Raw genomic sequence first — 120,324 nt, forward strand, 5'->3', positions numbered from 1 at the left:
AGAAATGTAAGTGCAATGACACACAATATAAAATTTAAAAACTAAACACCGATAATAATTTTAAGTTGTTTTCACTTTCAGATTTTTGTTCTGACATATTATCTTCCGTTTCTCCTACTCCTCCCTTAATCCTTCATTCATCATTTTCTCCCATACGCATACCAATACCTAATATTACAAAATATGTTACCAAACCTTATCCCATACATACATGTTGACATGTTGTACAGTTGTAGACAAACATACACAAGTGAGTGAGATTCTAAAATTATTTTAGACAGAGATGGAGAGGGATGGGCTATTACTGTTTAGGTCCTACACACAGGGATAGCTACACACAAGTCCCCTTCAACATAACAAAAACAAGGAATAATAATACTATGTCGACATATTTTTCTCGGAGAAAAGTCTCAATTCTCAACGACCTTTTGGCCCTTGCGGTAATCTTCTGCAATTTATGTGATCTCCACATCACCTTTTATTCATACATAGTTATTACTTATCCTTTTATCTAATTAACTAGCTAGGAGCAAGGATGGAGCTAGTGTAGGCCTAGGGGGCGGATGCCCCAACTCATTTTTAAAAAAATGAATGATTACATTCCAATTCTCAATAACCAGCCCTAATTAAACTACAATTAAAATAATTGGTAGGCAACTAAACTAGTCTACCGTTTTGGATCCCAAATGCCCTCCCTGATGACAATTTAATTGTGTCTTCCCTTTTTTCTAACCCTAGGTCGTTAATCCACACAAAACTCATCCCACCACGTACGGCAAAGCAATTCTAGTCCTCAACTTCTCCAGATTTTTCCTCCCCTTTTATTCAACCAAAACTCAAATGAATTTGGAGTGTTATAGACAGTTGGAGTTCCAGTAATCAATTATCAAAATTCAACACAAGAATTTTACTCCACAAGGTATTTTATACGACTTTACTTTATTAATTTGTTTTTGGCATTTCAATTTAGAATTTAGCTTTCTAATTTAGAGATCAATGGATGAATGATAACATGATTATTTTTATATAAAGAGATATTTAATGGTATTGGTAATAATATTGTTATGCAACGCTTTCAAAACATGAAAACAATTCGAGGAATAATGTAATATGTTGTATGAAAAACTTTATAAATTAAAATATTAGTGTTTTGTTCAATAAATTCTTGAGATTTTTAATTGTTATTTTGTTGTTCGAGGATGTCCTCGCTCATACAAATCTCTGGATTCGTCCCTGGCTAGGAGATGTGTGAATTCAAACCACTAATCATCAACGACCTCTCTTTTCAAACATTTTTTGTATGTCAAGGTCGTGCCTCAATTGGCTGTGTTCATTTTCTTAATCCAACCCATCTATTTCTACTACTAGTCAAGAGTGACTTTTTATCCATCAACTTGAAAAAGAAAATAAAAGTTCGATAAATCACTTCCTGCACAAACTTAACTTGTAATCTAAATGATAAAAGCGGCATAGAATTTGAGAGTTATATACGCAGCAATACCACAATTCACTGTTAGAGTTAGATCTATGTTTTAGGTAATACTAGATAAACTAAATTTACAGACAAAGTTTTGTAAATTAAATGACATGAAAATTAATGATTGGATATGACTTTAAGCATCGAAAAACATGTTCATTCTTATTTATGAACACCTTTTGATTTGCAAATTTTATCTACAAATTTAATCTTTTTAACATTATCCTGTGTTTTTGTTTTAATGAGTACTACCTTTCTAGGGTGAAAAAAAAAAGATTTTTGACTGATATTAATTATTAGATGATTGCTCCTATCACGCTCCAAAGAGGATTTACGATGGAATGAGTATCCTCTCCGAATCCTTTTTGTGAGGATCTTAGGAATTCTCAAATTATGTTCGTTTATCGTACATCGTGCTGTCAGAAATCATTTTAAATACTTTTATTTAAAATTAAGTATGAATAGTACCTGACGAAAACTGACTGCACGATGTACGATGAACAAACACGTTTTGAGAATTCCCAAAATCCTCACAAAGAGGATCTGGAGAGGATCCACATTCTTTACGATGGATAGAAGCCAAGCCCTTTTTAGAGGACATGTGGATCATGGGAGGACCACAATGCTGGAGGGAATGCAAAACTCTGAAATTTAAACTAGTACTGATGGACTATATGGGGCAGGGATGAAAAACTAACAAAACGGTCCTTTTACAATTCGGATAAGAAGAAAGTGAGAGATGGGACCCGTATCTACTACGAAACAAGAAATCTGTCGATGAGGAGAACTAGCCAATGGGAAGCTCGAGATTCGGATCGAATTTGTAAACTCGACCAATTGGGAAACAGATAAGCCTCTCTGCGGGCCCGAAAGTACATTCCTCTCTCTCTCCTCCCCAAAAGTGCAGATCCAAGAGCTGGCCTTCGCTGTTTTATGCTCTGTAAAAGCGCCGGTTGTGGGGCACGCACTCGAGCCCTAATTATTTCTTGCGCTCTTCACTTATATAAAAGTGCATTTTATCAGACAGTTGCTACTCTCGAATTCGCACTATTTAACTGTACTCTCTCAGAAAAAGCTTTTGGGATTTCAAATTGTGTGTCGAATTTTGTTTTCTTTGATGAATTCTAGCAAGAAAGTGGCACACGCCGTCGGCGGAAAAACTGCCCGGGCGTGTGACAGCTGCATAAAAAAGAGAGCTCGTTGGTACTGCGCTGCCGACGACGGTTTCTTATGCCAAGCCTGCGACTCCGCCGTGCACTCCGCCAACCAGTTGGCCCATCGGCACAAAAGGGTTCTCTTGAAGACGGCGTCGTCGCTCAAACCTAGCAACAAAGATGATCGAGCGAGCGCTGTTTCGGAGACCTCAGCGGCACCGTCTTGGCACCGCGGGTTCACGCGGAAGGCACGGACACCGCGGGGCGGTAAGTCCATGACACATCATGGAAAATCCGAGGAAGGCGTTCGGAACCTGTTTTCGCAGGTTCCGGAAGTTGGGGGAGATGATATTAACTCGTACGATGAAGAAAATAAAGAGGACCAACAGCTGCTTTATAGGGTTCCGATATTCGATCCGTTTGTTGCGGAGCTGTGCAATAACTCTGGTAATTCTAACGAAGATGCAGTTGCTAATTATGAAGCTCACAATCTTAGTACTGTTTCTGATCATGTCGGAAGCGAATCAAAAGCAGTTTCGTCGTTGCCGAATTTTAATTGCCACGATGGATTTCTGCTTCCGAGCGACATGGATCTTGCGGAGTTCGCGGCTGACGTGGATAGTTTGCTGGGGAGAGGCGTTGATGATGATGAGTGTTTTGGGATGGAAAGGTTAGGGTTTATGGATTGTAAAAAAAAGGAATCGAATGGTAGAGTGAAGCTTGAGGAGGATGATGATCAAGAGGGAACAGACAACGTTGATTTTATGGGGTGCCAATTAGGGGAGAGTGAGATTGACATGATGAGGGAGCCGTTTGCTTTGAATTTTGAAGATTACGATGACTCGCCTGCATCGTGCGGCGAGCAGGATGATAAACTGAGAGTGGGAATCTATAGTAAGTGTAGTACAGAAGATCATGAACGTGAGGATGCGGACGACGATGCAAGAGATAACAGCAAGAAGAGGAAGATGATTTTGAGGCTGGATTACGAGGCGGTGATTACAGCCTGGGATGGCTCCCCGTGGACCTCCGGTGACCGCCCGGATTTCGACTCCGAATGCTTGCCTGACTACATGGTTTGTACTTACTGCCCTAAATCTTCAATACTTTTCCCTTCGTATAAAGTAAAAGTCATATGGATATGAGGTTCAATTTCAGTTCAAATCTCATATGTAAGTGAAAGAAATTTTATGTTCAAATTCGATAATTGATCGTTTGTTCAAAAAATAAAATTTCGATAATTGATTATGTATGTGGAGGGATACAATAAATAGAACAATTAATATCTGTTTAATTAACTCATATGTTTGTGAACCTTGCAGGGTGCATGTGGAGCTGAACTTCATTATCCTTATGGGGATATGAACGGGCTTGGAGTTCACCCGGCAATGGTGGACGGAGGAAGGGAGGCGAGGGTGTCGAGATATAGAGAAAAGAGGAGGACACGGCTGTTCTCGAAGAAAATAAGGTACGAAGTTCGGAAACTGAATGCCGAGAAGAGGCCAAGAATGAAAGGGAGGTTTGTCAAGAGAGCATCCTTTGCAGGATCTGCTTTTCCCGTGCTTGCCAAATGAACGTCCCTCCGGCCCGGTGGTTGAGTCCATAAGTTTACCTCATAGTAAACTTGAGTTTGTGTCTACATGCACAAGCATGTACATCAATTATTATTTAAATAAATCTTTTTGACTCAGTTGAATATATATATATAGCTCATGGGTCTAAATTTTATGGAATGAGGATCCTCTCATAATTCTCTTTGTGAGGATCCTGGAGATCCTCAAATCGTGTTCATTTATCGTAAATCGTGCGGTCATAAATCATTTTAAATATTTTTATCTAAAATTAAATATGAATAGTATCGGACGAAAACTGACCTCACGATATACGACAAACGGATACTATTTGAGGAACCCCAGGATCCTCATAAAAAGGATCCGGAGAGGCAATTTTACGGATGTAGGCTCTGCTTGTTTTGTTGTTAGTAACTGTAACAATTTTCATACCCAAAAAAAAAAAAAAAAGCAATTATTTGCATCCAATAATTTGGATGCGAATTCACTCCGTGGTAGCCTTAGAGCAGTTCCACCGTTGGCAATAGTCCGGTGGACTAGCTCTCAAGCAGGGCGAGAAAGCCCGAGCAACTTGGTCCAGCATGTGTTGGCGATGGAGCCTGAGCAGGCCCGAGGGAAAGGCCTGGCAGGAGTTGCCAACCCGAGAGCCCGAAGGGCATGTGACACAAAGCTGACGTCTAGGCGACATCAGCCACGTGGTGGACGGGCCTGGACAACTCTTCGCGGAGGTCGATCTTGATGTCGATATCCCGGAGACGGAGGGCGAGCTTCTCACCGACGCCAATGACTCCACCATACCCCCAGGCCTTCCCATTTCTTTATTCTTTCTCCTTTTCTTCCCAAAACAATACAATGTCTTCAAGTTCACATAGGGGAGAGAGAGAGAGATGGTGCGGATAATTTTCATGGCGTCTTCAATCAGACCCTCGCTATCCACGCTGAGGTTCGCCTGAGCTTCTCGCCTGGGCTTTTCCTTCGCTTCCTTCACTCCTTCCCAGCGACTCACTTGCTTCCAACTCTACTTCAATGGTGGTTTACACCATGATGGTCCGATGACGCATGCAACGGTATAGCTAGGATCCTTTAGTCCTAGAGATTAAGGTTTCATGGTTTAGGAGTTTGATTTGTTTAATTTTCGAATAGGAAAGTGGGTGAGAGCTCTTGGAAAGGGAAAACAATGAGGAAGAGGGGAGTGAGAGAGTGGGAAGGAAGAAGAAAACAAAAATGGTAGAAGTTTCGCGAAGAGATTAGAAAAGATAAATTAATAATGTAATATTAATTTATATAAATTAAATAATATAATATTAATTATAAATATTAAAAAAAATACTAATATTTTATTGCCTATTGCCAGGGCTATTGAAGTGCAATTGTGGAGATGCAAAAGGCGGTTACTGTTCATTAAAGGCAGTTACTGTTCACTGGGGTGGATAGTATAGTGTATTGCCTGGGGGGAGGGTTCCCACGCTGGAACTGCTCTTATAGCCTTTAGGGGTTTATATATTTGATGATTGCAATGCATGTTTCTTCTATTTTGGCTAATTAAGTTGGGTCTACGAAGGAGATGGGGTGTTATATCGGGGGTTGGCTCTCTCCAATTCTTGAAACCGAGGGAAAGGTAGCTAGGCCTTGATAGAACTTTGGTTCTGCATAAGTTTTGCATGTATAAGTTCAGCACTTCAGCTTGCCTAATCTGGAAGAAATAATTTGACTTTTAACAAACGAAAAATATGAACTCATACTTAACTTCAATAGTAAGTTTCTCTTCTTTAACAGAAATAATATGCTGACTTACAAGGTCTAAATCCAATAATGAGCTTTTTTTTTTTTTTTTTTTTTTTTTGTATGAGAGTATTGATCACTATTTATATTGAAACAATCATTCTAATTCTCTCTATATAAATCCATGTAGAAAATTGACACACAATTCCAATTCAACTATGAGTGCAAAGTATCAGGATTCATTTAAAGTTTTAATCCCAAACTGATTAGGACAATTTTAAACTCTTGGGTGAAGTGCTAATTTTGTGACAACCCATTCCAAATTTTACGTTTTTATTTTATTTTAAAAGCGTGAATTTACGAAATTGCCCTAGAGGCAAGGACTTTGACTTCTGTTGACCATCGTCTAGAGAGACGTATGACTTATTCTTTTAACATATTCTCGTAATACTCGTGGATGTGAACGCATAGGCGAAAGCCGTTTGCGAGTCCGGATTATAACGGTATAGTTACGGACGTTAGAAATTGATTATTTAAGGTGAAGCCCAATTAGAAAAAGGAAAGAAAGAAAAAGAAAAAAAAAAAAAAAATCCCAGCTTTTCCCGTGGGTTTTCCCACTCGCGACCACCCATTTTCCAGGGCCGATTCCGGCCAACTCCGGTGGAGTTTTTCGATGCCACTACCACCATCTTGAAGCTCTCATTCCCCTCTACAAAACCCACCCAAGAACCACCTTGATTAACCATGGGATGTGGAGGTTTGAGGCCACGAAAGTTGACGAAAATCAATGGTGCTCCGGCCACCCTTTTCGATTTTCCGGCCAATCGGCAAAGCAATGGCCGATGCCACCACTTGGGATTTGTAGCCCATCATCCCAGGAGCAAAACCCAACCAACCTTAACCCCGTTGGACCACCGTAGACGACGAATTGACGTCGGGAAGTTTTAGGCACCCGCCGGCTTCGTGGGCAAAATTGACCATCTTCCGTCCACTTTTGGACTTCGTGGCAGGTATGAAAGTTGCTCCACTCACTGAGATCTTCATTTCTGTGAAGTTTGAGAATTTTTGGAAATAGTTGGATTTTCCGGCGAGTCGGGGCGGCCGACCGCCACCCGCGGCGGCGCGTGCGGCGGCGCGTGGCCAGTGGGCCGCCAATGCTATTTTTAGGCTATGTCGAATGTCTTGAATTCAGTTTTGTTATTAGAATGACATAGGTTGATCGTTGGAACCTAAATTCGTTACGATACATTGCTTGATGAAAATGTGAATCGACGATCCGACCGTTGGATCGTCACCAAACTTGGGTACATTATAATACGTAATATTTAAAGATCATAGGAATTTATGGATCGGGAATCCGATGTACGGATCTTTCCGAATTGGATTTGTAAGTTAGTAAAATAAATGTTCACGGCCACTTGTTTTAGGCAATTGGCGGAGATCTGACCGTTGGATCGTAATGAAATTTTAATATGTTATTCTAGAAACATATTGTGGATCGTTGGAAGTTGCGGATTGGAAATCTGATATGCGGATCTTCCGGGTCAGGTTATACAGGGTTGTAAACCCTACCGTCGATCTTTGATCGACGGTTGACTTGTGGTCAATGGGTCTCAAACTATTTTCGAATGTCGTTGAGGTTGTGTTTTATGTGAATTACATATTCTACGGATAAGAGTTCTGAGATGTGATTTGATAATTGGTCACAGGGACCAATCATCCAGGACGCCTCGATGCGTGCACTAGAGAATCATAGCGTGGACTCCAGGTGAGTGCATCTTTTCATTTTTATCGTACTTATTATTGAGAGTTCTATCGACACCTTTAAATTGATTAGGCATATTACTTTCATATATAATTATTGTGAATGCTTGAAGTACTATGTGAACTACGAATGGCTTGATCCCTGTTTAGGGTACGTAGGCAGTCTAACGAGACGTTAGACGCAGCCATAAAATATTTGAGACAAAAACCTTGCTTGGGAAATTGAGTAATGCGAAGGAAATTGGTAAAGACAAGTTTTAGTTTTGTGAATTAGTTAGTTAAATTAGAGTTAATTGGATTGTCATGGATAATTATCCTTGAAAATAAGTAGTTTGGGAGTAGGGCGTTATTGATTGTACACTTCACACTATATTGTTTATAATTGAAAATGCTACGACATGGTTGAGTAGTAGATTGCATCATTATATATCCATATGTATATTACTTGCATATAATTATTGGGAATGCTTTCAAGTGCAAAGGTGAACTCAGGACACCCAGGTAAGTTCAGGTGAGTTTATGGTACTAGTTGAATCGATTGCGTCATAGCATGACTACAGTTATGAATTAGGCAACTTCGATACGGTCGTACTGGTTGCCATGAGTTGCACATGTTATATTGAGATGCATTGAGAACTCATAAACCTGCACCTCGGTGTTAGTGCTCCCGCCCGTGGCCAGGGCACAGTCCTTCACGTGATGTTCACCTCCCGCACCTTACGCTCGCCTTGGATCCAAGGTAGGTGCACAGTCCTGTCGTACAGACCACTTTAGGTGGTTCCGACTTGTAGGTGACCCGCGATTATTCGCCCAGTCTTCACGTGATCGTAGCACTTGAGCGTATTTATTTACACCCAGTCCTGTCGTACAGACCATTTTAGGTGGTTCCGACTCGTGTGCAGGTATACTTATTGAGCTATATGCTAGCCAGGATTGATGAGATATAGATAAGTCGTACAGGTCACTAGAGGTGACTCCGACTTATATGCTAGCCAGGATTGATGAGATATGGATAAGTCGTACAGGTCACTATAGGTGACTCCGACTTATATGCTAGCCATGATTGATGAGATATGGATAAGTCGTACAGGTCACTAGAGGTGACTCCGACTTATATGCTAGCCAGGATTGATGAGATATGGATAAGTCGTACAGGTCACTAGAGGTGACTCCGACTTATATGCTAGCCAGGATTGATGAGATATGGATAAGTCGTACAGGTCACTAGAGGTGACTCCGACTTATATGCTAGCCAGGATTGATGAGATATGGATAAGTCGTACAGGTCACTAGAGGTGACTCCGACTTATATGCTAGCCAGGATTGATGAGATATGGATAAGTCGTACAGGTCACTATAGGTGACTCCGACTTATATGCTAGCCATGATTGATGAGATACGGATAAGTTGTACATGTCATTTTAGATGACTCTGACTGATATATATTACTTTGTATTGATTTAGTCCATTTGGCCTACTTATTAATGTATGGTGGATTTGATGGCAAACCGTGGTTTTGGTCATTTCTGAGTATGGTTGGGATATATGTATATATGTTGTACTGTCTTATGGAAAACGATACGGGTTTTATATTTAGGGGCATTACTTTTTGAGAGATAGTAACTTTGGGAAGCTTGGTTTTATTGCTTACTCACACCTTCTGTTTGGTGCCCTCCAGGTTTTAGCTGCTGAGTTTGTATCGACAAGAATCTATGGTGAATCTTAGTATTAATGGATATTTCTGAGGGTATGATTCTTACCCACACTACTGTACCTTACTTATGCTCTGACATCGCGTGTGAAATGGGTTCGCTCCCACTCGTAGCGCACTCTGGTACTTAGACACTTTTAGATTCAAATTTATTCACTTTTTATGCACTATCACATTTTATGGCTTCGTCACCTTCCAGGTGACGGCCAGCACAGCTCGATTCAGGGTCCAAGTGGACTTTCTGGGTCGGGGTGTGTCAAATTTAATCCTTGAACTATCATCTCAGTGAAAATTAGGTCTCTGATTTTATTTTATTTTGGTAAAATAGTCCCTAAATTCATTAAAAATTGCTAATTTCGTCTCTACTATTATATTCAAAGCTATTTTATCTAATTTTTCTTTAACTTAAGTCACTTCACATACTTTAGAGTGTAATACTATCATTTCCTCACCTATAAGCCCTTAACATTTCATATAGGTTGCGAATCTAACGTCCAATTCACCCTCCAAAGTTAACTCCGTACACTATTTCTTTATGAAAAAATTATCAATCTACCCTCTAATGTATATCACATGCAAGTAATATGACTTAAATTGACGAAAAATTGAATATAGTAGCTTCGAATTTAATATTGGGGATGTAATTGGCAGATTTTTTATAATTCAATGACTGATTTTTCTGAAAAATAATTTAGGTACTAATTTTTACTCAGGTGATAATTCAGAGGCTAAATTGATAATTCACCCTAAACTCTTTAATAAGACATTTCCATACCAATTTAAAATACACTAACCAATTCTAACATTTCCATATCAATTTAAAACACACTGACCGATTCTAACTCCCATCATACTCAAATTCTACCATTATTCTCTCGTGCTTCAAACATTTCCTAATCGTTTTCAAGATTGTAATGTTATATCGATTTTAATCAAAATAAAAAGGAAAAAACATTTGCTAATCCAGTTGTCATTCCCACAACTATCCACATCTTAATAATAAATAAATTAATTAACATTGATTGGAAGAGGTAACCCAAGACCAAGAGTTACTCCAGCTCCAACCCTGCCGCTCCATCTCGATCATCAGCAGCTTGCTGATTTCCGCTAGACCCGTTTCCTTGCGGACTCGGGTACAAGTCATCCGGGTCGGGAACATTGCAGATTGGTGCCAAATTATTGATGTTTGACCCGATTGCAAAATCTGGTTGGATTTTGGGCCGGTTCATGGACCTTTTCAACTTGTTCCGGGTTCTTGCTTTGTTATGAGACGAACCGCCCGAGTTTGTGTCCGTAGACACGTGGCGTATGTCCCCGTATTTGTGAGGAGGATCCAGGTTCGGATTCGTGTTCTGCTGCAGCGCATCCGCATGAATTCCTGTGATGGGCGATCCTTCAAGAACTGCATCAACGGCTGTCTGGAATTGGTCCAAGCTCCCGGACCACATCAAGCCCACCGGGCCGTACGTTGGGTTCACGATTCATCTACAAGCCACATATAATAACGACTTGAAAATAGCTATAAAAAATCAAACTCGAGTTTTAGAAAATTCGAAGTTGTATTTCTAGAAGAAAAATAGTACAAATTAATTGAATGGGCGATATTTATTTTTCTAGAAATGATTTTCCAACAATTTTTTTTTTCATTTTGCACACTCAACACATTTCTAGTTAATTTTGTCTTTCAATTTATTCAACTCAAATTTAGAAATAAACAGGATGGCTTGACGCGAGAAAAATGTGTGAAAAACCACTTCAAATTATTTTTGGAAGGGAGATCTAATCCACAAATATTGATTCATGGTTGTGATGTTTCTAGCCAACTAACTTAACTCACATGTACATGGTAATTTTTTTTTTTTTAACAAGCAATAATGTGAGTTAAGTCAGAGGCGAAAATCAGCAGTTTTGTGTTGCCACTTTCCGGGTTAGTTTAAAAGGCATGCAGGGAGAAGTGGAAAAATTAGCCGACTGTTTTTGTGCTTTACCCTTTTACTCTAACCATGCGTGCAATCTTATATTACCAACCGACCGTGCTAATAGAATATAAAACTAATATAATTTTATGGGGCTTTTGGATCTAGGTCCAAAAACATAGGTAGTTTTTGAGACTAAGTCCAGTTATCCAATTACATATTCTTATATTAATTTTGCCCCTTCAGATAAAAATATTTAAATTCTTTAATTTTTTTTATCATTTATTCAGTTTTTAAATTTTGAATATTTAAATACTCAAACTAAAATATTATCTAATAACTACCTACTATTTATGAAGAAAACAAAACCGATATAATTTAGTAACTACCTACCTATTGTATAGTAAGAAAAATGTTTATACCTACAAAGCAGATATAATCTACTTGCAAAACAAAATAAACTACCTATTGTATTGGAAGAAAAATGTTGGGAACCTACATGGCGGAACATAGAAATATAAATATGATATAATATACCTCCATTAAAGGAACGAATTTGGAGAGAATAACACAAAAATATCACCCATGAAAAGAAAAGACAAAAAAGAGGAGGATTGATAGAGGGAATTGTTTGGAAGAAGGAAAAAAGGAGGGAAGAAACGGACAGGGGGTTAAGGTGATTATATGGCTATAACTAATCCTACAATTAAGGGATTAGTTAAACGACAAATAATCCCATAATTAAGAAATTTTGTGTATTTACAACAATTCGTAAACCTGATGGGTAAATATGGTACAAATCACAAATAAGCATACGTGGAGTCTCAATTATTGGACCTATTTCAATGAAGTGGACTAATTCTACTAATGACTCACAAAATTGGATCTATATCAAGTTATCCCTAATTTTATATGTGGGGTAAATTACATTTTATACCTTCAGATTTTTGTCTAATTTTAAATTGACCATTATGTGATGATGGGGTAGATGCATAGCCCATATTTTTAGGTAACTAACACTTTCGATAGCAAATTAAGTCAAAATATTAGACTTAACAACTAGTTCTAAAAAAAAAAGGATAAACTATAATTACAAAGACCTAGGCTGTGTTTTGTGTACCTATAATAAAAGCTGGTACACCACGTGGTACAACATAAGCAGATAAGAGTGTTGATATGTTCCACTTTTGAATATAGTTTTCAATGTCTCTCCACTTCTATTATGACATATGGTATACCACCTTGTGAATTTGTAGATAATGTAGCCCTAGTTTGGTACTGAGGTGATTATGAAAAAAGTGGCTATCAAAAAAAGCTGGGAGCTTTTTTATGTTTGGTAAACATTCAGCTTCAGTTTTTTTTCACAATTTTAGATGAAAAAAAGCCAAAAACACAAAGCTGCAAAACCCAGCTTTTTTTTCACATCTGTTTTGCATAAAAGTTTATCAAACACTATAATACTGGTTTTTTTTTTTCAAAAACACTTTACAAAAAAGTTTACCAAACACTCTGCTACTTTATTTCACAGCTGCTTATTCTCACAACACAGCAGAAACAGTTTTTTTTCAAAGCACAACAATACCAAACCAGCTCGTAGTCTTGTGTACTACCTTTTAGCATTTTGGTTGTTTTAGGCTGCACATGGATTATGCTAGATTTCGATGGGTTTCTTTTTTGTTATTTGTGTGGATTATGTCCGTTTTAGTTTAGCTATATTTTCATTAATTATTTTGCCATTATATTAAAAATTGTGATTTTGGTTGGTTTCTTTTGTTATTTGTGCAGATTTTGTCTGCTTTAGTTTTAACTGTATTTATTTAATACTTCTGCAGTTATATTAAGATTTGTATCTTGTGTACATTTTGAATATATTGTTAAACTTTATTAGCAAATTTTGGTCCCTTTCTAATTTTGCTTTACTATTGAGCATCATTTTACTTTCTAAAGGAAAATCCATAAAATTGTATTCCCATTTATACGCAGAAATGTAATTTTAGATGCAATACAGGGGCAGAATGTGTGAAAGCAAAGAAGAAGACAACCAATGAAATTAGGACAAGGAAGAAGGGCAAAATGATTACCTGGCACGTGACACGCACGAGCTCTGGACGGTCTCACGGTTGTACACTCCGGATTGGCAGGGCCCGAAACCAAGTTTGATGTACGGATTGCCTGGGCTTAATTCCTGGACTGGACATTGTGAGTGGCCCATTATTTTGGGCCAGTGGTTTTGCAAATCCTGATGACCCACCCCATTTTAACTAATTTCATTAATTACATTAATGTGTCACTGATTACTTTCCATCTTTGGTTGGATTGCTACATTAAGTTTCTGGACTAAATGTTAAGGAGACCACGTCACCTCTTGTTTTTTGTACAATATTTTATAATATTAGCGTAGAAATTGTGCCAAAAACATGAGATGACAGAGAATCTCACTTAGAGAGAATCTCCTTAGCATTTCTCATAAATTAATAATTTCTTGATGCATAGTGTTTGTGATTTAACTATGAGGTGCATATGACATTTTATTGCAATGGTAGAAAACAATCATCTCTATGCACATTGGTGCAGGTTCGATTCCCTTCCCCTTAACAATTAACTATTTTTCTCCATATGCTTTGGATGCTTCGCCGTAGAATAGATCGATCCAATTCCTGTTCTTTTCCATAATATATTGCATTACTAAATTAAACACCACGCAGCGATGAAACACGTTTCATATAAATTGTCCTTCAAACCGCATGATAGTTGAGTTTGACCCATTCATGAAATTGATTTTGGTCCCAATTAAATAAAAAGGGTAATGGTAGGGACATCAAATTTGAAGGCAAAATTTGCAAACTAAATGATACGTTAACTATAGAATTGTGCATATTTATCAATGTTTAAGTAATTAACCAATCATTAACTTCTATGTCCTTGAGTTTTTTAAATTTAGTATCCTTAACATTACTCAAACAAAAACTAGGCAAAGGACAAAGGAAGAGTAAAATATAAATAGGAGTGGCAGTGAATATTGCATAGGATGGTGGATTGGAGGGTCAAAATGTATTATAAATTAGTTGTATTCCACATCCAAAAGCTAGCAGACAAACGAGTCTGAAGTTTTACCATCCTTCGCCGCAGAAGACGTGGCGTTTCTCACATCGGCTTCTCTGCTGCCCTTCCTCTCTCTCTCTCTCTCTCTCTCGCTCTCTCTCTCTGAGTTTCAGTCTTCTCCTCCTCCACCCTCCTCCTCCCCTAAAACACCCAAAATACCAGAAAACGAGAACCCTTTTGTTTTGCTTGTTAACTTGACCATATCCATATCCAAACAACATGCACTATAAAATCGAAGAATTAATATCATAAAAATTATTAGTCAGCGAAATCTGTTTCCATGCACTTCTTTTGCAACCAGACAAAAGTGCTTTTCAAGAAAATCACAAAGTTGAATATCACAAACTTTCTGTGTTACGCTACTTTACAAACGCTAAAGTCCATCCAACATTACTACCCTTTTTCCACGTTTGCAAATCCCACTCAAACCCTAATTAATTAATCTTAATATTATACTTTTTTTCCTTTGATCAAAAGCACTTTTCCATGCATGGTTTTCAACTCCGGAAAACCGCTTTCTGAAAAAGCTAAAAAGCGATGGCGAAATGTGATGTAGAACAGCCAGGCTTGTTGGGGTTTGTAGTCTAAATTAATCCTGAAGTTTGAACTGTTTAATTGTTAAAAGACTACTACAAGAGAGTCAACGGCTCAGGCCCTCATGGCCTTAAAATATGTAGCCAGGTACAGCATCTATTCAGACTCCAAGATTAGAAATTGCGACCAATGTTACAACTTACACGAGATGACTTGAAAGGGCTTCAAATCATATATTATATCCAGTTTGAAAGGACAATACTTGCGTTTATTTTACGGATACAAAGAATCAAAGTTAACATAGTATCATCATATAATAATCATAACCGTTCATTTTCTTATTCATTATTTAAAAATTATTTGTAAGAATTCAATCAAATTAAAGATTATATACAATGGCGTAGCCAACCAAAGACTACGGTGGGCTGTAGCTTAAGGAGAGTTTGTGGCATATGTATGTATATTTTAGTGCATACTCTAATATAATAGACAAAAAAAAAAAAAAAAAATTGCAAGAAGAATTATTTTTTAATGAAACTAGCCCGGCGAGTATTTAGCACAACTAGAAATATAAAACTTATCATGAAATTGTGATGCCGTTTCGTTCAAGATTATTTTGCTTTGATTTAGCAGGCTTTATATTAGTTTCAATCAATTTTTTTAAGATTGCTTTTACATCTACTTTCATTGTTTTGATTTGTGCTAGTAGTGTGATTGTAATTGAGATGTCAAGTTTTTTATCTTCTTCTTGTGTTTACATCTAAATATATGTAAATTTGATGATGTAATTTTTGCAATTTGCAAATGCGAAGCTTGTTGAGTTTATGCCAAGTAAATTTTTTAAGTATACAAATACAGAAGTTAAACTTAAATTTTTGCATACGATATGTATGTAGCAAAAAAATTATTATTTGATTTTAGGGTAACTTTTTTAGCTAGTCCATCCATAAAAAATTTTCTGGCTCCACCATTGATTATATAGTTGTATAGGTCCGTGTGTTATGCAAATCGATGATTTCAGTTTAATCACTATATTTGCAGAGATAGATATTTAACGATTAAAAAAAATAAAATGATTCCAATTATAGTATCAACAATTAAATACCATAATAAAAACATATGGACAAGTAGGTGCAACTACGCGATGAACACAACAATTGTCCATATTATAATATGGGGTGGTGTTGTAAAATTTAAAATTTATTGCTGTTTAAGCAGCCTTAAGCTTTCTGAAAGATGGAAGATTCAAACTTTTTTCTTTACCAATTTAAGAAATAAGACAGGAACGAAACCCTATACAGGTAAGCAGAGGAAAACCCTACCGGATACGCCAATCCGAGAGACTATAACATTTATTTATGATTTTTCATCGGAAAAGGCAAACAAAATCACAGACTCATTTAATAATCCCAGAATAATAGTATTTGATCGATCGATCGAGATCAGAAGAGCTAAAAGCTTTCACCAGAATGGACCATTCACTTTATTTCAGGGACTTGATAGGAAGCTGTTAGATTGTTGATCCAAAATAGTATAACCAAGATCTAATTAAAAAAAAAAAAAAAAAAGAAGTAGAAAATGCGTGTTTGTATTGTTGCTGTTGGAAAGCAAAGAATCTCTGTGTTTGTAATTTTGCAAAAATATTTTTCTGCAGCCAACACTCTTTCTCTGATTATGATATATATTCGATATTCTGAAGATCTCAAAAAGCAAAGCTAAAAGATCAAAAGATGTATAGGATCTTGGAAAACTAGTACATACGTACGGAGATTCTGCTGGTAGCTAGGAAAGAAATACGAGTACAAATTCCTAAACTTTTCTCTTTATACATCATGATTTGTGATCCATTAATCTTAAGAAATTAATTAAACAGATTAATCAACCAAAATACCCCCGGTTTTCTCACTTGATGAATTACAAAAAGAAACCATTAAAACTTGCCAAACGATATGAGAAAAACGTGGGTGTTTTGGTTTTAATTCCAGAAATTATTTCCCAAGAAAAAAGGAAGAAATTTGAACAGTTTTACTAGTTGTGGAGTTGATCTGGGCAACTGGGCACTCTTCTTTTGGATTCTTCATACCCTTTTTCTGTTTTGTTGAAGTTGGAACTGGAAGTGCTTCCGCCGATGTACTTATGGAATAGGGCTTCTGTGCTTGTCTTGCTCTTCTTCTGCATCATGTTCCTCTCTGCTTCCACCTGCACCTTTGATATTACATTACCTGTATTTCCCGGGAATACCCGTATTGCCCCTGCCTTGCAGTCGCAGCAGACCCAAATCTGTAACGCCGAAACGACCAGAATCACCACCAGGGAAGAATGCAGAAGCCTCCAGCCGCCGGCGAACGACATTGCCGGAATATATATATCCAGCTACATAAATCACCAAAGCCCTCTCTCCCTCTCCCCTTTCTCTTTGTCTCTCTCTCTCTCTCTAATTTGTAAGAGAATTTGATGAGCTGTTTAAGCTGATGTTTGACTGTTAAGTTCTGAATTCTCTCTCTCTCTCTCTCTCTCTCGAGGCTATGACTTATGAGCAACGGATTGACGGCTATTATATGTATAAATTATAATGGAGCCTAGTATTCCCCCACACTGGTCCACGTGAAGAGAAAATAACAGCAGTATACGTCTCTGCTCTCTGTATTTTATTTTTTAAATCCGGTTTTTCTTTTCTTCTGTTAAAATAAAATAAATTTCAACAGTTGCTTCACTATTAATCAATATCAGTACCATATGTCTTTAACTTAATTACTTACACCGTTAACATTTATACACTTTCGTTACAAAATGTTATATGAATGTAGTATTTTAGTTTGTCGGGTTCTCCGTTTGAATGATTAACTACTAATCAGCACACATATTGTTCTCAATTTAGTGACACGGGGCTTAAGTCCAATAGATGTGAGATTCTATTAAACATTTGATTCTATTAGTAGTAAAATTACTAGATATATATTGTATTTTATTTTGCCAATTTTTGATGAAAAATACTCACAATACGATATTATTCGACAACAAAATTGCAGCACTGGCCCCTCAATTCTAACCCAATTGGAGTAATGGTTTCTCAACTAAAAATTCATGACCATTGGTCTCTTAACACATCAAAACGTGCATCGTTAACTTTGTCAACATGAGTCATGTTGAAAGAACCATTGCTATAATTAGATTAAAATTGAGGGACAATTGTTACAATTTTCCCCCTAAGTTATCATAATCAATAGTCACAAAATTTTAATTAATAGACTATTACACCCCCCCCCCCCCCTCCCTCTTCCTCCTCCTCCTCCTCCTCCTCCCAAGTTAAAGTTATGGAAAGATGGTTTTTTTTTTCATCACTAATTTGCCAATCGTTGTGGTGAATCACTGTTACACTGCTGCTGCAGTTGCTGCAAATATCGGTGCAACTACGATTACCGATGCATTACGTTAGAATGCATGAGAGCCACACTCGAGCATGAGAGAGCGAGAGGCAAATTTTGAGAATTCAAGTTATTTAACCACGCAGGAAGGTGAACGGTGAAGTACACTCTCCAATTACGCGTCCTGTAAATGGTAAATAGTAAAGAGATAGAGTGTCGATTTAAAAAAGAAAGAAATGCATGGGATTGCGGAGGAGGAGGAGAACGGCCGGGAATCCCGCGGTGGTGTTGGCGACCAATATTTGGGTGAAGTAGGTTAAAAGTCTTAAGAGTCAAGAGTCGTACGTAAACATGGAAACGTGTATGCAAAAGTAATAGTTCTCTCTCGTACGTTCGACCTAATTAATTGTTAATTACTATTCTAAATTACTAGAATTAGGTGTCAACTTTGATGCAATCTAGTGAGCTACTTGAAGACACAATTGTCCTCATAAATCACTTGGGACATGTGATTAATAATGTGAGTTTTTCGTTGCTGTATTTGGTTAGATTTTTGGGTACGATGTTTTATATTTATTTTATCACGATTCAAAGTTGTCATTAGCTGGCATATGACGCTTTATTATAGTAACGGAGAACAATAATGTTTATGCAATTTGGTCGAGTGGGAGAGATTGAATAAGAAAGAAACAAGTCGAAAGGGAGAGATTGAGTGAGAGAGAGATAGAGACGCTGAGATAAAATCAAGGATATAAATTGAATATCAAATAATTTGGACAGCGAAAACAGTTCATACCCACCCTCGCCCCATGGGTCCAAGACTTGTTTGACCAGCCCTACTTCGAACCACGTTGTTGATTAACACATTCTCATACATGTATGTGCTTTTTTTGTTTTATTTGTGTAAGAGTTGTCTTAATCATGTTAATCAAGTAAAGAAGTGGACCTCGAACCTACTCAAATAAATGGCCAGCTTGCATGTTATTAATCATTCTAAACAATAGCAATTTTATGATGCATGCCGACCACAATATTAGATCAATTATCTTAGATTCTATGATTTTAAGAAAATTATGGTCATACACAATTTGGTCTTTAATTCAATAGTACGTGATCATTTAATTTTTGTTGTTGCATTTTCTCTTCAATCGTTGCATTAAGATCGAATGATGAAGGAACACAATTTTATTTGAGAATAAGATCTAGGATAATGAAACCCGTATTAGATCATGACATTATTATTAACTCATCAATTGGTGATGATGAAGCATGCACGAAATTTGGCATTCAAGAAAAATGAAAACAAGGAACAAAATTAAAAGAATTTGCGATTATCATATCGGATTTTCTCATAAGAAAATTCCATTTCTTGGTAATACAAATCCATTGTGTTCTAGAAATAGAAAGATAATTGTTATTAGCACTCCAAAAATCTTATTTGACACTTCAAACTTTCTATAATTAGAAGAAAGAAATACATTTATAAATAATGTATAATGAAAATTTTGAAATGCTAATAAGATTTTCTAATGAAAAAGCGGAGAAAAGAAAGATAAAATATGGGAATCAATGTTCTTGGTGTATCGATGGGAAAGTTACGACTGGCATTCAGGAATGGTCACTTCCATGCATGTTACTTGACTCTTGAGGAGATAGCGATGGCATTTAAACGTTTCAGTGGACTTGGTACGGTTAAAACTTAAAACTGAATTATTTTTACTTTACTTTAGGAGAATTCAATCACACAGTACGGTTAAAACCGAACGTTTGACCCTCTATTTTTCAATGCAGGACAAACACTGAAACAGGATAAAAAAATTCTGTACTGTAGTCCAAAGTTGTAGAGCGCGTGAGAAACACGCTTTTAACATGGAAAGTTCAGAGTTCGTTTGGAAGTGTTTTTAAAATGATTAAAAACGTTTTTTATGAAAATGTTTTTGAAACGAATTTTTTGTAAAAATTCAAGTGAATTCTGAAAAAAACACTTTACGTGATTCTTGCAATAAGCACCAAAAAACACTTGAAGTGTTTTTGGAACCCAAAATCAATTACATCAAAAGCACTTTCAATTATTTTAAAAACAATTCCGAACAAGCACAAAATTACTGGAGGTGGTTGTGTTGTTTTGGGTTGGTCCTAGAAAGAGAGGAGGTTAAGAAAAGTAGGTTTTGTTTTGTGGCTGAAAGGAGAGACAATGAGGTAACTCGTAGTCTTAGAAAAGGAAAAGCCTATCTGATCTGATCTCCTCGTCCCTCTCCCCGTCCCCCACCGGGCCACCCCCACCCCCACCCCGCCACTCCTTCATCTGCATGCAATAAAGTTGACAAGTTTGAGCTTGTGGTTTGGACTTTTGTCAATCCTCTGCTATTCATTTTTTCTGTTTTCTTATCCCCTCTTTTATTGCATTTGCCATTTTCTTCTTGGCATCAACCCGCAACCACCTACTACTATTTATTTCCCCTATTTGCTCTCTCTCTAACACAAACATTCAAATTCCACCCGATTTTCTTTGCTTCTCAATAGGGGTGGGCAGATTCTGTTCGGTTCGCTTCACCCTCGAAAACATAAACCAAACCAAACAATACAAAGAGCGTGCTATCTATAAATTTTTTTTTACTTTCACATACTTTTTTCAAATTTTAACCGTTGAATCAAATAAGATGAAGTAATAGTGTGTAGAAAGTAAAAAAGGTGTCAATAGCACCACCCTACAATGATTCAAGTTCGGCGCGGTTGGTTTTGTTAAAAAAATATAGCGAGAGGAAAAGGGGAAAGAAGAAAAGAGAGTTGCGGATGGAGAGCGAAGAGAAAAAGAATGGATATAAGTGGCAAAGGCAAGAGCTGAACAATTTGCAACCGGTTCATTTCGATCTAGTTCACTAGTTCAAATCTTTTTTTTTTTGGGGGAAAATTGTAAAAGGGAATTTCCCCTAAAATAGTCTGTTCTAAAATTAAAAGTACAGCAGATTTAAAATTAATTTGGAAAGTGAAAGCTGGTTTGGTATTGCTGTGTTTTGAAAAAAAACTATTTCTACTGTGCTGTGAGAATAAGCTCAATTTTGCTGCTTCACATTTTCAGCTTTTTTTCACCCAAAACTGTGAAAATAAGCTATTTTTAAGTATTTATCAAACACATTTTTTAGCTCAGCTTTTTTTATACCCATTTTTTATAAAAGTTCCTCAGTACCAAACCAGTACTGAGTCTGTCAGCCACCAAAACTTAATAATTCTGCAACTTGCATTTGCAAGCATTCATGCAGGCACTTATATATTCACTAGATAAAACCAATGTAATAAATACACTGAAAAGTATGCTATCACAGAGGCATCCCATACCATAACATCAATATGCAAACTTGAAAGCTAACTAGCACTACGAATTGATTCTATGCATACCCAGTCATCCCGACAGTTGAGCTCGAACGATTTGCTTTGTGAGCTGCCTGAGCAGCAGTTGCCTTGGTGAAGTACATGTAGTAATACACGTTGAGAATCATAGTCGCAACCACAAATACTGCTCCAGAAATGAAAACGCCTTTTCGCAATGCTTCACAGGAGAAGTTCTGAGCATATATCATTTCCCGGTACTTGGTGTGATACGCATTTTTTGTAGCACCGGCAATGAGACAAGCTTCCGCAACCAGGAAAGTTGTCCTGGAGATACAAAAAATGCAGCAAATTATAAAGGTGGAATCTGAATTACATGAGTTGACTGAAGAATAATATATTCAATCAACTCGTCCTAAGGCCAAATTGAAAGAGACTAAGCGGATACCCTATCACACGCTATGATTTCATATGATAAATCGTTTATACCAGGTGCAGGCATACTACGATTTGCAACAGGTTGGCAATACAGAAGTGTTTGGCAAACTTTTTAAAGAAAACAAAAGAAAAGGGAGCAAAATATGATGGGCAGGTTAAAGCAATCGGGGGGTCGATTTTATAATGTTGCCTTGTTCAAGATGGGGTTCCTTAAGAAACATAGGACTGCTCACCATGATGAAATAAAATATATAATGGACCAAGCTCGATTTCCACCAGGGGCCAAGGGTCTGCCAAAACACATGCATTTCGTGACACCCATGAGGAGTGATTCGCCTGAGAGAAGAAACAAGAAACCGCCTACTCCATAACCAGTTGCAACATCTGAATTATACACACAGTATGTTTCATTCGTTTGAACATCTGTACGTATTTCGCCCTGCCAGGAAATGAAGTTTCTTTATAAATTGCTTTTACAAAATATGGACCATATGCACAAAAATCAACCCAAGATTCCAACAAGCCAATCGGTTACTCCAAAAGTAAGCAGGCATTCAAATGATAGAAATGGAAGTAATCAGAATGGTTTGATCAACCGAACTATGAAACATCACCAATCAGAGAAGAGAACTGACTAACCAAGTGGACCAAGGAAACAGTAGCCTGGATCCACACGTGCTTTTAAATTTGCAAGGCTTCTAACATTGCTATAAGATGAAGATATATTACACTTCACGAATGAAGCCTTATGCAATTGGTGTATATCCCTACTTAAAACAAAAATCCAACCTTGCAATGCCAAGCGTTACAAACTTTTAAATTTTCTCTATTTCGCACTTTTTAAATGTTTGAAAATTCATCATGACACACGAATATACAGACTAATAAACTCTAATCCAACTGACGCATGAATTGCCTCTTCTTATACGCCCACATGATAATGCATAATTCTTCATAAACAATTTCATCCCCTTAAAATAAAGAACGCAGTGATTGGTACAATAGGAGAAACAAAATCCAAAGACCAAGAAGGCATGGTACATTAACTTCACAAAAGAGAATGTTCAAAGGATAATTACTATTCTAACAGCAGTGAGAAAATCAAAATTCTTGCGGGCAACCCTGAATCTCGTTATTGTGCGATTCAGGATGATAGATCACCTATTCATTTGTAATTTTACTACTGTAAGGATCATGCAACTAAATACCCATTTACTTCCAGCAACTTTTACACAACTTCAAATATAGACCCACGTTACTAATGGGAAATGCTCATTCTTATTGTAAATGTTTCATAAGATAATCTCTTTTCGCCAAGATCACAGATTGGCAACGGCAACAACTTAGCCACGAAATGGAGAGGAATCGACTCCAACCATAGGCTTGTGGTAACGATTCCGCGAAAAATTATGAAAATTAAATCATAAAGTAAATGAACTCAATCGCATATGGAAATGCCACCCTCAGAATCTTAGAGAATTTCAAAAAGGGGGCTAATTAAGATAAATAACCATCAAAATTTTGTACTCCTTTTGGCACTGTTTTGGTAATTTAGTGAAAGAAAAACCCGAAACCGAAAAAACAGTCTCACCATCAACAAATCTAACCCAAAAAATGTGAACAAACCCACTTTTCCAATGCACCGATTACCAATTCCACGACATCCTTAAAAACCCTTGTCTTCTACAGAGCACAAACAGTACAGAACAAACCACCAAAGTACAGAACACAGAATCATGAAAATTAAACACAAAAAACAGATCAAGATACAAAACAAAGACATGTGGAAAATAACACATTCAAAAACCAAATTTAACTACATCTCGAACTGTTAAATTAGAAAGAAGACAAACGGGAAAGGAAAAGTAACGACGGCTCACCACACTTCTTTGTCTCTCGGCAGCAATGGCAAACCCGAAGGCCACTAAGCTCAGAACCACCACCAGCAGGTGCACCAAAGTCGAACCCCTTCCTTCTCCCATGGCTTCCTTCCTCTCCGGTCTCCCCTCTCCCTCTCTCTCCCTCTGTCTGTGTAGGAAAGTTGAGTACAAAAAAGAGTGAGACCGAACAAAAAGTGACAACTTTCTTTGGACGCAGTGCGAGTTGCAAAGCAGTGGAAGCTGTTTTTACCAAAAGAAACCCCTCTTAGACCCACGCGATTATCTAAAAGCGTCACAGACACGCCCCGGTCAAAGAGTCAAACTATCGTTGGCTGTATGGGCTCTAGGGAAGTGTATTTCACGGCGGGAGAGAGTCGCAGGTCATGTCATGCGATTACCATGGAATACGAGGAGGCGGGTTCCTGTTTAAAGAGCTTCGAGATGCTTTTGGGGAGAGGAAGGACACTTTTATTAATCGGGAATCTGTTTCTCTAGAAAATTCTACAAATGCTACAATTTTATCTACATCCTAAATTTTTTTCTAATTTCGATTAAAATCTAAATGAATTGATATATTCACTTTATTGTAAAAAATCATAATTTTCGTCGAAAGCAATTAATATCATTATATCCATTAATATTTCTATAGATTTGTATGTCGACATTTTCATAAATTTACGTATCAATATTTACGTCAGTATTGATATTTTATACATTGTTCGTCACTCATCAGTCCTGCTTTTTCCATGGCAAGTAACCCAAACGGGTAGAGTTGTGTAACATATGGACATCCTTCCCTATAGATTGTTGACTGTTTTCATTGAATCCCACATAATATTAGCCCATTACCAATCCAAATAACCCAAAGCAGCCCAATAGTTGAAGGTCTCAGGTGGTCCAACATGATCTAACAGACAAATGAATTAGGTTATAAATATGGCATAAAATTAAAGAAAAACTAATGAAAATTATTTGAAAATTTTGAGTTTTAATGATAAGTACACAATAAAGGGTAAAGTGAATAGTACCAGAATTACCTTTTTAATGTAAAAATGTGATTTTTCATTAAAATGAACAGTACGATGAACTTTTCGTTAAAACTTGTTAAAATTAAACTGCAGGAAGGAGTTACAGTCATCTCTGTCACAGTCCAGGTTTTGAAAGACGCGAAGATTAGGAGTAAAAAAATTTATAAAAAATCTAAGACTCGCAGACGAGAGGAGGAAAAAATCAAGGGCTGAGAAATAAAGTTACACATCATCGTACATATAATTCAAGTAGTCATTCCGATAAGATATGGGTGTTTGCCACCTGTCACAATCTATGGAGTGCATAACGATAAGGCAAAGTTTTTTTTTCAGAAATATCAGTTTTACATCGTGAGATTTTTGAAAGTTTTAACAAAAAATTCACGGTATTATTTATTTTAATAAAAAAATTATATTTTTATATTAAAAAATCAACCTTGATATTATTCACTTTACCTTTTATTTTATCCTTATCATTAAAACTCAAAGTTTTCAAACAATTTTTATTAGTTTTCCTTAGATTTTTAGGCTGCGGTAACACAGGCTAAATTTAGCAGCGAAGTTATTTTCTATATATACATACATGAAGGATGAAGCGACACTGTCAAGTCCCCTTAAGCTGATCACATCTACTTAGTCGTGATACTTTAACGAAGAAAGAGAGGAACTATGGCTTCCCCTAAGGTTTCTTCAGCCGCTGTTACCTCCGTCCACCGCACCAGGTCCCCAGCTCAGGCAAGCATGGTGGCACCCTTCAACGGGCTCAAGTCCTCCTCAGCCTTCCCTGTGACCCGCAAGGCCAACGATCTTACCTCCATTGCCAGCAACGGTGGAAGAGTCCAGTGTATGCAGGTAACCCTAGCCAATTAATTTACTTGTCTATGTTACTTTAGGGTTATTTTAATTTCTAAATTTTAATAAAAGTTACCTTAGAAAGAAAGTAAATTAATCTGCATATGGCTTTGATGTAAAAAATGCAGGCGTGACCACCAATTGGACTGAAGAAGTTTGAGACTCTCTTACCTTCCTTTTCTGCCGAGTCATTGGCAAAGGAAGTAGACTACCTTCTCCGCAACAACTGGGTTCCCACCTTGTAATTCGAGTTGGAGGTAATTAACATTCACAAATCACTCTTTAAGTTCGTGTAAATGCAACAAACAAATGGAGGGTGTGAAAATCGTTATTCTTTACTTAAAACATAGTTTTTCTCGACTACCTTTAGTGATCCCAAAAACCCATAATTAAAATCTAATCTTATTTAATTTTTGATAAAATATGGGAATTTGGTAGTAAGCAAGCCATAAAAAGGTTTAGGGGTAAATAAGCATGTATCATTTCACCACTAAACTCGATTAATATGTAATATATTATTTTTTTGTCGAGTGATACTTATTGTCTCAACATTGAGTTGACATGTGTTTAATACATTTGGATGAATAAATGCAGAAACCATTCGTCTACCGTGAGAACGGCAACTCCCCTGGGTACTATGACGGACGCTACCGGACAATGTGGAAGCTTCCCTCTTCGGATGCACTGATTCTTCCCAAGTTCTAAAGGAGTTCGAGGAGGCCAAGACCACCTACCCCGAATCCTTCGTCCGGATCATCGGATTCGACAAGATCCGCCAAACACAGTGCGTCAGTTTCATCGCTTACAAGCCCCCAGGCTCCTAAGTTCTTTAAAAAAAAAATCGCCGCGGCAAACGGCGGCCAACAGGCTATGTTACTTCCCTTCACAATTTTAATTTCAAATTGACATGTTGGTAGTTTCTGTTTGTACCATTCGTTTTGTGGCTCCAAATTTTATTTTCTTTCTGTAATTTCTCTCCTTGTAATTCTCCGTTTATTCTGTGATATTTGAATTCTATATCTAAACAGAGTTTGTGTTCGTCAACTTTGCATAAGCATGTTAGTTAACTTCTGAAATTCCAAGTGATTTTCGCGCATCCTGACAACGGCAATGATCGAGGAAAAAATAATTGCAGAAAATGACTATTTTGTTGTTGCTACAGAATCTTATACATAAACTGAACAATGTAAATACAAATCTTCTCTCCGTCTTTTTTCACGGATTTGGGATCTCTTTTGTGGTTCTTAATCCCCAAATGTCATCGTCCCAAATCACATCACTAAACAATCGGTAATGCGACTCTTCCATAAACTCAACATCCCAAAGTGGCAACCAAACGGACCCCCAGGACATTTGCTCATCCACCGCAACACCACCACCCAAATTCCCCCAGTAATTCTCATCCCCAGCCATAAGATTCTGATCAGCCGCCACCAAACCCAATTGCTGATCATCGCCGCCGTCGATCCTCGCCTCTTCTTTCACGCTCTTGTCGATAGTTTTCTTACCCTTCTTGCTCGCAGCCGCCGCTGTTTTTGTCGTTGTAACTTCAAAACTCGGAGCTTGATCAACGCCGGCGCCGCCTCCGCCATTACGTCTCCGCCTCTTCATTTCTCCTGGTGAATTTGATCTCTCCAAAAAAAAAAAAAAAACACAGAACACTGGGTTTGTTATAAACTTATATATAAGCAAAGCAGCGATCTAAACCCCAGTAAAAAGGAAAAACAAATTAGGAGCTGGTGAATGAGACTTGAAAAAGATACTGATGGTGGGTTGTGTTTATATAGGCAGAGATAGTAGGTTTGGAACTTGGAGTGCTCGTAATAGTTTCGTGGCTGTAGACAGCGACGGATCCAAGAAGTAATATTAGAGGGGTCAGTGCATCTGTCAGTGGCCGCACTGCAGGCCCTGCAGCTGTGAATTTATGTGTTCACGTGACTTTACCTTGTCTTTGTCGATGAGTTGCCCTCTTCCGAGCACCCAAAGGGGCAAGTTGTGATTGTACTTTTTTTATTTTTGTACTTCTGGACTCCCCCAAAGGGCAACTGGACAAGTTGATTGACAAGAATGCAAATCCAATTAAAAAACTAGTATATTTTGGTCAAACACGAGCTGCCGACTAAAAGTTTGGGGAGGAGATTCTTGTTTACGATTGTCTAATTAAAACGGTTTTCGTATCGAACAAAACTATCGTAAAGTGAGTAAGACTAATTAGTTTGTGATTGACTAGTGTCAACCTGTTTGCCCACACTTAAGAAAAATATACGGCAAATGACGTGATCAAATAAATCTACGGATGTATTTCGCTTGTTGAAAATAAGACGGATTTCAAAATATCTTTTAAGTTAGGGCAAAGGCACGATGCGCTGTCATATTTGACGGTTCGAAGAATTAGGTTAAGATGCATATGGTGTCACTGGAATAAAAAGTGTGGCTTGTGATAGTTGTTGGCAAAAAAAAAAAAGGGAGGGAAGGAACAAAGTGTTCCACGTGGTCTTGTGAATTGACAGCTTTGGAAGGGCCTTTGTCGGAGAGTGGTTGCTGTCTGGCTGACCGACTAGTCCCTTGGCCTAACCTAAAACTGCAAGTTGGGTGTCAAACGACTGAAATAACACGCACACTTTGGGTTAAAATGGTCTCTGTCTTTCTGTTCGTGACAGTGAAAACATCTCGTTGTCGTAGTGGCTTGCATTACATATCACATCCCCGATGCCACTGGCGTCGACTTATGCTTACCAAGTTGGAGAGGATGGAGGGGTTGAGTCGTTGAGACTTGAGAACGGTTTGAACTTGGACAATTGGATCCATCTTTCTTCTTTTAGCCAATTGATTTTTTTAGCTTTATTTGACACCGTTGCACGTAATCTAAGATTGGTAGGTATTTTGTGGAACAACCTACTTTTTGTTGGAGAGTGCAGCTGATATTTGAAAGTTGGTTGCTTAGTTTGGAGGGAAAAAATATCTAAGGAAAGACAAAAAGAGGAAGAAGGGTTACATCCATGTTGTATATATGTATATGGGAGATATTGTTATTTAAAAATGAGTAGAAATTTCTATTCAAAATTATTCGTGTTTGAATTACAGAGTTTTGTATTTATTATTAGAATCATTCATATTATGTATTACTTTGTAAGATCATCTACGCAATAAATAAATTAAAAATTATGATTGTTTAGTCAATCTATTTTAACAAATACATAAACTCTTTGTAATGCTTGTACCAATTTTGTTCATCTGTTTTCATAAAGACCAATGAATAAAGGACCTTATTTTTAATTAATTTTTTACATAAGTGAACGGTTCTAATCATAAAAGAGTTCTATAAATTGACAACATAACGTTTTGAGTGTAAAATTTTATCTATTCTTTGAATACTCAAATATTATTCATATTATATGTTATGGTATGGGGAAAGGATCCTCTACGGATCCCTTCCTCTTAATCCATCAAATTCGTTGATCCGGACTGTTGAAATTTGATTCAACGGTTAAAGTTATTATAATTTTTAAAGTTGGTCCCCATTTGTAGCTGTTGAATCAAATTTCAATAATTCAGATCTCCGAACTTAATGAATTAGAAATAAGAGATCCAAAGATGATTTCTTTTCGTGGTATGGTATCTTTTCAGAGTATGGCTTTGCCGGTACACGTAGAGGACAGCAGCTATTTGATGATGCAGGAGGTGGAAGTGGGCTGACTCATGCACTTGCGGAAGGGATGCCGACAGCAGCTATATTTGTAGGAAATGTTTTGCTTCACAACACACTGGTTCAATTCTAGCTTTATAATCTCCTGCAATTTTTCAATTATTAGTTAAGCATGGCATAGGTTTTGAATTGAATTGGTGATGGGTAAAATGGAAGATGAAGACATCAATACACACTTGAATCACTAGCGAAAGATCTCGAATTTTAGAAATCTGCAAGGAACAAAGAAATTGAAGAGTGAAAAATCAAACCGGATTTGGGGATTTTCCCTAGCTCTGTAGATGGCTAATCTCTTTTAACAACACAAAATAGTCTATCGATTGACTCTTGTCTTTAGATTTTAGTTTGAGTGGCTTCCATTGTATGGTTAATTATTTCTCTTCCTTCTTCCATATTTTCCGTGTGAAACAAACTTCAAAACTGATTTTACAAATAAAAAAGAAAAACTAATAAAAAAAGGTTTGAAAACTTTGAGTTTTAATGATAAGGACAAAATAAAAGGTAAAGTGAATAGTACTATGATTGATTTTTTTCTGTAAAAATATGGTTTTTTTGTTAAAATGAATAGTACAAAAAACTTTTCGTTAACATTTGTTAAAGTTCCTAAATAAAAAAGGTTCAAACTTTTAATTTCCCAGAAATCAAAAATGAACATTTGTACTAAATTAATTAAAATTAATTCATGGATAGGAGGAAAAAATAATTAAACGAAGTTACCCAAAATAATGAGACCACCAACTCATATGTTGAAAACACATCGATCACTGGGGATTCACCAATCAGCCTATATATTTGATCAAATATGGAGTTAATCATAAAAAGGAAAATTAAAAATAAATCAAACATCAAACTATCAAAGTAACATACCTGAGAGTGAAGACGATTTAGTTTTTGCGGGAAAGGAATATAACCAATTGCAAATGCTAATTACAGTTTCAAAAGCCCAGAAAAATCCTGTAAACAAATCTACTCTTTCTGCCTTTACTTGCTCTACGTTTCTGCAGCGAACAAAAATATAAAAAATAAAAAAAATTACCCTTGCGAATTTGTTTTTATTATTTTCGGTCAGTTTTGATTTTTTTTTTGTTTGGGGGGCTTTTTTGTTCAAAATTTTTTGGTGACGTCTTGAGACACCAAACATTCCTTCTGGCTTTCTAATATTAAAGATTAAAGATGAATAACTATGAACCAGCCAGTTAGGTCTTTTTACCTAAACACTTGCATCAAGAGTTCAGTGTTAAAATATCTTCCATTGACAATGTTAAGTGCTCAATGAGACAGGCCAAAGGTAACTTACAACAAAACTGATATCGTTTCCAATTTGTGCAAGTGGTAAGTAATAAATTGAAAACAATATCGATTTTGTCATAAGTTGTTTTTGACTTGTCTATTTGATAATTTAACATGATAACAGATTTAAGAATAAATAGTGTAATCGATAATCTGCTTAATAATAACTTGACATCACGAAACTCGTTGGGACCCAGTGTGGACCCCGCTCCCAGTGTCAGGTCCCATGCAACTAACCCCAACAGGATACTCTTCGGATCCTTTTGGTGAGAATCCAGAGAATTCGTAAATTGTGTTCGTTCATCGTATATTGTGCGGTCAGTTTTTGTTAGGTACTATTTGTATTTAATTTTAAATAAAAATATTTAAAATAATTTCTAATTGCACAATATATGATTAACAGATATGATTCACGAATCTGAGATCCTCACAAAAAGAATCCGTCGGCAATCTGGATTCCAACTAACCTACCATTTCGACTTACTGATGGGAGTATTTTAATTTTTAATATAATATTTGGAATAAAATCCTGTCTCTGGAAGTGGGTCCCCTTCTTGTAACGAATTCAAGCAGACGCCAAGTCTTTCTACTCGTTTAATAAGATATTTTTGTTGATTGTGTTTTGATGAGACTAGTTCAATTTTTGTGTTAAATTATCATGATCAATGTCTTAATGGAGGATTTAAACAGGGTCAAATTAATAAAATGGATATCATTATCTCACCGCTAAACGATTTTAAACTCAAAGTTTCTTATGCAACAAGAAAGGAGAATTCGTTTGAATACATGATAATCATCTATTGGACGAAGGAAAGGAAGATACCAAGACTACGTCTTAATTGTAACGAGAGAATCTCTTCAATCAAAACCCCCAACTGGCTTCAACCACGCAAAACACGTCCGCTCTGCAAGCTTCAACCACACAAAACATGTCCACTCTGCAAGCTTCAACCACACAAAAAGGTTCGCATCAAGATATAGATGCTCATCCCTTCGAATAAAGTTGTGTGGATCATAAGCTGAACGATTCTTCGAAGCTGTTTTTCTTCTTTCTATAAAAATAGCATCGATGATCGATTTCCGATGATTCAAACATAGTTGTACGAATGAACACAAAAAACCATCACATAGCTGTTGAATTATGATCAGGGATAAAAAGCACAAGGATTCGGCAAAGCGCAATTCGGAGAGAATCACATAAACTCAATCGGAAAGTAAAAACACGAAGCAAGCAGTGAACAGCGGAAGATAACGAAAACACGAATGGTATATATACACTGTCAATGACTGTTTAGATCGACTCAACAACAGCTTCAATTTGTACAGATTTGCTTCATAAGCCGAACTCAAACACAATGAAAGGGCGGTGTGGTAGAAAACACAATCAATCTGTTCTCTACTAAATGCCACACCCCCTCAGGGACTTCTCCTAAACAAGAAGAACGAACTCCGCTCATTATTTGGTTAACATCTCACTTTCCTTACACGACACATTTTATTTACACAAATCCCCTGAACATATTTACATTAGACAGAAGGATCGACTTCCTTCACTCTCCGAGAATTTCAAAATTTCCTCTCAATGCTATCAAGTGTAGAAAACTTTAGCTTAATGTTCTCCTATGTACCTTCGTTGATAAAAATCGGGCTCTTTATGCCAGGGTAGAGATGCTGCAGTTCCTTCGATCCGTGTCCAGGCAATCAAACCCCTCGACCCTCACTGCTGGTTTGCTCCCAAAATTGGTCCTTACACAGCCTCCTTTCCTCGTGGACGAGGAAGGAGACGATGATTGACCTGACAGGGCAGGTATTGGCGACAGTGATGAGGACGAGATGAGCTCCTCATCCCCAAATCGAGCGTCCTGAATTAATGGGTTAGCTACTCTGCTCGGTGGCGACCCGCAATAAAATGGGTGCTGCGAGGCCATTTCTGTACACGAAAATTGTTCAGCACCAAAGGATCCCTACACAAATCAAACATCAAAAAATAAATTAAACATCACACACATTGAATTACTGACTCGATTACTACCATAACTGCCTAATTAGGATTTAGTTAATTGCAGATCGAGAAGTACCTTAGTGAGAATGTTGTCTAAAATATCAGACCCGGCATTTGAATCACAGAACTCCGCCTGGTGGCTGAAATTCAAATAGTTAAAAATCAAAACCAAACTAACAAAATTTCACAATTTGAATTTTGAAACCCTAAGGAAAGCACAAATAAAAATTCCAAAACAGAAAGAAATTCAAAAATTCGAATTACCCGAAATGCCATCGGAAAGATCTGACGGGATCGTTGAGGAGGCCGAGGCGGCGAGGTTTGGGGCAGACGACGGAGTCCCTGGAGCAAGACCTCATGTCTTCGCAAGCAGAGAGCGCATTGCCTTGCTGTATCCCACAGTGATTCATTTTCCGCTCGGTTTAAAACGACGACGTAAAACCTGGTCAAGCAAATCAATTAAACGACAAGTTAACAGATCTGATCTGGATAAATTGTAACAGAAAATCGATTTTAACTTGAGCGTAAAAATTGAGGAAGGAGATCCGGAGAAGTCGGATTGTTTTCAAAAACGCCAGATCCGAAGACAGAGATTGGAATTACCGAAGATTTTGATGGAAACAAGAAAATTCATAATTTAAAAAATAAAAATAAACATAAATGTGAGTTTACCTTTTAAGTTTGAGTGAAGAAGTCAGCAGCTGCTTAGTTGCAGGTGGGAAAAATGGAATGGAAAATTAGGGGGGAAAGGGAAGGGGTTTGGTTGGAGAGGAAGGAAATGGGAAAGGAAAGAAGGTTGACAAAGGAGAGTCTCCATCGAATTTATAGAGCCAATGGCTTAACAGAAAACGAGAGCGAACATAGAATCGTGTGATTAATTAATAAAAAATTTGAGGAGAGAGAAGAGATTTTGGGAATGGGCGAGGGCAACGGGGAGATAGAGAGAGAAGTCAAGTGAGGAACGTGAGATGTGTGGGAACTTGGGACTTGGGAGGAGTACGTAACTTATATGATACGGATATGATATGATTGACGTGGTATTTTATGTTAATAATATTATTTTTACGGCTTGAAATTTCGTTCAGGTTGAATTTTGTTGAGATTTACAGAGTCGAATTTATGTTTGTGTATCTCTTGACATGTAAGTCCTCGATTTGAGAAGGCTTAAAAGTTTGGAATGTATCAAAAATTAAGATTAAAAAAGAGTAATTTTAGAATGACTAAATTTTAAAACCAAATTATATAGATATTGCTGATTAGATTATTATTTTAATGTTAATCTTCCTAGCATAATTTAAAAGAAAATTATAGAAGTATTTTTTCTTTTGAACATAAAAATTATAGAATTACTTAAACTACAAAAATTATACAAGTAGTTACAAAAGACAATACTTGCATGTGAGGGACGTCATATCATATACTATTTTCGATTAATGTACTTTAATTGTACAAATTCGTTAGTAAAACTATTCATTTTCTTAATTGTTAATTTTTTGTAAAAAAATCTGCAAAACAAGTGGACAATTGATCATCAATATGTCATTTAATACTAAGATCGTACATTTGTATGATACATATGTATTACTAAAATGTCTCAAATTAGATTGATATTTTCTAAAAATAGTGATTAAATGAGAATTAAGAAAATCTACACATTCGATTATGAAACTTTTGTCGTAAAAATACATTAGTTGCAAATGATGTTGGCCCTTCAAGAGAAAGGATCTCCAATTTTTATTAAAAATGAGATTAGTTGTAGGACTCAGTCCATATTGAACTTCAACGATCTGAATTGTCTATTTTATAAGTCTTGATTCATAAATCATCATTGCAAACATTCAATACAAAATGACACTATTTGCCTATTTAATTATCACGATAAAATTTTAATGTTTTTAAAGAACAAAATGTTCGTCAATTTCTTTGAACTCAATTAAATGTCTCAAATATTTTCGATTTGACTAATATTTTGCAAAGATAATTTATAAAGTGCAACTTGAAAATTGAACAGTTCAGATCGTTAAAGTTATGTTATGGACCCGAACTAATCCTCATTTTATAAAGAAATGAAAATCTCTTTCTTAAAGACTTCCTTTAAATATATATTGTTACGAATAGCATTTTCATTGTTTAAAAGAAGTGTCATGTGCCTTCATAACAAGGATCCTCTTAGGATTCTCTTTGTGAGGATTTAGAAGATTCATGTATTGTGTCCGTTCATTGTATATTGTGCAGTCAGAAATTATTTTAAATTTTATTATTTAAAATTGAACACAAACATTATATGATGAAAACTGACCGCATGATGTACGATAAATGAACACGATTCACGGATCCTTAAGATCCTCATATAGAGGATCCGGATTCATGTCTTCATTGGTCCTTCATCGCCTTTGTCAGTGGTTGCTAGACGTGCATAGAACAAAGATCAACAGTATGGAAGAGGTCCAAGAGGAGATCCTAAAGATCTCCACATCCTAGCTGTTCATCGTATTTGTGTTTAATTTTTAAAAATCAAATGATTTATGATCGTACGATTCACGAAGAATAACTAAGATGTGTAAATCCCTAAGATCCCACAATTTGGATCCGGATGAAATCCGAATCCCAGTTTTATAACACTATTAGCATGAAGATTATCTATTCCAAAGTAGGAACATACCATAAGTCTCTTTAAAAACTTAATTTGGTTTTTATAACAATTAGATAAATCTAAGGTGAATTGACGAAAAGATTACATTACCATAAAACAAATACGGCGGGCGATGATGAAACAATGTGTATTCAAAATATTTCGGGGCTGTTTGTTATCCTCCTAGGATTTATTTTTCAAATTTTGAACAAAGTAGATCGCCCGCATAAAGGAGAAACCAAAAGTACATAGATCATAGATGCTTGCCATTTCGAATAAAAGTTCCCAAGGAATGCAGATCAGAGACCATACATCCTCGGCTTTAAAAAAGCATGTCCGTGGATTCCAGTGATACAAACCGAATATTTCACTAACGAAAACGAAACTCACCAGACGGACTACAAATCCGGCATCCCGGAATTCGGCGTCATGCTCAAGCGACGCGGGTTACAGAACACAAAACTATAACCAGATCAAGAAAGGGAAGTGCAAAGCAATTAAATGTATGTCGTACACAGCAGAAGACGAACTAAAACACAAATGCTTTATTTACACACTAAACGAATGTTTAGATCGACTCAACAGCAGCTTCAATTTATACAGATTCGCTTCACAAGCCGCTCTATGAAACTCCGAAACACCTGAATGGAAACACAACGAAAATTTTCCCACAATACTCTTACTTTTTACAATACAAGAGGGGGCGGTGTGTTACACCGCCCCCTCGTAACCACTCCTAGACACGATCTATGAACCCGTTTATTATTTGGTTCACATCTCAATTACTTACATGACAGACACATTTCATTTACACAAACCCCTCGTACGTATATACATAAGGTAGAAGGATCGTCGTAGTTCTCTTCTCCTGATGAAAATTTCAAAATTTCCCAGTGCTATCAAAGTAATGTGGTTGACTATATCAAACTTTAAGCTCAGTCTTTTCCTATGTACCTTCATCAATTGAATTGTGATCTCATGCCAGGGTAGGGATACTGCAATTACGTCGATCCCTGTCCAGGCAATCGAACCCCTCGATCCTCACTGCTGGTTTGCTCCCGAAACTAGCCCGAGCATAGCCTCCTTTCCTAGCAGATGATGAAGGAGACGATGAAAGGCCCATTGGGGGAGCGGTTGGCGACAGTGGTGACAATGGGGTGAGTTTCTCATCCCCAAATCTAGCATCCTGAATTAATGGGTTAGCTACTCTGCTCGGCGGTGACCCGCTGAAAAATGGGTGCGGCGAGGCTATTTCTGTACACAATAATTGTTCAACACCAAAAGATCCCTGCAGAAAATCCAACATGAACAAAATAATTACGAACCAGATGCTAATTATTAACCCATCTAAGAGCTTAATTCTTAATTTTTTTGTAATAAATAAAAACTGCAGATCCGGAAATTTTTTATATACCTTTGAGAGAATGTTGTCCAAAATTTCAGACCCTGCTTTCGAATCATAGAGCTCCGCTTGGTGGCTGAAATTCATTCAAACAAAGAATTAAAACCGATATTTAAAACAATAAAAAAATTGCATAATTTGAAACCCTAGACGAATGGTATCTTTTGGAGGAAAAAAAAACAGACAAATATATAATAAAAAATGAAAAATTGGGAAATTACCCGAGATGCCATCGGAGAGATCTGACGGGATCGTTCTGGTTAACGTTAAGGAGGCCAAAACGGCGAGGTTTGGGACAGACGACCGAGTCTCTGGAACAGGTCCTCATGTCGTCGCAAGCTGCGAGGGCGTTTCCTTGCTGAATCGCACAGTGATTCATTTCTTCCTCGCTTGCAAACGACGTCGTACAACCTAATCAAACAAATCGTTAATCAAAATTAATCGATCTAAAACAAGCTTAATTAGATGCGAACTGAACAGATCTGATCTAATCTGAAATTTTCCAGTCAATTGAGCAGACAAAGATCAAAATTCATAACCTGATATCAAATCATTTCTCTACAATCAGAAGCACCAGATCGACGAACAAAATTGAAACAAAACAAAAAAAAAAAAAAAAAAAAATCAGCAAAAAATAGATGTAAATACCTGAAGTTGGGGTGAAGAGTTGAGCTGCTTGGCTTGCCTGTGTAAGGAAACCCTAATTGCTAAAGAGACATCACAACAGAGAGGGAAAAAGGAAGCAAAAATTAGGCGAGAGGTAGAAAACGGACGGGGAAGGAAACTAGGTTAACAGAAGGTAGCGTCCATCAGATTTATAGAGAAAAAAAATAATATTAAATAGAAATATTAAATTCGAATTAAATCGGAGACGGATGGAAATTAGGTTTAATAGAAAGAGGATCCCCTCTAGAAGCTCTTTGCGAGAATTTTAAAAATTCTTAAATCGTGTTCGTTTATTGTATATCGTACGATCAGAAATTATTTTAAATATTTTAAATTTAAATTAAATATAAATAATGCAAGATAAAAACTAACCGTATAATATACAATTAACGAATACGATATGAAGATCCTTACAAAGAAGATCCGGAAAGCTCCTCCCGGTAGGTATTGGGCAACAGATGACAAAGCTAGAGAGAGAAAGAAAGAGGAGGAGAGAGAAGACCGCCGGAGGCTCTCCCTTATCTTTCCTCTCTGATTAAATACTGATATTTTGTTAATTTAATATTTTAATAAAAATTAAAATATATTTCTTTGGGATGTCAAGTTGTTAGGAAATGGTGGAATAATATTTTATTTGTTTCACGCAGGCGGTGCCTCCCGCGAGAACTCACATCGATTTCGGCACCCATGCCCATTGGAAGACCTAACCGTTGCCGGTTTTTTTAACTTTACTGTACCTGCAACCCCCACGTGTCACGTGCATCCAGCATCTAAGTTTATTTTTGTATATATCGATGCTTCAATCGCAAAATTATATTCTCTTTCACCCCTCGACAAAGTGGAAAGCTAAAAGAGAAATTTCTCTTCAAAGTATCGGTTACACAATCAATCATACCTAATAGATAGATAGGTCCAAGTACGTTTAATGTATTTAATTATTTATTTTTATACAGTTTTATAATTAAATTATCTCGTATTTTATTACTTTTTATATAAATTATTTTATAATATGAATAATTCTGATCATAAATATAAAATTTTGTGAAATAATAACAAAGTTTCTCGAGGAGGAACTTTTCCTTATTCATTGAAGAGCCAAATTAAGTCCATTGATAGAATACAAGTACGGTTCATAAAATTTCAATTTTAAACATTTGTTGTTTAGTTGTTTGACTACTTAATGCATAGTTAAATTGATGATAAGATAAGTAGGGGACTCACTTTTTGCTTGACTTGAAAGCCACACCTGCATCTCATAGACTAAAATTAGTTATATGGCTTCGACTGTTCTTTAATTTATGTTTCGTATGTAGAAATGTCAACAAATCGCACGATTGGGATTTAATAATTAAAGTGTGTGACTTTTACATTGCTACAAACATGCCTACATCTATCACGTCATAAATTAAGAATCATACGATTAAATATACGAAAACATAAACCGATACGATTTTACATTCTTTTGTTCCTTACCTTTTAATATTTAGAAAACAAAGTACGCAAAATACATAACGAGAACTTTGAAGTGCTTACCAATAAAAACAAAAGTCCTTTTTTCTAACGAACATGATAAGGTGACATTTCTCATTTCCAATCTTGTTTTAAGACTATGGACCAAAAAATTCTTGTTTAAGACAAAAGTGGTGACGGCCACGATTTGGCCACCTTTTCTCTTTGACTTTGAAAATGGGCGGCAAAATAGCCGCATATCTAGCATCCCCTGCACAGTTGGTATCTTCACTGGCGTTGAAACAAAATGAAACGGCCTAAAGCGAGACAGATGCCACTCAAACAAACATAACAATATTTTGAGTGCGTTGACGAAATACCAAGGAAACTGTTGCAGCTTGAATCGTGGCATATTCTGATGTTGTCACGGATCATGATCCGCGATGTGCGTGTAGAAATTGGTTTTTGCATGTTTGGACTTGCTGGTGGAACTAAAACCTAGCAAGTAGGAAGTGTCGTCCTGTACTAGTAGGTATGATTCGTGGTAAGCATGTGATGTGTTTCCTTTCGATGCTACAAGGCACGAACACTATGTCGACAATTGCGCAACTAAATTTGATTAGTACGTGCCCAACGTAGATAATGAATGGACATGAAAAGTATTCAGTAGGAGAAACCAAGTAATGGTGGATGTGAAGTGAAGCTTATGTCTTTACGCTACAGATGAAGAGATTCTTGTGTTCGTATGTTTGTGTAGAGCACCCAGGCAAATGAGGTCCGACTAAAAGATGGAACAGACTAAAATACAAGAAGATGGAGCGTTTTATGCTGATAATCCAACAATTATGTCATTTTTTTCATATGCACCCAAAAATTTGTTCAACTTGTGGCTAGACCTGGCAAACGAGTCGTGTTCATCGTGTTCGTGTCGTTTTCGTGTCATATTCATTATTTTAACGAGTAGTGTTGTGTCAAACTCGTTATCTTAATAAGTTTTTAACAAGCGACTTGATTCGTTATGGATCGTGTCGAGTTAACAAATCATGCAAAAATTTGTTACGTCCAATGTCTAGATATGATAAATGATATCTTATTGATTTCGTCTAGGTTATCCAGTAACGACCTGACTCGTTAATCGGTTATGTAAGAAATTATCAGGCTTATTCATGATTTTCATTTATTTTAGGTTGGAGGCAGTTGTACCTTGATTGGGCTTTTACATTTCTACTTTACCAGTCCACATAAGTAGTTGTAGTTGCATAAGATGTTGGGTTAGGTGATCACCAACTTTTACCCAAATTAAACCAAAACTCATAAATATTTGCAGCCATATGCAGTTTTTGTGACTGAAATGACGCATTTGGGCACGTTTCTAACGCGAAACATGAACACAGATCGATAATTTAGTAGTTAGGGGCATTGCCTTAACGTTACTTTCTGAGAAAGTTGGAATTGTGAGAGTCTGGGAGGTGTAGCAATTTGACAACTACCTAATCATGTTATGTAATAGCATTTGGACCCGCTATCAATTTCCTTGGATTTCGATCTTCGGGACGAGAAATTTTATATTGTGACGGAAACACGGATGAGACATCACGTGTTTTTATGTGAGTGGTGGGAAATTTTATTTTTTAAGTTATTAACTTTTTAATACACACATCCCAACATTTGTATAGTGACACGTGATATACCATTCATGTGCCGATCATACTGAAAAATCTCTCAGCTCCAGATATTAGAGAGAGAATTCTCCACCACTTTATTGTCCTCGTGCCATTTGGAAAAAAATTAAAATTGTTTCACGAGAAAGCACTTAATTGAAAAACACTTGCTAGATCTCTCAAAAATAACACTTGTTTTGTAACAGAAATTTTAATGTGTTTTTATAAAATTACTTCAAACAAACTCACTAATGAAAAAAATATAGGCAGAGAATTGTACGATTTTAGATACGAGGTTCACCAAACTTGACTTTTCATAAATTTTGGTATGTCTTAAAGAATCGGGTTTACATTATTTACAAGTTAATGCAATAATATAGTTTAGTACAACCCTTTTTGAGACAACATTTTGGGTTTAGGGTTTGGCGGTCCATTTCTTATCTTCCATTTCCAGATATGGCTGCGACAGAGTGGTTACTTGATCACCGGGCAACAGCCTAAAAGCCGGCTTGATCACTCCGAAAAGTAATCACCATCATTTTCCCTTAGGTCCCTCCCTGCCCTTGCCTTTTAGAGATAAAAAATCAAAATCTTTTGACAAATTAACGGAAAATTACTTGCGCCATGCCCATTTCTTATCATTCACCAAAACCGGGCATGACGTATATCATTCACCAAAAACAGGCAAATCAAGGGTGACACTGATCAATTTTATCGACGACTCACATAGATAATTTCCTAGTTAAGGATGCCAACAATTTGAACGTTTCTAAATTGAGGTGCAAAAGACCTATAGATCACTACGTTACGGCCAATTCAAGGGTTGATAAATATTACTTCTCACGTTATATGAAACAATTGCCAAAGTTAATCTGTAATCCCACAGCAGGTACAATGATGATCACAGGAAAGAAGATTAACATGCCTAAAAAAATGTTACCGTGTACTACTTCACCTAGAGTCTCGTACAGGCTGATTATGAAGTCGTCTATGCAGACACAGAATCGGTTGCAGCAGCAGCTCGTTTCTTGGCAAAGTATTCATCAGCACGTGCAAGGTTCTTGGCAACCGATGGCTTTACCCACTTCTTCCTACCCGGCAATACAGTGAGGTTGCAGCCAGCAGCCTCTAGTTTCTCCTTCGCCGCTGCTGAGAAGGCACGTGCCTTTATATCCAGCTTCACACTTAGCTCCCCATCACCAAGAATCTAGAAAAAAAGAGAGCAGGCAACTTTATTCTTTTGCTATGTAAAGATGCTTAACGAGCAGTGCACAGTGATAAATACGTAGGTTTTGTAACGTTCCTGTCAAGCTTAGGAATTATCGGGCCACATGAAGCTTGCAGTGGCCTTAATGCTTGTACCACATTTCTATTATTCTATAGTTTTTCCATTAAAATCTCAATGTATCATCCAGATACCTTAATCGTAAGGGACGTATTACAGCTGCTGAATAAGGTAAATAAGCCTACTTATACTCCATTTTTACAAAATTACAAAGAAAACCTAATATACTATCAATTGCATAAGTGCTGGATCATGCATGTGGATTTGCCAAGCTTTGCCCAGAATGCATCGCAGTTGGGATGCTTTAACCAAAACACGAATTCTAGTAATTAGAAACCGACTAATCAAAAACTGATTCAAAATATCATCGCAGTAGGGGACTCATTAAATAAAAACAAAAGAAATTCATCCAGGCTGCAAGTTCTATACTATGATTCTCTGCCAGTTACACTATCATTAAAAACAAAAGAAACAACAATCTGAAGAAGGAATTTTCAGTTAAGAGTATCACTGTTTTGAATTTTCCAACGCTCGTTGTCTCATTTAGCAAGGCGCAGCGGCCCAACAGAGGTATAGAGGCCAGATTTACAGGGTTTAGGCATGAGAAACAGGCAACATTAGTACGTTAACAAATGGAAAAGATGACTAAATACTAACACTAGGTTTAAGACTCAAGGTTTGATTTATCCATCCATACTTTAAAGTGTAAAGCAGCATATCATATTTGAGCATTCGAACATTTTACATTGTGTAGAGCAGACAATTTAAAGTATATACCTTCAAGGGGAGTTTCCGTTCTCTTCCGGATGGGTTGATCAAACCCTTGTTCTTCAAAGTTTGCAATGACACTTCTTCGCCTTCTTGAAACCCTGCGGCTTCTATGTCTTTCAAGTTAACAGGGACATACTTCGGTAGCCCCGCACTCATACCTTGTCAAGAAAACAAAACAAGCTTTGAGCAATGCACGAACAAATGTCACTGAAACATTTTCACGAACACATGGCGTGCATTCGCGATAAATAAAAGACGAGATAATGTAACTACCTCCAGCAATTCCCTTAAGTTTGGGAAGTCGACGGTAAAGCGGCATCTGACCGCCTTCAAATCCAGGGCGGACGCCGGGTCCGGACCGAGACTTCTGTCCCCGCATACCGAACCCGCAGCTGTTCCCTTGCCCGGCTGCTATACCTCTTCCCTTTCTCTTGCCCTTCTTTCTGGACCCGGGCTGCGGGCCCAAATTGTCCAGCCTGAACCGCACATTGCCGACCGGAGCCCCGACTGTGGACGCCGCCGCCTTATTCAAAATCACCAGTGGTCTTCTTTCTGTAGCTCCGGTCACCTTGACGGAGGGAACGCTACACAGTTTTTGCCCCAAGTTTCTCGCATTTCCCTGTAAAGATTGAAACTATTAGCAGCTATTTAGCAAATCATATCAAATATTAGACAGAGAAAGCTCGAGAGAAAGAGTGTGCCTTGAAAGAGGAAGAAGGAAAGCTGAGAGGTGGAGCCGGAGGAAGAAAGAGCAGGGAGTTTGCCATGGATGACACAGAGCGGGAGCTAGCAGACTAGCAGCGTGTGGCAGTAACGGATAGGATAAGTTTCCTCTGCATCTTCTTCCTTCTTTTTATTGGTAAAATTGCACAAATGCCACTAGAGTTTTAAAGTTTTGTGCAATTACGGTGTGAACTAATTTTATCTGCAATTAATCCTCAAACTTCATAATGCGTTTCTGTACTCAAATTTCATAAAGGCCATTTTTAAATACGTATTCCACTCTCTTAGGGCAAAAAAAACTCACAAAAGTATTTTAGCATTTTCTATCTATCATTGTGTAATTCTTTAACATTAAGAATTGAACTCAAGACGTGCCGTAAGAAATACTCAATACCCATCATGTCACAAGCTCTTTGATGCTTATGCGTCGCAGTTTGCCGAGGACATGACAAACCTTTTGAATGTTAGGGCCAAAGAGCTTGTGCCTGGAGGAATGATGGTAATGATCTTGTCTGGAATCCCCAAAGGGAAGATTAGGATTCTCTCCCCTTATTTTTTTCATCCCCTTTCATCTCTTACTCTTACATTCTCTTCTTTTGTCTTTCTTTTGCTATAAAAAATTAATATAAAATGTTGACGTGACTTAACTGTGACTGTTCAAATAGGAGGGAATGAAAGGGGAAGGAAAAAAAGAGGAGAAAGAATCCTAATCCCCAAAGGGATGCCTCATTCTGAAATCCTAGCGGGAATGTTGTACAACTGTATATCGCCTAGCCTGATGGACATGGCAAAAGAGGTAAATCGATAGCTTATTATTTATAAGAAAAATTAATGAAAATGTTTGAAAACTTTGAGTTTTAACGATAAGAACAAAATAAAGGGTAAAATGAATAGTACCATGATTGACTTTTTAATGTAAAAATGTAGTTTTTCGTTAAAATAAACCGTACCAATAGCTTTTTGTTAAAATTCCCTTATTTATAAGCTCCTATAATTTACATTGAAAATATTAAAATAACTTTGGTGTGTGTTAGAGGATATCACAAATAGACAAAAACAATGAAAGTAGAATTTCAAATGCCGGGCCTCTAAAAAGTGAAGAGAGGCCAGTAAGTGTTTTTACTGGAAAATATACGTTGATATAACTTTTTACAAATCTTTAAGTAAAGAAAAAATTCACTAATTGAAATGTCCGTTTATTGTTTATTTAGTGTTCTCTAATAAAAAAAAAGTTTTTATTTTTAATATTTGAAGCATAACCATAGATTTTCCTTCTCTAATTTTTTTTCTCAATGAGGTGTTTTAGAAAATAAAATAATTGTTGACCCACGAACATAATAATTAAAAAGAACAACATAATTATATACAGTTAAAACAGAGATGACCAGAAAAGAACAATTGCATAAATTCATGTTGGAATATGTTGCATTTCCTTTTCTTCCACAGGGAATAATTGAAGAAGGTGAAGTGGATTCCTTCAACTTGCCATATTATGCAGCCTCGTTAGAGAGAATGGAGTCGTCAAACCCAGCAGCATGGCTGAAAGGTCGTCCAGTTGACATACCAACTTTCGTGAAACATGTAAGGGCTGCAGTGGAGGGGATGTTTGCCAGACACTTTGGAAGTGAGGTCATCGATGAAATGTTCGGAAGAGTGACCGATAAACTTCTAGACATTTCCGACCTCGTAAACTCACGACGCGACGAGAAAAGTCAGTTGGTTGCTGTTCTCAAATGCAAATGATTCTGACTAAATCTGGAATATTATTGCTTCATCATCTTATTCAAGAAAATAAAAGGGAGCAAAAGGAGAGAGAATTGGAATTCATCACCAAACGTAAGTGCTAGTGTGTACTTGATAAAGCCTTATCCCAATTATCGTCAAGATACTTTTATTTATTTATTTTACTTTTATCGGTCTACATAAATCATCATTATAACAACAAATTCTTATTCCGCTAAATTCTGTAATCCAAGAATTTCAAACTAACTGTCATTATAGAATTTTCTATTTATTAATCGTCACTAAAATTCAAATCAACTCTTTAGGAAGAAAAAAAAATTAAAATTGAGCATAGCCACATGATCAACAGTAATAGCTCCATTGTGACATCGTGATCTAATTCTATAGTTGGTGCTGGGGTATAATCCATCTGTTGGATTTGTCTCAGAGGAATCAATTCTTGATCCAACAGACAAAGTCGATATCTCCATCAAGATCACTTCCTGAACATTATTCATTTGGATGAGTTTAATCATGGAACCCAAATGCAGAACCATTTTTTACATGTGAGCTAATACTGAGAGTTTAATATGTTTAGTTTCCTTCAATATCTGTACCTAAATAAAGTAGCAAGGGTAGTGAAAAATTGCATGTCTTATGCAATATACTATGTGTTAAAGTTTTCCCATAATTTGATTGATATACATTTAGACATAATGCAATTTTTCATATCATCCTTTAAGACTACTTTATAGAAATTCGATGAGAAAAAAGAAGGTTGAAATAATATTTAATACTTATTTTTAATGTTGTATGAGAAATGTGTGACTGTTTTAGGTAGACGACGCATAAAAAATTATGATTTTGCCGTTGAAATGCTTTGGGAAGGGATATTTTATAAATTACTTCATAAGGCATCCATTTACAAAGCATTTCATAAATTGCAAGAGACTTTTCATAAAATATAAATTTACAAAGCAATTCATACATTGCAAGAAACTTGAAACTCAAATAATTACAAGCATTTATCCTTACATATGATATCTTATGCTATCGCATACTTGCATCTCAATAAACGTTCTATCCAGAAACAAGAAACCAAAGATCAATCCATTATTATATTATACAATAAGCAAAATGCACTCAATTTTTACCATCAGCACAAGCAATTTACGAGCTTACCCCATCACCAAGAAACAAACATAAAAAACTTCCAACTTTCTCAACTCAAATGCAACCCATCCCAGAATTGGCGTCCTAGAGATGACATGTGTATACTTGCTTTATCCTTTTTGATGAGGACGAGCTTGTCATAAACGCACCATGGAAAGCTGATGAAATGGTCACGATTCAGCCCCTCGTTGTATGTACCAAAATAATCAGGATGATATGTGACATGGTACCAGGCTGAAGCTTTGGCATATACATCATCAGCTCCGGAATCTAAACCAGTTCCCTTCTCATTGAACCACGCCCTAGCTTCCTTCCTCAACGATCTCACAGCCACCCTTACAGAATCTGCATCCCGCCTCTTAGTGAAAGATTTTGACATGCTCATAACACTCCCACTAAGTATTTCAGCCTCTGTCTTGATCCCATAATACTCCATCAGATTTCCCAACTTGTAATCATAATTGCCCTTGTAATAGATAGCATCTTCAATGTAATCCTCGAAGCCATCAACTTCCATGTCAGGGTCATATGACCGCTTCGCCACTCGACGAGTGAAGGATGTGATAGAGCCTTCATGAGGCGCAATGTCCTTCACCTCACGAAAAAGAGCTCCAATTACATTGGACGACTGATAGGTGGGTTTGTCTAGCTTTTCCATGAAATCTGGATATTCCTTGGCATATAACTGTGGAGGTATTACAGCCGGCACACCAGTTTTTGGAAAGTCAACGGCAATTGAAAATAGCTTTGCAAGCTCTATACATTCTTCGCTCATTGCTTTTAAGGGATCTTTGTCTGCAAACACAGTGTGGGCATTGGCAATTATGCCCATGCTATCATTGACCATGTAGTTCACAAAATATTCTTCAACTTCCTGCACCAAAAGAAAATGAAGATCAAGTATGCTGGGTTTTGTTTCTTACGAAAACTGCCTTGTATGGCATGAGACAAAAGAAAAGGAAAGTGAATCGAAGCGTTAGAATCACTCAAGTGCAAATACATCAAAATAAATTAAAATTAAGTTTCCCTTTCAAGCAAACATCAAAGTCAAACAAAACAAAAGAACATCAAAGCTATCATCAAAACATTTTTTCCTTTTGTGGGTCAAGAGAAACGATCAAATTCAATACTCGAAAAACACCACTACAAGTTAGCAAAGGCAGGTAGCCCCCCGGGCGATGCTGCTTAGTAGGTTGCTTATTGAAGAGTAATACCTCAATTGTGACATCATGGTCCAATTCTATAGTTGGTGCTGGGGTATAATCCATGGGTTTGATTTGCTTCCGAGGAATTAGTTCTTTGTCCCAACAAACATAGTAGATATCTCCATCAAGATCACTTCCTGAACATTCATTTGGATGAGGCCTAACAATATAAACAATATTTCAATCATTAAGTAATGTTTATCAGAAAGTTTCTGTACTCGATTATGCAGAAAAACCAAGGAAAAGTAGAACTTTGTAAGTAACTTAAGAATTTCTAAGAAATAGCATCTACAGAGGAAACCAAGTCCAAATTTTGAAAAAAATGTTTGTACAAATAAAATGCAAAGCCGTACTGGTTTATCTCCAGCAGAAAAGCTATCCGCAGAAATTGCATTCCATGGACTCAAGTACATAACGGTTATATGCATGTTAACTGGAAGATGTGATGATATTTATTTTTTCAATCGAAATCAGTGTTCTTGATTTTTACATTATATAATCTACTGCAAACACATAGACACAGAATGGATATTTTGGACTAAATTCACGACCTCGTGATGCATTACACATTCTTACCTTGGTCCTTTTTGTGGAAAAACAACACAATCAACCATATGGTACAACTCTGGCACATCCACAGCCTTTAAAACACGTACATCGCCAGGATGCAAACAAGGGTTCTTCGCAACAACTACCTCCCCCTCAATAAAGAATCGCTGGTTTGATGCACTTACAGTATGCCTGTTACCAGAGAATTGCACAAACACCTCACCATATTCCAATTTTCTGGTTTCATCTAGACATCCCATCATTGCTCGTCCATCTGGAATAAAGATCCTTGTTTTCGTCCGCAACTCTAGCAACTTTGATGCCCGAAATGTTTGCAGCATCATTGAAATGAATGGTTCAACATCAGGTTTATAACCACATTTAAGCAATTCCTTCAAGCAGTTGGTAGTCTCCCCTGGAGACATCAAATCCAGAGCCTCTTGTGCTTTAAGCGGGTCAGTCAATATAGCATTCAATTGTTGTACAGCTGCCCTTTGTTTTTTCATGAAAACATGATCTGGAACCCCACGGGTAGAGAAAAGAGTTATCAACTGGCGGTTCAGAAAACAAGGTTGAATCTTGCTACATGCTAAAACATCTAACTTTGTGTTTTCTGATTTATACTTGGACATGCTCGTCCTCAATGATAATTTCATTGATGAAGTTGGATCAATGGCCACGACACCTTTGTACCCACCATATCGAATCTGAAAGGCAGATGGAGTCCCATTAAAGCCACATTTTGAGGCCACCTTCTTAGCAAAACTGGCAGATATTTTCCCAATCCCATCGGAGAAGACGTATTTATTGTTTTTTACATCGGGAATAACTTCCATTTCATGTTTTCTAACATTTAAAGTTTCAGTGGACGAACCAAAGGATTGACCCAATCTGGCAGCATATTTTGCCACATTTTTTATACGACGAAAATCCCCCATCCACTCTCTTATATCAGCTGCAGTAAGTGTTGGTATTTAAAAGTTTACTAACTCAATACCAAAATATGTGGGTGATAAGTTTACAAACTCTATCACACCTCTCACTTGCACTCTCAATAAAATTGGACAAAGAAATAGAGAAAGGAGGGAAGCAACAAGCTTTGACAAACAAGGCACTTGGACTTTGATATATGAAAAGAGAGTTTACAAACTCAATAGAATAAGAAAGCTTACAAGCTGAAAATGAGAATGGGAAATGGGATTTGGATGGGATGATTTACAATGCTTGAGAACTTGGGTATTTATAGCAAACCAAATGATTAAACTAAGATTATTTATTACCACACAAAACACATTAATTGCACCTAATAATTTTTATTCAACCATACCTAACATTGCCTAACTTTCCATGCCTAACTTTGACATTGATTTTCAACAATAGCAACTTGTTTTGATTTGAATTTCCAACACACCTCCTCAAATCAAAACGCCTTCATTCCTAGCATTTCACGCAGTAGCCGGAATGTTTCAATTGGCAATGGCTTTGTGAAGATGTCTGCCACTTGTTCCTTGGTGTGACAGTAGACAAGTTCAATTGTCTTTTGCTTCACATGGTCCCTTAGAAAATGGAACCTGGTATCAATGTGCTTGCTCCTTCCATGTTGAACAGGATTCTTTGCAAGTTTGATTGCAGACACGTTATCTACGTGAATCACAGTCGATTCCACTTGTGGATGACACACTGACTTCAACAGATTTCTTAACCAAATTGCCTCACACACGGTTGAGGCTACAGCAACATACTCGGCTTCACATGATGACAAAGCAACAATTGATTGCTTCTTTGAAGTCCATGAGAAAGCTGTTGATCCTAGAAAAAACACATAGCCAGTTGTGCTTTTCCTTTCATCTTGGTCACCTCCCCAATCACTATCTGAATAACCAAATAATTTTGCATCTTCACCAAAATTATAAAATAGACCATAGTTTAGAGTACCTCTTATGTACCTTAAAATTCTCTTGGCGGCCAGCCAATGAGACTCCCTTGGTGTTTCCATGTATCGACTCACGAGTCCAACACCATAAACTATATCAGGTCTTGTGATTGTAAGGTACCTTAGGCTTCCAACGAGGCTTTTGTACACTGTTGAGTTTACAAACTCACCCTCTCCTCCTTTGGACAGCTTCAATCCAGTTGCGACTGGGGTATTGACAGTGTTGCACTTGTCCATATTGAACTTCTTCAATATGTCTCTCATGTACCTTTGTTGAGAGATGTAGATACCATCACTTTCTTGCTTCACTTCTATGCCAAGAAAGTATGACATTAATCCATTGTCAGTCATCTCGAATTCACTGAACATGGATTGCTTGAACTCATGGAACATTGCCTCATTGTTTCCTGTAAACAATAAATCATCTACATAGAGACAAATAATTAAGAACTCCCCTTTTTCACCATTCTTCATGTAAACTGAATGCTCGTATGGACATTTCTGAAATCCATTTTGGTGAAGGTAGTTGTCGATCCTTGAGTTCCAAGCTCGTGGTGCTTGCTTGAGGCCGTACAAAGCCTTCTTCAAACGATACACCTTATCTTCTTCTCCTTGTACTTGGAAGCCTTCCGGTTGTTCCACGTACACTTCTTCCTCAAGTACTCCATTAAGGAAGGCTGACTTGACATCTAGTTGATAAATTTTCCATTTATGATGTGCGGCAAGAGAGATTAGCAATCTTACCGTGTCAAGTCTCGCAACTGGAGCATAGACTTCATCATAGTCCACTCCATACTTCTGTTTGTAGCCCTTTGCTACAAGCCTTGATTTGTATCGATCCACACTCCCATCTGCAGTGCGTTTGATCTTGTAAACCCACTTGACACCAATAGCCTTCTGATTTGGTGGGAGCTTTGTCAGCTCCCAAGTGTCATTCTTCTCGATGGCATGAATCTCTTCTTCCATGGCTTTCTTCCAACAATCTTCTTCCACAGCTTCATTGAATGAGAAAGGCTCGTGGTCTGCATACAAGCAGAAAAGGTTGGTTTCTTCTTCTTCTTCTTGTCCATAAATCTCTGTGAGACTCCTTAACCTCATTGGAGTTGAGGAGCTGCTTTCCTCACTAGATGTAGGACCACTCCTTGCAATTCTGTGCACTGGAGTTGTTGTGATTGTTTGAGCAGGCTGTTGCTCAATCGGTGGTACAACTTCTGGTTCTTCAAAATCAGTGGAGACGATCTTCTCTTTACTGACTTCTTTGTTGTTCCACGTCCATGTCTCTTCCTCACTGAAGATGACATCTCTACTAACCACTAGTTTGCCAGTTAGTGGGTTGTAGAGCTTGTATGCCTTGGACTCTTCACTATAGCCCACAAACACACACTTCTCACCTCTATCATCAAGTTTCCTCCTCTTGGCTTCTGGAACTTGAGCATATGCAACACACCCAAAAATTCTTAGGTGTGTAACATTCGGCTTGTATCCACTCCAAGCCTCTTGTGGTGTCATCCTCTTGACACTCTTTGTTGGACATCGATTCAACAAATAAATCGAACAAGCTACAACTTCTGCCCATAACTCTTTTGGCAAATTCTTCTCCTTAAGCATGGACCTTGTCATGTCAAGGATGGTTCGATTCTTTCTTTCGGCTATCCCATTTTGCTGTGGGGTATAGGCAGCAGTAAGTTGATGCCTAATTCCTTGCTCCTTGCAGTATGCTTGGAAAGCATTGGAGGTGTACTCTCCACCTCTATCTGATCTCACAGCCACAAGCTTGTGGTTACTTTCTGCCTCTGTGAGTGCCTTGAACTCCTTGAAAATTTTTAGGGCAGCTGACTTCTCCTTGAGAAAATAGACCCAAGTCTTTCTACTGAAATCATCAATGAAGGTAATAAAATACCTATTACCTCCATAAGACATGGGATCCAATGGACCACATATATCTGTGTGCACCAACTGCAGTGGTGCCTTTGCTCTCCATGTATCACCAACAGGGAACGATAGTCGTGCTTGCTTGCCAAGCACACAACCTTCACATACTTGGCGTGTGGCTTCAATCTGGGGTAGACCACGAACCATTCCTCCACTTGACAGCAACTTTAGGCCATTGAAATTAAGATGGCCAAATCGAAGATGCCATTTCCATGACTCATCTTCCATTACACCGATGTTGCAGCTTCCAATCTTTGTGTTCAAATTCAACGGAAACATCCGGTTCTTTGACATTCGAACACGTGCAATAAGCTTTCTCCTTGCATTCCTGAGAGTGAGAAGCATGTTCTCCATATGTATAATGTACCCTTTCTGGAGCAGTTGACCAATGCTCAGAATGTTGCTCTTCATACCTGGTATGTAGTAGGTATCGGAGATGTATTCTTCTCTTCCATCCTTCTGGATGATCTTGATCTTCCCTTTGCCTTCAACTGGCAACTTTGAGGAGTCACCAAGACTTACAGATCCATAGGCCCCTTCTTTGAGTTCGGCAAAAAACTTCTTCTTTCCACACATGTGATTGCTTGCACCAGAGTCCAAATACCAAACATCTTGTTGGCTACTGGAATCATGGTGTGCTAGTAAGACTGTAAGTTCTTCATCAGTATTTCCACTTGATTCTGCCATGTTGACATGCTCACCATTTTTATGTGAACATTCATTGGCATAATGTCCATATTGCTTACAGTTGTGACACTGGATATGCGCCTTTCCTCGAGTAGATCTCCACTCCTGAGACTGACCTTGATTTTGTGCATAGCCTCGACCTCTTCCTCGGGCTCGTCCTCGGCTACGGTTGGATGAGCTCCCACGACGTGAGTTCCACTGCCCACGACCTTTATTTGGTTTGTCAATATTCAACTTTGACTCCAAAGCTTGCTCTAGCGTTGTGGGGCTTGCATTCTTCTGAATGCGTTGCTCGTGAACTAGGAGGGATCCTAGTAGCTCTTCTGCGCTCATCACCTCCAAATCCTTGGATTCCTCAATGGCAGTCACCACATGCTCAAACTTAGATGTGAGTGACCGGAGTATCTTCTCCACAACTCGTACTTCATCGAGTCTCTCGCCATTTCTCCTCATCTGATTTACTATCACAATGAGCCTTGAGTGATAGTCGGAGATGCTCTCCCCTTCATTCATATGAGCAGTTTCAAAATCTGCTCGAAGTGATTGTAACCTCACTTTCTTGACCCGATCTACTCCTTTGTAGATTGTACTGAGTGTATCCCATACTTGCTTGCTCGTTGTTGCTTCTGCAACCTTCTCGAACGTTGAATCTTCCAAACCCTGGTATAGAAGATACAGCGCCTTTTGGTCCTTCTTTCGTAAGTCCTTGAGAGTGTTCCTTTGATCCGCAGTATATACGGCTTCTTGCTCGGCAGTGGGTACAACATACCCACTACTGACAACTTCCCATAGCTCCTGTGATCCAAACAATGCTCTGAATTGGATGCACCATCTTTCATAATTTTCTTTCTTCAATGTGGGAACTTGGAGTTGCACTAAGTTGGACGCCATAACTGCTGCACCTGCCAGAATGGTATTCTGGCTCTGATACCAATTGTTGGTATTTAAAAGTTTACTAACTCAATACCAAAATATGTGGGTGATAAGTTTACAAACTCTATCACACCTCTCACTTGCACTCTCAATAAAATTGGACAAAGAAATAGAGAAAGGAGGGAAGCAACAAGCTTTGACAAACAAGGCACTTGGACTTTGATATATGAAAAGAGAGTTTACAAACTCAATAGAATAAGAAAGCTTACAAGCTGAAAATGAGAATGGGAAATGGGATTTGGATGGGATGATTTACAATGCTTGAGAACTTGGGTATTTATAGCAAACCAAATGATTAAACTAAGATTATTTATTACCACACAAAACACATTAATTGCACCTAATAATTTTTATTCAACCATACCTAACATTGCCTAACTTTCCATGCCTAACTTTGACATTGATTTTCAACAATAGCAACTTGTTTTGATTTGAATTTCCAACAGTAAGTCCCTGTCTTGAAGCAAACATCCACATAGAATTCTCTCGCAATTGACTTGATGAGAATGCGAGAAACTCGAATTTCTTTGCACCAATTACCATGCCGTTTCTGAGAATAAAAAGAATCCGCTTGTAGATGTCAGTTTTCCCATCCTCATAGGCAGCATAAGTACGTGGAAGCAAATCCGCAGAATAAACTCGATCCATCTCCTCGTCAACAAAGGAAACACGAATGAAGTTATCAATATCATCTGGATAATTGCGTAGTACACGATTTGAGACATTGACCTCAGGACCAAAAGAAAATACACGACATGGTGTAATTTGGACCCTGCGTACATATACCAACCCAGAATCTAAGGATATGACTGATGACTGTGGACGTCTCTTTGACGTGAGGTACTTCATGTACTGCTCATTAAGCCACTCTGAAGGTTTATAGCAGGTCTCTTTCAAATTATATAATTTATCTAGGGCATACTCTATACATGCACGATCAATTCTGCGCGGATCAACCATCTTATAAAATTTAACATCAAGTCTTGGCCCTGGAAGACACCCAAGCTGAAGCAGAGAATGTACTTTAAACAAGATATCATATGGCACATTGACACCTCGAGGAGGAACAACCATGGGACCCAGACTCGGGTTGCAAGAATAAGGAGGACCAACCTCCAAGACAAGGTTACCTTCAATCTTTTCATACCCAGGAAAGTTTTCTCGAAAATCTGGAAGTTTGAGACCACGAGGAAGCTCCAAGCTTAATGCAAAAGACTGCCCAATAGCACGAGATGGAGTGAAATCAGTTGTCCGGACCCACTGGTCATCACAGTCCATGAAATAGTTCAGACTACGATCTTCATATGCTTGTCCTGAAGAGCGTATGACCTTCTTAGAAATCCGAGGTGCTCCGTACATCTGATCATTGGAGACAAATTCATCAAACTTTTCAAGATTACTAATTCATAAAAGAGAACGAATAATTTTTCGCCAACCGCAGTAGCGAGCATGAAATGATTCAAATACATGGCGATGAGGACCAAAACATGCTTTGACAACAGTGAAACGAATCTGTAATGTCATCCTTTAAGTGATAAAGGGGTTATTTTCAATTTATATCACAACAACCTTGTACGATGTTAATAAAAATATTTCATTCATATACATATTCTCAAATATGCCGAATTTTATCCACTTCCCTCAACACCTCAAATTGTAGAAACTACAAATTTTTAAATTCCATCAAACGAAGAAAATTGATTTTCGCTCAAATCCAGACAAGGATTACCACGTTAACCCTTAAAGTGAACGAACCTCAATTCTCTAGATTGGTGATTTGACGCTCACCAATTTGCTAGAAATAGGAAAACAGAAAAAGGTCACATATATTTACAAGCAAATGCACCATGTAAATGATATAAAATTATTCAATCGTAAACAGAACAAGGATTAGGAGAAGAAAATCATTTGAATTTAACTGCTGATTAAAAATAGGTGAGGAACCTGAATCAGAAGATGCTTAGCAGCACGACCGCGTGGACGGTGCTGTGAACACGAAAGATTCCTTGAAACAGGAAACAAGAATAACGTGTACAAAATAATATTTTTGTGTTTATGATTTTGGGGTTACGATCTCTCTTAAATTTGGTCCTCTGATTCTATCTCCGTAAGATCTAGATTTGTTGATCCAAGGGCCGTCGAGGCTTGATCTTGGATGAACAAATCTAGATCTTACGGAGATAGAATCAGAGGACCAAATTTAAGAGAGATCGTAACCCCAAAATCATAAACACAAAAATATTATTTTGTACACGTTATTCTTGTTTCCTGTTTCAAGGAATCTTTCGTGTTCACAAATTTGGCACGCCCGGTGGGATCATCTCTACCTCTCATCTCTGTCTCCGTTCAAGATATTTAAGCACAGTCCATGGCTTCAAACAAAGAACAAGTCATGACTATCGGCACTACCTCCATTGAAAAACAGTTGGTTCAGATGAAGGAAACAATTGCAAGGCTGCTAAAGACTGCAGAGGAGAAAAACTTGCAAACCGCCGGACTCATCAACCGTCTGGAGGCGCAACATGGCGTCAAAGTGAAACCAAGCTCTCTTCCAACTAAGAAGACCGAAGAAGGCTTTAACCCAAATGCCTACGAACTCATGTCAAAGGCTAGGCATGACTTTGCTTCCTCTTCAAATCTTGGAAAGAAGGTTTCAAACACCGTCAACGACAAAACCGTCAACGACAAAGATCGTGACCTCACCAAAACTCAAAAGAAGTTGAAGGAGCATGGTTACGGAGTTGACAACAACCAAAGCACATCTCCAAAATCAATGGCATCAAGCAAGGGACAAGCCGTTCTTGCAACCACCAAGGGAAGAAGCATAAGCACTTCCGCCGCAAATTGAGCATCCATTGGTGCCACAACCACTTCTCAACATGCCGCTGCAAAGTTGGTACTGCTAAGCAAGCAAGAGCAGCATCAAAGGCGCGAGTCGGTCATCCACCTGACCTTGATGGGGGCACCAAAGCATGCTATTGAGGCACACAAGATGACACCCCAAAATGGCCAATGGGGTTCTTCATCAGCACTATGGATGTCTGAAGGAAAGTCATGTCTATTGGTTGCACAAGTCATGACCATCGGCGTCACCTCTGTTGAAGAACAACTGGCTCAAATGAGCGAAGCAATTGCAAAGCTTACACAGACTGTGGAAGAGAAGGACTTGCAGATTGCCGCACTTATCAACCAATTCACAAATACATTTCTCTACTCCCAAATTGGAAGAGAATTCCCCAAATCCTTGAAGCTTTGAAACTCCAAAGCTTCCAACCATCCAAATTCCCAAGAAAAGCCAACACACACCAAAACCAATTCACAAATACATTTCTCTACACACCAAAACCTTGAAGCCTTAAAGTTCTAAAGCTCTCAAGAAAATCCCGAAGGATCAAGAAAGCACTCTTCGTTCTTCGTCAAATCCTCCTTCAAGATCAAGCCCCAACGGCCCTTGAAGAACTTCCATCAACCTTCAAGATCAAGCCCAAAAGCCCTTGAAGAAATCCACACAACCATTATTCAAGATCAAGCCCCGACGGCCCTTGAAGAAAGTGTTCATCGTTCATCCTAAGATCAAGCCCCAACGGCCCCTTGGATCAACAGCACAAACAAATCCACACATCCAATCGTTCTTCAAGACTAAGCCCAAAAGCCCTTGAAGATCTACTCATCCATCAACCTTCAAGATCAAGCCCAAAAGCCCTTGAAGAAATCCATACACCCATTCTTCAAGATCAAGCCCAACGCCCCTTGAAGATCCGTTCATCAACTGTTCATCCTTAGATCAAGCCCCGACGGCCCTTTGGATCAACAACTCATCCCTTAAAGTGAACGAACCTCAATTCTCTAGATTGGTGATTTGACGCTCACCAATTTGCTAGAAATAGGAAAACAGAAAAAGGTCACATATATTTACAAGCAAATGCACCATGTAAATGATATAAAATTATTCAATCGTAAACAGAACAAGGATTAGGAGAAGAAAATCATTTGAATTTAACTGCTGATTAAAAATAGGTGAGGAACCTGAATCAGAAGATGCTTAGCAGCACGACCGCGTGGACGGTGCAACTCAATCTGCCAGATGTTTTCATAGGAAAGTTCGAGCATATACTCCAGAGCTTCATATTTTAGACGACAAACTAGTTTCTGCAATCCAATCCCAAAATCCACTGAAACATTGTTCATATTCCAGAAACTAAATAGCTTATTTGTTGCGATCTTGCAGCCAAAATCCAGCTTTATGATTTCAAAGGTATGCAAAGAGACTCTTGGGTTTGGTACAATATCATGAGCCACCTCCCAAGATTTCAGATAGGAAGCGCCATAGTACAGGTTTTCAGCTTTGGCCATGTAGTGAATAAGTTCAGCATTTGTGGTTGTGTCAAACTGAACAATAGCATAATATCTTCTCCCATCTTTGGCTTTTCTTAACCTCACAGCATAGACAGATCCGCCTCCTGTTTCGTTCTCCAGCGATCGCACAACTGCTTCTGCAGTCACACCGGAAGGGAATCCATACAACCTTATCGTCCTACTCATCTCTTATCATGTGAATTTATTCACTGCATTACGCTGCCAAACAATCCCATATGAGTAAAATGTACCAGCAAGGTTATATTGACTTCTGAAATTATGGTCTCATTTAAAATTGCTTTTAAAATGACTAAAAACGTATTTGGAAAAAATGTTTTTGGCTTACAAAAGCACTTAAACTGTTTCTTACAATAAGTTTAAGTGTTCTTCCGTGATTTACTTGCATTTTTATTAAAGATTGGTTCCAGAAATATTTTTTCGCAAAAAACGCTTTCAGTTATTTTAAAAATAGTTCCAAACGAATCATAAGAATCAGAAAGTCTGGATGAATCCAAGAAAAGTTAAGCTAAGAACAAATATGAACCTCATAACCCAAAGCTGTAGAAATATCAAGAACAGAGCTTCAAGGTCATCAATGGTGACTAAGTATTTAAGGAAGACGAAGAGAGAGAGAGAAAGGGATATAGAGTGAGAGAGAATTTGATATACTTATTAACAACTTTAATACAAGCATATTATCTTCTTTTATACTGCCTAATCTATTGACACATGGCAGTATCTTGACCCTTATCCTCCTTACAAAAGCCACCCAAAAGCAAAACATGTAACAACCTAACAAGTATATCCAAGCGGACTGCCTAATCTATTGACACATGGCAGTATCTTGACCCTTATCCTCCTTACAAAAGCCACCCAAAAGCAAAACATGTAACAACCTAACAAGTATATCCAAGCGGAAGAGAAAGCAGAAGAGAGAGAGACTTACCATCTAATATAAAAAGTTTGGAATTTAGAATAAGATTTTTGAAATATTAATAATAATTCTTAATATCCTCAAAAAATATTATGATGATGACGTGTGCAACTAACGTTGGAGTTACCTATGCCATTGGCCATTGCCACGAAGGAACCTGCAGGACCAGGATCCTCTGCATTTTTTATAGGTGTAATACCATGCAAGCGTCTTAATATCCACCGTTCAGAAAAATCCAAAGGTTAATATCCGTCGATTTTATCTAATGGTGGCGTGAAAACGCTTATCAAATAAGAATCAATTTCACTTTTTAGTGTTTAATTTTGCTTTTTCGGTGAATAATGTAGTTCACAAGGATCCGGTCTCAACGTGATGATTCTTGTCGTCTTGTGCATACTTTTTCTATGTTTTGGAGTGGTGGATTGACTCCATGAAGACAGAAAATGAACTTCCCCAGCAAGCATGAACTATAACACAATCATATTCTATTGGGTAACGCTAGCCTCACATTTATTTTTATTTTTTCACAATTTTTTTTTAATTTTCAATCGTCAGATCGAATGAATTGAAAAATATTAATGTTAAAAAATTAACAAGAATAACTCCTAAGTATTAATTAGGGTGCTCGTATTGCAACCGCGTGACCTAGAGCAACTACCAGGGGGAGAGAACCTCCGTTGTGTTTGTGAGGAAAACTGGATGTGGGTGGCGTCACCATAGAAGTAGTATTATTGATATTGTTATGCGAGGGCTGCTTGTGTTGGCTTGAGATGGGAAAACTTGAGTGTCTGATTTTAAAGAGTGACAAGATCAATGAAGAGCCTAAAACGTACCCAGCAATCTCCTCAGACTCGTATTCAGCAAATGCATAACCTTTAGTTCGTTCGGTTTCTTTGTCCCAAGGAATGTGCATGTCTACCACCCTCCTTGCCTGAATTAATTTATCGTACAAAGCTCTATCGCTCACTCGCTCCTCCAAATTACTTATTTAAATGCAGCATCTGGATTTTGACTCGGCGGTGGCGGACATGAAAGCACTTCCAGTGTGGGAAGGCCCCTCAGGCAACTGCCTATTAAATCCCCTCCAATGAATAGTAACTGTATTTAATGAAGAGTAATTATCTTTTGCATCTCTATCCCTAAACTGAATAGCCATGACAATAGACAATAAATTATTAATATTTTTTATTTTATAAAATAATAAAAATAATTTTATTTGTAATTTCGGATAGGATTTTTAATCGGTTTCATTGCGCCAGGTGTTATTAAATAAGAAACTACAAGTATTTGTAAAAATATAAAATTATGGTGTAAGGTGGAAGATAATGATAAGAAATTTATAGAAAAATTAAATCAAATTTTTTTTTAAATTTTAAAAAAGATTTCAAATTATTTATTTATTTATTACATTTTTAATTAATTTTTTACATTTTTTTTAATTAATTTTATAACGTGGCTGACGTCAGCCTTGCATCAGTGCCTTCAGGCGCTTAGGCCGTTGATTTGTGCCTCCCCTCTCACGCAAGCCTCCCCCGAGCCCAATCGCCCGCATGGGCTGAAGCAAGGGAGGGAGGCAATTGGATTGAAATAGTCCCCAGTCCACCAAGCAATGGGCACCGCTAGACTTGCTCTGATGGCTGAACCCTAGCTAGCTCAAAACCAACGAAGTATTCTATTAGGAAACTACATCTTTTTTTCTTCTTTAGAGCAGTTCCACAGTGTCTAAGGCCCCATAGGGCTATCCACTTAATGAACAGTAACTGCCTTTTGCATCTCCACCCTACACTAAATAACCTTGACAATAGACAATAAAATATTAGTTTTTTTTAAATAATACAAAATAATATTATTTATAATTTTGGATAGGATTTTTAATCGGTCTCATTGTACCACTTTCTATTAAAAAATTAATTAATTAAATATTAAAAAAAACAAAAAACAAAAAACCAAAATAAACACCCATACCCAGATTTTCAACCCGTTCCCCTCCCCAACGCACCCAAACCCTCCTCGCCTTTCTTCCCCATCTTCACCATCCCACCCAATTCAATCTCCATCAACGGTCTCGATTTTCCTCACTCCCTAACCAAATTCTCTCTCTCTCTCTCTCTCTCTCTCTCTCTCTCTCTCTCTCTCCCCCAAAAACAAATCTCAAAGTGTGCGATCTGGGCGTGCCAGTGGAAAGGAGGGGATTGCGAGTGCATGGGGGCGAAGGCGGTGTGGGGTGCGGCAGCAGCTGCGGCGAAGGAGGGACTGGATCTCTGCCATTTGCCTATGGATGTTCATCAGCCTCGGCGACGAACTTCGGCGAGAGCTGTTGAGTTCGAAGCCTACTGGGTTTTACAATTTTTTAAATTTTACTTTTTTATTTTATTATTATTAATGTTTAATATTTTTATCAATTTTATATTGTGGTTGACGTCGCCTTGACGTCAACCCACGTCACGTTGCCTTCGAGCTCTCGAGTTGGCAACTCGTGCCGGGCCTCTCCTTCGGACCCGCCCGGGCTCCATTGCCAGCACACGCTGGACCAAGTCCCTCGGGCTATCTGGCCCTGTTCCAACACCAGTCCACCGGGCAATAGCCCACGGTGGAATTGCTCTTAATGGTAGATAAAAATTACTAGTTAGTTGAGAATCAACTCTACTTTTCTTTTACCCTTTAAATTCTGTATTTTTGACTAACATTTAGTCTTGGGGAACCACAGGGAGTGGGGGGCGGTGGATACTTTTTCTTTTTGGCCTATGTTGAAGTGATAGATTGACTCTATGAGGTGACCTCAAAAAAAAGACGACATGCTGAACTTCCCCGGCAAGGACTTCCAAGGAGCAATTCTGTGTGCAGCTCCCCACTAGAAGAGCAATATTGATGCGATCTAATACAATAATAATAATTAGGTATCATGGTTGTGTCCAGGATGAAATATCTTACTTACACATGGCGAAAAATACTGTTATACAATAGTGCTAGCTGAAACTATAGATGCATTGTTGAAGTATATAAGCGCAAGACATGTATATTTTGTAAGTAAAGTGGTATTCTAAACTAGTTTAATCAATAGAGATGGTGACCGGACTTGGGTTTAAAAACAGAATCTCTGTCACAACACAAACGAGCCAAATTCCATTTTGAACCAAATGGGCCAATCCTCGGCCGAATCTTCCCATGTATTTGCCGTCAAAATTTAGCTCCAATCTACCGAAACACGAATAGACTAAAATCGCAGGAGCATGCAACACTTAACTGAAGATTTATACTCTCAACATGTGTCCGCATGACAGGAACTTGTATACATGTGGCAGTTAACTTGACATCATTGTTACTCTGAGGAAATGGACAGCGATTAAATGATCCATATTAACATCTGAAAACTTACATCAACCGGAAACCGAAAAAAGATCTGCAGGAGTTGAGCGCTTGAAAAATTTCGAGAGTTGAATGAATTCGACTCAGCAAAAAGGAAGCTTACAACGTTTACACGATTGTGAATAACAAATGTAGATGAAAATTTAGAAATGCTAATGACAATGTAATTTTACAATCAGTCAGAAAGTAACTAAAATAAACCGAGGCAAATGACAAGGGAAGTAGCACCCTTGATAGCCGTACTTACATGGACAGCTTAAACAAACATAACAAATTACAGATCATAATCACAGCGGAAAACACATGCTTCGGAATTTGTCAAGCATGACGCCGCTTTGATCGGACATATGAAAAGAATTCCTCAGATTTGTTTTCTCCCTCTTGATCTGGATGAGCTTGTCGAAAACACACCACGGAAAGCTGAGGAAATGATCCCTTTCCATTCCCTTGTTGCAGCGACCCCAGTAACGAGGATGATATGTAACGTAGTACCAAGCTGACGCTTTTGTTGCGGATACATCATCGACATCGGTGCTGGAATCTGACTGATTCGCATGAAACCAGGTCCTAGCTTCCTTTTTAAGTGACCTTACAGCGTAATTAATTGTCTCCAAGTCCCTTCTCTTATTGAAAAATTTCGACACACTGGTGATGTTCCCAGCTAGTATATCTGCTTCAGTTTTGATGCCGTAGTAATCCATCAAGTTTCCCAGCTTGTAGTCATACTCCCTTTTGCAGTTGATGGCATCATCGATGTAAGCTTCGAATCCGTCTACCTCCATGTCAGGATCATAGAACTTCCTAGCCACTTCCACGGTGAAGGATTTAATTGAGTTTGAATGTGAATGCGATCCAAGCTCAACATTTTTCACCTGTCGGAAAAGCTTCCCAATCACACGGCCGGACTCATACGTAGGTTTCTCAACCTTTTCCATGAAATCCGGATATTCTTGGGCACGCAGATTACGCGGCACTTCCACTACCACGCCAGTTTTTGGAGAGTCGACAGCATAGGAACAGAGCTTGGCGAGCTCTATACATTGAGCACTCATGGCCTTCTGCGGTTCTGTGTCTGCAAAGACAGCATGTGCATTTGAAATGATCCCCAACATGTCGTTCACTATGTAGTTTGTAAACGACTCTGCAACTTCCTGCAACAAACAGCATAGAACACCAAATGTTGAATGAATAAGGCAGAAACACGACTGTAGAATATGTTTTGAAGTAACGATAAGCGGCTACATTGTACTTAATAAATTGAGTAATACCTCCATTGTAACGTCATGATCCAATTCAATAGTTGGTGCTGGGGTATAATTCATCGGTCGAACTTTCCAAGGTGGAATTAGATCTGAGTCCCAACTAACAAAGTAAAAATCTCCATCTAAATCTCCTCCTGAGCATTCATCAGGATGCGGTCTAATTCAGCGAGAAAAAAATAATGTGAGTACGTACACAATTGAAGGCAACAAATTATTGTAAAACAGAGTAACGCTAATATGCAGATGCAATCCAAAACGAATTTGAAATTTCATCAGCTACAAGATTTGAGAAAGTTGACATACCTCTTTCCTTTTTGCGGGAAAACTACACAATCCACCATGTGGTGCAATGCCGGCACGTCCACAGCTGTGAGAACACGAACATCTCCCGGGTGTAAACATGGGTTTCTAGCAACTACAACATTCCTGTCCACAACAAACTTCTCTTCACTCGAAGTAGTGTTGCTGTGAGCACTGCCAGTGGAAATCACGCGGTGAGAGCATTGCACAAATACCTGACCATATTCCAACGTTCCAGTTTCATCCAGACATCCCATCATTGATCTTCCACTCGAAACAAATATCCTTGTTTTTGTCCGCAGTTCCATGAGCTTGGATGCGCAGAATGCTTGTAGCGTCAATGACAGAAATGGTTCTGCATCCGGCTTGTAACCACACGAAAGCATTTCCTTCAAAACGTCTGTGACCTCCCCTTGAAATATCGTTTCGAGTGCTTCTTTTGCTCTTGATGGGTCAGTTAAAACGCCTTCCAGTTGATTCAAAGCCTGCGTTTGCTTCCTCTGAAAGACATGATCCGGGACTCTAAGGGTGGACAGAAGGGTGATCAGTTGACGATTGAGGAAACAAGGCTGGTACGTGCTCCATTTGAGAACATCAAGTGCTGTGTTGTTGGATTGGTACTTGCACATGCTCTCCCTCAGTGCCAAGTTCTTTGCCAATGTCGGATCTACTGCCACGACACCTTTATAGCCACCTCTACGAATTTGAAAAGCTGATGGAGTAGAACTTCTCCCGCACTTTCTTGCCACCCTTTCAGCAAATTCAGCAGATATCTTCCCAATTCCATCAGAGAAACAATATTTGACTCCACACCTTTCGATTTTAACATCAGGAATGAGTTCGATTTCATCCCTATCAACATTAAAAGTCTCCCTGGAAGAGCTGAAAGCCTGGCCCAACCTAGCACCATACTTCGCCACATTTCTGATGTCTCTAAAGTCCCCCATCCAATTTCTAATGTCTTGTGCGCTGAGCTCACTTCTTGACGCAAACATCCACACTGAATGCTCGCGTAACTGACTTGATGAAAAGGCAAGAAACTCAAATTTCTTGTCACCAATGACAATGCCATTTCTTAGAGTAGAAAATATCCTTTCATAAACTCTCGTCCTCCTTTCCTCTTCTGCAGAAGTGTTACTTGTGCGCGGACGCGAACATAAATCTTTCGAATGTATCTTACCCAAGTCCTCATCCACGAAAGAAACACGAAGAAAATTATCAATATCTTGAGGATATTTTCGTAGAACACGGTTGGAAAGATTTACCTCCGGACCACAAAAATAAACTTTAGATGGTGTGACTTGAACCCTGTGCACATACACCATTCCAGCATCTAAAGAGATAGCAGGTGTTTCAGGAATTCGCGTGCACGACTTGTAATCTCTGTACTGCTCACAAAGCCAACTCACAGGATCATAGCAGCACGCTTTCAAGCGAAATAATTTGTCCAGGGCACACTCTATGTAGTCAATTCTTATTGTGCTAGGATCAACTAGCTTATAAAAAGTGACATCAAGTGCTTGCCCTGGAACACGTCCGTGCTGAACCAAGGAATTGATCTTGAACAGGATTTTATACGGCAAGTTAATGCCTTCGGGTGGACCGACAATGGGAACAAGATCTGAATTACAGGAGAAAGGGTTGCCTATCTCCAAAGCGAAGTGTCCTTCAGTTTCTTGGTAATGAAGAAAATTATCACGTAGATTTGGAAGCACAGAACCATATGGAAGTTCCAAACATACAGCCGAAGATTGGCCAATGCTATTAAGCAATTAAAATGCATGAAATAAACATGTTGGAATAATGGTAGGCTAGTCAATTTTCTTGTTCAAAGTTAGGCAAGTTACCATAGTCAAGCAAGTTAGGTAAGTTAGGCAAAATTAGGTTTATGTCCTTTTTCTTCCCTATATATATGTTTCATCTTGTAATTGTTTCATCAAGTCATACAAAACCATCTTCAACACTTCTCTCTCATGGCTTCAACCCTAGAACCCACGAAACCTTAGCAAGTTCATATTTTATCATGGTATCAGAGCACCGTTTCTGGTGACTCTGAATACTCCACCTATCTTCAACGCTTCCGCACCACAACCAACAACATCGTCATCATGAGTGATTCAGGAACCAACACAAAACCATTAGAGATGGCTACTGATCTCTCGAACCCGTTTTTATTACACCCCTCTGATCAACCTGGGAACATCTTGGTCTCCAAAACCCTTCAAGGAGACAACTACAACACATGGAGCCGTGCTATGCGCATCAGTCTAAGTGCCAAGAACAAGCTAGGTTTGGTCGATGGAACCATTGACCCACCTGCTGAAACAGATAAACAATTTGCATTGTGGCAACGATGCAATGACATGGTTCTCGCATGGATCCTGAATTCTGTACATGAAGACATCGCAAGCAGCGTTTCCTACTACACTTCAGCAGCAGATGTGTGGGCTGACTTGCGTGATCGTTTCTCTCAAGGGAACGATTCACGTGTTTACCAAATTAAGAGAGAAATTGTTGAGCACAGACAGGAGCAACAATCGATCTCAGTCTACTACACCAAACTAAAGGCATTGTGGGATGAATTGACGTCCTATCATGAGCCCTCAACATGCACTTGTGGGGGTTTGAAGAAGATCAATGAACGTGATGAAAAGGAAAGAGTGATGCAGTTTCTCATGGGATTAAACGAGTCATATGACGCAGTACGTGGGCAAATCTTGTTGATGCAGCCACTTCCCGATACTCGAAAGGCATACTCTCTTGTTTTACAACAAGAGAAACAAGTGGAGGTATCTCTCACTCGTCATAACAACAGTTTGCATGCGATGCATTTGACAAGCCATAGGGAATCTGCTGCACAACGAGGTAACTCATCTATTAAATGCTCTTATTGTGATCAAAAATATCACACCGTAGATCGGTGTTTCTATCTCAATGGCTTTCCACCGGGGCACAAATACCATGGCAAAAAGATGATTCCTCCTAACAAGAAGAAACCTGCGGCTAATCAAATAAAGACTAGCAGTGAAGTCGCCACAGTCACGGATCAGCATCATCATAAAACCAATGGTGACAGCCCCAAGTTCACTCCTGAAGAGTACAACCAAATCATGGCCATGCTCAAGAAAAACAACTTGGATGGTAATCCTCACCATTTTGCAAATGCCACAGGTACTCTTACACCTCTGTCTAAAATGTCAGGAGCCTTACCACAGAAAAACCTATATTGGATCATTGATAGTGGGGCAACGGATCATATATCTCCTTCACCTCACTTGCTTCACAAGAAATCTATGTGTGATTATGTACAAATGCCGAATGGGGGAAAATCCATTATAGAATCTGTTGGTTCCTTCCAAGCAACTCCTCTTCTTAAACTTGATGATGTGTTACATGTTCCAAATTTTCAAGTTTATTTGTTATCTGTTAGCAAACTCACTGAGTCTCTACAATGCATAGTGATTTTCTTTCCTACCTTTTGTGTGATACAGGACATGGCTACGAGGAGGACGATTGGCCTGGGCAAGCGATATAATGGGCTCTATTACTTGTCGTCAACACAAAACCCTCATTTAGCTCACAATGTCAATCGTCATTCAAACCTTTGGCACCGAAGGTTAGGACATCCCTCCACCGGTCCCTTACAACTTTTGACCAAGCAAGTTCCAACTATTATGTTTGATTCTAGCCATTTGTGTGACATTTGTCCCCTTGCTAAACAAACTCGTTTGTCTTTTCCGTCAAGCTTTATTTCATCTCAAGCACCTTTTGATTTAATACATTGTGATATTTGGGGACCCCATCGAGTCAATTCTCATTCGGGGGCTAGATATTTTTTGACTATTGTTGATGATTATTCACGATTTACTTGGATCCATCTTATGCGTTTAAAATCTGAAACACAAGGGTTGTTACGTTCTTTTATTGCTTGGGTTCAAACACAATTCAATCGCATGATCAAGACAATTAGGGCAGATAATGGGGCTGAATTCATTTCTTTACGTTCCTTTTTTGATAGCAAGGGTATTGTGTTTCACACTTCTTGTCCTTCTACTCCCCAACAAAATGGGGTCGTTGAAAGAAAACATCGCCATCTTTTAAATGTTGGGCGAGCACTTCGTTTTCAAGCCAATTTACCTTTAATCTTTTGGGGGGAAAGTGTTCAAACGGCATGTTATTTAATCAATCGCTTACCAACACCACTCCTCCATCACAAAACCCCATTTGAGCTTTTACATTGTACACCTCCAGATTTTCATCACTTGCGTGTGTTTGGTTGCTTATGCTATGCCACAAATCTCACTCCCACACACAAGTTTGATCAACGTGCTCGGAAATGCATATTTGTTGGATATCCTCTTGGTCAAAAGGGGTACCGTGTTTATGATCTCACTACCCACAAATTCTCCACCTCCCGTGATGTGATCTTTCATGAGGACACCTTTCCCTTTCTTTCCCAACCCCCAGATCACCAACCTGACAGTGTTGTTCTCCCCCTTCCCCTTGATACTACCATTGACTCACCTGCCCCTACCACCACTACCATCCCCCTTCCATCCCACGACACACCACACGACCCACCGCACGACCCACCGCACGACCCACCACAAGTCACACCCCCTATCTCTGCCACCAACCCTTCCTCGGACCCTCTCATCACCGAGCCTGCTCCCTCCCCTCTTCCCCTTGCCATTCGCCACTCCAACCGTCCTCCAAAATCCTCCGTACGACTTCAGGGCTATCATTTATATCATGTACACTCTCTTGCTCCCAGTGCCACCTCCTCTTCCATGTCAGGTACACGTTACCCTTTATCTCACTATGTTTCTTATACTCATCTTTCTTCTTCACACCGTTCTTTTGCTTGTGCTATTTCCAACATTGTTGAACCCACCACCTTTGAGCAAGCTAATAATGATCCTGCATGGCAAGCCGCCATGCAAGCTGAACTCCTAGCCTTGGAACAAAATCGGACTTGGACTCTCACTCGTCTCCCTCCCGGGCATCGAGCTATTGGTTGCAAATGGGTTTACAAGGTCAAGTATCATTCAGATGGGTCTGTCGAGCGTTATAAAGCTCGCCTTGTTGCCAAGGGTTTTACACAACGTGAAGGTATCGATTACAAAGAGACTTTCGCCCCAGTTGCCAAACTTATTACCGTCCGATGTCTTTTGGCCGTAGCTTCTGTTCGTCATTGGTCTCTCCACCAAATGGATGTTCAAAATGCCTTCCTCCATGGAGATCTTAAGGAAGAAGTCTATATGCAACTGCCTCCTGGTCTTCGTCGTCAGGGGGAGCACAATGTATGCCGACTCAACAAGTCACTTTATGGGCTTAAACAAGCCTCTCGAAGCTGGTTTCACAAATTTTCCACTGCTATACACCAAGCTGGGTATCAACAATCCAAGGCCGATTATTCCTTGTTCACCAAGGTACGTGATCACTCATTCACAGCTATACTAATCTACGTCGATGACATGATCATCACAGGCAATGATGAAGAGGCCATTCGTGATCTCAAACAATTTCTTCACACTCAGTTTCGAATCAAGGATCTGGGATCATTAAAATACTTTCTCGGCGTAGAGGTGGCTAGGTCTTCTCAAGGTATTTCTATCTCACAACGGAAATACACGCTTGACATTCTTGATGAAGCCGGCTTACTGGGTGTCAAACCTGCAAAATTTCCCATGGAAGAAAATTTGAAGTTATCTCCAACGGAAGGGCAAGTTCTTCATGATGCCTCGAAGTATAGGAGACTTGTTGGTAAACTTATTTACCTTACTATCACTAGACCGGAAATTTCATATGCAGTTCATGTACTCAGCCAATACATGCAACAACCAAGAAAACCACATTTAGATGCAGTCCATCGTCTCTTGCGATACTTGAAAGGGGCACCTGGACAAGGACTTCTATTTCCTTCAAAGGGGGACCTAATCTTGGCTGGATATTGTGATGCCGATTGGGCTCGATGTTCAATTACAAGGAGATCTGTCACGGGTTATTGCATATTCCTTGGAGGAGCATTGGTATCTTGGAAGACTAAGAAACAAACCACCGTTTCTCGATCTTCAGCAGAAGCAGAGTATCGTGCCATGGCCTCTGCGACGTGTGAGCTTACATGGATGAAATACTTGTTAGCTGACTTACGAGTTGATCATCATGTGCCAGCAAAACTGCATTGTGACAATCAAGCGGCTCTTCATATAGCAGCCAATCCTGTGTTCCACGAGCGTACCAAACACATAGAAATCGATTGTCATGTTGTTCGTGAACGTATTCAATCAGGGGTTATCACGACAGCCTACGTTCGTACTGGAGCACAGTTGGCTGATATATTTACCAAGCCACTTGGACAAGGGATGTTTCACTCATTACTTGGCAAGATGGGTGTGATTGACATTCACATTCCACCTTGAGGGGGAGTATTAAGCAATTAAAATGCATGAAATAAACATGTTGGAATAATGGTAGGCTAGTCAATTTTCTTGTTCAAAGTTAGGCAAGTTACCATAGTCAAGCAAGTTAGGTAAGTTAGGCAAAATTAGGTTTATGTCCTTTTTCTTCCCTATATATATGTTTCATCTTGTAATTGTTTCATCAAGTCATACAAAACCATCTTCAACACTTCTCTCTCATGGCTTCAACCCTAGAACCCACGAAACCTTAGCAAGTTCATATTTTATCAAATGCAGCACGATGAAGTGAAGTCAACTTCTCGAACCCAGTCATTGTCAGATGTTTGCTTAAAAATCCGAGGGGTGCCAAGTAACTAGCAAGAGAAAGAAGAAAGGTAGAGAAAAAATGTTAGTCATTTCCTCTGAGGGTCACACATTACACAGTAAATTATGCTATTTATAATAAAGATGACAGATTGTATCATGATATTCGACGTGGGATCAGAAGTTACTATGAATCTTTTATCCAGGGTGAATTACATTTTTGTATTAAACAACTAATAAACTTTGATCACTAACTAAAATTAGAAGTTACAGTCGTACATTTCATAGCAAATTGTAAAGTAATGGTTCACAAATTTCAGCTATATCATTGTACTGAAGAGAGGGAAAATTGAGAAAATGTGACTGACAAACCTGGATTAGAAGATACTTCCTAAGCTGATCGCGCGCAATATGGAGCTCCATCTGGCTAATACTTTCCGTGAAGACCTCAAGCTTGTATACAGCAGAATCATAAGAGAACGAGAAGTAGATATTCTTAAATTCTGTCCCAAACTTGACTTGAACATCCGGTGCTGTCCAAAGAACAGAAAACTGCTCCTCGGAAACCAGGCATCCGAAGTGCAGCTTTACACGTCCCATGCTGTGTTCAAAGTTATCAACCTTCCATTTCCTAGCTTTCAGGTAAGAGTCCCCGTACCACAAGCGACGATCATCAGCTAATGGGATTATTATTTCGGCAGATTCTGCATGTGTGAATTCAACTATGGCGGATGATCTTGATTTTCCATCATTTGGGGGACGAACCTTCACGTCAGAGACAGTTCCTTCTCCAGTGTATTCCTCCAGAAACGCCTTCATTGCTTCCGGTGATTCGACGGAGGAAAATCCATACAACTGAATTGTAGTCTTAACCATGTTGATACTATTGATGGCAGCTGCTGTTTCACAAGTACAAATTGAAATTAAAAACTATGAACTCTTTGCAATATCCCTATGCATAAAATACTTGGAAATACAATAAAATGATTGCTAATGCTGCAAATGAGAAAAGAATAACGATATTTACACGCACAAAATGACTAACTTGCTAACACAACCTAGTAAAAAGTTTCGGTTTTTGTATGTCTAAAATTATCGACAAGAAAAAGGTGGGTACCTTGAATTTGAAATATGTATGAGCACTGAGATTATTACCCACAAAATTAACGCTGCTGTATTGTGAGGAGCAAAGCCAATGAAGCTCACCTGTGTATATATATAGGTCCATCATATGCACTGTAACTAACTTGTAGTTGCAGTTGTAGCAGAATAAACGAAGAAACCTTGTCACCCCAGTTATCCAAGGTACGCTTTCCCCTGTCTTCCTGTTAGGCGCCAAACATGTAGAATAACGAGTGTCATGATCTCCTGCTTCGCAGCGACAGAAAATCCTCATATTGTGAAGCTTACACATGGTGACACGTAGCAAGATCATGATGGATGGTTTTATTATTGTCATTTGTATAGTATTGAAATATTAGCGAGTGAGATAATTAGTAATTAGAATGAAAGAAATCGATGGGGATCGCACTCACACCAAAAAGTATAGGCATAATTGATTTCTGTTATTCTATTTCTTTTAATCACAACTCAGCATAAGTAAATTTCAACTGTATTAGTTTCGAACCTATAGCATATAGGTGGAAATTCAACACCGTATCTACTAGGATATTGGACCACATGCAATAAATTTCAACTGTATTACCATTGCATGTAACATAATTCGTATTTTTATAAGTTTGAATTTTATAGTTTTGTACTTAAAAGTTCATAAATCAAATTGGTGTTATAGGGTGATTAACTCTTAATTGAGCTCCTAATGATGAATTGAACAATACGGCCAAGAACCTTCTGGAAGTTTTGGACCAATCCTAAGGTCAGCCCCAAGGAGAAGTTTTGGCCAATAACTTTCAAGAATCTCAAATGTGAGATGGACAAATACCTCCCATGAAGGGTACCCTTGGCGGGCAAGGTTGAGAGCATATACTTGACTGAGTGAGGATGTCTAAAAGTATTAGAATTTTTTTAGGGTACTTTTTGGAAAGTTGGTACTTGCTCCGAAAGGAGTCAATTACCTACTTTGGAGCATCACCAATTCTATGTGCCTGAGAAAGCAAGAGAACGCGGACATCGGTTGGGCCTGTTGGCTTGAGCAGTGTGCTTGATTCTTGCATCCGTGTTCAAATCTCTCTTTCTCTACATTATAGAGGTTTAGAAAATAGTTTTGTCCAAAAAAAAAAAAAAAGCAAGAGAGTGAAATATTCTCTTAAAGTACAAGATCATTATAACAAAATTCCCCCTTGAAAATGAATTATTGATAAGCCTAATATCTTATTCTACGATAACAAAGTCGTATCCCACTAAGTAAGATCGGCTGCTAATATCTTATTTTACAAAAATAAACAATGAAACTGCCTTAATTTGCTCGATTTCAACTTCTGCCTACATCTGAAGACTAAAACAGAATCAACTCAAATCACTTCATCTCACCTCTCAAATAGATTTATATAGAAACATGTCGCCCTTGAATTTTAACTATATCAACATCTCGGCAATCTGAACAACATTAAGTGCAGCTCCCTCGCGTATTTGATCACCGCAGACAAAGATATCCAACCTGCGTAGAAAAATGCCAGTAGTGGCTTGTCGAAATATATACAGTTAGAAAGATAGCATTTTGTACCGTTACCCTTACCCATAGTTCCCCTCTTGGGACACATCACGGCGGATTCTGCTTGCTGCAACATCGTCTTTGTTTGACACCTCCAATGGTGTAGGGAAGTTATGTTGAATAAGAAGAGTATCCAAGATAACTCTAATGATCCCAAGAAGAAGAAAATAGAGCACACTCTTAAAGAAAGCTCACAAAAACAAACTAATTAGCAAAGCTTTTCTTATTTAGCTCTAGGCTTTGTTTTTCCTTGGATGATATACAATGCTTGAGGACTTGGGTATTTATAGCAAACCAAATGAAAGCTACACCACACACTTAATTAAACTAAGATTATTTGCTACCACACAAAACCCATTAATTGCACCTAATTTTTTCCACTCAACCATACCTAACATTGATTCTACCTAACATTGATTCTCAACAAGTTATTCGCTGTCCGGTCATCAATAACCACCAGTCCAGGCGATCTCTTCAGAATTTCCCTTGCTGTGTCCTGGACAGTGAACAGATTTAGAACTCTAAGGAGAACGTGAAAAAAAAGAAGTAAATAAGTAGAAATTCATAAGACCGTCAGAAAATTCAGCAGAAATTCATCAAGTTGGTTCTCAAACTGAAGATTTATACTCTCAGCATGTGCCCGCGTGACAGGAACTCGTATACATGTGGCAGTTACCTTGACATCATTGTCACTCTGAGGAAATGGACAACGAATAAATGATACATACACCTATGTTATTAGAATCTCCAAACTTACAAGCTGCTTTCCAATTAAATTACTCTGACTGATGAAAATCGTAAAGAAATTAACCCATATTTTTCTTGTCTCCTTGACTAGTTTCATTTCCTCTTCATTGTATCCATTTGAAAGAACTGCCGAGTTGTGCGAAAACAAATTAAACGCATACTGCAACACGCAAAGGCAAGCGTACGGTTCAATGATGCATCATGGAAAAAAAATTTTAATTTCCACAACAAACTTGAATAATTCACAACAAATAGACCGATCTGCCGCGAGAATATCTTAGTGGTCGGCGGCTTCCCTTCCAGGACCTTTGTATAGAAATTAAATTACATTACTTAAAACGGAAACCGAAAAAAAAAAAAGAAAAAAAGAAAAAAAAAGACAACCAAAATCATGAGAGTGATGAAGCAAATAAGAAACCTCCTTAGTTTGCAGCTCAAGCTCTCTCACGGCAGCAGCACCAGCTCCACTAGCAGCCTGATACGTGCTAACCACCATTCGTTTTACCTGAAAACGATTCATAAAGCATAACCCAATGTAACTCGATTAATTTCACAAAACCCCAATTAAAAATTCACATATAAAATCCAAATATAACTCCTAAGCAAACAACTTTGTAGCTCAAAGAAACAAACTCAAGAAAACCCGATTTCAAAACAAACCCGAAAAAAATGCACAAAAATCTCATAACAAAAGCAAAGCAATCAACTTTATAGCTCCACAACTAAAAACCCATTTCAAAAAGTTTCAAAACTTCCAAAATCACAAAAGATAAAAGGAAAAAAAATTGCCAACCTTAGAATGGCGATGGAGAGGGGTGACAGCCATTAAACAAATAATGGTGGAGCAATTTGGGTTAGCAATGAGCGCTCCCAGGCTAAGAAGACTTACAAAAGTATTTTAGCATTTTCTATCTCCTATTGTGTAATTCTTCAGCATTGAGAATTGAACTCAAGACGTGCCATAGAAATACTCAATACCCATCATTTATCGCAACTAATACAAACACAAAACCAAGGAGCTCAGTCCTTGAGTTAAATTTTCCCTTAATAGAGATCAAAATTAGTTGTTAATTTTTGTCCGTTACTTTTCTTCAATTTATCCGATCCGACATCCGAAAACCAAAAGGATATGAGAGAAGTAAAAAGGGATGTGTGGATATCATACCTCTCAAAATTTCTCATTTTCTCGATAAGTTATTGTATCGAGATTATAATCGAGTAAATGACGAGAATGACCTTTTAAAGGGAACAATGTTCTCGTCACATGTTACTATTTGATTGAAAAAAAAAGGAGATGCAAATGGATATAGGTATCAAATTGTAACACCGTTTAAAGTGTGAATGTTGTTTACAGATCAAGTTTCATGGGCCATTTGGGCCTAATATGAATAACCAAAAGTTAACTTATTGGGCTTGAAGTATCCAACGGGCCAGTATGGGCCTCCGTGTGATGAGATACCATCCAGAAATCAGAGCGAATAAATTAAGGATGTGCTATCCACACATTATTTTTTACTTATTTCACATCTCTTGTTAATTCCTATCATTTGATATTCGTTAATTCATTTGATCTGAAGGCCGAAAATTAGAATGATGTGAGAGCAGTAAAATGAGGTGTGTGAATATCATCCCCATAAATTAAACCCAAAAGCACTTTTCAATGTTGACTTTCACAGTTTCCCTAACTTTTTAAAAGAAACTGCTTTCCTTTATTTTTGTGCCAAATTTTGTTTTTTCAATTAATAATTTGGTTTTTGATGGTCAATATTCATTATATTCAGGCCACCAGCCCCAAAAATGAATATAAAAAATTATAATAAATGGCCATGACAAATAAGCAGGAGTTGCAGATATCCCCTTCTGAAATTTGTTGATGCATTTGCTATTCTTTGACTATGTTTGACTGGAAATCACGATGAATATCCATTTTCCTAGGTTTTTAGAAAATGAAAGAGGATGTTTGATGTTTGGCAGAGCGGCGAGTGCATGCAGGACCACCTTATGTAATTATGGATATAATTTTGCAGTATTTGGATGCACGGCCGATGCATGCTTGCATGGCCGGACTTTACAAATTTGTATTACCAGTCCAAATGATCGATCCCCCTCAAGTCAAGACCTACACGGCCTAGTGTGCTCCATGAACCCACTTGAGTGTATATGTATGTATATATGTAACCCATAATATACATACATATAATTCATTACACACACACACACACACTAAAGTCGGTATATTATGGTGGCTGTTTTCATACTTCTCTTTAGCTATCTACACTCTCCGTCATATAATTTATAATTTTTTCTACACTTGGAATATCACGGATTATTTTGTAATCGTTTCAATAATTACACTGCATGCATGCAAGTGGATCCAATTTAATTTCATTTCTCTAAAACTTTCATCGTTAGATGATAATAAACAGGTTAAGGGCAACGATCTTCATACTTCTCTTTTAGCTATCGGCAGTTCAAATTATTTTTACTTTTATATGCATTCGCTTGCACGGGGGGTGGAGGAAGTTTCGAAAAATCAGTACTAAAAGCACTATCCTACTTTCGTTAAAAAGGTTGAAACTTGATTAATTAGATTATACATTGTCATTAAGCTCATCTTCTTGTGATCATCGTTTAGTTTGTTAGACTGCATGCACGTAATTAAGTCTAAGTGGATCTCGTTCAGTTTTAGTTAGGCTTTAAGTAGATCATTTGTCTAAATTGTATGAACATTACCAGCTTTAGTTTCTTTTGTGTTTCCACGTTGCTCGAAAAAGAAGATGATCAACCAAACTAGATACTTTTAAAGAATAAAACAAGACATTGGGTGGAGTTGTGCCCATCCCTACTTGGATCATAAAAATACTGACATTAATCAGACACTGAAAGTAACACTTCCATGATCCATCGCAGTCCAAAGATATATACATATATATGCCCCCAGGAGAGGGATTTAATTAGCTACAAGTGGACCATATAATCTCTATGATGCTCTTCATGTTAATTAATTAACTGATACATATGACGAACATTCTGCTGATCAGGTACTTATGTAGGTAGAAGATGTGCACTTGTAGGCTAGCTTGCTTAACTATTTGATCTGCAGTGAGTATATGGTAAAATAACAATAATTGCAAATTTATGATTATATTAGGTTAAATGGTCTTCTATGTTTTTGTTGGTAAATAAAGTAAAATGGTCTTGGTCTTGTAGATCTAGAGGAATATCATTCGTTATACAAGGACAAGATAATAGAAATTAAAAAGTTTTAAACTTTGAAAAATAAATGACATATGCATAACACTCATAAATTAAGCGAACATTTGATAACGATTTCATTTTTAATTTTTAGTTTATGTATATATTATACATTTTTATTAATTGAAAACTTGTTTTATAACTGTTTTTTAGCTTTCCAAAAAAAAAAAAAAAAAACTCGTATTGATAATTGTTTTCAAGTTTTAAAAATGAAAACTGAATGGGCCTCGAAGTCTACCATTTGTAGAAAAATTCAACTACCATTGTATCTAAATAAAGAGAGATTTTTCAGTGTATACGGAACATAAGGTGAGACACCACATGTAATTATACTATTGGGAAGACACTTGAAAAAAAAAAAATTTCCACCAATCATGATAATATGTGGCAACTACTTCATGTTCTGAGCACACAAAAAGACTCTCCTAAATGTGTACTATAGAAAGCCTATTATAGCATAGATTAGTGAATATTTTAGATTTATAACCCTCTTGGCTAGGCTAGGTGTAATTTTTTAATTAATTTAATAAAATTCTATTATACAATTGAGTTGGTTTATTTATTTTCTTTTTATTTTTTGAACACATGATATTATCTACACTAATGGGGAGGGGGTAGGCTTAGCGTCACAATGAGCTAGCAATAATGTGGTTCAAATTCACCTTCGGTGAAAATTAAACCTATAACCTTTCATTTACAAGTGAAGAAATACCACTAGACCGTAGTACCAAGTGTGTTTGTATTAAAGTTTAGGTATGTTTTTATTAGGGTTAAGGTATGTTTGTAAACACAAACCAAAGGAATATGTGGAGAGACAAATAGCAGAAGGGCACATTTAAGAGTGAAGGAACTACTTAAGAGCCTCGTCCTTCTTGTTGGAATTTTTGGATTGCTAGGCCCGCCTCACTCTAACGACACCAATACTGTTCCCAACTTTACCACCTGCCCAATTTGTCAGGTGTGGAATTTTACCACAAAATGTCTCGGTATTAGTTAGAGTGGGGTAATCATATTTAAACCCCTTGGTTTCCTTTCCCACCATCGATGTGGGACTTTAACACTCCACCTCACGTATAACCTCATTTATTGGTTCGCACGTGGAGATCCACATTGGTAATTGAAACTCAGAGGTCAGCTCACATTGGGCCCACTTGTTTTTAATTGGAACTCAGCAATCGTCCCTATATTAAGAGCTTCCACTTGTTTCCTTCTTGGTGGTGACAAGCTCATTGGCTTGCACACAAGCTCGTGTGGGGTTTTACTACAAAAGACCTCAGTTTAAACCCCTTGGTTTCCTTTCCCACCACCGATGTAGGACTTTAACACTCTCCCTTACGTGTAACCTCATTCAGTGGTTCACACGTGGAGATCCACATCGGTTATTGGAACTTAGCAGTCGTCTCTATATTAAGAGCTCCGACTTGCTTCCTTCCCGATGGTGACAAGCTCATTGGCTTGCACACAAGCTCGGCCCCCACCATCGATGTGGAACTTTAACACTCCCCCTTATGTGTAACCTCATTTAGTGGTTCACACGTGGAGATCCACATTGTAATTGAAACTCAGAGGTAACTCAGCAGTCGTCTCTATGTTAAGAGCTCCCATTTGTTTCCTTCCCGATGGTGACAAGCTCATTGGCTTGCACACAAGCTCGTGTAGGGTTTTACCACAAAAGACCTCAGTATTAGTTAGAGTGGGGGTAATCATATTTAAACCCCTTGATTTCCTTTCCCACCACCGATGTAGGACTTTAACACTCCCTATTACGTGTAACCTCATTTAGTGGTTCACATGTGGAGATCCACATCGGTAATTGAAATTCAGAGGTCGGCTCACGTTGGACCCACTTGTTTTCAATTGGAACTCAGCGATCGTCTCTATATTAAGAGCTCCGACTTGTTTCCTTCCCAGTGGTGACAAGCTCATTAGCTTGCACACAAGCTCGGCCCTCACCATCGATGTGGGACTTTAACACTCCCCCTTATGTGTAACCTTATTTAGTGGTTCACACGTGGAGATCCACTTTGGTAATTGAAACTCAGAGGTAACTCAGTTGTTGTCTCTATATTAAGAGTTTCCACTTGTTTCCTTCCCGGTGGTGACAAGCTCATTGGCTTGCACACAAGCTCGTGTGGGATTTTACCACAAAAGACCTCAGTATTAGTTAGAATGGAGCTAATCATATTTAAACCCCTTGGTTTCCTTTCCCACCACCGATGTGGGACTTTGACACTCCCCATTACGTGTAACCTCATTTAGTGGTTCACACGTAAAGATCCACATCGGTAATTGAAACTCAGAGGTCGGCTCACGTTGGGCCCACTTGTTTTCAATTGAAACTTAGCGGTCATCTCTATATTAAGAGCTCCAACTTGTTTCCTTCCCGGTGGTGACAAGCTCATTGGCTTGCACACAAGCTCGGCCCCCACCATCGATGTGGGACTTTAACACTTCCCCTTATGTGTAACCTCATTTAGTGGTTCACACGTGGAGATCCACATTGGTAATTGAAACTCAACGGTCGTCTCTATATTAAAAGCTCAGACTTATTTCCTTCCCGGTGGTAACTCAGCGGTAGTCTCTATATTAAAGTTCAGACTTGTAACCTCATTTAGTGGTTCACACGTGGAGATCCACATTGGTAATTGAAACTTAAAGGTAACTCAGCGGATAGTCTCTATATTAAGAGCTCAGACTTGCTTCCTTCCTGGTGGTGACAAGCTCATTGGCTTGCTCACAAGCTCGTTGGCTTGCACGGGCCCGCAACCGTGGGCTCTGATACCATGTTGGCATTTTTGGATTGCCAGGCCCGCCCCACTCTAACGACACCGATACTGTTCCTAATTTTACCACTTGCCCAATCCGTCATGTGTGAGATTTTACCACAAAAAATCTCAGTATTAGTTAGAGTGGGGTAATCATATTTAAACCCCTTGATTTCTTTTTCCACCACCGACGTGGGACTTTAACACTTCTCAAGTCTCAACCTAACCAAATGATACTTAGACGATACCCTAAAGCCTAATGCCCTCTCTCCTATCTCCATTCCGCCACAGTACCTCCTCCTTTTTTAAGTCACGAGACCCAGTACTACTGTCTCAGCTAGCTTTGTGCTTTCATTTTTATTATAATTTTATTACGAGAGAGAGAGAGAGAGAGAGAAGATATAGATGAGTCCAAAGGGGTTTGGCAGAGAAACTGATAGAGAACTTTCAAAGCTCTTTTTCTTCCACCATCACTCAACTAGCCTCTATATTGCTGTCTCAAACTGAAAGTCTTATAATTTTCTAAAAGCTTTAGTTATCCGTCTTCCCATCTGCGAGAGAGAGATATATATATATATACACTTCTTCGCCTCACATTCACATTTTCATTTCTGTCTTTCTCTGTCGGTACCATGTAGGTCTTCCCCCACACTTTTCTCACCTGCTGCTTGCTTCTCTTCCCCTTCCCTTTAATTTTCCTCCTGCCCTTTTTTCTATACTACTACTTTGTGTGTGTATATATATCATTTTTAAAGTTAAACAGCAGTACTATTATTGGTTTTTTTATAAGAATCTTTTATATATTTATGGATTTGCAGGCGACCTGACGAAGGAAACCCACTAGACCTCAACAACTTGCCTGAGGATCATTTCGGCAGGGATGGCAAACAAGTTGCCGACGACAGCTCCTCCGGTACTATTCAATTTTCTGATATCCTACTTCAATTCCCCAAACTAAACCAAGGCAAAACCAAATAACCCTTAAATTTGTATTATTGTCTAAGGGTGCATTTTTCTTGTTTTGTTTTTCTCTTCAAGTCCCGCCGCCCACCCCCCCCCCCCCCCTCCCCCCCCAAAAAAAAAAAACTAGATTATGGGCTTGAATTAATTGATGAGCTTAAAATTTATTCATGGTGATTGTTGGTTAATTAATAAATTAGGTAGGGTTTGAGCTGATTAGGTTGTGTCTTATCGAAGTTGCTTTTGTTTTGTTTGTTGATTGGGGGTTTCACATAGTTGCAGGCAGCTACAGAAAAAAGAAAAGCAGTACAAAAGATGGAAAAGACGAGAGCGGGAAGGTCTACGAGTGTAGGTTTTGCTCCCTCAAGTTCTGCAAATCTCAGGCCCTCGGGGGACACATGAACCGCCACCGTCAAGGTACTCTCTCCTCGTTTCTCTTAATAAATTCAATTTTTACTAGAAATTCAAAAGCAGCTTTTCAGCGAAGCATAAATTTTAGAGAATTTTAACGCAAAGATTATGGTACTGTTTATTTTAATGAAAAGTCATATGTTTACACTAAAAAGTCAATATTGGTATTATTCATTTTATCTTTTATTTTGTCCTTATCGTTAAAACTTAAAATTTTTAAACATTTTTCATTAGTTTTTTTTAAATTTTATATTGACATCAAAGATTCCAGCCATGAAGTGTCTTCGGTCATTTCATTATCTTTGAGGAAAAGAAAGTTTGTGATTTGATTTGATCGTTTGTTTTCTTTTGCTGATATGCTTGCTTGGTCATTTAAGGTTCATCTGCTTATTATTTATTTATTTATTTTTGGTTCTGGATTCGTAGCTATATATATAATATTTATTAATTTGTGATTTGATTTGTGTGTTGGAATGGTCATCAGAAAGGGAGACAGAACAACTAAACCGGGCTCGTCAGTTGGTTTTCAATAACGATAACCTAGCCGCCCCTCCTTCTCACCTAGGGTATGTAATTTTATGCTTTAATTTCTCTTCCTTTTCTTTTAACAAATTAGTTGGTAATGCAAGGCAGTGTCCTCTACCTCCGCACTTAAAGATCGAATCTTCGTCAGATTATTTTGGTATAAAATATGTTTTTGTATAAAAGTAAATAAAATAGTTGGTTATATACTAATTTATTCAGTGTGATTTGATTTGTGTGCTGGGTTTGATATTATTATAGATGCTGCCATCCGATTCCCCAAGGAGGGTATCATCATCCGGCTGCTGCAGGCAACAACAATGGTGGTGTTGATCCAACATTACCTCTCAGATTCCCACCAAGAATTTTTTCTGGTTCTTCATCAAACACCCTTATACCGCCACCACCGGTACCGGCACCGCAGGGAGGCGTACAAGTACAACCGCCTCAACCCTACTTATATCCGTCTCCGTCGCGGCCCATGTCCTTCCCTGCTTCTTCCCATTACCCTCATCATCAAGTCAATGACTATTACGTTGGACATGTTCTTAGCAACAACACTACTGGCACTCCTTCATACGGCAACCCAAATGTAAACTACGGAGTGGCACCGGCGGAGTCCACCAACTACACTTGCATTGGGGCGCCTGTGGGACCAGGAGGCGGTGGAGGTAGTGGTGGTGGTGGTGGTCGTAGAGACGGATCGCTGCACGTGAATCAGGAAGAAGGATTGAATTGGAGCAGGAGCTACGCAGGGACTCCTTCGATCAATCGATTTCAACATGGCTTCTAATATTAATTAAAATACTTCTTTTTTTCTCTTCTTTTTTTGGGTTTTTGTTTTTTTGTTGAGTGAGCGATAGTCTGAAGCATTATTATTAGGGTCCCTGCCTTGACACGCCACCCAGAACGGACAGAGAGAAAGAGAGAGACTTTACAAGCTGACAAATGGGGTCATGAGACAGAGGAAGGAGATGAGTGAGAGGTTTTTTGCTATTTTTCTACAGGGGGGGGACTGGGACAGCTTTTGAGCTCATCGACACCCTCAGCAACTTTGGCTTCGAGTGGAAATTAAGAAAATGTTCTTGTAACTTGTTGAAGGATTTCAACATTGAAAATCTGAGTGTGTATACTCCACACCAAAAGTCTGAAAAGGGGAACTAGAAAAATGGATTGTGGGACAACAAGTTAGATTTGAACTGAAAGTTGCCAACCCCCTTTTAACGTTTCGTGTTCGTTTTGCATGCCAATCAATTTCCTTTCCTTTAGCTTTCTTTTTCTTTTGCTTCCTTCCATTGCCTTTTCCTAGAGCATTTAATTTATATGGTTTCAGCGATTTGACCAAAGGAAATTAGGGTGGCTGTTTCTCTCTCTAGATTTCTTGGTGTAGTGTGTAATCTCTGATCCACCCCAAAAATTAGGGTCTTCTGGTTTCTGGGTCATATGTGGTCACAGTGTCACACCATGCTTGCAATCTAGGGGGCAATATGACCTGTTGAGAAACTCGCAATTCCACCTTGTTTTTGGCTGCAACTTCCCTCACCAGAAACAATCACATTTCTTGTCTCTTAAACTATACCCCTCCAAACTCCAAAGCATAATCCAGATCCCCACTTTTAGCATATATCCATGTATGATCAGTTGATTGCATGTAACTCGGAGAACATTAGTCTTGTTTTTTGGTATTTCCCCGATCTTGGGTACATTAGTCATGTGTTAACACATATCTTAAGAAAAATGGTCATAGTTGAAAATACTTACTATGCATAAAATGAACAACATCACTACCAGGAAGGTTATGGGCAAGGTTATGGGCGTGGCAAGTATTGAACACTATACCACTTAAGTCCTTAGATACACAATCCAAAGACTTCCCAATTTTCTTTGACAGTCGTTAGATTTGATCCAAGTCCTTTTGTGGCGGAATATTTTTACTTCAGTATAATTCCTAGATATTTAATTTTCTCATGAAACAAATAACCAATTACAATCTTTTTGATATAGTTTTATGTGGCTTCGCTATTTAGAGCGATGACCGGTGTTGTCGCCAATTTGGATTCGTTGCATCTATCGTGTTGTGGAGTAGATTTATATTGGTGTTGTTTGTAGTTTTGTTCATGCGAAAGCTGTTTAGGGATTTACTCTTCTCGTTTGTCTGTGCAATCCACTCCACAATAATTTTTTGGTCACTAGAGCTATGTATTGACACCTCTATATTTGTTTACGGTGATCAATTAAATTCCACTGTAACATTTCTTGTCAAGTATAAAAGTCCATCTAACCTTATTTTCCACATTACATGGATAAATTACTGTATGAAAATATCACACATTTTCAAATTCAATAATACAAAGCATCCTAACGCAAGTACAGTACTTTTTTCTACTCAAATTTAAATTTCTTCCACAGTCACTCTGCTCTCTCTCGAAAATTATAACTTTTCCCATGTGAAAACATTACCCTACCATTGTGTTGAAATATTTACTAATTATATATATAGATAGATATATATTTGTCCGCAATAATTTATATGTTTGTAGGATAAGCGACTTTGAAATAATATAAAAATGCGGATTCTTTAATTTTGACCTAATATATAGAATGTTATCACATTGATTTTAAGAGAAAAACAAATAAGACTTGTGCAATCTGAGACATGGACTGATGACTTTAGAAAAAATTTGAACCTGAAACCAATTAAATAATCATGGTGGGTGCATATTGTCTCTTAAATTCCGGATTGATTGAGAATCTCGTTAAATGAAAGCCACAGGGCCATGAAGAACACAGAACACTTTACTGCAGCGCTAACCCTAGCTATGGTGTGAGTATGGAGGAAGAATCAGCTGGCTTAAATATGTGGATAGAGCAACCTATTTTTCGGCCAACTGCTGAGGCTGAAGATTGAAGGCGATTAGGGGTTCAGGTGCTTAAAAGTGCAACTTGAAGTGACTGATGAAGATTGGTAATTTGGTAGGGAGGAGGGTGGGGCACCAGGAGCTACATAAGAGACAGATAGTCGAAGATAGAAGACACCAAAAAGAGCAGCCCTAGCCCTAGCTATATATATAGCTAACCCTAGTTTGTTGCAGACTAAACCTGCACACACACACACACACAGACGTATCTATATACATATATAGATGTATATAATATATTATGTTTATGTAAAAGGTTAAGCTGGACTGCAACCATCTACACTACCGCTAGTTGTTTTTGCAGATAAGAAATCACATTGTTAACTATCGGAACTACATCTGAGGCCCATACTGGGTACTGCTAGCAAGCTAGTGTTCAACCTGATTTGGTTAGCAGCTAAAACCTAGTTGGACCCACAAGAACATATTTATACAACTGAAGATCCTTCTAGTTATTTACTTTTTGTTATATTATTTCTATTGCAAGGTTCTGGATCCTAATTAATTAGTTTGATTGTAATTTATCAATCTTCCTTAGCATGGATTTCTCTTTCAAAGTTTACAAATGATAGAGATTAATTCGAACTTGGATGGGAGAACACATTGTTTTAATATACTTGACTACACTCATATGCTTCTTCGTGAACATGGTGAAACTTAACTTGCTAATTAGTGAATAACTACCGATAGTGCCATGACGAAGCTAGAACTTTGTCCCGACGAGACCCCACGTATTCTCCTTTACTTTTGAAACCTCTCAAAGACATTTCACCACCTCAAAATCTTCACTTGCAGAACAAATCACAAACCAGAGCAGAGCTATAGCTAGGTCAGACTGGATGTTCTAGCACATTCAATTACTGATCATAAGTAGAGGCTGGCGCCCTACCCTAAATGTTACAATAAAGATATAAAGTTAAGTAACATTTGATTATCTAATTTGTAGGTATCTTTCATTGGATATGGTATTTGTTTTAAATAATTTACTGACAACTAACTGCTATATATGCAGCAGCAGTGATATCAACTAAAAACGACAAATGATAAAAACAAACCTATATTTCGTTTCTTTTAAGAACTTAAAATACAAGATATAATAACGGAAAAAGAAAAAAAAAAATACCAAAAAAAAAAACAGGATCAATCAACTGTACTATATATAAATGCAGTCTATGAACAGAGTTTAGGGTTCCCCTAGTGGTATGCATGCAGCGAGTCTATTCCTCAAAATTGGTGCGACCCCAAGAGATGAATATCTCTAATGAAGAAAGGTACGAGACTGTATAGGTTGACAAAGATCCGGGCACAGAGAGAGAGAGAGATGGATCACGGATAATTGGATGTGTCACATGGACTACCACGATATTTTATAACCAGAGAAGGCCAATAATTAGGAAAGCACTTTACATGGCTCGGGTGTATCATTAACTTGGTGTATTGTGTTAATGATATATACAACGTCATGTCGACAAAAACTTACACATGTTTTGGTAAAATTTATACGGAAGCTAAAGTGACAAAGTATCCAACAAGAAACTACACTTCTATAAGTTGCTAAATCTAATAATAATATTGTATAACTTAATACTCGAGAGAGAGATCAGAGGCTGGAACTGAAAATATGGGAGAGAGGTGGAGCGTGCATGCATAAACTACTAAATAGCCTCAGTAATAGTAGACGGGCTAATCGGAGATAGAGTGGACCAGCTTTGCTTATGCACGCAATATACATATGTACATACGTACATACAATTTTGAGAGAATGTTTAAAGCTGTTTTGAAAATTTTATCAGCTTTTACAGTGAATTATTTGATCTCTGTGACTATAGGTATAGCTAATAAGTTAACTGATCCATCATGACTCTATCAGTTTCTGTATCTTTATTATCTCTTTCACTTATTTGGTTTGCTAATGGTTCCTGATCATATGATCTGATATGGTCTGAGATATCTCCGTCTCTGTGTGTGCGTGCGAGTATTGTGTGTACTCTGGTACTGTGCGAGGGAAAGAAAGTAGCTAGTAAGGTTTTTTCTCTTTCTTTCAAGTACCAAAATACTTTAACTCGACACTGCCCCGGCCCATTCAACGTGCGTGAATTAATGGTTTCATCAGTGTTTACAAAGAAGAAAGCGACTTTAGCAGCTAGCTAGGCAAACCAATTGGACCATTGGAAATTTCTCTTGTTTTTTCTTTTTTGGCAATTCTAAACCTAGCAACAGCTAGCAATACATAATCTCCATCTCCAGGACAATAAACTCCTAATAATGTTTGGCAAGTGTAGTTTTTCTTACTACCAGCTGTGACAGAAAGAAAGTATTAATTAAATGACATCCAGAAAGCACAAGTAAAAGAACCTAATAGGTGGTATATATAATGCCTCTTACTATAAGCTCTACACTTTCTAGGAGTTCAAATAGTAAACGAAGTAAACAAATAGCAAAAATACCGAAAACGTCCTAAAATCTTAGAATGATGATAAAACATGGTAAACAATAGAATTCAGCTAAAAATGCACATTTTACGGTAGCCGTGAGTTAGGCTTGTGACCCGTTTGATCTACACCTTTCCATTTGATCTGTGATCCATTCCTCAAATTGCATTCTCCATGATGCTGATTTATTACGCTTTTTGTTTCGATCTTCAATCAATTCGGCCGTCTTGTGTACATTAAGAAAAAAGAAGTATAATTTTGCATCCACATTATAAAAACATCTACTTAATCTTCAAGGTTGATTAATGTAATTCTTCCCGTTTTTTCCCTTTCATAGGTCAGATTAGCTGGGTTGAACTCGTATTCAGTAATTTGGTTAGAATATGGATTTTTTTCTCACTTAGTATCAATGTAATCCGAATTTCCAATCAATATTTATATGGGGCTTTTAGATCTAGGTCCAAAAACATAGATGGTTTTTAGGAGTGAGTCCAATTATCTAATTACATGTTTTTATTTCTTTTATACTCATTTCATATTTTTTTTAATATTAAAAATCAATTAAAATCTTCTAATATTATGCATTTTTCAACTCCAAAAAATCTAATTAATATCTTACAACAAAAAAAAAAACTAATATACTAACATAAATTATCTACAAAACATTGTACCTTAACTCAAGTAACAAATATATGATATATATTATACTTGTAAGCAAGATATGAAATCTAACTAAAAGGTAGGAAAAAACATAATATACCTATAAGCAAGACACATAAAATTGTGACACGTTGATTATAAAAAAGAATCTGTAATATAGATACATAAAAATAAATTAACATATGACATAGGTTGATTATAAAAATTAAAAATAAAATCTATAAATGGGGTTTAAAGCAGGAGGAAGAACAAAAAATAACAAAAAATAAAAATAAAAAGAAATAATCAAAGAGATAATTAGGAAGAAATTTGATTTTTATAATAAATTTTATCATTGAATAGATAATTATTGATAATAAAATAATTAAATTTAAGAAATTTGACTTATTTTAATAAATTGGACTATTCCTACTATTGGCTAAAAAAATTGAACTTATATCAAGTTTTCCCTATTTATTTATATATGCATTCATTTAAAAATCCCTAATTAACGGTACAAAAAATATTTTAGAATACTTGGTGGATTGCCATGCTTGGATTATTCACGATAAATTTAGCTACTTGTTTTTTTTTTTTTTTTTTTTTTTTTTTTGTCCTTCTCTTTTTATACGTTTTGGCATTTGCTCCATTATTTGTTGGAGAAAAGGCAACACAGCTGCAATTGATTTGACTTGTTAGAGCTATCTACAAATTAAGATAATCACATGAAATAGTGACATGTGAACATCTTCCCGTTCAATTGTGAGCTACAGGAAACTATAGGACATGCGTATGCAAGCTTTTCAAATGATGATAGTACTAGAGGTACTGCTGTAATTTAAATTTTCTTTGTTTTTAATTTCTCATGAGGATCCTGTTCATTCTTTGTTAATCCAATTGTACTCATGTATGGCAGGAAATTTGTGAGTACAATTCCATAAATCGTGGACTGCAACAGTATACCCACAGAGGAGGTACCACTGCCCGACCCATTTGTACAATTTGCTGTAGAAAAAGCTCGGGTACGTAAAAGTTATTTCATCATTGTTTTTGGGTATAGGTCAGCCGCAATGGACATAAACATGCTCTCATATGTGTAATGTCAATGAACGTTTCTGAAATCTTAACAGTAAAAAATAAAAAATAGTTGGAGATTATTAACATTCGATATATGCATAGAGGATTCTATTGGTTCTCTTATTTATTTGCTTAATTGTTGTTTTACTGATCTGGATGAAGAATTACAGCTCCTGAAGTCATAAAAAAAAAAATGCAACATTTTACTTCTTTTAACTCCTACTTTCATAGTCTTAGCAGGAAGCTTTATACTTTGTAATTATTATTATTATTATTATTATTATTTGCCGAGAGACTCATGAAAATAAGTGAAAAACAAAGTTGCTAACTATTGTTCCTTTTCTTTTCTAAAAATGGATGGCAAACTCCCATCTTTCGTAGGAAAAGATGAAGAAGCAGCGCGGTGAGAAAAATGTTGCAGCTGACTCAAGGAACCCTCCGAACAACCGATCAAAACAAACTAATGTTAGAGAGATTAAATTTGGAAACTAAACCAACATTTTTATTCTATACATTTAAATAATTAAATGATCTCCGATTGAAATGATTTTGAATGGGTGATCTTCAAATGAGAATTAAGAAATTAAATAATTCTAATTTTGAAATTTGTACGATTAATATACGTTATTTGCAAGGAAAAATGAGCTCATCCCTAAAAAAAGAAATTCAAACCGATCAGTTCTTCTGGGGAGTTCCCTACTCAGTTAATAAAGTCCCGATTAAATCCGATACTATCTTAAATCGAGTCAATGTAGAAGAAATATTAGTATCCATGTATAATGCGGATATAATCAAATAGTAAAGTTTCTCATCTTTGCTTTATTTACAAATTTCACCTTCAACAAACGTAGATTCATTTCAATAATTTTTTTCATTAATGAAATTATCTTGTTATACAGTATTTCTTTACAAATATATACACATAAATATCTTCATATTATAACTAACTAAATTTAAAATATATGGATAAACACAACACATGCAAAAGTACGACTTACAACTATCCTGGCCCCTAGCCTATATGTACGTGTGGACTAACGAGGGCTAGGTGTTTGATGATCGCGAAGTAACCAAACAAAGCAGTTCTGGTTTGGTTGTAGCTATAGCTCACTTTGGACTATAGTTAGAACCATCTTTAGTTTTTAGTTGGCCAAATTGGTTAATGGTTCTGGTAATAGAGTATTCAGAATATACTCTGTACGGTAGAAAAATTATGATTTAAACTCTCGTAGTGAAGACGGTTAATAAATCTTAAAAATGAAGTTTCTATTCAATATGTGTTAAATGCTGAAATAAATATGTATTTTTGTTCAACCCCACGCTCTCTTTGTTCACGTTCGTCTCTATTCTCTCTCTAATCTGTATCTCCACCAACATTTTCAGATGAATATATAATGAATAATGAATCAGCCCATCAACATAAAAAATAAATCAGCCAAACCAACATATTTTTTTTCTGAAAAAATATTAAAATTGCAGAAAATTATTTGAAAATGAATCAGTCTCATCCAAGAGAGATTTTTAGGTTTCAGATGGATAGTTTTCGAGTAATGCTAGAGGGACTAAATTTGTAAACTAAATGATGTGTTATCCATAGAAATGAGCATATCTATCAACGTTTAAGTAATAAATCAATTATTAACTTCCATATCCTTCAGATGAGGTACTAAGTAACATATAGAACCGTTCATTTATTTGATACATTTAGGTGATTGAAAAATCTCCAATTCAAATTATTTTTTTGTACATATGATCTTAAATGAAGATTAATAAATTAAATGGCTCTGATTATTAATTTTATATGATCAAGATACATTAAAGGGGACATGTGTATCCCCACATGGGGATGCAATGATTATTCATAGTGGAAGGTACAGCTGGGAGGTCTAAAGCAAGCAACCAATGGAGAATTAGGGTTTTAAAACGAAATTCAAGACGAAAACGACTGTTCAGTTCCGCAATATCAATGTGGGTTGTTGCTGAAGATCACTTGGTTGAGCACCACCACCACCTCTTATGGCATGTTATGATTCAAACCAGGTGTTCTTTTTATGGTGCGATATATATTACCTCATATATATAGCTGTCTAATTATATCTCTCTCTCTCTCTCTCTCTCTCTCATGCATGCTGCTAAATGCTAACCCAACAATGTTACATCTTTGTCACGACGCAGACAGAGACACAGTGAATATAAACGTACGGCTAATTGTTGTATGTGTGCCCTTCAGAAGTGTTTGCTGAAGTTTCATGCATGAGTACTTAATTAAAGAGTACTGTTGTCTTTTGAGAAATCGACGTGGGTTTTGTGTTTGCATGAGGGAGTAGAATTCTATCCCTTTTTTTTCTCCTCTTCTTTCCTCTCATTCTATTTGAACGGTCACGGTTAAGCCTTATTAACATCTTATATTAATTTTATATAGAAAGAGAAAGACAAAATAAGGAATGTGAGAAGAGGGAAGGAAATAGAAAGAGGAGGGGAGAGAATTCTAGTCCTTGCATGAGAGAAGCTTGACTCTCTATCTATGATATATATATATATATATATATATATATATATATATGTACAACTAAACAGAGATCCCAGCCGGATCTTACCCACCAAATTCTAAGGATTTGGAGATCCGGATTCTTGAAATTTGATTCAACGGCTACAAATGACTTCCTATTTATATTCGTTAGATCAAATATTCAATGGTTCGGATTCTTAGGACTTGGTGGGGGAAGATCCGGCTGGGATCTCTGTCTTGTACAACCATACCCACCATCAGGTCATGTAAACTTTGTCTCTCCTTACCACTGCACTGTCACCTTTATCATTAGCCTAGCTGCTAGCTAGGTTAAATATATAACATTTATATTATATATGCAATAGTGCAGTCTTGTATAATTAGGTCTAGCCTCTAGGCTAGGGCACTAGGGTTCTCAGATCGAGGTTCATCAGGCTGTGGCAACAGCTGTTATAGATAAATAGCAGTGTCGTTGTAGATCGGATCGGACTCTTTGGGAAAGCAAACAAGAATGTTTTGGTTTGTTCTGATCATCCATGTCAAACCTTTTTTCCTTTTGTACGGTTTAGGGTTTGGCTTTCATCTTCGTTTTTTTTTTTTTTCCTTGTTGTTTTGCAACCAATCAATGTTTCCAAATTTCATGTTACCGTCGTTCTCCTCATACATATATACGGTTCTAGTTTCGGAAAAAATAAAGTAAACTACCAGGCGAGTTACTAGTGTAATAAGTCATCTATGTTTACTTTAAAGAGATTATATAAATGTTACATGATAAAATAAAGAATGTTTTGAGTCCTGACCAGATTAGAATTTCTCATATTTTACATGTGAAACAAATATTTCGAACATCGGTCCAACCACACATCAATCTCTTTTTCCGTTATTAAAACCCTAAACTAGGCAAAGGCCCGAGCATATGTATTATTAAAAAAGCCACATGAATAGAAGAAAAGAGGAACCTTATTGGCACAACAAGCGAATACATAGCAACCGGTGTTGTTGGAAGACATTAATTCTGTGTTTACTCATTCAGTGAGGGCTACAAACACCCGTTTTCGATCCAAATTTTGATGCGTGCATTGCAGCATTCCAGGTCTATATTATAATTATCAAGGACAATATCTGAATGTGATTAGTCTATATGATCAAACATTCCGAAAAAAAAGAAGAAAAATCCACACAACTGACTTAATTCTGGTATGTAATCAGATGGCTTTGCACTCCCATCTGACGAATGAAAATATGCAAATCACAAGCACAACTAATGGCTCACGGCTCATTGAGGGCTTAAGAATCTTGGGAATGATATAGAAAATATATTGTAGAAAAAGCGATTGCAACAATAACAATTGGTGAATGATGTAGAAAAACATTTGAGTTCTTCAGGTCACAAGATACAAATATACAAATCGTATTCATGAGTACGGTTAAAACCTCGGCACTTTCTTTGCAATTAGTAACGTATCCAAATGATTCACTTGAGCATTATAAGGACTTAACCAGCTCTGCAGCCTGACGGGCAGCAGCAGACGCATGCTCAGCAGAGGCAATGGCAGCTCGAGCTCTCTCGAGGATATCAGACGATTGTGGTCTTGTCTCCCCTTTGGTTTCACTAACTGGTCTTGCTTTATCATCATTCGCTGATGGTTGAATCTCATTAGTGAACGATGGTGTCTTGCTTAAAGATCTTGGAGCATGAAGGTATTGAGGTTCTTGTTTAATATCTGCAGGCACAATAGAATGTGCCCCATTAGCAGGCGGGGAACTAAATGTGATTTGTTTTGCGGGAGCTTGAGAAGGTGCAGCAGCACCACTTATGTGCTTCGGTCCACCCTACAAATAATGAGAAAAAGGCCAAAATTTTTGTAATCAGTGTAAATAAAATAAATATCTCCTAATAATATATGGTTTCATGATATGAGTCCAATTTCAAATGTTATTTGAAATGTATCCAATTCCCTATCAAACTACTAAATCCCATATAGAATAATAAAAAGGGTAATTGTTAACTAAGATCACAAATTAAGACCAAGAAATTCCTGTATCATGAATATGTTTGTGACTGAAAGCATAAGCAGCACAACAAGGAATTCACGTATCATGAGAAGTTGTATCCATTGACGATTACAAAGCTAAACTATATATGTCAAGGTGCCTAATCATGGTTTCAATGACACAAATAATATCAGAAGATTAAGCTATAACCGATCACTTTGGATAAGGAAAAAGAACTTAAGTTGGAATAGTACCAGCAGATCTTCATGCTTTTTACTGAACTCCGCTTCAGTGTCAGAAGAATCCCAATTCAGCTTGTACTCTTTTGCAATTTCCTTCAGTACCTTGAGCCTTGCCTCTCCGGAGGGAGCACTAACTGAAAGCTTTTCAATTATCTGCCAAAATCATATAAAACGAATTGAAAATGTGGTATCAGTTTCTTTTTACAAATATGATGCTGTTCTTCAAAGACTCACAGTTACATATGCAATAAAACCACGTAACTGTTCTGTTGACACCGGAATCAGGACGAAGCTCAGACACAGCTGATGCAAATTCCTTCCCATATTTTGCTGTAAACAAATTTGTGATCTGCATTAAATCTGGAACATCTGAGCATCTTGGAGCAGCAAAAATTATGCTCGATATAGCTTCTCGTAATTCCGTTGGGCACTCCCTGTAATTAGATAATAAATATATTGATATAAATATGCGCAAAAATAACACAGATCCAATATGCCTGCTGGTTAAAGGAAACCGCAATGCTCATAGTATTCCAAATTGCATTAGTATTTCGTGTCTTTGTGTCCTACTGTTTAAAACAAACAACAATGACAGACTCCAAAGACATATTTAAAGTAATGCACCAAGTCTTTACATGTTCATATATAACAAGAGAGGCTAAGTATCAGAAGTTATCTAAAGCCGAAACTATTATCAGCAATTAATGAATTTACCTCTGACTTTCAATAATGGGAACCCGTGCAAGGACGAATTCACAGAACAGCTCCAATATCTCATAAGCAGCCCAAATGTTCTGCTCTCGTATAACATGCTCCACCTGACCATTATCAAATGTTCACCACAATTATCCGTAACAATTCAAACATGCAACAAACTCCAATCAAATAGGCATCGAAAATTTTTCGGTACAATTTTGAAAGTTGTACCCGAATTCGAGCTATTGCTTCTTGGCCAGCCTGCAAAAACTGTGCAATCTCCTTGCGCATATTTTTGAGCTGCACATCTCTCTTGTTTTGCAGTAATTTGATGCGTGAAATACCCAAATTCAAACATGTTTTGCTACAAAAAAACCCGGCAAGGTTAAGGATTTAGACCCCTTATTACAACAGCATTGCAAAAGTTTATAAATTTGACTCCAAGTCTCCAAAATTTTTACACCCGGCAGAGTTAAAAAACAACCAATTTACTAAAAACAATGAACATTTATTGCCAACAGCTAAGAAATGCAAAAAAAAAAAAAAAAAAAAAACAAAATAAAAAAAAAAAAAAACAAAACCGATCAAAGTATTTCCACAGGTATACTGATGAAATAATCAAAGAAACCCAGATGGTAATATGCTTTGTTGAATATTGGGTGCCTCACAAAATCAAGAATTTCGACAACATATTGATCAATTATTAAACTAAAATTTGACCAAAAGAACTAAAAAATTCTGGATAATTAGTTACGAAATTAAATCGTGATAAGCAAAGAACAAGGAGAACCAGATGATTAATATGACTAATTTAAACAAACACATAAAAGGATGGGATTCACCAACCATTTTGTGCCGAAAACGCCTCGGTTGAAGAGCTGGTTTAACAGAGACATGGATGCCTAACGAAGACGACGAGCCCCCTTGTGGAATGTCGATCGCTTAATAAACTCTTTAAGACTGCGATTTTTGGAGTCTCTGAGGGATAAGCGCAGAGAATCAATGTCTTCAACTTCTGGGTCAGAGCTCTGGATCAGTGGTTCCCTACCGAACTAAAACATAAAATATGGTACAGTTTCTTTTGCTGATTTTTATTTAATTATTTTTTTATTGAGAACTAATTTTCTTTTAAAAAAAAAACTTAATTGTAGCAATCATCTCTAAATTTTACCCGTAATCTAATCTTTATTAATTGATGAATCCCTCTTTGTCAATCAAAAGAGGGTGAAAATACTACTTAGTCTTCTATCACACAAAAAAAAAAATGATTGGTAATAATGTAATTTCACATGTCCAAATTTTACTGTTTTTTATTGAAGTCTCATCTACATGTGATGTTAAAATACCTCCAATATTTAAAAAAAAAAAAAAGACAAAAACAAAAACCTCCCACTCCTCCACGTTCTCTCTCTCCCCCTCTCTCCTTCTAATTTTCTAAAAAATATGTTTATACACACAAAATTGTGTAGGCAAATGCTAGTTTATAATAAGATAAGATTAGGAAAATGTCATCAAGATAACAAAATAAAGATGGTGTTATTCACAAACTCTTATATTTTCTATATATTCTTGTTAATTTTTTATCACTGATCTAGTATAACCCCCGTACAATAAAGATGTAAAAAATAGGCGTGTGGCCCTGAAATAAATACATTGACCATTATTATTTTTATATACACCTCTAAGTAATGGATTTAAGTCACTTAGTACTACAGCAACAACAGCTACATTTCTGAAGGGATATGAAGTGAATGACCAATTTCAGAAGGAAAATCAAGAACACACCTGAGCACGCGTGATAAAAAAAATACCCTCGCATGTCGTGAGATGAGGCTAGTGATCACAGTTCGTTAGTATAATGAGAGGTTGGTATGGTAAGATTCAACAGCGCTCATTGTTCTATTTCAAACGATTTGAGACAACTTGCATGTATGACGAATCTGTGATCACCATGTTGCAGACAACGAATGAGCTTACAATCCCATATTGTTTAAAATATAGATAAACTAACATATATGCAGTTTTTGACCAGAGATGGTAAAAAGAAAAACAAAACCAATGGATCAAATGGTAGATTACACAGAATCAACGGGAACAGCTAGGTAGGGAAACACCGGGAATCGAGTCAAGTGATAATATCGTTAAGGACGATAAAATTCTGTCGTCTGGTTCTCCTTCGAGAATGGAATGATAAACTTCCGGGTAGAGTTTTAGGGTTTTATCCTTGCTAGAGGTCTTCTCATAGAGAAACTGGCTCACCAGGGGATCAGTCACCTATTCTGCAGCTCCATGAAGAACTAGGAGCGGCGCTGAAACCTGAGATATCTCCAATTTTGTTAGTCCGTGACATAACAACAAACGCATGAAGCAGCAAACGTAAGAATGGATGCACATCCGACACAAAATACAACTGAACCTGACCTTCTCCAGCTGCATCTCGATATCCTAAGTAGCCTGTAGCGGTTCCACAGCAGTTTTTAACCACACGTTGTCGTTGTAACATATCACATTGTAGACTGCTGATAAGGGATGAGCAAACATTGACTCGGTTATCTCCATTGGATACCAAAATTCGAATCCTCTGAAAGCATGCAGGTAAGGATGTTTTGATATTACACCAATCCGTATCCATCACATTTTTCATACAAGTGAATTCACGTGGACGGTGGATAGACGAAATGAAGGACGAACCATTTCCCTTTTTCGAAGGTCTCTGAAGGCCAGCTCCGCTAATTCATTCTGTGGGACAAGCTTTGCTTTCGGCATAACTTTTGACATGAGAGTTAATATCTTCAGCACGCCCGCTGGAGGTGTTACGTCCTCTGCAATCTTTCAGCAACTCAAGGTAAGAAAATTTTCCATAATGAAAAACAATGTTCTAGACAAAGTAAAATTTGGTTTTGCAACTTCGGGAATCAACTTATAGAAAATTCTGCACAAACTATATTCGAATGGATGCTTTCTTGATTTGTCAAGACAGTGCGATGTCTGCAAATCAGCAGAGGATTCATGTAAATTCCTAACGAGGTCTCGCATAAAAGCCTAATGAGGTCATCACAAGGAAAACAATGATTCTTAACAACGAGACTCAACCTTTTGCTCTCTACATGGAAGCCTTTAAATTCAACTGAGCTACAAGGTACGACAGAACTTCATGATAAAAGAAAGTTGAAATCGAAATGAATGAATCTTAGTTTGTAGTGCGGCTAATGTGTATACTGGAGCAACAACTGGCTTACTTTACACATTGATGCCACAAGAACTACTCCATCCCATGCATATGGTTCGTTTAAGTGCACCTTGAGAGTAACCGCGCCACACAAGGACTGCCCCAGTATAAAGCGGGGAAACCCTTTCAACTCCGGTCTTAATGTCATTCATAATTTTAGGAAGAATTAATCAGTCTAAGATCCCTGATAATATTTATTTCCTGTCGAAATATGCAAAGCAAGACCTTTTTCAATTAATTACGCTAAAAGATAATAATGTAGGATTGTAGTATCTGATGATCAAGATGCTAATCAGTGTAACACCTTTAATCTTGGTGTATACTGTTCAATAACATCATCAGCTAATTGATCAAAGCTTGGGATGTAACCACATGCAATCCTTCTAAAAGACCAAAACCCGGATATATATATATATAGTCCATGGCATATCCATCTTCTGAATGGTAATTCAATCAATGAGATAAAAAATTAATAAACGCATCATGTCTGACGAATAAAATTAAGCACCGGGAATCAAGCCGTGTTACAATGTCATCAAGGACAGTGAAAATTCTGTCATCGGGCTCCCTTTGAAGAATGCAGTGAAAACCATCTGGATAGAGCTTCAAAGTGTTGCAATGTCACAAAAGCAAAAGCACTTTGCAGAAATGGCAAACTGACCTTATCCAACTGCGTTTTGATATCACTCGTGGCCTTCAGAAGTTCCACAGCTGTTCTTGATCGCATGTTGTTGTTGTAAGAAATCACATTGTAAACGACCTACGGAGAGAAATTTAGTCCTTTTCTGCTTTTGTGGATGTTTCATCTGAGAGATAGATTTCCGGCGAAACGGAGGAGGGCCGCGCGGTCGAAAATTCGGAGTTGGAGAAAGGATCATGGCTATGGATGAACTGGCTTTTGGAAAGTCGAGTGGATTCAACGTTTGATGTTCAAAAGTTCGTGCATTTGTTTGCACGAGCCATCGCGTTGACCACGGGCAGTGCGTTGCTCTTTAATTTGCTTGTACCGAAGAAAACGTAAAGATCATAATCTTGCCTTAATTATCGATTTATGCTCTAAAATTCAACATTTGCTCTAATTTGCCAATTGAAACTAAAAAATAATAACAGGTGTAACAACAGTAGATATGGTTGTATTGGATAAGCCACATAGGCAAGTTAGTTAGGATTGTTCTATATGTACTGTTGGTTTAGCACTATGTGCATTTTAATGAAAAACCGCTCAGTTTTGTTGTTCTCTCTCTAAACTTCTCTCTAGCATTTTCTCTCTTTCTTTTCAATCCTTTCTCTGTGTTCATCAATGGTGTTCATTGATTCTTCTCACTCAATACTGTTATCAAAAAATAATTTACTTCAACTTTGCACTTTGTAACTCACTTTACTCTATGCTGTTGACTTTTACTTTATTCTTTGGAAGAGAGGCACCATGAAACTAAGAAATATATGACGTTTTCAAGGAGTTGATGAGAAAATGCCATGATTATCTAAATTTGTACCGGACTTTCTAGAGCTTGGGCAGGGACCAAGGTGAAAATCGAAAAAATATTATATAGGACTATCTGACTATGGAATTTTCATATCGAGTGGGATTACATAGAGTCGGATGAGATATAAAATATATAGAGGTTTCATATTTTTGTGAGAGGTGCCCTAAAAAAGACATAATCTGATAAACTCAATACAAGCTTTTATCTTCGAATTAAAATACAGAAAACATTAATCTATTTTCATTAGCTGATAAATTCATTTTTCCTTTTAACGAGGGAAAAAAGAAGAGGAAATTGGAGCTCTACTTCCAATAGTTTATGGGTGTTGACTTCGTTAATCTACGGGTGTTGCTGGATTACAAGAATTTAAGAGCATGTTTGATATTCTACTTGAATCCAACTTTTTAAACTCAAAAACAATTTTCAAGTTTTAGGCCTTAAAAACTTGTTTGGTATAACTATTTTCAAAAACTAAACTTAAGACTAACTCAACAAAATGTGAGTTTTTAGAGTTTTTAAACTTAAACTCAGTCCTTTCTTTTCTCTCCCTCCTCCCCTCTCACTCCAAAGCTATCTCTCTCTTCCCCTTTTTTTTTTTGACCCTTTTCGTTTCTCCTCCAATCCGCTCTCTTCATTCTCTCGGTTCTTTCTCTCACTTCTCTTCCTCTCTATCTCCTTCGATCCTCTCACTTTTTCCTCTTTCCTCCAATCATCTCTTACTTTCTTTCCGCCTCTCTCCTCTTTCTCTCTCTAAGTTGTAAGATTTAAAATTTTTAAATCGCATACTAAATAAGTTTTTGAGTTTTAAAGAAAATTGTTTTAAAAATAATTCTTAAGAAATGTTTTGAGAAATGATAAAAAAAAATTCAAATATAGTACCAAATAAGCCCTAAATCATCATAGCTATTGCGTAGATCATCTCACCTTGGGTCCATACGACAGTTGTTTGGGCTTTCTGCCCAATTGGGTCACCGTGGGATTCAACTTCAACCGAATGGGCATTAGGCAGCTTATTGGGCTTAAAGATTAAAGCCCAATTTTCCCTTTCAAACTCGTATTTCTTTTCTATAGTTCTTTTTAATGTATTGTTATTGCTACTGACAAATGACTTGTTTGAGAAGTGTTATAAAATGTTGAAAGGACATTTAGAGAAAATATTTTGAAAACTAATTCTTAGTAAAAACGTAAGTTAATTTTGAAAAAGCATTGTTTTTCAAAATTACTTTCTATAGAACCGTTTTCAATCATTTAAAAGCACTTCCCAAAACAGCCTAAAATATTATCATGCGCTTCTTATACAAACTTTCAATTGCCTTAGGATAAATTTGAAATACATAATGACTTTTTTGAAATGTCGTGAAGAACTCTCTTCTTGTTATGATATTATGTAATGTGACATCCCACATCGGCCATGGGAGTGATCCTTAAATGTATATTCCAATCCCTACCTAGCACGAGGCCTTTTGGGAGCTCACTGACTTCGGGTTCCGTAGGAACTCCGAAGTTAAGCGAGAAGGGGGCTAGAGCAATCCCATGATCGGTGACCCACTGGGAAGTTGCTTGTGAGTTCCCAAAAACAAAAACGTGAGGGAATGGTAAGCCCAAAGCGGACAATATCGTGCTACGGTGGTGGAGCGGGCCCGGGAAGTCGTCCCACCCGGGCCGTGATGTGACAATTTGGTATCAAAGCCTAACCCTGGCCGTGATGTGCCGACGAACAATATCGTGCTACGGTGGTGGAGTCGGGCCCGGGAAATGATCCGCCCCGGGCCGGGATGTGACAAATTGGTATCAGAGCCTAACCCTGGCCGTGATGTGCTGACGAGGACGTCGGGCCCCTAAGGGGGGTGGATTGTGACATCCCACATCGGCCATGGGAGTGATCCTTAAATGTATATTCCAATCCCTACCTAGCACGAGGCCTTTTGGGAGCTCACTGGCTTCGGGTTCCGTAGGAACTCCGAAGTTAAGCGAGAAGGGGGCTAGAGCAATCCCATGATGGGTGACCCACTGGGAAGTTGCTCGTGAGTTCCCAAAAACAAAACCGTGAGGGAATGGTAAGCCCAAAGCGGACAATATCGTGCTACGGTGGTGGAGCGGGCCCGGGAAGTCGTCCCGCCCGGGCCGTGATGTGACAATTTGGTATCAGAGCCTAACCCTGGCCGTGATGTGCCGACGAACAATATCGTGCTACGGTGGTGGAGTCGGGCCCGGGAAGTGATCCGCCCTGGGCCGGGATGTGACAAATTGGTATCAGAGCCTAACCCTGGCCGTGATGTGCCGACGAGGACGTCGGGCCCCTAAGGGGGGTGGATTGTGACATCCCACATCGGCCATGGGAGTGATCCTTAAATGTATATTCCAATCCCTACCTAGCACGAGGCCTTTTGGGAGCTCACTGGCTTCGGGTTCCGTAGGAACTCCGAAGTTAAGCGAGAATGGGGCTAGAGCAATCCCATGATGGGTGACCCACTGGGAAGTTGCTCGTGAGTTCCCAAAAACAAAACCGTGAGGGAATGGTAAGCCCAAAGCGGACAATATCGTGCTATGGTGGTGGAGTCGGGCCCGGGAAGTGATCCGCCCCGGGCCGGGATGTGACATGTAATATGTGATTACAAATAAATCTTAATTAGTGATTAGAAATAGTGGCACTCTTTAACAACTGAAAAGCCATATTCCATTTGACTTCCATTTCAACAGCTCTCCAACTGGAAACCTGGGTTGTCCCCAAATATTTAAATATGAACAGTAAACCAAACCCATCTTCCAAACTCCATAAACTAACAATAATTCTTTGTTTGTATTATGTTTGTGTTTAAATAATGATTTAATAATATAATCTTCTCGTAAAAGAAGAACTAAACACAACACTTCATCATGGTAAGTGCGGCGACCATTCACTGTATATGTCTAGATGACCAACAAATGCAGTGTTAATCCGTATTAAGCCAAGTGGAGAAAAATAAAATACTCTAACCAAGTTTGTGTAATTAAAAAAAAACATAATCCGTGTCGTTCACCAGAAACAGTATAATCGTGTCGTTTTTCACTTTTTGTTTTTATCGTTAGCTTCTAGTATGTGTCTCTTTCATCTTGCTTGTGGATTTTTTAGTATACTTATTTAAGGGATGTGATTAGTAGTTAATGACCCTTTGGCATTTTTAAGTTGTAACTTGTGCCGCCCAAGAGCAATCTCTAAAAAAGACGGAGCTAGAAATTTATCGCAATGAGAGCGCACAAAATAGCTCCAAAAAATATGTTACTTTTCATTTGTAATTTTTTTCTATAAAATCTGTTATGGTGTAAGTCATATGACTCGTTTGGAAGATATGCATTATATCTAAAGTCATTTTTCTCAATAAAAATTAAAGTATATTAATCATAATTAAATATTTTACAGCTCCCAAAAATGCATTTGACACGTTAAAAACCGGCAGTTGAGACATATATTTGTTAGGCATGTTTGAAAGGGACTTTAAAATGACTAAAAACGTTTTTGGTGAAAGTTTTTGAGTTGAACAGCACCGGAAGTGCATATGTATTTCTTGCAAGAAGTACTTCAAATGCTCTTTCAGGATTCACTTGCATTTTTATCAGTAATTAATTCTAAGACTAATTTCATCAAAAGCACTTTCGATGATCATTTGAAAAACACTTCGATACACATATGTTTACATATCAAATGCACTATAATTCAAATTTGTGTTGGTCCTAGTAATGTATCTAATGATTATTTACAAAAGAGATACGATCTGAATAGGTTTTTTGCCTTTCTTTGCATGAACATATCTTTCGTGTCAGCACCGAAATTCAGTGGGAAGAAAATCACCTCGTTGGGGTCATAGTCACCCATTGAACCTACCTTCCTTTGCTGCTATCTATTGATCTTTACTTTCTGTGTACAGTCTCTTATGAGTTACTCGTTGTATATAATTATATCTCATGTGTCATATGATGAGAAATATAAGCACACAAGTGTTTACTACTTTACTTATGACATAACAGTATGACACATTAGTGCATTTCATTTTCTTGAATGTGAACACAAAACATTGATCATCTCGAAAGTTTACAAAGTTAATCCAAGCACATGAAAATTGTTTAAAAGATGGACATGGGTCCTCTCCGGATCCATGTATCCTAATTCACCAAATTCATGTATCCGGACTATTGAAATTTGATCCAACAGCTACAAGCAGAGGTCCATTTTAAAGGTTATAATAAATTTAGTTGTTGGATCAAAATTTAATGATTCTGATACATGAATTTGATGGATTAGGATACATGGATCCGAAGAGGACCCATGTCCTTAAAAGATAACGAACTCCAGTTTAAGTGACAGACTTTTTACTTTGCGTGAAGAAGACAAGTATATGAATCGATTTGGTGAATTAGTTTTTCAACTAGAAAAAGCATTCAACGGTCAACAGTTCTAAATCGGTGGCATGATTTTCGTTTTATTTGCATTTAACTCTAATTTTAGTCAATTATTTTGAACTTTTGTAATTGATTAATTTTCTCTCTGTTAATTTTATAATTGCAAAAAAGTAATTTTATTCTTAATATGGACAACATATTGTGTTTTTTTTCCTTCTTCCCTTCTGCTATTAACTCCGTGCAATTTTTTGTTTGAATTTTAAGGTTTAGGGTTTAGGGAGGAAGTTAAAGTTTAAAGAGAAATGGACCAATTATAAAAGTTCATGGGCAATTAACTAAAATTAAAATTTAAGAATTTTTTTTCAAAAAGCTGAATTTTTCTTATGAATTTCAATTTAATCTATTATTTATGAACTTTTATAATAAATCAGAAAATTTGGCCAATACCTAAGAATCATCCGCAAGCGTGCGTGTATTCCTTGAACCACGCGTAACATGCGGCCCATTGGTTGCTTGATGAACTGCATGCACGAAAGAAAATGAACTGAAACCCTACTTAATATTCAAATTAATCCTACTAATACGATTGATTATTGATTAAGCCCCAATGCATCGAATCTTAAAGGGGCCATAATCTAATTCCAGATGATTAATTTGAACTTGTAGTCAAAAGGATATTAAAATAGTACGTATTGCAAATCAAAGATAAAGACTGGGGCCGGTCGAAATGCCAAAGTCGTTATTTTCAGGATCTCTTCAAGCTTAAATTCTCTGCCTTTTTAGATTAAAGTTGCTGGGGTCAATTCCTTGCTGTCACAATCGTTCATATCTACCCACATTTTAGCATCGACGTCGTGTCAATTATTAGAAAGATGGTAAATAGCTCGCTATTAATTATATCGATATTGTTCATTAACTGCATAACATACACATGATGATTTAATTTATCACAAAAATTTTTGATGTCATCGTAAGTGAAATAAAAAATATAAGTCATTTAAAGAGTAAAAACACTCAATATAAATTATATTTAACTTTGTGAATTTACCGATTCAGAATTGTTGTATTCTTCAACAGCAACCAGTCAATGTCATGGTTTCAGGGGTCCAGGAATTGCAGTTTAATTCGTTGGACATATTCATACCATGGTGGGTAATGGGAAGAGCTTTCAATGTACTGGTAATGATGATGATGTTGATTATTTGAGCTTTAATCCCACCTTTTCAACACCGACTCTCTCAGTCATATCTTAATTTCAAGTTCTAAATCTTAGAAAACTTTAGGCACGATTTCAAAGAATTTCTAACCACCTTTCACAGTTTTCCACAGCACGAGTCATATAACTGTCTCGTCGTACGTCATCGTCGTCGCCGATCGACCTGCTTCTTAGAGCAACTCCACCGTGCTCTTTAGTCCGATGGACCGCCCATTCCACCAACCCAATAGCCAGAGCTACAAGCTCCAGCCCATGCAAGGCGTGTGGATGAAAGGGGGCCCGAGGGAGAGGCTTGGCAAGAATCGCTGGCCTGAGAGCCTGAGGTGGAGATGATGCAAGACTGACGTCAGGGCGACATCAGCCATGTTATTAAGGCACCCACCGGCCTTGACGCCACCACTTCCGATCTTCTCACCGACGTTGGCGTCTCTCCATCTCCTCTTTCTTTGTCTCCTTTTACTTCTCCATCCTCCTCTATTTTGTCTCAAACAATCGCTCTCTCTCCAACTGAAATCGACGACACCGACTCTGATTCGAAGGCCTGCAAGATTTCGACCACCCGTGCGATGGATCTGGTGAGAGATGGAGAAACAAACTGGAGAGACAAAAAAGGAGGACGAGGAGAGAGAATGGAGGACAAACGGAGAATGGAATTAAAAATGGCGCCGGCAACGGAATATTGGCCAGGATTAGTGGAGACTCCGAGTAGGTGGTTGTGGATGGGTGCGGAATCAGTGTATTCTTACCAATGATGATTTACCTTATCCGAAATTACAAATAAAATTATTTTTTATTATTTTATAATAAAAATACTAATATTTTATTGCCTATTGTCAGGGCTATTCAGTGTAGGGGTGGAGATACAAAAGTCAGTTACTGTTCATTAAAGACAGTTATGGTTCACTGGATGGATTCAATAGTGAATAGCCCTAAGGGGCCTTTGCAACGGTGGAGTTGCTCTTATTGGCTTTGGCTTTGCAACTGTCCTGGGCGAGGCAAACCAACCTTGCTCAATGAGGGTAGGGACTCACCAACCTCACAACAGCATTGAAATATGTCGCGTACATATGATATTCTTTCTGTACAATTTTCAGTTTCCTACTAGACGTGCTCATTGGATAGTTGTGAGAACCAAGATTGGGTTTTCGTTACCAAATAGAATCTCTTCACAATATTATCCTCGAAGGCGATAAAGAAAATGCAACACTTGCAACGTACATAGCACAATTACTTTTTAGCAATCACGTACATAACGCAAGCTTTTAGTTATTAATGCATTGTTGGCAATCGTTATAAACAGTCGATGTACACATTTTAACTGATGTAGCTAATCACTAATAATGTGAATCCTAGGATGAGGTGGGTCAGATATCCCTGCCGCCGCATTTCTGTTATATATTATTTGTATTTGGATTTTGATCGTTTGATGTGACAATAAGCTTTTGAATTTTCTTTTTCTTTTGCTTTTGGGTTTTCAATTTCATCCTGAATTCGTGTTTGAGTAATGCCAATGTCACAAAAAGCATTAAATCTAAAGGACAGTCATCACCAACAAATCCCGATAGTCCGTGTCACAAAACGAGGCCCCAGCGTCGGCCGCCTAAGCATGCTCAATTATATGACGCCATTCTGACCATGTACGGACGACATACAAAGCAATGGCATGGGTTTTTGAGGTATTGTGCCGATGATACAATAACGTATGGAAAAACACTTAATTAATATTGCATTCGTAACATGCAAATTCTTCTTCGCTAAACATAATTTTACTCTCAAAATGACTTGCATAGTGCATAATTCTTTTATATATTTTGTCACGAAAAACAGTAGAATAACTCTTTTTTTTGTGACCAATAACAACACCCTTTTATAAAATACGTGGACTATGCATGTAATTAATTAGCAACATATCTCTAATTATAAACAAGATCAATTAATGGAAACACAATTAGTGTTGCATTTAATTTGAACGGATGTTAGAATGCAAAACGGACAAATGAAAACAGGATCTAGACATACAAACCATCTACTGCCGATGATACTGCGATGTGAGAGAGACTACTCACAGACACCATCGCCGGCGCCAAAACTGAAGAGCAAGCTATCTATCCTTGATCATCGCCAGTTGGTCACCAATGACCAACCGCCACGCTTATCCTTAAGTGAAGTCAACGCTACGTTGACAAGCATGCACTTCTTATTTATGCAGGCAGGGCGTCACGGCATGGCCTTCAGCATTTTATTATGTTTCCCAATTAATGTTTATGTATATATATGTGTGCGCGCGCTTGTCCAATCTGTTTCCATGCTTAAGACGATAATTATCTAAGATGTAGGTATGATCTATATTAACATGTCGCTAAACAAGATTAATTAACGTTATTATACATTATCGTACCTACTTCCAGCTAGGTGTCGAAATTTATCCACATGTTGGTTGATGTTGGCGTCACTAAATTCAACTGGCCGGCAAACGTATTGCTACCAAACCAATTGCAAGCATGGAAGTGGAACAAAAATAAAATAAAATAAAATAACACAACTGGATATATCATATATACTAGTGTGAGTCTGTGACAGTGCAATTTGCCAATAATATACTTAAAAAATAGTTAGCAACCTAATAAAAATAAAGAGGAAGAAGAAAGCCAGACGAAAAGACTGCTGGAGGGTTTCGCAGCTGCTGCCTTTAGCTACATGTCACTGCTAACACATTATAATCTAATCTAAGCTAAGTTTTCCATATCTTTTTTAAGAGGATGCAGAAAACAATTTGGGGTCAACTTACTTGGCAAACACTAAACTGGTTATATATATATATATATATACATATTTATATATGTGCGTGTGTGTGTGTGCACGTGACAATTGTTAGAGTAAATTATATTTTACACCTTCAAGTTTGGGCGCATTATGAGCTTGCCGGCCGAGTGAATTAACGGAAGTATTAACAGAATTTTTAGCAAAAGTATAACATTGTAATGAATTTGTAAGTTTGTGCATAATGTTACAATGTTTAAAAAATAAGGTATGAGTTTGTACCTGATCCGAACTTGAGAGTGTAAAATATAATTTACAGTACTAAATTTGAAACAAAATTCACCACCATAGAAATCAACATGGAATTTGATTACAAGTTACTCTTGTCAAAATGAGGTCCTACTCTCTTAAGGATCTCATTTTGAGGATCTGTAAGGATCAAATGCATATTAGCCACAAAATTATATTAGTTTAGACCCAAATTCTTAAAATATTTTAAACTTAATAAAGCAAAACCAACTTAAAATTCATGAACCATTAGAAAACTCATTTTCTTGTTTTGCTTTAGTAAGTTGTCAAATATTTTAAGCTTTCAGATATATACTAATATAATCTTGAATCTAATATGCATTTGGTCATCACGGGTCTTCAAAATGAGGACCTTAAGGTACCGTTTGGTACGTGGGACGGGACGGAACAGAGTGGGACAAGGCGTTCCGTCCCACGTTTGGTGCTCTTAAAACGGGTGGAACGAGCTGTTCCACGGGACGAGTTTTGGGTGAATTTTCGTTCCACCTCAACCTCCTGGAACAACTTGTTCCACATCCGTGGAACACAAAATTATAACCTCTCCGTCTCCTTCTTCTTCCTCCTTGTTTCCATCCGAGGGCATCTTTGCTCCCGCTCCGTTCCGTTCCGTCCTGTCCCGTCCCGTCCCGTCCCATTGCGTTCCGTCTCGTCCCGTCTGCATACCAAACGATACCTAAGAGAACAGGACTTTGGAAACCAAACCTAGGCAACCTGCTTATAAGCATAAAAGAACACTAGCAGACCGTAGTGCCAATGAGGACATTCATAAATTAAAATAATAATGAATATGTATAATTAACTCAACAAATAGAGGATTGAGTTTTCGTCATTGATCACATATGTTAGAAGGGGAGGAGTAGAATCTCAACTTTAATAAGAAACCATTCTGGCCAGCAGGTTTTGAACCCCGAATGGCATGCAATGTAAGAGCCCCTCTGTAATGTCGAATTGTGCTTCCAATAACTGGGATTTTAAAGGGTTTTGGGAGGATGCACCTGACCGTTAATGAAAAGTTGGATTATGCAATCTTAAATTAAAATAAAAGGACATGAGATAATTAATCATTACGATTGAAAGACTTACTTAAAATAAGAGAGTTAAGCAAGAGAAAGATGCATCTTGTACTGAATTCTCGTGACACTTTGAAAATAATAATGCATCGTATCCTAACTCACTCAGGACCAATATGCAAATTCATGCATCATCCAATTTCCTCTCCAACTTAATGGTTGAATCTGCGTTTTTAAACTTGGTTTGACTTTACAATATCAAAAATGACTCCAAGCCAATAAGGCTCTCTGTTTTGAAAGAGTCCTCGGGAGGTGAGAGAGAGGAACGTCTATTGTACGAACCATTACCCATATTTTATAAAGAGGCTATCCCAAAACCGGTACACTCTTCGGTCATAAAGGAACAACATTTCAGTTGCACCAAACTCGCCCTACATTTGACTTTACAATATGAGTGTATAAATATATAAATATATGTATATACGTACTAGAAACTCGAGTACACATGACTTGTGGGTTTGAAAAAGGGTATTGGTTGAATGGGATACCTGGACCGTTGAACATGACAGAGAAATTGATGTGTGAAAGAGAGAACTAAAAAGCATTAAGAGGGCAATTGGTGTTTCTTTATGGTGTTTGTTTGGTGACCCAGAATAGGGTTTTTCCGTGGAATCATTAGGACATCTCCAACCGATGGCTGGTCAGAGGGCTCGTTTTAGCCCTCTGGTCCTCCAAGATTCTCCAAGATATTAATATTTTAATGAATAGTACAGGGCTATATTTACCTCCGTCTCCAATCGAGGGCCAGAGGGCCATAGGGCTCATTTTAGCCCTGTCATAAAAAACCGTCTCCAACCGAGGGCCATAGGGCCAAACATAATTTATTATTTAAATTTAAAAACTACAACAACTTAAATTCAAATCCAACAATATAAATTTAAAAACTACAACGATAACTAGCCAAAAAAACCAAAAAAATTAGAATTTAAATTTAATGAATGGTTTAGGTATTTATAAGAAAAAAAAATTAGAATTTTTAAGAATTAAAAAAAAAAAAATTGAATACAATGGCTAGCTGACTAACCGTTGCATTCAAATTTTTTATTTAAACAATCTTGTCGGTTATAACCGACAGGAATGCTATATTTTCTGGCCAGCCCTCTAGCCCTCTCTGATTCTGTGGGGCCCTCTCTGATTCCACAACCCTCTGGCCTAGCCCTCGGTTGGAGACGATTTTCGAGCTATTTTCGGCCCTTTGGCCCTCTGGACCATTCAGTTGGAGATGGCCTTAGAGGTTGAGTTATCAAGACCACAAGCCACAAGCCACTTATAAATGCTTTAGGCTCAATCATTTCAGATAACGCTTATACCTTATGTATTAAACGCAATTTTTGACACGCGTTTTCATCTACTTATTGTCTCATTTGAGTTTCGTATGTTTAATTTCTACGATTTTTATTTTCAGAATTGGTCTAACCCTTGATGATTCTACGAAGTATAAAGTTACTCGGTTGTTATTGCTATGATATTATAATTGCTTCCTCTTCAAAAAAAATAAATTCACCGCCCGTAAGTCTTCTAGCTCTACAGGACACTGTTCGTTAGGAGTATTTTTCCCATCGTAAAAAAGAATTCATTATCTAAAAGTAAATTTTCTGTTCTTTTGATGCATAGGACGTGTGAATAGTGAGGAGAGAGGGCGTAAATAGAGTTTGGTGAACTAGTTAAAACGTGACACCATTATTTTCATTAAATTTATTTATTTTTTAATAAGTAATGCTAGGTAAATTAATTTTTGTAAACTAAATTTTCAAATCATAAAATGTGTCACAACTGAAAAATAAGCACGTGTTTTTAATTTTTAAGAAGTATATATATACGAGTAATGTTGTTCATACCATATTTTTGTACCACATTTTCATACCACCTTAGGTGACATTTGATGTGGATAGCCATATCATTTGAATTAATCAGATTTTTAAATTTAGTTCATTATTTAATAAACTAATAATTAAGAAAAATTAGTCTATTAAATGATAATTGTGGTATACGAGGAATCTTTCTCTTTCATTTCCTTGGGTATTGCAAATTTTTCAAATGATGTGACTGTCCACATTAGATATCATCTAAGGTGGTATAGAAATATGTATAAAAATGAATAATATTACTCTATATATAAAAGAAAATGAGGGATGATGGGAGGAGAGCCAATAACAACCAGAGCGCCAGAAACAAATAAACAAGCGCCCAACAGAGAGAGAGAGACAGAGCAGAGCACGGAGCATGAACAAAAAACTAGGAAACGAGCATGACGATGTATATAATAGTCCAGCATTAGCCAACAGCTCCAGGACAAAAACACCCCATTGCCGTTTCCTTCATTCTCCTCCGTCGCATCGGGTCTCCTCCTCCTCCACCACAACCACCACCACCACAAAAACTGCCGGTTTTTGTTTTTGTTTTGCTCATCATACCTATCGTATTGTACTATCATCCAGCTAGCTGTCCTCCCACTCTCTCTCTCCTCTCTCCCTCCCCCCCCTCTCTCACTCTCTCTCTCTCTCTCTCTCTCTCTATTCCGTTGGACAGTCCGTACATGTGCGTGCGGTGTGTGCGCAGCTACCTGATCACGTATTCCCAGCTCAACAAAATTACCAGCCTGTCCTTCTCTCTTTCATCCTATGACACTTCATCCCTTCCCAACTCACTCCCTCCATTATTCTAATCTCAATTTCAATACGAATTATATCTCCCACTGCTTCCACTTGTTCCCGCCGCTCTACCACCTCTACAACCACCCCACTCCTCCGCTTCACCTCCCCCAAAGGCCCCGCCGCTCGGCCCACATGGCCACCGGGCCCACCTCCGCGGGCCCACGTCGGAAAGACAAGCTCCTCGTCATCATGGGGGCCACCGGCGCCGGCAAGTCCCGCCTCTCCCTCGACCTCGCCACCCGCTTCCCCTTCTTCGAAATCGTCAACTCCGACAAAATGCAACTCTACCGCGGCCTAGACATCACCACCAACAAGCTCCCCCTACCGGAACGACTCGGCGTCTCCCACCACCTCCTCGGCGAGTTCGACCCCCTAGACGGCGACTTCACCCCCGCCGATTTTCGCGCCGTCGCCGGTCAGGTTGTTTCCTGCATTACCAATCGGAGGAAGGTGCCGATGCTCGTCGGCGGGTCAAACTCCTTCATTCACGCGCTGGTCGCGGAAAGGTTCGAACCGGGCTCCAATGTCTTCGAACAGGGTTTCGACGCCTCCGTCTCGGCCGAGCTCAGATACAATTGCTGTTTTCTTTGGGTGGACGTGTCGATGGCGGTGTTGACGGAGTATTTATCAAAGCGAGTCGACGAAATGCTCGACTCGGGAATGTTCGACGAGTTGGCCAAGTTTTGCGAGCCGGATCGCCAGGACAAGCACGACCCAGCTGCGGTTCCGACAGGGTTGAGAAAAGCGATTGGAGTGCCCGAGTTCACCCGGTATTTTAAAAAATACCCACAAAGTAAAAGAGACGAGGACGACGACCTGGAGCGGAGAGGAGCGTACGAAGAGGCGGTGAGGGCGATCAAGGACAACACGTGTCAGCTCGCGAAGAGGCAGATAGGGAAGATCCTACGGTTAAGAGGGGGAGGGTGGGACTTTCGAAGACTAGACGCAACGGACGCGTTTAGGGCGGTGGTTGCGACGTCGACGTCGGAAAATGACGGAGGAGAGCGGTGGTCAGAGATATGGGAGAGGCAGGTGGTGGAACCAAGCGCGAAGATTGTGAAGCGCTTCTTGGAGGAGTAGGTCTTCCAGCTTTTTCCAGCTATACATTTCCTTTTTTTTCTTTTTTCTTTTTTTAAATTCTCCTCCAAATGTTGAGTTCGTTAACAATTTTGGGGAAAATTCTTCTGTGCCTCTGCTTCCCAATTCCTGTATGCACCGGAGAAAAAAAATGGAAAAATCGAAGGGTGGGAGTGGACTTGGAAGACCGATACCAGAATGCGACAAGTTTTGGATTTTGGGAGGGAGATGCAAAAAACACGAAATACAGGAAATTTAGAAGGAAAAAAAGAAAAAGAAAAAAAATATTTTGGCAAGTGAGCAAAAGAGTTTTGTGAAATTTTCGCAACTTAAATAGGGAAATTCTGTGAATTTTGTTCTCTCAAATGTAATTGAGCAGGGACTCTTTTAATCAAAAATTTAGTGTGTTAGCAATGAGCAAATCACTCACTAAACTCTTCTTAGTTCCTTCCTAATACAACATCAGCCTTTATTGTTCGGGCGATATTATTTAGATACACAAAATCGAATTTTTTAATACATGTGAGGTCCAAATACAATAGTATTGCCTGTCTTTCTCTAATAAAGAGTATTTATGTAAATTTAGCTTTGCAGTCTACCGCGCGGAAATATTTTTAAGTAAAAGATTATGTATTGTGCTTATATCTCACATCATATCAGAGTCCTTATCCAAGGAGATCTCAATTTTTTTTATATAAATATGGGGACTAGTTATAGGGTGCACACTACATCAAACTTCAACAATCCGTACCGTTTATTTTTCAAGTATTCATTCATAGATCATCTTTACAAAAAGTCAGTTCAATCCGTAAGACCATAACTATTTACCCATTTGATTGTCTTGATGAAATTTTAATGTTTGTTAAAAGATAGTGTTCGTCAATTTCTTTGAACTCAATTAGATACCTCAAACATTTTTTATTTAGCTAATATTTTGTAAGGAAAATCTATGAAGTGAAATGTTGAAAAATAAACGGTTCGAATTGTTGAAATTCGATGTGAAGTGAGCCCGCCAATTAATCCCAATTTCTATCGAAAAATGAATATCCCTTTAGATAAAGGGGCTGCACATCACGTAAGGTATACTAAAACTGACTTGTAGTATCTGCTGACGATACAAGTGATTTTCCGATCGAAAAAGGGAAGAAAATCTAATAAAAGTGTGCTTTTATGCGAAATGACAGATTAGAAAGGGAGTTGGAGATTTGGCAAATTTACTAGATTTTGTTGTAGATCTTGTTAAATGCCAAGTTGTTCCGTGATCTTGTTTCTAGATACACTAACTACGTACACACGTTCTTATAAATTAGTCTCCTTCGACCTTCTGTGTTTATTCTTTGATGATATATATTATCATAATTGTATGCTTATCAGCTGATCAAATTCAGGGTTAATAAATCAGAAATCCATTTTTTAAAACTAAGAAAACTTGCATTTTTCTTTTGGACCGTGGATGGGACCACGTAGCTTAAGTCCGACGGAAAGCGTGACATTGATTGTTGCTAAATGAGTTCCTTGTTTAGTCCTCTGTGTTTTAGAAGTTTTCTCTATTTCTACATTTGTTTCTTCCTCACATTCCCCCTTTCGTTTGTTTATGAGGTTTCTTTCAGTTTCTTAGCAACAATATGTGACGTAGTCATTGAAATTGTATAGTAATTAATTAAAGTCATGCTAATTTAACAATAATTAATCAATAACAAGAAAAAATGTAACTCAAATCCGACGAATTATTTTGTGTATAATTAAGGATGTGAGTTGTGGCTTGGGAATTCGCGAGGGAATTTTGGAAAAATGTGTAATTTCATGTCCCAAGTAGTCTTAATAATATTAATGTAGAGTTGCTAATATTAGGGATTCTATATGTAGGACATGATATCAAGCGAAGGCTAGGGTGATACTTTCTTTCCATTCTCAACCAACAATGCACGTCCTCAAAGTGCTTTTCCTTCAAGCGCTTCTGCTGCATAAAACATAATTGCAGACATCTGATTTGGAGAACGACTTCAGGTCAATTGTAGTTGCAAGATTTAATTGGAATTTGAAACTTCACATGGAGGTCACGACTAGTCAATTTTGTGCCAGCAGAGTTACAAACTTCAGAGGAACAAAGGAACATCAATTGAGTTTACCATTTCAAGTGGAATAAAACTGTTCAAATTTCCAAATGATCAGCAGTATAGTTAGAAAGCATGAAACTTCAAACTTCCCACCCTTTCATCCGAGAACGACTTGCCTACATCCGTCAAGATTCCACCACTGCCGATCAACAATACAATGTCAAACGTAAATTAGTTTGAAATATCCTCGTAGTCTCCAAAGAGTGTAGGAAAATTGTCACAATTTTTAGCCACAGATAACAAGGTTATGAATGTTCTGAAGCAATCATAGAACCTTCTGTGATGTGATTTGGTGATGTGAGGTTTCAGAATGAGATTATCCATTTCAGGTCGTTATCCAAATTAAGGCTTCAAAATGTTTTCCCCGGAATTCCCAGATTATGTGACTTCGATTTGGCATGACATATATTCGTGGGGACCAACTATGTGCACGTACATCCTCAATTGGGTCCGCAACATATTGAGGCGCAGACCAAATTGTTAAATCGATGCATTTTAAGGAATAATTATGTGTTTGGTGCTAATCAAATTTTTTATTAGGAGTGTGCTAATTGTAGTATAATTTTTAGAGGATGCTACTTTATCTTACCCTAATTTGAATTACGCAAATAAAGATTAAAACTCGAATACGATAAGCACACCGATTTTAATTGATATGATTACGCTCACGTACACTGAATGTGGTAAGTGTTTTTTAGGAATGATTTTTAATAAAGGATGCAAATTGGCTGACAGTGGCATGGGGATATAACAAGTGAAGTGTGGGGCGTGGCATGGCATGGTGGAATGGGAGGGACGGTTCTGCCAGCAATGGTGCCACACAAGAGGGGGAGACATTATTTCGGGGACATCAAATTTTAAATTATTTGAATTATCAACAACTGATGTCAAATTTTAAACATCAAAATAATAGTTAATAACTTATGTGGTAATTTAATATTTTGTACAATATTTTACTCCACCTGATATGTTAAATAATAATGTCATTTAATATATATATATATATATATATTTTTTTTTTTATCTTTTGTGTAGTTCAATGATTAAGGCAACCAATCAAATATTTCAAAAACATAACAACATTTATTATATATTATATTAATCTATTAATATATCATTTAATAAATTTGACAGCAAAAGATTTTTCCTTCAAATGACTTAGCGCCATGTAAGAAATTGAAGGCTCAGTTGGAGAGAGTATGCTGCCATTTTTTATTGTTGTATGCTTACGTGTCAATTTTGACATCTCCTTTAAGACCAATTACTCATCAATTTTAGAGGTTAAGTTCTCTGAATTGGAACAATATTTAGTTAAGATGCAATTACAATTTATAGAGATAGTTAATTATCGCGAGGATAAATGCTAATGGAACTTTCTCAAAAGTTGAGACTCTCTATAGACTATTTGCCACTTCGTGCTTTTGATATGATATTTTATAATATTAACAAAGGAGTTAATGTTAAAATGTGAGGCGGCTGAGTTTTTTTTTTAACTCATACTTTTGAGAGAGTCTTTAAAATTCTTGATATGGTGAAATGTGTTAGGGCGCAGCATGTGCAATGCAATGCGCATAAAATAGCACGTACAAATGGAAAATTGAGAAAATTAGTAATTTAATAAGGGGACCATGAATTATGAGTTATAGCTAGCTGATCATCTCGTAACTAACACAAACAAACATGCGTGTATATATCCATTATTATTACACATTGCTGAGTATGTTTGTTTTGTTGTGTTATTCAAGAATCAACGAAATTACAAAACAAACAATATTATATAATGTAATTTATATACATAGAGGTTTGATCCACCAAGATCTAGCTATGCATGGAGGGAAATGGATTGTCAAAAACATCGCTCACATTCGCATTTGCATTTGCCTTCATAAAAACTTTCATGTACACATGTAATGTCATGCTAACAAGATTCAAAAATCAATCACGTATTGTTATGCGAGGAAGTTAAAAAAAATACAATTGGCATTCTAGGTGTATGAAAGTTGTTCTAATCAATATGACATGTCTAGGCAGTTGAGATAGAAAGAGAACAGATAATTAAGTTGGGACGTGGATTTGCTCATATTGTGGCGCTTGAAAATTGAAATTTACGTGTTGGAGGAGCTAGCAATGGTTGAACGTGGTGACTTGCTGGTTTTAGTGAAGCTGTCCCAGTGTGAATATTGCTTGAAAAATACAAAATAAAAACACACAAATAAAGAACCAATAAATCAATGGCAGAAGAAAGGGAATGCCTAAAAGGGTGAACGGGAGATCCAAGGACGAGTGATCGAAAGAGTGAAAGACAAAAGCATCGAGAAGTGAGTGATCAGTCAGGCAGTCGGCTAATGTTCTGAAACATATTTTTATTTATAATGTATAAAATATGCGTGTGTGTGTGTGTGATCAGTAGAGAGAAGCATGATGGTTTTATTGCAAAAACCAAGATCGAAGAAGAAGGAAGAGAGAGGCCTTCTCTCCTCCCCTCTTCAACTGCAACTGCTTAATTCTGCTACCACTTTCTGATGATATACACAATATAGAGACTGGAGACGAATGGCAGAGAAATGCAGTGCGCGTGCGATTGCTTTGCGCATGATCCTATAACTAAGAACTAAAAACCCTAATAAAATAACAACAACTATATAATTTTTAATTTACCAAACAAATTGATATTTAAATATCATGTATTTTAATGCAATATTATTCTCGACTTGTGGTAATATTATTAGTCATTGTTTGAGGAGCACTTCATAGAAGAGTTACTGGGTGCTGCTCTGACCCCCTTCGCGTTTTCCAAGCACGATGACGGCCATGTGGACATGGGGTTTGCAATGGTGAGGAGTCACACCATTTTACTGCTCCATTAGCCCATCTAGAAGCTCATCTACTTTGACTGTTTTTGGTCCACCTTCTGAGTTTCTTTTCTTTTCCCTTAGGAAGATAATACGTGACTTCGAGTGTATACCGCTATTAGGAATGCATATATAAACATATATGGGAGCTGACTTTATAATTCTTTTTAGCTTCTCACACATTTCTTTTTATTTCTAATCATGAAATTAAATAAATCAAATAAAAATAATAAACACGATTCTACAAGAGTGTGTAGGATGAAAAAAAAAAATTGGTATGTATTGGGAATGAATCTCATAGTGATGAGAGGAGGGACCTTCATGTGCTTATAAGTATTTGAGTTACTCTTCATATTGCTAATTGATTTTATGATAAAACCCCAATTTTATTCATGGTATTCGAACATGTTTTCTCATGTGGAAAGTCTAATGGCCACACGTGCTCCACGTTACCTAAGTTGTATTATCCACGTGCTAGTCTTGAAAATTACCACAAGCGAAGAGGCGTCTTGAGAATGAATCTCACATTGATGGGAGGAAGGACCTTGCATGTAAGAGATTTTTTAGTGTGACCGGAACACGGGGTGTTACACCACGTGTTATTATACAAATGGTGAGATATGTGTATTAAAAAGTTAATAGTTTAAAAAATAAAACTTTCCACCACTTATATCAAAACATGTGGTGTACCACCCGTGTTCCGATCACAAGAAAAAATTTCTCCTTGCATGTGCTTATATAGTTATATAGATAAGATACTCCTCATTGCCAACTTTATTCAACGTATGCCATTTTTCGTATGATACATCAAATACTGATCTTTTCTTTGTCGTACAATACAGACCCTGGGCATTGGACAGAAAATGGGCCGAATGCCCTAATCTGATAAAAGAGGCCCGGCCTTTTTGTTTACCAAAGAATCGAATCGAGAAAGCCCCTGTAATGCAGTGAAACAAAACATTTCCAAGGCCACAAAGTAAAAGCGTGATCAATGCTCTAAGCTTAAGCCGATTGATCAATATCATGCTTTCGTGAGACGCACTTAAAGGCCAGTTTAGAGATTTTTGAGGTTCGGGACGACGTCAAAAAATATATCCTGACTTTATATAAGAAAATTATTTATTTTCACACGTAAGACATCGATAAAATTATACTTAGAAAATCACTTCAAACTTAATAATTTAGAAATACAAAAAAACTAATTTATTTTGTATCGTGAGAAAAAAACAAAAAAACTCAGGTTTACAAGTAGTTAGATATGAGTTTTGTTTTCCATCTGAACTTTTAAAGTATTTTTGTATAAATTGTGAGGTATTTTTTCTTATTTACTAACCTTGTCAATATGGGGTTAAAAAAATAATGATGTTTTGAGTCTTTAATTGATATGTATAAGTAATAAATGAGTATTAAATTAAAATTTTTGATGACACGTCATATGATTTGCAAATTTGGTCAAGCATTACTCTTTATTGAAGATTAGACTTGAATTGGAACAAATGTTTAAAAATAAATTAACAACCAAACAAAAATTCGAAAAAATTGAAAAGAATAAACATGCACTTAACATTTCGAACTTAGGACATCTCGTTAATTTTAAACAACAAAAACCATTGATTCTAATTAAACTTCTTGATTATTTAGCCAAATTTTATATATTTATACTCATATGAAAATAAATTTGTAAAAATTAAAAGGTAAATAAGAACACATGTTGTTTTGAGCCCAAGACCCCCTTATTAATTTCAAACAACAAAACCACTAGTTCTAGTTGAACTTCTTTGTCATTGAACCAAATTTTATAAATATATACTCTTATAAAAACATATATAAATATACCATCCGAATAATTTTGGTGCCCCCAATTATTTTGGACCCCGAACGGTCGCCTGCCAGCACTGAGCCTGAACCGGGTCTAGACTTAATATATAGATAACATGGTTGGACAACCCTACACACATTTTCCTCAAATAATAACATACTAACATAGGAGTTGGAAAATAGGGAGATTCGGAATTTTTTTTTTCAAACCTTATAATTTCAGTCCAATAAAGCAATATATCTGATGATGTTTATTTTTCGTCTCGGTTATAATGAACGATGAAAAATAAACCTATGAAATGTCAGAAGAAGGAAAATTGTTAAGGTTCGAACGCAGCACAACTTGACCTTTGAAACATAGAGACCAAGATTATATGAAGCTCCTGATACAAACATACAGATTTGCAATCGACAATGATTTCTCATGGTCAAGAAAACGTGTTTCATAAGTTGCTGCGGATGCCTAGGCTCATGTCTATTAACATTTGTTTCTAAAAAGCAAAGAAGATAAAGAATGGTTTCATTTATCCACTTCTTTTGAATCTTCAATGTTTTCCTTGATTTACTATTTAAACACATGTTTATATGTTTAGAAAATAATAAGAAATGTCAGGTAAGTGGAATAATTTAGAAAATAATAAGAAATGTCTGGTAAGTGGAATGATCGTTAATCTTCTTGTGAAGGAATCTCTAGCACTATGGTTTAATGGTATTTATCTTCATCTGTAAGTAAAGTATTTTAAATTTGAGTTTTACTATTGTTATGAAAATAAAATAAAAAATTCTTGTGAATCGTCTAATACGTTGTGCAGCACTACAAGAAATGTCTGGTAAGTTGGTAACTCTTTATTGTATCCAAATTTGAATAGTCTAATAAGTTGTGCAGCACCTGAAATCTTAGAAAGCCGTAGTCATCACACCATCTCCTAGATAAACCTGATGAAATATATATCACCTCAATTTTCGTCATGGATTACGATCATGACGATGAAGGACGACAATGGAACAATGTCT

At 37.6% G+C, this 120,324-nt stretch overlaps 11 protein-coding genes, 2 long non-coding RNA genes and 4 pseudogenes across 16 annotated transcripts; 5 read left to right on the top strand and 12 right to left on the bottom strand.

Moving 5' to 3' along the window:
- The first annotated feature begins 2,405 nt into the window (after positions 1–2,405).
- On the top strand, positions 2,406–4,331 carry LOC137738180 (zinc finger protein CONSTANS-LIKE 6-like). Its single transcript, XM_068477806.2, has 2 exons — positions 2,406–3,707; positions 3,954–4,331. Exons 1-2 carry the CDS (start codon positions 2,595–2,597, stop codon positions 4,203–4,205), a joined length of 1,365 nt encoding a protein of 454 aa, XP_068333907.2. The 5' UTR covers positions 2,406–2,594; the 3' UTR covers positions 4,206–4,331.
- Positions 4,332–10,407: 6,076 nt separating this feature from the next.
- On the bottom strand, positions 10,408–17,303 carry LOC137736358 (uncharacterized; annotated as a pseudogene).
- Positions 17,304–21,536: 4,233 nt separating this feature from the next.
- LOC137738079 (uncharacterized) lies at positions 21,537–24,185 on the bottom strand. The gene is made up of 3 exons (XM_068477681.2): positions 23,962–24,185; positions 22,315–22,520; positions 21,537–21,970 (listed from the first exon to the last, which is right to left on the bottom strand). The coding sequence occupies exons 1-3, from the start codon at positions 24,061–24,063 to the stop codon at positions 21,703–21,705; spliced, it is 576 nt and encodes a 191-aa protein (XP_068333782.2). The 5' UTR covers positions 24,064–24,185; the 3' UTR covers positions 21,537–21,702.
- Positions 24,186–25,512: 1,327 nt separating this feature from the next.
- LOC137736359 (ribulose bisphosphate carboxylase small subunit, chloroplastic-like) lies at positions 25,513–26,885 on the top strand (annotated as a pseudogene). Its single transcript, XR_015954573.1, has 3 exons — positions 25,513–25,841; positions 25,970–26,098; positions 26,436–26,885. The product of XR_015954573.1 is annotated as a ribulose bisphosphate carboxylase small subunit, chloroplastic-like (transcript).
- A 67-nt stretch (positions 26,886–26,952) lies between these two features.
- LOC137738158 (uncharacterized) lies at positions 26,953–27,700 on the bottom strand. The gene has a single exon (XM_068477787.2). The coding sequence runs from the start codon at positions 27,450–27,452 to the stop codon at positions 27,057–27,059; it is 396 nt and encodes a 131-aa protein (XP_068333888.2). The 5' UTR covers positions 27,453–27,700; the 3' UTR covers positions 26,953–27,056.
- A 4,386-nt stretch (positions 27,701–32,086) lies between these two features.
- On the bottom strand, positions 32,087–33,828 carry LOC137738141 (uncharacterized). Its single transcript, XM_068477769.2, has 4 exons — positions 33,512–33,828; positions 33,104–33,281; positions 32,916–32,979; positions 32,087–32,801 (listed from the first exon to the last, which is right to left on the bottom strand). Exons 2-4 carry the CDS (start codon positions 33,247–33,249, stop codon positions 32,490–32,492), a joined length of 522 nt encoding a protein of 173 aa, XP_068333870.2. The 5' UTR covers positions 33,250–33,281; positions 33,512–33,828; the 3' UTR covers positions 32,087–32,489.
- A 2,167-nt stretch (positions 33,829–35,995) lies between these two features.
- Positions 35,996–38,053, bottom strand: LOC137737485 (uncharacterized). Its single transcript, XM_068476978.2, has 5 exons — positions 37,954–38,053; positions 37,522–37,580; positions 37,095–37,284; positions 36,886–36,949; positions 35,996–36,759 (listed from the first exon to the last, which is right to left on the bottom strand). The coding sequence occupies exons 3-5, from the start codon at positions 37,250–37,252 to the stop codon at positions 36,448–36,450; spliced, it is 534 nt and encodes a 177-aa protein (XP_068333079.2). The 5' UTR covers positions 37,253–37,284; positions 37,522–37,580; positions 37,954–38,053; the 3' UTR covers positions 35,996–36,447.
- Positions 38,054–41,454: 3,401 nt separating this feature from the next.
- LOC137737700 (large ribosomal subunit protein uL15c) lies at positions 41,455–43,591 on the bottom strand. Its single transcript, XM_068477245.2, has 4 exons — positions 43,407–43,591; positions 42,979–43,324; positions 42,712–42,863; positions 41,455–41,856 (listed from the first exon to the last, which is right to left on the bottom strand). Exons 1-4 carry the CDS (start codon positions 43,470–43,472, stop codon positions 41,638–41,640), a joined length of 783 nt encoding a protein of 260 aa, XP_068333346.2. The 5' UTR covers positions 43,473–43,591; the 3' UTR covers positions 41,455–41,637.
- A 2,528-nt stretch (positions 43,592–46,119) lies between these two features.
- LOC137737298 (putative RNA-dependent RNA polymerase 1) lies at positions 46,120–58,580 on the bottom strand. Its single transcript, XM_088682703.1, has 7 exons — positions 58,463–58,580; positions 57,589–58,137; positions 54,007–54,921; positions 50,830–50,833; positions 48,105–49,032; positions 47,538–47,688; positions 46,120–47,197 (listed from the first exon to the last, which is right to left on the bottom strand). Exons 2-7 carry the CDS (start codon positions 58,102–58,104, stop codon positions 46,373–46,375), a joined length of 3,339 nt encoding a protein of 1,112 aa, XP_088538829.1. The 5' UTR covers positions 58,105–58,137; positions 58,463–58,580; the 3' UTR covers positions 46,120–46,372.
- Positions 58,581–62,337: 3,757 nt separating this feature from the next.
- Positions 62,338–71,397, bottom strand: LOC137738182 (putative RNA-dependent RNA polymerase 1). The gene is made up of 7 exons (XM_088683474.1): positions 70,878–71,397; positions 70,477–70,555; positions 69,905–69,959; positions 66,778–66,870; positions 63,784–65,541; positions 63,487–63,637; positions 62,338–63,369 (listed from the first exon to the last, which is right to left on the bottom strand). Exons 1-7 carry the CDS (start codon positions 71,379–71,381, stop codon positions 62,506–62,508), a joined length of 3,504 nt encoding a protein of 1,167 aa, XP_088539600.1. The 5' UTR covers positions 71,382–71,397; the 3' UTR covers positions 62,338–62,505.
- On the top strand, positions 65,559–67,536 carry LOC148692057 (uncharacterized). The gene is made up of 2 exons (XM_088682704.1): positions 65,559–66,951; positions 67,272–67,536. Exons 1-2 carry the CDS (start codon positions 65,889–65,891, stop codon positions 67,313–67,315), a joined length of 1,107 nt encoding a protein of 368 aa, XP_088538830.1. The 5' UTR covers positions 65,559–65,888; the 3' UTR covers positions 67,316–67,536.
- Positions 71,398–72,754: 1,357 nt separating the features above from the next.
- Positions 72,755–73,593, bottom strand: LOC148692058 (uncharacterized). The gene is made up of 2 exons (XR_015954836.1): positions 73,201–73,593; positions 72,755–73,122 (listed from the first exon to the last, which is right to left on the bottom strand). It is a non-coding gene; the product is annotated as an uncharacterized LOC148692058 (long non-coding RNA).
- Positions 73,594–74,184: 591 nt separating this feature from the next.
- Positions 74,185–74,850, bottom strand: LOC137736360 (uncharacterized). Its single transcript, XR_015954837.1, has 3 exons — positions 74,717–74,850; positions 74,342–74,428; positions 74,185–74,229 (listed from the first exon to the last, which is right to left on the bottom strand). It is a non-coding gene; the product is annotated as an uncharacterized LOC137736360 (long non-coding RNA).
- A 5,584-nt stretch (positions 74,851–80,434) lies between these two features.
- On the top strand, positions 80,435–83,035 carry LOC137738439 (zinc finger protein JAGGED-like). Of its 2 annotated transcripts, none has more exons than XM_068478074.2 (5): positions 80,435–80,577; positions 80,762–80,856; positions 81,186–81,320; positions 81,799–81,880; positions 82,098–83,035. In XM_068478074.2, coding segments are annotated over exons 1-5 (846 nt in total). In that variant the 5' UTR covers positions 80,435–80,575; the 3' UTR covers positions 82,630–83,035. The 2 variants fall into 2 exon arrangements, with proteins under 2 accessions (XP_068334175.2, XP_068334174.2); XM_068478073.2 differs by having other exon boundaries at positions 81,180–81,320; positions 82,098–82,657.
- A 9,695-nt stretch (positions 83,036–92,730) lies between these two features.
- LOC137737891 (uncharacterized) lies at positions 92,731–95,415 on the bottom strand. The gene is made up of 6 exons (XM_068477467.2): positions 95,191–95,415; positions 94,576–94,708; positions 94,363–94,466; positions 93,911–94,082; positions 93,661–93,801; positions 92,731–93,244 (listed from the first exon to the last, which is right to left on the bottom strand). Exons 1-6 carry the CDS (start codon positions 95,238–95,240, stop codon positions 92,897–92,899), a joined length of 948 nt encoding a protein of 315 aa, XP_068333568.1. The 5' UTR covers positions 95,241–95,415; the 3' UTR covers positions 92,731–92,896.
- Positions 95,416–96,442: 1,027 nt separating this feature from the next.
- On the bottom strand, positions 96,443–98,300 carry LOC137736361 (caffeoylshikimate esterase-like; annotated as a pseudogene).
- A 12,609-nt stretch (positions 98,301–110,909) lies between these two features.
- LOC137736632 (adenylate isopentenyltransferase pseudogene) lies at positions 110,910–112,964 on the top strand (annotated as a pseudogene). Its single transcript, XR_015954723.1, has one exon. The product of XR_015954723.1 is annotated as an adenylate isopentenyltransferase pseudogene (transcript).
- Positions 112,965–120,324: the final 7,360 nt, after the last annotated feature.

Source organism: Pyrus communis, chromosome 13 (assembly GCF_041283825.1).
Source record: "Pyrus communis isolate YQ-2024b chromosome 13, ASM4128382v1, whole genome shotgun sequence".
NCBI lineage: Eukaryota > Viridiplantae > Streptophyta > Magnoliopsida > Rosales > Rosaceae > Pyrus > Pyrus communis.

Bases quoted from the DNA above. Each gene is read 5' to 3' on its own strand.
- LOC137738182 (XM_088683474.1), bottom strand. From the start codon at position 71,381: ATGGTTAAGACTACAATTCAGTTGTATGGATTTTCCTCCGTCGAATCA. The intron at 69,960-70,476 runs GCATTTGATAAA...GTCACAATGCAG, and splicing joins TGACTTCACTTCATCGTGCT to TTTTGCTGGCACATGATGAT. The intron at 63,638-63,783 runs GTATGTCAACTT...TCGCTGAATTAG, and splicing joins TTCCCGCAAAAAGGAAAGAG to ACCGCATCCTGATGAATGCT.
- LOC137737891 (XM_068477467.2), bottom strand. From the start codon at position 95,240: ATGTCTCTGTTAAACCAGCTCTTCAACCGAGGCGTTTTCGGCACAAAA. The intron at 94,083-94,362 runs GTAAATTCATTA...ATCTAATTACAG, and splicing joins CCCATTATTGAAAGTCAGAG to GGAGTGCCCAACGGAATTAC. The intron at 93,245-93,660 runs GTACTATTCCAA...CATTATTTGTAG, and splicing joins AAAAGCATGAAGATCTGCTG to GGTGGACCGAAGCACATAAG.
- LOC137738079 (XM_068477681.2), bottom strand. From the start codon at position 24,063: ATGGGAGAAGGAAGGGGTTCGACTTTGGTGCACCTGCTGGTGGTGGTT. The intron at 22,521-23,961 runs GTGAGCCGTCGT...ATTTCCTGGCAG, and splicing joins CCGAGAGACAAAGAAGTGTG to GGCGAAATACGTACAGATGT. The intron at 21,971-22,314 runs GTGAGCAGTCCT...TTGTATCTCCAG, and splicing joins ATATATTTTATTTCATCATG to GACAACTTTCCTGGTTGCGG.
- LOC148692057 (XM_088682704.1), top strand. From the start codon at position 65,889: ATGAGTGATTCAGGAACCAACACAAAACCATTAGAGATGGCTACTGAT. The intron at 66,952-67,271 runs GTACTCTTACAC...TGTGTGATACAG, and splicing joins CCATTTTGCAAATGCCACAG to GACATGGCTACGAGGAGGAC.
- LOC137738141 (XM_068477769.2), bottom strand. From the start codon at position 33,249: ATGAATCACTGTGGGATACAGCAAGGCAATGCGCTCTCTGCTTGCGAA. The intron at 32,980-33,103 runs GTAATTCGAATT...TTTGAATTTCAG, and splicing joins TCTTTCCGATGGCATTTCGG to CCACCAGGCGGAGTTCTGTG. The intron at 32,802-32,915 runs GTACTTCTCGAT...TGATTTGTGTAG, and splicing joins TAGACAACATTCTCACTAAG to GGATCCTTTGGTGCTGAACA.
- LOC137738439 (XM_068478073.2), top strand. The intron at 80,857-81,179 runs GTACTATTCAAT...GGTTTCACATAG, and splicing joins TGCCGACGACAGCTCCTCCG to TTGCAGGCAGCTACAGAAAA. The intron at 81,881-82,097 runs GTATGTAATTTT...ATATTATTATAG, and splicing joins GCCCCTCCTTCTCACCTAGG to ATGCTGCCATCCGATTCCCC.
- LOC137737700 (XM_068477245.2), bottom strand. From the start codon at position 43,472: ATGGCAAACTCCCTGCTCTTTCTTCCTCCGGCTCCACCTCTCAGCTTT. The intron at 43,325-43,406 runs GCACACTCTTTC...CAATCTTTACAG, and splicing joins TTCCTTCTTCCTCTTTCAAG to GGAAATGCGAGAAACTTGGG. The intron at 41,857-42,711 runs GTATATACTTTA...CTTTTTTTCTAG, and splicing joins AACGGAAACTCCCCTTGAAG to ATTCTTGGTGATGGGGAGCT.
- LOC137737298 (XM_088682703.1), bottom strand. From the start codon at position 58,104: ATGAGTAGGACGATAAGGTTGTATGGATTCCCTTCCGGTGTGACTGCA. The intron at 54,922-57,588 runs GTTCCTCACCTA...TCCAATGATCAG, and splicing joins CTAAGCATCTTCTGATTCAG to ATGTACGGAGCACCTCGGAT. The intron at 47,689-48,104 runs GTAAGAATGTGT...TTATATTGTTAG, and splicing joins TTTCCACAAAAAGGACCAAG to GCCTCATCCAAATGAATGTT.
- LOC137737485 (XM_068476978.2), bottom strand. From the start codon at position 37,252: ATGAATCACTGTGCGATTCAGCAAGGAAACGCCCTCGCAGCTTGCGAC. The intron at 36,950-37,094 runs GTAATTTCCCAA...AATGAATTTCAG, and splicing joins TCTCTCCGATGGCATCTCGG to CCACCAAGCGGAGCTCTATG. The intron at 36,760-36,885 runs GTATATAAAAAA...GATTTTCTGCAG, and splicing joins TGGACAACATTCTCTCAAAG to GGATCTTTTGGTGTTGAACA.
- LOC137738180 (XM_068477806.2), top strand. From the start codon at position 2,595: ATGAATTCTAGCAAGAAAGTGGCACACGCCGTCGGCGGAAAAACTGCC. The intron at 3,708-3,953 runs GTTTGTACTTAC...TGAACCTTGCAG, and splicing joins AATGCTTGCCTGACTACATG to GGTGCATGTGGAGCTGAACT.
- LOC137738158 (XM_068477787.2), bottom strand. From the start codon at position 27,452: ATGAAGAGGCGGAGACGTAATGGCGGAGGCGGCGCCGGCGTTGATCAA.